Source organism: Centroberyx gerrardi, chromosome 19 (assembly GCF_048128805.1).
Source record: "Centroberyx gerrardi isolate f3 chromosome 19, fCenGer3.hap1.cur.20231027, whole genome shotgun sequence".
In the NCBI taxonomy this organism is placed as follows: Eukaryota; Metazoa; Chordata; class Actinopteri; order Beryciformes; family Berycidae; genus Centroberyx; species Centroberyx gerrardi.
In genome coordinates, this window is record NC_136015.1 from 20389506 (window position 1) to 20511401 (window position 121896).

At 42.1% G+C, this 121896-nt stretch overlaps 3 protein-coding genes across 5 annotated transcripts; all 3 read left to right on the forward strand.

Annotated features, from left to right (window-relative positions):
• Window positions 1-20455: 20455 nt before the first annotated feature.
• On the forward strand, window positions 20456-29787 carry sall3b (spalt-like transcription factor 3b). Its single transcript, XM_071895014.2, has 4 exons — window positions 20456-20537; window positions 25065-28055; window positions 28277-28623; window positions 29395-29787. The coding sequence occupies exons 1-4, from the start codon at window positions 20456-20458 to the stop codon at window positions 29785-29787; spliced, it is 3813 nt and encodes a 1270-aa protein (XP_071751115.2).
• A 2194-nt stretch (window positions 29788-31981) lies between these two features.
• atp9b (ATPase phospholipid transporting 9B) lies at window positions 31982-78895 on the forward strand. Of its 2 annotated transcripts, none has more exons than XM_071894926.2 (29): window positions 31982-32061; window positions 37059-37232; window positions 39844-39994; window positions 41183-41296; window positions 41760-41868; window positions 42599-42657; window positions 43703-43754; window positions 45275-45369; window positions 47383-47463; window positions 50924-50999; window positions 52875-52951; window positions 56043-56203; window positions 56516-56658; window positions 58461-58573; window positions 61625-61876; window positions 66420-66581; window positions 66957-67049; window positions 69700-69783; window positions 70150-70320; window positions 70908-71006; window positions 71129-71218; window positions 71691-71835; window positions 72267-72331; window positions 72479-72634; window positions 72777-72841; window positions 73219-73327; window positions 73473-73530; window positions 75119-75322; window positions 76853-78895. In XM_071894926.2, exons 1-29 carry the CDS (start codon window positions 31982-31984, stop codon window positions 76987-76989), a joined length of 3375 nt encoding a protein of 1124 aa, XP_071751027.1. In that variant the 3' UTR covers window positions 76990-78895. The 2 variants fall into 2 exon arrangements, with proteins under 2 accessions (XP_071751027.1, XP_071751028.1); XM_071894927.2 differs by having other exon boundaries at window positions 66960-67049.
• Window positions 78896-86867: 7972 nt separating this feature from the next.
• nfatc1 (nuclear factor of activated T cells 1) lies at window positions 86868-121490 on the forward strand. Of its 2 annotated transcripts, XM_071894985.2 has the most exons (11): window positions 86868-86886; window positions 88454-89489; window positions 90089-90248; window positions 94455-94657; window positions 96815-96987; window positions 98034-98174; window positions 106232-106287; window positions 109095-109227; window positions 111539-112020; window positions 112051-112150; window positions 119949-121490. In XM_071894985.2, exons 1-11 carry the CDS (start codon window positions 86868-86870, stop codon window positions 120002-120004), a joined length of 2559 nt encoding a protein of 852 aa, XP_071751086.1. In that variant the 3' UTR covers window positions 120005-121490. The 2 variants fall into 2 exon arrangements, with proteins under 2 accessions (XP_071751086.1, XP_071751085.1); XM_071894984.2 differs by having other exon boundaries at window positions 111539-112150.
• Window positions 121491-121896: the final 406 nt, after the last annotated feature.

Consider the following 121896-nt stretch of genomic DNA (forward strand, 5'->3'; position numbering starts at 1 on the left):
AGGCCACTGCCCGTTCAAAATTCACTTTTTTTTCTGGTTAATATCAATTATTTGCCATTCTCTCCTTAGTACAGTGCTTATATATAAAAAAAAAAAAAGTAAAAATCTGTGGCATTTTCATATAAATACATTTCCATTTTACTACTCTCTATCAGTGATTCCATCTATATCCAGTTCATGAAACCTTTTACATTTCCTGTTCTAAATACTCGATGTCTGGTAGGTCTTTCCTGGGAAAAATCCAGCAGCAACAGCGGTTTCTTTGGAATAAATAGAAGAAGACCTGGGTAGTTAGCATGAGCAGTGATACCCTAACAGACAAAGAAAAGAGCGCCACCTACAGAAACTCAAACTTCATCCACAGAAAATCTAAATGAAAAGATGTTACACTGTTTGATTGACAGGTGATCTCTGGGAAGTGCAGTGCAGAAACACCACGGCAATGAGCGCTTAGCAACAAAAGATATCACCAAAACAAAACAAACAAGAATCTCGCGGATTACCACTTTAATAAATAAACAAGTTATACTATCTTACTAACACAGCAACCATGCATTTTCAAGTGCCCACCAGACATTATAATTAAAGCACACTGTACATTAGTCATGAGAGACAATCCTCCAGTATTTCTAAATGGAGAGCGTTCACAACCCAATTGCACCAGTATAAACCTCAACATTACGACTGCTGCATCACCACCAGAGGCAGCAGCAACTTCACTCACTCTGTTCAGAAGCAGGAAACTTCCAACAAGTCTGCTGTCTACGTTGTTGCTGAATATAATCTGTTCACGCCAAGTTAATCAACATGAGAAAATAAAGGCCACACAGATATTTTCACCCATTTTAACTCTACAGACTCTGGGAAACATTTGTATATATGAATTGAAAGGATGTATGTCCCTTAAGAAGAAACATAAAGAAACACTCCATGGGACAGACAGATTTTCTACAGATTTGCAGCCAAAACTACCACCGAAAATCAAAACAAGTCTCTCTGTAGGTTCTGTCTGGGCTTTTCTAAGGAGCAGATCAGCAGGCTGAGCATCTCTGGGTCTGGGCTGACGCATCCCAGCAGCATCTCCCACCGACGGCTCAGAGTTTCCCTGGAGGGAAATCCTCTTTGTCTCGGCAGTCAGAGCCGGCCACGTCTTTCAACAGGATATCCCAACAGAAGGTGAGGTCAACTATAAGCAAACTCTGGACAATAGGATCTGGAGCTGGATTTGATGTTTCACAAAGCAGTGGTCATATTCTTTGAAGATTTCGCCCCCTCCTCCCCTCCAAGTCTGTGAGAGTTAATTAAACATAGGACAGCTTGGGGTCAAGCCTCAGCTCGGACTGAAAAAAGACTTTTTTCATCACACTTAAGAGGATGTTGCATGAATTATTGGTTATTTATTGTTATGACGTATTTGCAAAAAAAGAGACTTCACCCCAAAAATACATCAGGTTGCAGCCGAGACAAGTGGAAGCAAACAGTCTGCACACGTTTCACATGTTCTTCACTATAAAGTGCTGGAACTGCTGTGCCAGAAACACTTTTTGGTTTGATTTAAGTTGTGCATCTAAATCCTAAATTAATATTGGTAAATGTTTGAGTGCTAGAAACCCAGTTATTTTTCATTTCCCTCTTGAGTGAGTTTGGCAGGGCGTCTGTAGGAGCTGAGCTGTTGGCTGCCCTTCCATGTCTTCTGTTGTTGTTTTCTGGAGGCCTCAATGGGATGGGTAGTTTGTGAAATGACAGGACATGCCAACAAATTGCATCACTTCTGGCTCAGCGGCCAAGGACAATGCCATGCCATATGCCAATCGGGGGGGTTATGGGTGGAGGGATGAATGGGTCTCATTTCCATGTGCTCCCTTCGAAGCCTGACCCCCCGCCCCCCCACCCCACCCCACACACCCCTTCTCCTCCTTCCTCCACAACCCCCACTCCTAACTCTCTGCCGCCACCCCCCCACCCCCCCACCCCAAAAAAAAAGCCCTGTCGGGAGGCTGCCTTGGCCAGTGGTGTGACACAGACATACGAGCTGACACATAGCCATTAGCCAAAACAAAACATCCAGAGATTCATTTCAATACTCGGGCGGGCCTGAGGAGCGTCATTGTCCCTGCTGATCTTTCCCTGCCCGAAGTCGACAGAGTCATCAGTACGCTGCATACTGTACACACACACACACACACACACACACACACAAACACACACACACACACTCTGCCGCTTCACACGCATGCTGCTTTAAAAGCTTTTCCTGAGCAAGTCTCTTCAGGGTTTTTCCAACTGAGACAAATTGTTACTGTGCTTTTTCTCAGAAAAGTTAATGACTGATTTCTATAAAGTATTTTAAAACATTTTCCTAAAAAAAAAAAAGTGCCTATTCACCACTTTTGTGATGAAAAACTTTCCAAGCACGGTAGGATATGAATGTCTACTTTTGTCTGGTGGCTAACAGATAATGAATAGAAGTTTTCTACTTAGACCAAAGTAAGACAATCACTCATATAGGCTGATAAATCTCATATATACAGATTTTTTTCTTACTAATGCCAAATGATGAATTTTGTTAGGAAATAAGATTTGAAAAAATGTTACAGCTACTCATATAAAATGCTTGCTAGTATAAATTTAATACAAATAATAATAACAATAATAATAAGTGGCTACTTTTAAGAATTATAAAGTAACTTAAGTCCTTGTTTGACAAAATTATAACACTTTTACTGAAGAGCACTTGGGAAGGATTTGTTTTGTTTTTTTTCTAAAATGGATCTAAAGCATTTTGGATTAAAACTCAATTGAAGCATCCCTACTTTTTCCTCTGTGTTATTGTTCTTCCATATTAACTCACACTCACATTAATCACAGTTCTGAACAGTTTGCTGTTAACTTTGTCTTAATGTGCAGCATGTATGTCTTTGGGATCATGCGTGTAAACAGTGTGTGGCGAGTGTGAGTTGACTCGGGAGTGAGGAGCGGTGATTTAGGAGCCGCTTCTTGCTTGACATGATACAAATGAGGATGGTATGAGAAGGTCAAGCAGCCTGTGCCATCGCCATAATCGTGCTAATTAGGACAATATGTGCATGATAAATCACCGGGGCCTGGCATATCCTTGGACCTTTGTAAATGCTTTTATTAAAATGTATCTCTACATTTGTCACTTTAGGATCAAAGTGGGCGTTTTCACTTTTTTTTTTTTGTGTCACTGAAGAAGTTGAAGTTTTGTTGCTGACCATATGTTTAAAGAGCATATGTTGTGTGCTGCTGGTGAGGGAGGGAGGGAGGGAGGGAGGGAGGGAGCCGGGACGGGGTTTTAACCTTCTATGTGGGGGAAGTTGTGCGGTTAATACTCCAGCCACCTCTTCACTGGGCCGGTGCCAAGTGTTCCTCCAGCCCCGGCTCGGCGAGGGAGGGGGGGGGGCGAGACCTCACAGATGCTTTCTCTCCGTCCCCTCCACCTAGCAGCCAGATGCCGAGAGGATAAACCCTGCTAGTTTCAGGACTACCATATCAAGGTTGTGTCCAAAACCCAATCCTGTGATATTAGTCATGGAGAAGGTGTGATGTATGATGCCCGTTTGTGTTCTGGCTCAACAACATTTATGCTTAGCTGGTGGAATTCTATGTAGCATCACAGTATAACATTACATAATACAACATAATATAATATGATATAATATAATATAATATAATATAATATAATATAATATAATATAATGAGGTAATTAGTGGAGGACACCAAAATGTCAGACTCTGTTACTACTTAAATTTTACTTGAGCAGAAGCAACAACACTGGTGTAAAAATCTACTTCAGTAAAACAGTAGCTCATATAAAATGTAGCCTACTCAGAGTAAAAGTTACTGAGTTACTTAAAAAAACAGACACAGTTGTGACCTTTCCCACGCAATGCATAAGAACAAGAGGAAAAAGAGTCCAATACATGTTTTAGATTATGTTGAGCTTTCTGCAAATAGGAATCTGAAATTAATGTCATCACTTGACCTGTAATGGGAAAAAAAAAAAAAAAAAAAAAATGTCCCATCTCCGTTATTCAGTAATGTTACTACAGCAATGTTTCTTTTGCTAGTAGCTATCCAACTAGCTAGGAAGGCTAGCAAACTAATGCTAGCTATAGCAACAACCAGCCTAAAAAAACAAACAAACAAACAAAACAATACTGTAGCTGGATGGATGTTAACATACTATCATGACTACACTTAAGCATTTAAACTTACAGTTAGTTAACTTAATGTTCCCTCCATATGCTTGCATAGGTTTATTGATTAAAAACAATTCATGATTTGCCAGTTTCTGATAATGCTCATGGAGAGCCTACAACATTTGTATTCTGTAATGGATACAATTTAAAATGTAGCAACGTATACAACTTAAGTCAGTATATAAGTACAATTATTGATTTCAAAGAATACTCAAAAAAGTAGCACAATAAAGCTACTTAGTTTCAATATTGAGTTCATGAGTAATCAGTAACTTCCCCCCTTGGTAATTAGCGGTGTATCAGTTGATATGGAGCCTTGCTGCTACGCTCTGCTGGGCAGGACAAGATGGAGAGATCGAGGGAAACTCACACAGCAGAACTCAACGCAGAAGTGTACGTGTAAAAAGCAGAAATATATTGTGTATGAAGGAAGTCCAGAAGTTATTGAAATACTGTCTTATATTTTTAAAGCTTGGCTGGTCGATGAACTTTTTATTTCCTTGGTAAGTTTATGTGAACTTGTGTTTCCTTTGGCACCGAGTCCGGCCCACTGTGGAGTGTGTAAAACTGAAATAAAAGAATTAACAGACGTCGTCAGAAAAGACTGTCTTATAAATGGAGAAGCAGTGCACAAATGTGGGAACGCATCATAATTATACATGCAGATTTATTCTATCAATCTTACATCATCTTTTTCTTTCTTTTTTTTTTTGTTTTTTTTACAGATAACTATAGGGAGGGAGGGAGCGAGAGAGAGAGAGAGAGAGGGAGAGGGAGACCTGTGGATGATTAGCTTCTTTTTGTCCTCTGTTTTTTCTCCGCTTTATTTTCCCTGAGAAGATTAAATATTTCTGCTTGAGAAAATCTTTTTAAACTGCCACTGACTGCTGTCCTGGCCCCCTCTGTCACTGCTTGTGCACACAGAGTTCCCCCTCCAAAAACCCATAGTTCTCCCCCATTTTGTCATTCCAAAATGTGGTGAAAAAATGTAATCTTCTAACAAAGAATAGAAAAGGAGGCTATAGAGGAATTTTTCTGCAAGTGGCCTCTTTATTGGGTGGGGGATGGGCGGCGGAGAGGGGTCCTTCACAGTATCCACACACAACAGGGCTCCAATCTGTCAAATAATTAGCCAGTGTGGGAGGACAAAGGTTTTTATTTGCCCGAATTTCATACATCACTGCTTGAATACATCATCACTGTATTGTGACGGGTCATGGGAACTTCAACTTAAAGAGAGACAGAGGGAAGGAGAGAGAGAAAGAGAGATAAAATTGATCCTGAAAAGACCATATTGAATTGAGGAATTTACAAGACACTACACACACTATAAAGATATTGTAGTCATGACATCGACTGTTTTTTTTTTTTATGAAAATCCTACATGGTCGTAATTTCGCAATGTGTGCACAGCTCTCTGGTTTCTTCTTCTTCCTTCTGACAGAAAAAAAAAAAAGAGTAAGGAAGGACTAGAGGAGGGGAGAGAAAAGCGCCTTACCTGAGCTGAATTGAGAACAGTCAATAGTAAAAAAGATGGATTGCCTGAATTCTTAACCAATCACGTCGGCTCATACTGGGCCCCTTCGCGCTGATTGATGAAGTGTTTCAAGTCAGCGCTCTCCTATCACAGCGGCTGTCCTTGCAAGCGGCCAGGAGGTCCGCGGCTACCCGACATGACTGACTGATGCTGCCGTTAATCTCATTAACCGGACAGAATATACCTTTTTACCAAGAGACGTGAGAGTGTTGTGACTCTGCACGCCACGTTTCATATCATCTAAGAAACACCGGATCCCCGCTTTATCCTTCAACCTGTGTGTCTGTCAAAACAAGCTTGGGGTCATGGGATATTTAGACAAGGAAAGACTGAACTGTAATTGGCCTTCTCCTATGTTCCGGTTTGAACTGAAATCAGAAAAGGAGTTATCAGGAACTCTATATTGTCCGTTTCTATAGTTGCTGCTCTTTTCACCTCTGAGTTACCGGGCGAAGGGAATAGGCCTCCATCTGCCTATTGTTTGGCATGATTGCACCAGTCCATCACACATTTCTCTATAGGATTAGATTGATCCGCCGGGTTAAAATGAACTCAGCATCGGGGTTTCTGTACTTTACCGAGCGAGGCGGAGAACTGGGGCGGCAGGGGGGCGGATTTTGTGAACCTGAAGTTGTCTTTGTCCTCTTCTTCTGCTGGGAACAAAAATGAATTACGGGTTTTTAAAAACAAGTGTCAAGGCAGTTGAAAATCAGTCATGTGATCTGTGATGTCGAGTGGCTTCCCTCAGCTGTACACTGCAAGAAATCTTAACAAGTCATTTAGTCTATTATCGAGTCCTAAAATCATACATTTCTTAAAATAAGTGAAAAAATCTGCCAGTGCTGTTAGATAATTTCACTTGTTTCCAATGCAAATCAACTTGTTTCAAGGATTTTGTAGAATCAAGTACAATTTTCATGATAGTAGTGCAGTGATTTTGCCTTATTCTGACTTGTTTCAAGATACTGACTCTCATTTCTAGACGATTCCTGAAACAAGTGAAACTGCATTGGAAACAAGTGGAGTTATCTCACCTCACTGGCAGAATTTTTCTCTTAGTTTAAAGAAAAATCAGATTTGAAGGCTGAATATGAGACTAAATGACTTGTTAAGATGGATGTATTTGGAGAAATGTTAACCCTGACAGTCTGTCCCTAACCTCTATAGGAGTGATGGTACAGTACAAGGCTAAATAAACTGTCAGAGGCGTCTGTACTGATCAGATGAAGAGCTTTTAGCATTGAGATTAGATAAATAACTTGGTATTCTAAGCACCAGCAGATGAAATTAAATACTGAACAAGAGGAGACTTTGCCTGTCTGTAATTGATGCTGATATCGTTTAAAAATGTCACGCTAAATACCAACTATTTCACATTATTCACGTTATTCTCTATTTAAAACAAGGTGTAAGAAAAGGGGGAAAAATGGCACAATAAAACCGCAAACTTAAACACACTCTTAATTGTCATGCGAAAACAAAGTGACATTCTCAAATCTCGTCTTGGACAGAATGTTTTACTTTCTCCCCATTTTTTTCTCCCTCTCTCTCTCTCTCTCTCTCTCTCTCTCTCAGACTGTGATTTATACACACAACATGTTGCACAATGGGAGCCTTGTTTGCTAAATGGGATAGCCTTAATGGAGACTTATATTTCCAGGATTATATCTGTATTCAGTTGCAAATGATTTGGAGGGGGGGTCGTTTCAATACTCTTCCTCTGTCTATGAATAATAGTATCATTTGAATTAAGTGGACACCTGGTGCAGTGGGTAAGGCTCTGAGGCGCGCTGTTGACCCGCTACCACTGCCAACTTCCCTTTTTCCCAGCCTGTCCTTATCCGTCCCTCCAAGCCTCCAATTTCATTCTCCCTCCGCAAAATGCCACACACTTGTAACTTTAGTCTCCCTCGGCAAAAACTTGCTCTCTCCTGAAAGGCAAAGGGGCGGAAAAAAAAAAAAAACTTTAAGAGAGGAGGGAGAGGAGGGGGGAGGGAGGGAAAGAAATTCTTATCAATCTCCTCTTAGATTTGGGCAAAGTCATTTGAAAGCGCGGTGTAATGTTTCAGGGAAAACTTCCAATTAAATACTGTAAAAAGATAAAATAACAGTATCCTGGACCTGCCCATTGCTGGTATTAAAGCCCCCTTTTGTTGATTTATTGTACATTAGCCACTGAGCCATGCAAGGAAGGGGACATTTCAGAAGGGATTCTATTTGTATGCATCCTGCGTCTACTCCACACACAATCAGGCCTGTATTGCGTTTTGCAAATTTATACCAGGATGTAGGTTTAGAGTGTTCCCCGCTGAAAGAAAAAGAAAGTTTTTCAAGTAAGTGTCTGCTTTCATGAGCACAAGTGATTGAGGCTCACAAACAAAGCTTTGTTTCAAAACTCACAGATGTACAGCCCCGGCGTAGCTTTGTCCTCTGCCCCTGAGAAGCTTTCATAGATTTCTATTAGAGCACAACATTGAATTGTTTGGAAATACTTTTAGAGTGGACATCCAATAATAACCCCAAGCTTTTCCCAGGGCTGTATTTTTTTCACCCAGGAGGAGGAACGAAGGAAGTCTTTTCTGCCTAGATATCAGATAAAAAGGAAGTACTTTTTTCGCTCTTTTTTTTTTTTTTTTTGGTCATTCTTGTCTCTCGGTTTGCTTTTTTTTTTTAAAAGTCTTGAGAAACTAATGAGACTTTGAGGTTTTAAATCAAGTTAGAGTAACAGTATTTGCCACTTTAAATGCTTCAACAGGATTCTATGAAATAACACAAAACCAAAAAATAGCTGATTTCAAATTATCCCTGTTGTACACATTTTGAAAAGGCAACATTTTTAATATACTTTTCCTAAAATGCAGAGTATTTTACATTTGACTCTATTTTAGCATGATCACTCTATGAAAATAAAATCAAAATGACAGCAAATTGCCTTAAATCAGCCTGTAAAATAATAATAATTAACTTGATTCTACTTAAGTTGAGTGAAATCTCTAGATACATGTAATGTAAAAAAAAAAGGAGCAGATTCAGACTACGACTCATTCAGACAGACAGAGCTTTCTGACAACAGATAACCCCTTACTCCAATAAAAGAGCAGCCAACCACAGCAGAGGGAACACACACACACATGCACACACACGCACACACACACACGGAGGGAAAAGGAGAGAGAGGGAAGAGGGAATGACACAGTTATGTTAGAGTTAGATGACAGGGGGACAATTATCCTTCTAATTCTCTAGTCGATGCAGTTATGTCTTATGTGGTCAAGGGACATGTAGTTGTTATCGCCGATCAATACTGGGACACTTCATAACACATCTGAGCGTGATAGGAGCTGATATCCTGTGAAACACCTCCTGATCCCCATTTAGCTATGATTGCAGGCGTTGGCGTAAATCTGTTTGGCTGGTTATGGATTAGCTACTTTGGCCCTGAAGTGGCGGCGGTTGATGATGTGATTAAATCAATGATCATCTCTCCGAAGGCTCTTTGATTCGTTCTCGTTTGGCTGCGCAGCACAACAGAGACTCAACTGTTGCAGCCGTGGAAGAAATTGCACTGTTTTCACTTCAAAGGCATGACACGTTCATATTGTCCAAAGATGAGGCCATGAAAATGTAGCAGTTCTGAAATAGAGCATGTGCAATGTAAAATATAAGAGATTTAAAAGGGAAAGGGAAAGAGCAGAAGCATAAAATACACTGGATATGCAAAATATAAGGGATTTCTTCCTGATATTGAGCTGCAGCCTCTTTTCCACAATCTACACCTCAGTTGTCTCAAAGCTTAAAAATCCTTCTCTAACTCTTCGGCTTCTCTTTGTCTACATCTCCTCCTTTGTGATTGGTACAGATTTAATAAGGGAAATCAATGAGGGATAATGGCTTTTACCTGGATTCACCTCATCAGTGGACTTCAGGGAAAGAGTAAGTGTCTCTAATATTTTGCACATCCAGTGTACATCAATACTTGTTAGGATAAACACTAAATTATCATCACGTCAGCTGTGTTGCTGACTTTGTCTCTGCTGTTACAGGCGAGCGGTGAGCGCCGCTGCAGCCATGCCTCAGTTGTGTCTAGACTACAGGAAATGCAAAATTGCATTTGTTTACAGCCACGAGGAACTCAAAGCGGGTGGCGGTTTAAAGCGCAGCGCCCGGCGAGGACGGCAGAGAGGTGGAGAGAGAGAGAGAGAGAGAGAGATAGAGAGAGAGAGAGAGAGAGAGAGAGAGAGAGAGAGAGAGAGAGAGAGAGAGAGAGGCTTGCACTGCAGCGAGGAGGCCGGATATGAGGCGGGTTTGTCTGCAGGCAGCCGGCGAGGCTCAGCCCAGGATGTGCTGTAAAACTGTTGTAAAGTAGATTGGACTCTTTTTTTTTTTTTTTACTGTTTGCATCGCATGACATTTGTTTTTCTCTCCCCTCCCCTCCCCTCCTTTCCCCTCCCCTCCTCTCTCTCTCTCTCTCTCTCTCTCTCTCTCTCTCTCTTCTGTCTTTGAATGGGCTGTTTGACGCACATGCTGCCATTTTGTGGCACGGTCAGCTGTGTTAGACTGGGAGAGAACAAGGGTGCGAGGCAGGTAGGAGCATAAACATTTAGTGGTTTTAACTGAGGCTATAGTTAATGAGAAATCCCTCTCTTTCTCTCTCTCTCTCTCTCTCTCTCTCTCTCTCTCTGTCGTTTTTTCTCCAAACAGTCCAGTCCAAAAAGTGTCAGCAAGGCAATCCAGTACTCTGATATTCCTCCGCCTCAGGACCAGACATAATACAAACATAACGCCGATGACAGATTTCGTCTAAGCGAGGGCTTGGCTGTCTGACTGTCTGTCCCTCCACCTATTGATTATCCTTCAGCGCGAGGTCATAAATTACCCATGATCATCTGGCTGAAAAACATATTCCCAACATCTGACCTGTCACTAGAGGTTAATCAAATAAACCCACGCTGGCCCCATGGACCATGACTTTGCAATTATGCTCCTGTACTGCCTTTTATTGGATCATTAATACATGGGAAAAGTAGGTAGATGACTAAGGGTGATGGCAACTTTAAAAAAGATTTCTTGGTGTTTATACTTCCATTAACTTACACTACCAGGCAAAAGTTTGGCACATGCATTTTTCTTTATTTTTTTTACTATTTTCCACATTTTAGAATAATAGTAAAGACATCAAAACTATGAAATAACACAAATGGAATTATGCAGTGACCAAAAAAGTGTTAAACAAATCAAAACTATCTTATATTTTAGATTATTTAAAGTAGCCGCCCTTTGCCTTGATGGAAAGGCAAAGGCTTTGGAAAGAAATTCACACATAGGCATCAACTTCACTTTTTATATTTGTCTAAGAAACAAATTTAAAGCATTTAAGCATAAGCCTTTAGATCAAAACGGCTTTAAGTGAATGAAAAACATAGTACATTCAATCAGGTGTGTCCAAACCTTTGACTGGTAGTGTATGCATACGATTTTTGCCAGGCAGGGGAAAAAAATTAAGATGAGTATATTGATCTTTATCGTTTACTCCCTGGGTTTCCACCCTAAACACATTCAGCCTCCATGGCTAATAAAAAAGAAAACTGATGAGTCAAACGTACGAATTTCCCGAAACAAACAAGTTCTATATTTTACAGTCAGATGTTAAAAAAAAGGAGAACATGAACACCTCACAGCTGTAACAGAGCAAAACCATAATAAAGCCAAACGGATGAAAAGTTTACCGCCTGCCTTATCTAACAGACTCCATCTTGACCATGCCTTTGATGCCGAGGCTTTTATTTACAGCCTCAATAAGGAGACGGAGGAACGCATCACTTCTGCATCTGCTGTGATGGATGGGGATGCTATAACATTTAGGATGGTGCCATAGAGAGACGGTAATATCAGAGAGAGCGGGCTGGGAGGGGAAGAGGGCCCTGGGTGGCTGTCACGCTGTTTATGTCTGCTGCCTTCAGTGCCACCTCCGGAGTTTGTTTAGACTGTTTTAGGTGACGCTAACAACATGTTAATGTTAATGTTGCACTCTAAAAAACAAAGCCAGCGGTTTATGAGGATTTGCAGAGGAGCAGGAGAAAGATGGACTATGAAAGACTTATGGAAACTCAGGGAGGGGCTGTAAATTTCCACAGTTAAAAAATTTGGATGCTGGGAAAACACTGTGCTCAAATTGCTTTTGAGCGCGGCTGCTGATTCTTTTGGCACCGTAAGCTGTAAACTATAGAAATCTATGTCCTCCCACCATATATAACACATACAAGACATAAATCGCACAAATCCATATCCACATATATTCATATTCAAATACTGACGCATAAGACAAATACAGATTTTCATTGCCCTTGTTCAGTTAACATGCAGCCCCAGTTGACACACGGCTCATGCTGACATTTTGGAGTTTTGGAGAATTCCAAAATTGTCATTCAATCTACAACCAGAGGTGACTTTTATGGACAGGCAAGGCAGGCAACTGCTTGGGGCCTCCAGCATGAGGGGGCCTTCAAGGGCTGACTCACTTGAGTCCACAAATGTGGGAACCCCACTAAACTACCGCTGCAACGACATCAATAGGAAACCTCCCTAAAGGGGCCCCATCTCATTCGTGTCTCTGTGACCAGTGCAAGTTGGTTAGCAAATATACATGATGTCATGTAACGTTAGCCTGGCCTAACGTTTGTTGTAGGAGTTGGCCAGGCACTTGACTAACGCTGTCTAGCAGAATTCAGTTTGCTAGCTAGCTAGAAAGAAATCTTTTTTTTGCAAGCAGTAAACCTAATTGGCTTGTGGCTTGAAACACACAGTAGTCTGAGTAAAGTTATTTGTTTGGTTTAGCCTGACAAAGTGCCCGCTGGCTGTCAGCTGTCTTTGCCCCAAATCTAAACATATGAACCTATCAGATTAATTAAAATCTAATGTAAAGAAATAGTTTAAGCTAGGCTTGTGAAGCTAGCCTGTGAAACTGATCAAATCTTAATCAAAGGGGATATTAATTTGAAAAAAAGCTGTTAGGATAATATAAATAGCCTAAATATGGCAATTTTTCTGTAACTAATAAAATATAGCGTTTTTCTAAATACTCAAAGACGGTTTACAGTAAATGAGATACACAAAAAACACATGAATGACAATATTAATGAAAATATCAATCAATGGAACTGTGGCTCCTAAACCTTGTGGAATGAAAAAATCTCCAAAAGCTTTATAGCGATCAGAAGAAAATACACTGTAGGTCCAGTTGAGGCCGAAACGTTGCTGATTAAACCACCAAGAGGATGTCGAGTCTTGACTATCTTTTTTCTATTTCACTGTCTCCCATTTTGAAACAATCACCAAGTCAGGATTTTGGATATGCAGACATTACCTCCTTGCTAATTATCTAAACTCCCATCTATGTAATATCCGTAACGTCTGTGTAATGTGTGTCATGTCCGCAGTAAGGCTGCGGCATCAGTGAATACAGATCCTTGAAATAAACAAATAGAAAAACAAGTCTTACCTACAACTTCCAAAACCAACTCCTGATATTTTTAGGGTGAAAACAATAAAAAAAAAAAAGAGACTCTGACAGCAGGCAGAGTGGACACAGTGTGGAAGTGGGAGACCTTTGCCTGCAGTAGGCAAACTGTAACCCTGGGAATGTGTGCCATCTTGCATGATAAATATCAGTGATTTGCTCCAGGCTTCAGACTGTGACTCACAGGAAGTCACTGTTTGAGACGGTTTACACAGATGGAGACCATTCTTAGTCAACATTCACATAAAAATCAGTCTGGGACGGGGCTTTTTTTTTCACGCCTCCTTTTCATTGTACGTAGACAGTGGCAGAACTTTAGTGTTTTACTGGGCGGCAGACGGCACCTTTATTTGTTTGCAGGACCTTTGTGAGCTTGAACTTCAAATTTCACAAGGATCTGCAACTTCACACCACGTTTGCACTCGAGACATTTATCAACTTGTTCTCATCATTCACATCTTTTCACTCTAGTCAAGAGATTTTGATCCCAGTCCATCTGGGAATTACGATATTCTGTGTTGCAATGCAGTTAATTTAAGTCACAACCATGCACTACTATCAGGAGACAACTGGTTTCACTTTGTTCACTTTGGTGCGCCCATCTCTGCTGATGTGGCGTGAAGAAATTTGAGTTGCGGTTACCGGCGGTTACTGGCTGTTGAGTTATGAGTGCTTTAACATAGTTATGTGTCTCTCCCGGTGCGCTTTAGGATGAGTTTCCTAATCATTATTTTGTCCCCTGTCTCCTACTGGGAGCCGAGCCGGACCGGGAGGCTCAGAAATCTTCACATATGTTGCTTTAATGTGTCAAAGATGCCTGTGGGGCTCGTCTTACTGCTTCAATATGTGTTTTTGAGCTGGAACGAGTCGCTTTTAGGTACAAAAACACAACCGAAGAATAGAAGTGGAGTATCTATTTGCATGTTGTCACCTCATATGAGTTACAGTAACCAATCACAGTCTCTAGAACAAATGGAAAGTTTGTTGATTTCCTAAAAAATACCTTTGTCATAGAAATTATAATGAAAAACACTATTTAAACCTGCAGTATAAAACCATTCCAGGGGCCGGTCTGATTAGTTCTCAGATTAAAGGATTGACAACTAGATTTTTCTTCTCAGAGCTGATATGAAATACTCTCTTCTGTTAATGCTAGAGGTGAAACAAAGGGCTATCAGTGGGTTGGCTGCTTTGTTAGTTAGCTCTGAAAGGACTTCTTAGTTTCACTTTGATCTGGACCCATCTATTCTTATTCAAAACAATTGTGCTGTCTAATTGTTAGTGGGATATTCCTCAATAGTAAGAAAGGGCATCCCTGCTGGCACATTCGAGAATATCTCCCTCTTTGTTTCAAGACATCCACTGCCTCAAAAGTTTTGCTGATTCTCTTATTTATGCTATCTGTGCCAGTAAGCAGTATAATAAGCAATCCTGTGTGTCGGGTAAAGTTTGGGTAAGATAGTCTCAGTATATGATACCAGCAAATACTCCGCTCCAATGTGAAACACTGAAGAGTTTGACACTTTGCCACAGGCTACATCTCAAATTCCCTGTAATGGTAGGGTCTGGTCTATTTCAGGTACAGGAGGTGACTACATTATATTGCACTTTGAGTCTTCCTCTACCAACCTTAGATGTTATTTACTCAAAGCTTGTAATTAACTACTGTTTTATTGCAGCCATTGTTGTAATTGGCATGTATTCCCTCGAGGTTGTGAGAAGGAATAATTTCCTCCCCCCTCCCACCCCCCACCCCCACCCCCCTTCAATTTGCAGCTTTTCTGCCAGTAGGTGGTTGTCATGTAAGCCTGAATGTCAACAAAGTTCCAAACACATCATTATGAACCTTTTATGTGTAAGAAAATAGCAGCTGAAGAGGTGTTTTAATCTGCATTCCTGTTACTCACATGCTGCTCTAAATGGAGAGATTATCGTAACACCTTCCCTTGTTTCCTCAAACAAAATGGCAAGACACACAGCAAAGTTGTCTGGTGGAAATTCGTTCTTTTTTCTTGCCTACGCTCCGAATATTTACACCGATCTCATATGATCCTACGCCTTTAAAGAGAGATTTATTTAATTTTTATCCGTTTCTTCCCCTATCTTATATAGTTTCTATCTCGGCCCACATCTCCTCTTTTTGATCCCAGTCCGCCGGTATCATCACCTTCCCCATTTACAGCTTGAAGGCGATCCTGACACCCGGCACGTCATGTGAAACCATGAACGACAGGAGGCAATAAGCTGGAGAATAGCAGCAATCTTCAGGAAAGTTCTCCATTCACTCTCGCTCCCGTAGTTCTCTGTCCTCTTATCCAGCCTGGAAGATAAAGAAAAAAAAAATCAATACAGAAACACAGTGTTAGATAAAAGCAAGAGGGGGAGAGAGCCGGCCCAGTTGGGTGTAGTGAATTAAAGCGATCAGAAATTTCCAGGCCACTCAGCCCTCGGTCTACATAACCTAACAGCCCTGTCTCGGCGCTGTCTATCACCCTCCACTCTCTCTTCAATCCCTCTTTGTTCACTTTTGATTTAGTTTTTTGGTCTATTCTCTGTTTTCTTTGTGTTTTGGGATGAAGGACCTGCTCCCATTCAGCTGCAATAACTGCTGAATGAAGGTTTTGGATATTGCGGGGAACCAGTCTGAGCTGCGGTATCAACTTCGACAACTGCCGGCCTCTCTGGAGGGATGTGTGGACGGACTGTGTGTTTATACTCTTGTTTTTCCTGCTGCTGGTACAAATCTGTGGCGGTCCTCTCTCTCTCTCTCTCTCTCTCTCTCTCATCCTCTCTCTCTCTCTCTCTGTTCCTCCAGCTCCTCAGGTACCAGATCACATTCACAACGACATCCGATGGGCTGCAGCAGATATCGGGGACATGTGTGGCGCTCTGCAGGGGACAGGGCTTATTTCAAAAGGAGACAGAGATCATATTTCACTGTTTCAGGGCTGAGGCACTGTCATGTATTAATTAAAATCCAAATACCCCGTATTGATTGTGTTATCAGGCCGGTGCAGCCAGGGCCCGCTGTATTGATCCGGCCTGTGATTTATGATCATTTTCAAGAAAAATCCTTTTGTGTGATTATACGAGGAAACAGACCCTGAGTGTGTGTAATTCTTTTAGATCTATTCTGTGGAGGGCTAAACAGACTGCCGCCCTGAAAGCCCCTCAGCGGAGAGATATTTTCAACTAAAAAATAGTTATGATTCGGTCAGTCTCCATTGAAAGATACATCAACTGAACCAGCAGGTTCCCCAGTCTCATAAGTCACAAACTAAGGCTTCAGTCTGGGTGCTGTGGCTTTCCACCTTGCACTTCTCACTGTTGGTTGCTTGTAATTTTGGCAATTTAGGAAATTCAGCTTACTCTGCTGATGCTCTCATGATAAGTCGCTTTGGCTGAGATCGTCAGCTAAATGCTAAATGTAAAATCTGAGCCCAATCTTCATTTTTACACTGCAGCTAGCTGTAGTTCGCTGGCAAAGCAAGACCACCAATGAGGAGGAAGTTTTTCCTCTCATAAATACCACAGCATGAATGCATGAGAGTCCCAAAATAATTCTCCTCTCCGCAGCCTTCACCGGGGGCGCTGTCATGTCATTTGGTCTGACATATTATTGCGGAGCTTTGCATTTTTCCTGCTGCTGATCGCCGGCTTTCTGAGCGCCGGGTCAGGGGCCATTAGCTTGTCATATCTCCATCGAAGGCCTCACAGTGCAGCAGCACTCACATTCCTCAGCTGGCACCACCTGACAGCAGGCTGCTATATCTGCTCCTGCATTTGGCTGCTAGTAAATCACAGCCTACTGTAATCATCATATGGGCAAAAAGCTGGAGGCTGGAGAAGTTGTCGGGAGAAATATTCCAATGCACACGCTCGACTCTGTAGACTCAATTTTCACTTCAATACAGTACATAATTCTTGGTGACTCTCTCTCAAACATGACACACACACACACACACACACACGCACACACACGCACACACACATGCACAAGTGAAGCATAAAACTCAATAAAGTTTGTAAACCCTATATTACTTTGTGTCCATGTGTCCAATGATTTTTTCACATATTACTACATAGGCTGGCCTTGAATAGCCTTTGCCTAAAAGTGAAATCAATATATAGAAACTGATTTTTTTTTTTAAATATCCACACAACATCTAGCTTGCAATCAGTAAGGATTGGCTCAAAACTCACCTTTATTTTTGAGCCCTGTTGATTTGTCTGGTTGTGTGTGTATGTCTTGTGTGTTTTTTTCTGGCTGTACTATGTTGATGTTCTATGTTTAGTGTGCTTCTCTATCTATTTATTGACTATGTGCAGCACCTTGATTAACTCCAGTTGCTTTTAGAAAGTCCTTTATTAATAAATTGGACTTAAAGGATGCCCTCTATAAAAGAGCCCATTCTCCTTTGGCACAGCTATACGTTTTCCTTGCTTATCATACTGTATATACAATACAAATTGGCATATTCTGTCCCCTAGCAGATATACACAGTAATGAAATTGAAGTTGTGTCTTCAGATGGGAGCGGACTCTGCGTTGGTGTAGGTCTAGTTAGAATTTGGTGGAGATCATGGTCAAGTAGTTGCTAGTTTGATTTTGTGTGCCGGGGCTGGTTACAAAGAATCAATATCAAATCAAGGAGGGTTGAGTTTCCAGATAAGCGCTCTTGGCCACTCTGGCTATTCATCATAAGTCTGTAGAAACCTGATAGGTCAGAAGAAATTATATTCCACCAGGAGTGGGGCCTTCTTATCTCCCCATAGCAGGGGAATAGGAGACATGCCGATCAATACCAGGCTGTTGTGTAGTACTTGCAATTATCAACAGCTGATTCTGTCCTCCCCCGGCTGCATCTTTTAATACCACATAATTACAACTTTTGGGACAATGCCTGGGGAAAAGGGATTACAGCTTTGGTGAAGTATGCTTCATTCTTCTGAGCTTTGAAATAGTTATGTGGAAGTGGAAGACAGCCAACAGCGAATAGCAGCAAAACAGATTTTATTACCCTATACACTCCTCACTTTACCACACTGTAGTGCAATTTAGTGAAATCAACTCATCTTTATCCATTAACACAATGTATACAGATGTGTTTGTCAATTTCAACTTAAAAGTGCTAGTTATGAGAGTCATGACTTAAAATCATGAGTTCACATCTTGTGACTTAAAATTATGAGTTGAAAGAAAACCTTATAAAGCATTCACTAAACTCGACACTGTTAGTTTATTAGCAGACTTCCCAGTATGCATTGCATTCGGTTTAACTCTGCAGAAACTCTTCCTTCTTTTGGTTTGAATGAAGTTACAGGATAGAGACTTGTTATGTATGTATGTTTGGTGAATAATAGGTCAATTTCTGATTAAAAAAAACAAAAAACAAAAACATGATAAAACCTACTATCTATCTTATCTATGTATCTGGGAATTCACAAGCAAGTAAGTTTCTCTCTGATGCACATGGCAAGTACAATCCACTATAAGTAAGTGTATTGCAGCTGCATACTATGCTGAACTGTGTATTAATCATGTGATACAAGAGAAACTTAAACCTAGCAAACCTTGTGAAAAAATAAATAACACTGGATTTCAGTTCATCAATTAATGCATTCAACTTGGACACACGAATCAGCATGACTAGACATTTGTTGATTGAACTTATTGTCTTAAGTTCACTCAGTTAGCTTTTCTACATTAGAACAACTAACTAATGATCTTTGACCTAACTATTCAGTACTACTTCAGTCAACTCACAATTTTAAGGCAGCAAGGAAACTTATGTTTTTACGTTGAACTGCCTTAATATATTTGCAGTGCATAACATTTTCATTTTCAGGTTTTATATCATAGTGGTAAATACATAGGTGGGTAAACAATATAAGCTCTAGTCAGATATCATCATAGGGCAAACAACCACCAATATGGTCAAAAATCAATGACATTTTCTGATGTGTTATTATTTTTCTGGATACTGCTCACTATGATTTGGGTCATAACACCCAGCCTAAAAAGGTAATAAACTCTAATCCTTAGATTTAAAGGAGGCTAAACTCAGTTCAGGTGGGTTTACCCTCCACTGCATCCCTGATCATGACTCAAAGGAAGAGGCTAAGATTTCTTTTTTGCCAACATGCAGACATTTTTTCAGTCTATTATGGCGCCAAATTGTGGGAGGTCGTAACAAATGAAGTAAGGGCTCCAACACCTCCTGTGGGATCCTGGCAGTAGCCTATCGCAGTCGGCTCAAGGGCATCTAATGATGGACCGGAGGCGGAGGCAACTTTGCGGAATCAAGGAGAGCGCCGGTGCCTCGGACAAACCGAGGAGTCGCACTTCCAGCGACCACCAGTTTCAGATCGGTCACATCTGCGACCCGAGTGAGCTTTTTACGCACAAACTTTGAATTTACGCATGAATTGAATCCAACGAGAATGGTCTCATCTACACGAGCGACCTCTACGAGCTTTTTACCTTTGGTTTTACGCACGAATTGCACCCACCGCGTCGCCTATGGACCTTAATTTACGCACTTTAGAAGACGCACCCTATATCCCTCTGTGGAAGGATAACTGTACAGTAAAGCCCGCTATCTCAGTGTTTGTGAGGCAAGAGATTCAACCGGGACGTCCATCCACAGCCAGAGAAGTCAACTCAACCCGGAGCGTCTCTCTTCACATAAACTCGTCGAGAGAAAGAGCTCAGGTGCAGTAAAAGGAAAACAAGTCAGTGTGAAGCCTACGGACTGCAGCCGACAGCCTCCTCCGCTCCCGAGCCGCACTGTTTGGCCACAGACACAAAGTCAAGCCGAGGACTGTCCCGAAACGCATGTGAAACTCACAGGAGTGCGGTCGGGCTGGTTGGAGTTGCGCGTTAAAGCAGCCGCACACCGGACAGGAAGTGAACTAATTATTATTAAACCCCATCCCTCATTTCCATATCTAGTGTGAGTCGGCTGGACCGCAGCCAATCACCCACCGAAGGGCAGCAAGAGTCGTAAAAGCATTATCCTTCCTCCATCATAATTACACTGACATGCGCAATCTGCACACAGGCAACACCAGCCGCTATTCCCTTATTTCACCGACCCCGCTCGCGCTGAAGGGTCCCATTTGTTGGTTGTAGATGAATCGGCAAAAGGCAGGAGCAACTCGTAGAGAAATATCAACATGTCCCGCCGCAAGCAAGCCAAGCCACAGCACCTGAAGTCAGATGAAGAAGCACCGCAAACTGGCCTCCGCTCAACAAATGGTATGTGACCGGGGATCTACTGACTTTTACTGTATTTACTAAAGATGCTGTTAGAGGCTGTCGATCATCAGGAGACAACAGACCTCCGATATAAACAAAAAACAACTATAATTTTCAGAAAAGCTTTAGCTAAGGCGTTTTAATCAAAAGAAGCAGCCATCATATAACTTACATTAGACTGATACTGTACTCTGATGGGCCTGCTGTGGATTTATGTCCGAATAAAAAGGTGGATAAACTCTATTAAATAAAAAGGAGGGTCAATTGGCTCCTGGCCCAAACATTTTATTTTACATTGCAGGTTAACGTTCTTCATTTAATTGTTAATGACCTGTTTCATTAAGCTCTGAATTATGCCAAATGAAATGTTGTTAGTTTTAAAAAGTTTAGGATTAGGCCGAGAAAAGGGGATTTATTGATACATGTTTTGAATTTATTTTTGATTTATTTACAAATTTAAAACAATTCAAATCCATTTTGTTTTTGTTTTGGTTTATGGACTAAAAAGAGTAAACCTCGTGCGCGGTGTTTGAAAAGAGGGCCTGCCTGTACCGGCAAAAACACCGAAATACAGAATAAACTCACGCCACACTTTTCCGCATGGAAATAGCCATTAGTAATACATTTTATTTCAAAGTGTTGTCTTGACAGATTATGTTGGAAGTCCCTGTGTTTTCGCTCAAGGCCTTCCTGTCAAAAAAATTTTAACATTTACAACTTAATGGGAGACACTAAAGATTTATATTATACTATGAATACACCCAGGAGAAAAGAATCAGATATGGAAATGACTTGTTTTAACGAAAGTAGCCCTCTGTTTATTTGACATGTTTTGGTTCATAATACTGTATCCAGCTTGCAGGGGATCTCCTTTATTTTAATTCAAGCTTATATTGATATGTGACCTATGAATTAATTTCATAAATATGAAAATCCAAGATACTGGATTGGAGATTTAATGGCTCCCAGCATTCAGTATTTCTTAATCTTAGTGTTTTACCAGGAGTGTATGAAATAATCATTAATAATTATCAATCAATTAATTGTTTTCCATGGTAAATATATTTGTAGGCTGATCTCCATTCTTGAATCATATTGATAGGCTATATGATAGACCTAATGGGTTAGATCATTTCTAATATTTTAATATTTCAATTAATTAATTGTATTATCTCTTCCTGCACCAGTCAATCTATAGGTGTTATTTTGAATCTTTCATTCAGCACTAGCAGTTGAGAATAACCTGATCAGCAGCAAGATTTTAACCGTAAATTAACCTGTAAGACAGATTTTGCATCAGATTTAAGTGTTTGATGACTTTATCCAAATTTGTCTGACTCCTAATTGAATTCGGCCTTCCCCCTCTAAATTTGGTGCAGAACGCCTGAGCAAGTTGTATAATAGCCTGCTAGGTTCTCACTGACTGTCTGTTCATCTAAATTAATCTAAACTAGTCTAATCTAATTTATTATGATGCATTTCACATTTCTGTGTAAAAGTACATTATAGTAGCCTTTGTTAATCTTTTACGGCATCATCGTCCGTGTTTCCTACAAGGCAAAAGGCCTGTAAAACATTGTTTAATGCATTAATTCAACATTTCATCATCATGGTTCTTGCCATGTTTTTCTACACAATGTTATGTCACTTCAGTGTTATTTGTGGCTGTGAAGAGGTGTTGAGTGTGGAAGAGGCCCTTCCCAGGCCTCCCACAGCCTTCAGTCAGCCTGAGATGGCCTTTGATTGAGCCTGCTGACTTAACCTTTGTCCGCCTCACCCTGCTAGGGGCAAGTGCTCCGTGTCTGGATCATAATACAATTAGTACATCTGAACCGCTGACCTCTGAAGCCTACAGGTCACACAAAGAGGCGAAGAGGCTTTAACTCTGTGCTCAGTGTCTGTTTGGCTTTTCAGCTGCGTTGATGATGTTTTCTTTAATCGCCATAAAGCCACACAACAAGAAATAGGTATAAATCAGTTTTGTGTTCCTAAGCGTATGGATAGAGTGAGTTCTGAGGTTTGAATCAATTTCCATCAGTGTTGTGATATTTGAAAATATAGTTATAGTTTCAGATACAAACTCTTTTCTGTTCTCTCTGGGTTTTGTGGAAGTAAATCTTACACACCAGACAAAACCCTGAGCTAAAACTGAGAAAGCGTTTGCACTCCTTGTGTTTGCTGAATCGCCTTGGTGATCTTGAGACCACCCACTTGGTGAGGCAGCGACTCTGATTATTTACTTTTGACTCGGTCTACGTTTCAATAGATTTTACTCAGTCAACTCTCTTTCCCCTCTTCTTCTCTGAGCAGAAAAACAGTAAAGATCAGTTAGTAGAAGTATAGATGTTAAGATGTTTGGAGGCTTCAGCCCTTTATAGTATTAACTGACCTGCTTGTCCTCTCTGTGGAGGAATGCAGAAACTGTACTGTATGTTTGCAGTGGGAATGTGTGTGAGTGTATTGGTGTATTTATAAATGTACCTGATGTCTTCTTCTGTGTTTACCTTGAACACACTGAGACTGATTCCCAGCAACTTTGGTTCATGTGGCAAAAAAGTGGTGAAACCCGGAGATTATTGGAGTGTATTGACCACCACTCAAAACACAAACACACACGTAGACATACACACTCACACGCGCGCGCACACGCATGTGCACACACACGTACACATGTGTATTCCTGCACAAACACACACATTTGAATTGCTTTAAATCTGCACAAATTTATGTAACACAAGAACATAAAAAGGAAGATGCAGATACAGTATGTTCAGTAGGACTTGACAGTTTAATATGTCAGACACACACACACACACACACACACACACACACACTTCAACAACATAACTTCCTTCGTGATTTAAGATCATGTGATATTAAGAATTATTGTAGTAAATTATTTTATTTAAAAAAAAATGTATAGTAAATTATTTATCGTGACCAAAAATGGCCCTCAATATTTAACGAAAAAGGTTTGAATTAATCTGATGTCATATTTACACCTGCCTCACCTCACCCACCTCTCTCGCTTCCCTCCTTTTTAAAAAGTTAAGTAAAACAGAAAGAGGGAAGCCTGAGTGTATGTAACCATAATTTACTATTAATTTCCCAGAATCTCTCCATCTGGTATTGCTGTCTGTTTCCTAATGGGGCAAAGCCTGAACAGATGCAGCAGTGATTCTCAATCTAAAATCTTTTCAGGAGGGACATTACATATCAGCTCTACTGAAGTAGGACAAAAAGGAAAATATGATGTCAAAAGATCATCATCAAAACTGAAAGAAATTTTTTTTATGCACATTCGTGTTTCTGAAAATGTGTGTTTGAATGTAGCAAATTGTACAGATCTAACCAAATTTGGTCAAAAAGTAACAATGGATTGAGATGACGAATTACAACTCTCAATGTTAATGATGAGAACTGAAAATCTGTCGTATCTCATAATGTTACTCATATAAGGATCTTAGGGGCTATTTATTGGTTTCTTTCTCTTTTCTTTCTTTATTCCACTTTCCTCTAAATTTGGAACATGTTTATTAAATTATCTTACATGCCATTTAGATATTCTGCGGTAGTTTATAATAGAAATAACATCATGCTGCCTTTTGAAGATTTCAGCTTCTAAATTGAAGTCTACTATTAAGAATATTATATAAGTGATTGCCTGCTGTTGTTTGTCATACTGCTGTTTGATGCAGAATCACAATTTTGTTCTTCTGGAAATTCGAAAAATTGATTAATTCTGTCTGGGCCAGAGCTCGGTCAAATCGCATAGTAATTATAATAATTAATAATTTGGAACATTTGTTTCAACCTGTTTGGAGTATCAAATAGCTGGAGTTTGCCATATAGAACAAAACAATTATTGTCAGAAATTTACACCAATCACAGGAAAGTCAATTTAGTGTACGTTTCTGTGATTGTCAACATACCTCACACTATCTGAATTGCCCTGATGCATTAAACTCCACCCATTTGGTACTCTTAGGAGGGTAAAACAAACACAAAGAATTATGTGCAGATACTATTTGACCAACATGTGGTAAGGACTCAATTTGTGGCCGCAGATGTGACACTATACTGAATTATACAAAAGCACTGGAAATCAATATACTCTATGGAATTTCATTAGCTGTCTGGATACACAATGAGACGTCAGATAACTTTATTGAATTTTATTGATTTTTTTAAAGAATATTAACATCTGAAAACAAGGAGAGTGAATAGCGCTCAACTTCAATGAGTTAAATCATGGGGCCTGTTGCGTTTTTCATTTTTCAGGTTCTGAAGTTGTATTACATATTAAATATAACTAACTCTTAACTGCTGTGCTAGCACTGTATACAACTATGAACAATTAAAAAGTTGGGGAACTTTATCTTCTCTTTAACTAATTTGCATATATGATTTCAAGAAAATATAGTAGCCACTATTAGCAATTAATTACATAGTGATAAAAGGACTGTTTGTCCTTTTGGTAAAGTATCACTATAATAAATTCTTTATCTTGTTTTTCTCCGTTTTCAGGCATCTTGGAAGGCATGGAGAGAGAGGAGATGAATGCAGGTGAAAGCCGCCATGGCAGCGAGGAAACACACATCTGTGAGAAGTGCTGCGCTGAGTTCTTCACTTGGACCGAACTGAGCGAGCATCAGACGGTCTGCACTGAGGACCCGCTGGTGCTGATAGTGAAGGACGACGAGGGGATGCCTGTTCCCGAGGAGTCTCCTATCGGACCCTCCCCGGTTCCCAGCATGGCACCCAGCGACTCAACCGCAGCAGAATCCACAGACGGGGGCTTTGAGCTGGGAGAGACGCTGTTGAATGACAACGACAGCCTGGACAATCTAGAGGAAGGGAGGGAGCGGGATGAAGCCATGGAGCTCGAGCATCGTCCACAGGACAAATACACAGCGACCTCCAGCCCCCAGCCTCCAGATTCTGCTGAGTCCGCCTCCCCTCAGATGTCGGCTGCTGCCAGCTACAGCATGCCGAGTACAAATGTGACGCTGGAGATCCTTCACAGCACAAGGGTGGCTGTCGCTCAGTTCTCCCAGGGAATAAGCAGCAGTGGCACTGGAGGGAAGGCAGCTTCGGCAGCCATCCCAGTCATCCTGGAGCACCTGCTGGCTCTGCAGCAACAACAGGTCCACCAGCTGCAGCTTATTGAGCAGATCTGCAGCCAGGTAGCCGTCATGAACAGACAACCCACACAAGCAGCGTTGAACCCAGTCTCTAGAGCGCTGTCTCTGGCACCTAACCCTTTCCCATCTCAAGGCATCATCCCTCCACCCATCCTCCCACTATCAGGAACAATGCCCTCAGCCATCAACGGACAGGCCTCTGTTTCTTTGTCATCTGTGCTTGAAAAGTCACAAAGTCTCTCCTCACAAACTGTATGTGGCCAGTCCACCTTTAGAGATGTTGCGTGTACCTCGGCCTCCTCAGAAAACTCGCCCCCGCCCCCCTCCAGTTGTAGCAGCAGCATTTCCGCATTACTGCCTCCTTATACCGGCTCACACACAAGCAGCATTAGCTGTACTCAGACACTGAGCTCCTCCAGCCCGCTGTCCCTGGGGCAGAGTAGTCTCCTCAGCTCATCCTCCAGCCTGCCATTTCTACCTCAGAGCCCCCCCAGCAGCGTTATATTCCCCAACCCCTTGGCTAGCATTGCTGCCACAGCTAATGCACTTGACCCTCTTGCAGCCCTGATGAAGCACAGGAAAGGAAAACTGCCCAACGTATCCTTGTTCGAAACCAAGCCCAGCCCGGAGGAGCCCTTCTTCAAGCATAAATGCAGGTTCTGTGCCAAAGTGTTTGGCAGCGATAGCGCTCTGCAGATCCACCTGCGCTCCCATACAGGGGAGCGGCCCTTCAAATGCAACATCTGTGGCAATCGCTTTTCCACGAAAGGGAATTTAAAGGTCCACTTCCAGAGGCATAAAGAAAAGTATCCTCATGTTCAGATGAACCCCTATCCTGTGCCAGAGTATCTAGACAATGTGCCAACAAGTTCAGGTATTCCCTATGGAATGACATTCCCCCCAGAAAAACCAGGTTCCTCATGGCTGGATAGCAAACCTGTTGTAGCAACTCTGCCCACCCCTATGGGTCTTCCGCTTTCCTCCACTCTTACCAGTATAGGAAGCTCAAATGACCCTGTAAGTGTAACACCATCCGTTAAATCTCCCTACCGGCCAGCCTCAGGTGAATGTGCGTCTTTGTCACCTAATCGTATAGGCAGCGAGCCTCATTTCCCTCCTGTTTCAGAGTCTCCACAGTGTAACCGCGAGACAGAAGCCTCCAATATACTGAAAACAGAGGGGGTACACCTGCCCCAAAACTGCACCCTGAGACTGAGGGCCAACCCAGTTACTGTGGCAACAAGCACCACAACCCCAACTGTAGCCACCACGCCCGAACCCACCACCCCAGCATCCCCCGTCTCCAACTCTTCACCCCTCTCGCTCAACTCGGAGGAGATGAAGTTCTCATCCGGCGGCTTCCTGGACTCTATGCAAACATCTGAGACCTCAAAGCTTCAGCAGCTGGTGGAGAACATTGACAAAAAGATCATAGACCCCAACCAGTGTGTCCTCTGTCACCGTGTCCTCAGCTGCCAGAGTGCGCTGAAGATGCACTACCGCATCCACACTGGGGAGAAGCCCTTTAAATGCAAGGTATGCGGCAGGGCTTTCACCACCAAAGGCAACCTGAAGACTCACATTGGTGTTCACAGAGAAAACCCTCCAGTTCGGATACAACACTCGTGTCCCATCTGCCAGAAGAAGTTCACCAACGCTGTTGTTCTCCAGCAGCACATCCGTATGCACATGGGTGGGCAGATCCCAGACTCCTCCCTCATGGAGGGGCTGCAGGAGATGGACGGCGACATCTCCTTCAATGAGAAGAACTTTGACAGTCTCAGCAGCAATGACAATGACCTCATCGATGACATTTCAATGGAGGATGATAATGAGGAAGAGGAAGAGGAGATAGAAAATATGGAAGAAGGTGTAAGTCCGAAGCCCTTGAGCTCTGTCTGTAATTCCCCTCCCAAGTCCTCGGCCATAGTTTCAAGTATAGCAGCGCTGGAGAACCAAATGAGGATGATTGACTCCACAGTAAGCCTAAACCACTCCTTCGGCATAAAGTCACTGACTAATGGTTTTATGGACAGTGGCCAACTCGCTATCAACTTCTCTTTGACGGAGAAAAAGGTGGAGAATTGTAATGCAGTCAGCCCAAATGTGTCTGAATCCTCCAGGTCACCTCGTGTATCAGCATCTCCTGTACAAAGCAAATCTGAAGGCATGATGATTAAATCTCCGGCCGTGAACAACAGGACAGAGTCTCAAGAACTTTTGGCAGCCTCGGTGAAGAGAGAGCAATCTGACTCTCCTACCTCTGCAGCAGCTGTTGCGGCGGCCCAGGAGCTGAGGGGGATGCAGCCCAGCAAACTGTGTGTGAAGGAGGAGAGTCCTTACAGTATGCCATTCCAGCTGAGCAGAGAGCGAGGTAAAGTTACAAAGTCATATATCCATGCAATGATAGAAATGACAATGTATGGCGTCGTTGTGGCCTACAAAACGTGTTGTACAGGGTTTTTTTCTCTTCAGGATATCTCACTAATCTGTTCAAAGTGTGCAGAATGTTGGCTTTACTCTGTATAAATCATAATATGTTTCAAAAAACAACTGAGGGTGAAAAAAACCTTCACTCCTATTCATTCATTTCAGCTGCCGGTCAAAGCATTCCAGGCCTGGTTACCAGCACTTCATCGGGCATGATAAAAACCGAGATGAATGGGCACAGTCAACCAAGCAACCCAAATGAGGGGCAGCAGCACCCGTCGTTCAGCCTCCACATCCCTCCGGCTTATCCGTCTGTCGGCAGTCCCGGGATGACCTCGCTGCTCGGCCCCGCTCCTCCTCGCCGGACGCCGAAGCAGCACAACTGCAACGTTTGTGGGAAGAACTTCTCGTCGGCCAGCGCCCTGCAGATCCACGAGCGCACACACACCGGGGAGAAACCCTTCGTCTGCTCCATCTGCGGCAGAGCTTTCACCACGAAAGGCAATCTGAAGGTAGAGAAGGGATATTTTTCTGTCGTATTGTTTAGGGTTCGACTGATATATCGGTTTGTTGAGATATTGGGCAGATATTGGCCTTTTATTAAATATCGGATACTTGCCCACTGCCAATATGAGGGAGATTCCTTCCTAACCACAGCTACAAAAAACAGTCTAAACCCTGCAATAAAATTTTATTTTCTTTGCACATTCTATTTCTACATTTAATTGTTCAATTATGTTTTTTTTTTTTGTAAATTAATTCTTCATTTAAAGGCCTAGTTGTGTGGGAGAGTTTAAGTGTCCCATGATGGTCTAAATGCTGTTTCAGCCAAGAATAAAATTCTGAGGGAAACACTGAATATGTCATTTTTTGGCATGAAGAAGGTCAAATTTAAAGATACTGAATATCGGTAAAACATCATCTATCAGTGACTTGAGTCTAAAAAAACGGTGTCGGTATTGGCCTTCAAAAACCTATATCGGTCGAACCCCAGTATTGTCAGGTCCTGCAATCTCTTCTAAACAAAGTTTAAACTGCAAAAGTTGTCCATGAAATGCTTTTTTGAGTCAGAAATATATTTTACTGTTTAGTTTCATATTGAGTGTGTTTGGTAAAATTTTACATTTCTCAATACCTAAAACACTGTTAGTTTTAGGGGTTTGATACACATTGAGACCACCCATGCTAGAAATGTATGCACTCATGACAACGTGAGGCACTTGGAATAAAAGCATCCACCAAATGCCATAATGTTATTCCTCTCCTGCTTCCCTCATTTCCAGGTTCATATGGGCACTCACATGTGGAACAACGCCCCGGCCAGGAGAGGCCGGCGGCTGTCGGTGGAGAACCCCATGGCCCTGCTGGGTGGAGAAGCCATGAAGTTCGGAGAGATGTTTCAGAAGGACCTGGCGGCTCGAGCCATGAATGTAGACCCTGGATTTTGGAACCGCTATGCGGCAGCTATCACCAACGGCCTGGCCATGAAGAACAACGAGATCTCAGTGATTCAGAATAGAGGCATCCCTCAGCTTCACCCTATGACTGCAGGCATGGACAGAGTGAGCGCCGGAGGAAGCCCCATAACCAGTCTAGGGAAGACGGGCATGGACCTGGGAACTAATAGACATTTTTCTATGTTGATTGATGACAGTAAAGAAATTGGGATCAATTGAATAAAGGTGAATGCTGAAGAAATACATTATGCAAACTATTATGGAAGTTGAAATATTTGTAAAACACCTTGTTGTTCTTATATGTATTGTATTATATATAGACTTAAAAAAAGAACTTTTTATCAATTGACAGAGCATAGTAGGCTATTCACATTTTGTTATTTTATTTTGCAGTCATTTGTGAAAGTTGTTTTTTTTCTATACAGTACATAAATTGTTTCATTTGTATCTGAGAATTCCTTGGTGCTGACCTGGGAGACGTGGTGTTACTCTAAAGGGGGGAACTGATGAAATCAATGATGCAAAGAATCTGCTCTCTCCTCTTGACAGCTGCCCAATGCTGCTAGCTGGTGCAAAGCACAAAATATTCTTAGAAATACCCATAATTCTAAGTTGCAATGATCTATCCTCAACATTATGATGAACAAGTCTCATTCTTACACAACTGTTGGTCAGAATAAAAACTAGAACAAACAACAGTCTGTTCAATTCACTACCTCACCCTGTTTTACAGTCTGTAGGATTAAGATGACATGAAATGTCCTCGTGTTTAAACACTGAATAGAGTTTACTTATAATGATGTCATTTAACAAATTACGTAATAGAATTTACAGCTGAGTAAAATGTTTTGGATTGAGGTCTTTTATTTCATTAAGATTGAGATGCATGTCACCAGGAACTGCTTCTGCTAGATTTACTTCTCTTTGACCTTATGCATTGTGTCAGCAAGGATTTTTGCCACCCCTTATAAATTATTTTGTCTGCAAACAAACCATTCATGTATGATGTAAAATAGGAGAGGATCAAGTACTGTAGTGTACAGATGCACACTCATAAACAGAATGTATTTGTTAACACCTTGTTTCTGTATTTTGTTTTTATTTTTCTGCTCGTTGTAGGTCTGCAGTAAGTCAATTCACATTATTCTGCTCCCTTCTCAATAGCTATATTCCACAACACTGTATTTTGGAAAAATAATTCACTAAATTAATTTTATTTTAATCTGGTGCAGCCAATCATTTTCAGAGTAGGTATTACTTTTTTTTTCAAATGGTGGACGAAACTCTATTTGATGTAAATAAGAGGCATCAACTTGCTAGTACAGGTGGGCTACATCTCCACTGTGAGAGGATACAGACTATTTTTCTAGAGCGCGTCCTCTCAAAGCAATGGAAGTTTCTCACAGGAGGTAAATGGTAATTTCAAATTCTGTGTGGCCGACACATACCGAATAAAAATACTTTACTTGTCTTGTTCACAATATCGTATCGAGTTAAATAAAAAGATAAAGTGGTCAGCTTTTTTCCCCAAATAGGAACTTAAGAAATATGGAATGGGGAGGATAGAGGGATGAAGAAGGGACTGAAGTATGAGTTAAGTATTTTAGTCTTGAGTTTGTTTTTAAATTGAGTTGAATATAGGCTTGAAAATATTGGCCCACTCTCGCCTTCCTCCCTTCTCCTGTTTACATTCTAAAACAGTAGTAGATATTTTAGTCACATCGACACACCATATGTTTCGTTTCGCAGTCTAATTTGATCAGAAACTAAGTTTTATTTGACACAATTGACCATAATGAGGCTCGGCAACAGACGTTTGATATGCTGCCTTCAAGTGCCCCTCCCCCTGCGCCTTCAGTGTGGAAATCGTAAATAGGACTTGTGGCACACTCAAGTGTGTTTGGCTCAGAAATAATAACGAAACATAATAAAAGGTAATAACAAAATATAACAAAAATATACATGCGTGGTTTATGTTTTATTTTAGAAATCAAGTGGCAAATAGCTACTTTCTGCTACTAAAAGAAAATGCACATCAGGCGTGTAATTTATGCTTAAAGAAATGTATTAAAAACAAAAATGCGTGACAACTGAAAGTCAAATAGTGAAAATAGAAATATACAATATTTTTTTTACGTATACCAAATGATAACATATAAAGATAAAATACATCATGTTTACCATCAGTTGTTGACAAGGCCATGCTCTCTGCCCCTGTCACATCACGGCAACTCAGGTTGCCAATTCCCACTTTCCCCAGACCTATTTGTCACTTTGTTTGGTCGTTCGTGTGCGCTAACTGCGTAATTACGGTATTTCTGCACAGCACTTGAAGGCGGCACACAGCCCGGACGTTTTTTTTCTTCTTCTCCTTTTTTGAGTGTGACGTCATGATGTGTACTGCCCAGCCAAGATGGCTGACAGCATCCCGTTAAACCCGGTGCGGCAGAACTCGAAAAAAATCCCGTATTATAACTCAGCGAGACTTTCAAGGTATGGAGGAGCTAGACTGTTTCTTCGGTCGCGAACTGAAGAAGCGGTTATTTGTCAGATATTTTCATTTTGCTGGCTCGGTGACATTTGCTCGCTGGGTCTTGTTGGGTCGTGGCTGTTGGCGTTAGCTTGTGCTAGCTTTGCTGTTGTCAACGACACTGACAGGTCCCTACTGCCTCGTCTCGTTTGACAGTTGGTCTGTTTTGCTCTCTCCGTTATCGATAAAGCTAACAACGAAACTAACGTCACATCTACCACTGAATACTTGTACAATATAACACATATTGTGACTAGTTTGTGAGCTAAATTAGTTAGCATACGTTAGTGAGAAAGATTCTGCTGAGCACTGCACTGCTCAGTCCCCGCTGCCTTTTAAAGTCACATGACCGCTTCTGTTTTCTTTTCAAGATTTCAACAAAGTTATTCACCCTTCGTTAAAGTTTCGTTACATATAGTCACCATCCACCAGCTTATTGTACATGTTTCTGATTGGACCGTAGGACTGGACGAAGATGAGCTTGTAAAGCCCTAAAGGAATGGACAGGAAGTGAACTAGGCGCATGACCAGGTACTTACAGGCCAAGGAGTAGCTCACAAAAATATGGTTAAGATAGGATGTTGTAACAGTCAGTGTTACTGCGCAGTTTCCCTAGTATAAATAGATATATTTGTGGTAACTCACCACAAATGTATCTCCCGAACTGACATTGCATTTTAACAACTGTTTTTGTGTTGTGAAGATGTTTATCTTCACACCACACCTGTTATCTGTCCTAGCACAATGTGTGGAAATATGTACTGTGAAACACTCTAGGTTGTCTGATGATGGCTTATTGCTGAAACGCGTCCGTCATTTGTGCTCTATAGCTGCCCATTTAATTAAAAGACAAAAGGACTTTATGAGTGCTGGCTTTTCTTTCTTCATATATTAAGATGTTTATCTATCCCAGCACTCTCTGACACCACCACAGTCTTACGGGAAACACCTCCACCATGCTGTGTGGCCTTTCTCGTGCTCTTAATAATAAGAAATAATGCAATACTTTAGTGAGCTTTGTAGGGAAATTCTCTTTTTGCTTGCTCCCTCCATAGGGAGATGAAACTGCAGGGTCAGAGCAGTGATACTAGAGCTGGTAGGGATTTGGTGTCTTGCTAAGGGACTCTTAAGGAGGGCGGATGTTTTCTGCCATATAGGGCTTGAACCCAGGCCCTCAGTCTTTTTAACCAATAGGCCCCCCTGCCGTCACACCCCTCTTTACTGTAGGACCAGCAAAAGTTTTGTCCACAAGGCCCACCTCACCTCCTTATACTCAACATCACAGGGGGTTTTCTTTGTGTCCAGTAACAGTCAACTGAAGTTGTTAGTTTGAGGTTGTGAGTTTGGTGTTTACCACTTTATGCCCACACTACGTCACACATACAGCTCACTCAGTCCATTATCACATGACACAAAATCTCGTGACACTTTGGGATCAGAATCAGAATCACTAAGTACAGTAAATGGAGAGGAAATAGTCTTGGTGATATTGATGCAGAGCCATGCTGACAACCTACAGTTTTTCACAGTACATATTTCCACACATTGTGCTAGGATAGATAGCAGGTTGTTTACGTGACTGAGGGTTTTCTTAATCCCCAGGGCATTATTATTATCTCTTTGGTGGTCAAACTAAATGTGCAGGAACTCTCAACAGATATGCCAGGTTGCACCGGCTTTTGCATGTTGTGCTTTGGCATGATGAGCTGCTCTGTAGGGCTGCATCAGTGAGAACCACTGTGAATGGTTGGTCTTAAGCTCATAATCCCCCTGACGCTAGTTTTATGCTTGTTCACATGTCCATGTTTTTTGCGGATGCAAGTCGCTCATTCATGTACAGCTGAGAGACCATTCAGGCTGCAATCGCCTACCAACCGCTCATTTCTGTGCATCATCTGCAAGTATACTTAAATTTGGGTGAAGTAAGCTTGAGTCTCATGTCTCTTACAGACATGTGTTTATGTTTACAATTGGGATAGGTTTTTTCAGTCCTTGGCATTTTTCATTTCATGTTTAGACCCTATGTGTAGATTACACTAAACCATTCATCACTGAATAATCTGTATGTTTTGACATTTGTCTTGTAACCTACAGTAACTACCTTCTTTGACTCTCATATTATGATGATGTATTTTTTTTCGTATGATTAGACGAAAAAAAGCATGATCTGTTGGCAAAACTTTGTTGGAATAGGCTTTCATTTAGGATTTAGATTTGATTGATGATAGTGGAAGAGGTCAGTCCCCTTCACCTGGACTCCAGACTACACACTGTTAGTAGGTGACACCAGCAGATAATTTGGTGGCACCAGTATTTTGGTCTGGAAACTTCTTTGCAAATAGTAATTCATATCTTATCTATTGAAATATATCAAATATGAATGGTAATGTTGCCTAAAATGTGTCATTGTGTTGGATCAATTGGGTCAACATAGTGCTACAATACGCGATGAAGTAGGCAGCTTCACTCACATCCTTTTTATACCAGATTTTATTTTGCAAAGTCAGTGCTGAAGAGTTTATTTGATTGTAACATGAAATCCTGTGCGTCGGTAAATATCTTGAATCAAGAAGTGGTTTCTCATTTGTTTTTAAGCAGAAGGTCTATCCCAGACAACCGAAGCAGAGTTAGTCTGCCTCATGACAGACCTGAAAAACCTATTTTGCACACGCCAAACTATCTGACTCTAGCTAATGGCCGGATAAACCTCTGCAAAAGGGTGATTGATAGGGAAGCAAAGTAGGCAATGGGCCAACTGCAAATTGAAGTAATTGGCTGGTTTACATTAGTGGTCAACGTATTGTCCTGTCTAACTTGTGAAATAGGGGCTTTGTTATTGCATAGTGCATTTGTTTGTATTTTAGAAATCAACAGGTCAGTACACACATGCACTGAATCAGAAATATAAAACAACAATGATGAACATAGATACCAGCTGTCTTACTTATGCTGCCTTCAGGTGCTCCTTGTACAGCACTAATTATTTACATACAGTTCGAGGCAATAGCATAATATAATACGTCACCTTTACCCTCAGTTGTTGCCTCGGCTTCCATGCTCTCCGCCCCCTAAACGTCACATCTCGGCAACTTGGGTATCATTAGAAAATACCCACTTTCCCAGTTGTAATTGCTCTTTTTGTTGGGTCATTCATTCTCACTTTATTCATATCGTATACATATTTGTGACTGCACTTGAATGAAGAATTGTTTTCAGTGTTTCTCCACAAATCCAAGAGCAAGTTCTCCATATCACCTCTGGCTGATTATGATGCATTTGAAACCTTTATCCAAGGTTAAGCCATGGCGAGATAGATTATTATTAGATTGCTATCATTATTTACCTGCAACAATTTCCTTTTGTGTATTTAGTACATTCGGCCCAAGCGCATATAAGCTGTGTCTGAACTGCAACAAAGTGAAACGCATTTGCTTCAATGATATTCTGCTTGGGGTTATGTAGGGTAACAAATTCACTGCAAGTTTAACTCTAGCTGGCAAATACTAGCTTAAATGCATGACTGACCATTCATCAGACAGTTTCCAAATAGTGTTATAACCTACAGAGAGAGAGCAATGGGTTTTAGGCGAGGGCAGAGTGACACTGAACTCCAGCAGCTCTGCTATTCTAAAATGGGCTTTATTAGAAATTACATTCTTATATATCTTTAGAAAATACAGTACATTGCTTTAGTATATTTTTTAGGGAAAATTCTAAATGCATATTTCAGTTTCAGTAGTTGGGAACCAATCTAGGTGTGTGTATGACATCCTAAAAAGCAGGTAGAGAATAGCATAAGGTAGGCTGCCGCCTCATGCGAACAGAGTGGAGAATGGCGTTGATTTTACAGTAACCAGGAGAGCGGCTCTTCTTATAGTGAACCTGATATCCCCTTTGGTACTCATTGTGGTCTGAGTTTACAGTCGGCTATCTATCACATTTAGCTTTGTTGCAATGGAGGACTGTAGGCTTTCACTTGATTCAAACATCACAGCAGTATTAGAAAATGATTTTCATTTAGATTACGTTATCCAATTCAGGTGTCTTTGCTTGTCAGCTTGAGTTTTGTTTGTTTTGAGGTGAGAAGTTTTTATAAACCCCGTTTTTTTTATCTCTCCTACATTATTTGGCTATTTGCATTGTTCTTATCATAATACAGTATTTATCACTTTGCTTCTGTGTGTTATCACTGTGCAAATAAACTAAACTACACTAAGTGTAGCCTAGTTACACATCTGTTTCTTTATGGTGACTTTGCCAATATTGTGAGGCCGTGTGTGCTTTCCCTGTTAGGCTGCAGACTTTCTTGATTCCTTAGAAGGGCCTCATGAATAAGACATGTGCTTCTCAAGAGTGTTTCCAGTGTTTCTTTAAAAATGTCTCAGTGATGTGAATAGGAGGTATACTCTACAGTACTTACTGACAGGGGAACTGAGCCAACCGCTCTAACTAGCTTTAATCTAGGCTTTTCTTCAGTCTTTCACTCCCACCTAATAGATTTGCCACATCTTGTGCTATGAAGAACATTCTTTCATTCTTGACAGTGAACCACCTTAGAAATGTCCAAATTTGCCAGGCTTTGGCCGCACAGCCTGTATGCAGAACATGTACAATTCAGAATTCATGTAGATTAAACACATGAGAAACTTGTAAAAATTAAAGTTTTCCTACAGTTTTAGTTGGGAAATCATTAGCGTGTACATGTAACTTTTTTTGGATGTGCTGTTATCTTCATTCACCTCAAAGGAATACCATGACATCTAAAATGTTGGCCTGTGCTTTCTCTTCACACCAAGCAGTTTATGGGGTGGAAGAGTTGCTGTGTTTGTACCTTAATCCAAAAAATGTCATGTTCTCATTCCTCATTCAAAACAATGGGCCACAAGCTATCACAATTCCAGGTTATTCCATTATTGATGAGCTCAGTTTCCTCATATTGTACTGTACTCTTTCCTCACAGATACTCTCTAGAAGATGAGTCCTCTAACCTGGATGAGATGCCCCTGATGATGTCAGAGGAAGGCTTTGAGAACGATGAGAGCGACTACCAGACCCTGCCCCGGGCCAGGGTCAACCAGAGGCACAGAGGCCTTGGGTGGTTCCTCCTGGGGGGCTGGAAAGTCCTCTGTGGCAGGTATTAGTCTAACATTTCATTATTGTTCACATGTTTTATTTATTGACTTTTCTAAGAGATCACATACAGGTCAACAACATAGTTTCATGTAGCTGAACCCTTTTCCTCACTTTGTTTTAACTCTATCTTGGCTCAGGAGAAAAGTTTTAAAAAAAAAATTTGGAACCACTGTCAAGAGAAACACAGTTTTCAAGAGAGTTGCTATTTCTTGAACCAATCACAATTCTCATGCCAACTTTGCCTTTGCATCAGATGTGGGACAGAAAAGGCAACTGTTGTGAAGACCAAGTTTTGGGTTTAGGAATGGGGAAAACCCAACTACACACAAGTAGGAATCACTATTCCCCAATGAAACACTCTTGGAGACTGCATACAACATGTATACAATTTTCGATTAAATTAATATGAATTGCAGCTTCTCCACAACACAGACCTCTAACAAATCATGGGGAGATGGTAAAAAGGCAAATGGCATCACTTCAAGTTTTAGTGGAAAATTTATGTTCAGCGCAGCATCCAAGAATCGCTGCCAGGTCAGGTATTTTAAGAGAAAAATACAGTTGTGTAATGCTTTTAGTCTTATAAATTACTCTACTGCACTGCAAAGTAACCTCATTTTATGCCTATAGATTAGAGTTATTACACTTCAATTCAAACCTTTAATGCGCTATGAAAGTTGCGTATTGTCATTCTGTAAATGTGTGTGCATGTGTAGTGTATATTGTCAGTAAGTATGCCAATGATGATCAGTTTGGATTTCAAACGCACCGGTAGTTGTGCATGAAGTGCAAAGAGAGGATAATGGCATGTTTTTTGGTCGAGTTCCTCGATGCGCACCATCAGTCCAAAAAGATTTTCAGGTCAAACAGAATAGGTTTATCCAGCTAATGATTAATTTGACAGGTTTTGTCCTCTAAAAATGCCTGTTTTTGCTAAATATAAGAGAGGAATATTTGTTTATGCCAGCACATTGGTGTAATAACATTTGTAAACAAATGTTTATACAGCATTTCAGTGCCCAAAAAGTAACTTTTATTGCTGGATGAATTTCATGGAATATTCAGTTTTCAGTGTCGTTTTGTTATTAGTGATGCATCTCCAGTTAAAGCTGCATATTGATTCCCCCCCCCCCACCCCCACTAATGAACAAATCGGATTTTTCACAGCTGACCAGTTTGATGCTTTCCAGTAATTTTATGTGTGCTTAGCGTGGGATTATAAAACACAAATAATTCACGCTGAATAAGCCCTGACTATTCAAATGGCATATTATTTGAATAGCATTCATTTGCGCAAATAATCGCTCTTATGAATCTGGACTCGGGGTGCACAGAGACCACGAACATCAAGGCCAATATAAACAAGACTTTTTACCAAAGTTGATTTATTTTGTTTTATGTTTTGCCAACTTGCTTAAAAAGTGGAAAAGCCAAGGCGATCAGCATGACGGTATACACTGACATTCTCCCCTCTTTCCCCCCAGGTGCCAGTTTAGGTCAGGCTCACATCAAGCTGCTCTGATTGTAATTTGCCCCCACACTAGACTGTTTGCATTTCATGGAGATATACTAGATAAACCCCAACTTAACCATTAGCAGGTTGATAGAATGTCAAATACTTTTTTTTGAAAGTGTTCACTAAAGTAAATGTGAGTCTATCCTCTAATGCTCTCATCTCTTTTTCTCATAAATTCTCATAATGATAAAAGCATAACAATAACATAAATACATAGGAAAGGAAACAGATGATCTTTGCAGTGCTGCTTAATAAATTTGAGGTAAAACTAACTAAGACAGACAAATGTGCAGCACATCATGCCATCAAAACATCTTCATACAGTGTGTCTGGGTTTTGAGGTTAACTGGCTTGTGCAGCTCTGAAAGTGTCTGACTCCCACAGCATTGCCATGGGAATTCCCTCCTGGAGAGCCGCTAACCTTTTCAGATCATTTAAAGCACTAGAAGGAACCTGCTTCCTTATAAAATTGTGTCAAAAGAAGCCTTCAAGATCTAATTAACACTGACAAGACCAGGGGTATAAATAACTAAGTACTGTAGGATGGAGCAGGGCACAGCTGTGCAGCTCATTGGCCACCATTCTCTAGAACTTGAGAAGACCGAGGATTTTCTTATCATTTTTAATTGAAGACATCTTTTCTTACTTGAGTTCCTTCATTCATCATCATTCAGTGTACTCACTTTCCTCCCGTACTTCAACCTTGCAGCTCTTATCACGTCAAGTTTAACTTTATTATCCATTTAGGAAATTCATCGCAAACATACATACACAGTAACAATAAAACATCAACAACAACATCAACAAGAATTTGGAGCAGAATCAGGGAAGGAAATTAACTTTTTTCTGCAGCAGGCTACAGTGCTTGGTAAATTCCAAAATTCATGAGCCACATTCACTATTTCAGTATTTGAATAGGTCTTTAGAGTAGAATACAAGCTCCAAATGTCACTGTTTTGCCAGTCAACTAGGTTTTTAGAATAGAATAGTTTGGTTACCTGTCAAAGTGGCTGATAGTGGCTTAGATTTAACAACATTTGGCTGGTGGCTGGTGTTAATTTTTTACCCTGGACCGTATCATTGTCTCCCCTCTCAGCTGCTGTGATTGCCTGGCCCATACGTGTCGGAGGAAGAAAGAGCTGAAGGCCAGGACGGTGTGGCTCGGCTGCCCCGAGAAATGCGAAGAGAAATACCCCAGGAACGCCATCAAGAACCAGAAGTACAACATCTTCACCTTTGTGCCTGGGGTGAGCTGGCTTTCAGAGAACGGCTTAGACCTATAGCCTGTGCTAAGCTTCCCATCCTTCCTAATTTTAATTGAATGTTTCAATCTCTTACCTTTGTTCCATATACAGTAGTTATGACCTTGTTGATTCTATATACCTAGGGCTCTATATGTTTCTACTGTTTTTACTTCCACTTAAAATAAGTTGATGTTTTCACAGATTAATAGTTTGTAAAGTACAGTAGTATGCACTGGATCTATCCTAATTGTTAACTGTTCCTTTAGTTCATTAAGGTGAGGGTTTACTCTGTAGGGGACATTAGAGATCCATCAGAGTTACTTATTAAAAAGCAAATGGCTCCATGATTAAGAGGACCACCTTTTGCCCAAGCCATAAAATGTCAACTGTCTCTTAGAGACGTAGATATTCTCATCGATAGAGAGCCAAACGCCTCTGTTTTTCTCCCTCCACTTTGAATTATTAAATACACACAAATTGAGTTTAGCAGTGTGCATTTTTCCCTAAAGGTCAGGGGGTTCATTAACTACAGAGCATCGTCCACTGATCCCATTGTCTCTGATAATCTGTGACTAGATGCTAGACTCTCATTATTGCAAACATTATTCAAAATTTGACCTTAGATGAATAGCCTGTTGCTTTCTACTAAAGGTCTCTCTGAGGTAGCGGCAGCACTAGAGAAGCCAAAAAGTCCCTCTGTTAGCGAAGTGCCCTCAATACATCACAGGTGGCACTTTGGTATGTGCGATCTAAGAAGTCCTCCTGAAACAATATCTGATCGAATCCAGCTCAACCAAGTTCTATCAGGGAGAATGGGCTTGTTCTCCTGCTTCATTCATTATGGTGGTGATCAGTCTTGAGTGTCTTTTAGCCTCACTCAGCGCCGCTCAGGAAGTAACCGCCTCCTGACATTATACCAAGCTACCCTGCCAAGTGAAATCCCTACCCCTGAACGTCATTTGAAAGAGAAGTTCAAAAAGTGCCCGAGTTTCCATTAGGTTAATGTAAAGTTAACAGCATTAAGTTGTATCTTTTTTCCGCCTTGGAACATGTAACCCATCCCGCCTGCTTTGTTGTTATGACTGCTGGCTGCGTCCCGGTTGTCTTCCCTGGCAGCTGTCGTCGTCTTTGACTCACCTTGCTGACATATTCACTCACCTCGCTGCATCCCTGTCTCCTTTCCCCTCTCAGGTTCTCTACCAGCAGTTCAAGTTCTTCCTCAACCTCTACTTTCTGGTGGTGGCCTGCTCCCAGTTTGTGCCATCGCTGAAAATCGGCTACTTGTACACGTACTGGGCACCTCTGGTAAATGCACTTTATGCACTTTTTGGATAATATAGACTGATAAATATCAACATGCGAGGAAAACATCACCCACATATTTTCTTAACCAATGTTTGAGTCACCCTGTCATCCCATGGAGACACACAGTACCTGGCTTTCTGTTACACTAACTGTCAAGTTGTTGAAAACGTATTTCCCATGTTTGTCAGAGGAAGAGGTATCGGAAAACAAAATTTTTATTACTATAACCTCATTGGAGAGTAAACGTAATTATTTTTCAACAACTGACTGTTGAGTATCCAACGGAAAGTTGAGTATGTCTCTAATTTTTGTTTACATTTCACAAAGCGAGACATGCATTTTTGTAGTGTGTAATCTGTATGTTACGTTAATGGATTCTGCTGTTACTGGAGCTTTGTAAGGCACCTTTCATATGGTGTGATGAATATGATTAATCTGTGTTGTGATATTCTTTGTCACCCAGGGTTTTGTGTTAGCCGTTACAATGGTGCGAGAGGCTGTGGACGAAGCGCGACGCTACCAGCGGGACAAGGAGATGAACTCCCAACTCTACAGCAAGCTCACAGTGCGAGGTGAGGTGGGGGAGGGGGTAAAAAAAATCTATCCCTGTTCCTCCTCATGCCGGTAACCGATTGCTGACATTATGGTAAAGGATATTTCGGTGTATAGTCAAGCTTTCCCCATGCAATTAAGAGACGACACTCCACTGGATCTACACTTGTAACAAAGGTCATTCTTCTCGCTGTAATTGCATTGATTTTTTTCTCTCCAATTTCTCAAGACTGTATGATCTAAGATCTATCCCTTTGTTGAATGTGTGGTAAATCCCCTTGTGTGATATCTGTGACTGTGGCGGAGGATGTAACTTTCACACCCTGTGTGCATGTGTGCATATACACAGCTGTGTGTGCTTGTGTGCACAATAGAAGAAGCAGAGATATAGCGGATTTTTAGTGGATATAATTGAGAGTGACCCTATGTGCCATTGTTTTTGTCTATGACTCAGACCAGAGATCAAAACAGAAGGGTATTACATTTGCATGGCCAAGGTAATCAATCTCTCAGAAATTGAGGGAGAAAGAGAAGAGCAATAGGAAAAACAAGGTTGTGGTTTTAAGAGTCAGCGTCATTTTTAAGGGCCAGAAATCAATACCTGCATTTTATTTCACCACTGCTCAAAAATTCTGAGCACATCTTAAGAATTAGTCAGTCTAATTTGAATGTGCCTGTTAAGCGAAGTTAGGATTACTGTCTGTCAGGAGTCTTTCACATTTTTCTTCATCAAATCTGTTTTCTCCACAGGGAAAATTCAAGTGAAAAGTTCTGACATACAAGTTGGAGACCTGATCATTGTTGAGAAGGTGAGACTTTAGTATTTTCTATAGATGACTTTGCATGCAAGAATTTAAAAGGGATCACTTTTGGGCGCAGGCCAGAGTTTCCTACTACAAATGTTACTATCCTAGATGTTTATCAGCCTGTAGTCTGCCATTTATTTGATCTATATATCCTGAATATCTACTTCTTGGCCTCCAGGTTAAATTTCATAATAACATCACTTTATTTTATAGACAATTTTGAATATATTACCTACACTTTGCTGCAGCCTAAGCATTATCAAAAGCCGTTACGAGGCAAAAATAGTCCCATTTTAGCCTAGTCTAATGAATTACAATAACCTGTTATTTTAAAACATCAGCAACCCCATGCATTACTGGTATTGAAGCATGCCCTGACTAGACTCCCCCATCTTTAAAGTGAGTTAATTAGCATTGATAAGTGAGTGGATGCAATGCAAAATCCTTGTCAATGAAGAATTACCACTACTTTACCCCACTAGCCCCCCCATTCTCGGGTTTGAGTTAACATGAAGAGCGTTGCCTCTTTCCCCGATTGTTCTGGCAGTTTTGGGAAATACGTTTTCAGTAAACCTTTGCACTTGCCTTTCTTCAAATTAGTGATTGTATGCATCTGCTACAGCTCTGCCCACCTGCTCAGCAACAAAAAATAGGATTTCTGAATAATTAACCAATAAGTTTGAGGTAGACAAAATAACTAAACAATAAAACTGGATTTGAATGCACAGTACACAGTGTTATCCCAGTTGCGCTAGTGCTGTGAATACTGAGAATACACTTTTGGCACTATGAAAATCCCACTCACCTGTTGGACTTGTGGTCTTGAGTTTCAGCCCAGCCAAGGTGAAATCTAGCTGCTGTTGGCAAGTGGACAAGTTAAATTTCCATTACTGTGTGTTAGATAGACTTTAGAGAACTGGTTCTCCTTCACCCCCTGGTCAAGGTAGTGACCTTGTTCAATTATTCAGGAAGATTCAAACGGCCTCTGCCACTACGCTCAGTGACATTCCACCATTTGGACTCTTTTGTTTTTCTATTCCTTTTGTAGAACCAAAGGATTCCTGCAGACATGATCTTCCTGAGAACATCGGAGAAAAACGGTGAGCAGAGAAAGTGTTTGTGTAACTGTATGGATGTGAAGCAGGGCAGTGCTGAAAACCCTTGAATGGATAAATAAAGGTTAAAAAAGAGACAAAAACATCTGGAAAAGCATATGCAGATCACTCCATAATGCGTGTAGAGAGAATGCATGGTCACAGAAACCACAGCAGTGCAATCTTCCATTTGATTTACATGATTTTAGAAATAGACTGAATGCTACATAGTGACGAACATTGCGTCCCCTGAGGAACTGTAACGGACTGTCAAGCTAAGTTGAGTGAGAAATATGACTTTTTTTCCACACACTTCCCGTCCTTTGACATCATCTGATCAAGGCGGCCTGTGATTCATATGATTTATCTCACATTCTTTCAGTGACTGATGATGTAAATTCCAATTAATCAATGAGCCGCATCAGATCCTGGCTCTTTTTCTAAGGGGCATTGGGATGAAATGTTCTGAGGACATCATTTCCATCAATCTCTGATGTGCCAATATGCTTGGCAGGGAGCTGTTGATGTCTTTATGCCTCACACACACACACATACGCCTCTCTCTTTCACACACCCACACACACACACTCTCATACTCTTTGTCTTTCACACACACTCATACACACACACACACATTTCATGGTGTTATGTGAGGAGTAGACCTGCCATTGCAGCGGAAGGAAAGCATGAATCATCCTCCTCATGGTAATGTTTTCCATCATACTTAACCCTCCAGGGACCGTTTATAGCTGCCCTTTACCCTCTCTGTCAAATAGTTGCTCTCATCCATCAGTTTCATATGTAATATTACCTCAGATCAATACAGGTCACGACTGCTGAGCGTTTATTGGGCCTCGCGGCGCCCACAAGAGCCACAGAGGCTCTATATTGTCCACTGTGCTGCATTGGTGGCATACTTTGGCTTATGTCAATTTGTCAAGCAGTCAAGCATTTTTTACGCATAGTACATGTCTTCTAATTATGCAGTTTATGATTATGTATCATACAGAAATGTGCACTTTGAAGCATGCGATATGCTGTACTTAATCTCTGAGACATCTGAGGGATTTACTTCAGAATAGGGCTGAAAGATATTGACAAATTATCGAATTGTGATTATTTGACAGAATATTGCAATTGCGATTTAAACTGCGATTCATATCAGTTTTTCAAGTTTTTCTTGTCATACATTTTTCAGAACTTTAAAATTGTTTAATTTTGTTAACAAAATAGATGTCAGTGTGCAGGATTTACTGAGTTTGAGTATGATGAATGGTTTTCACCAATATTATACTTGATTCATGGACCAAAGATTACCCGCAGTACTACAACTTGTTCAGAAATCCATTTTGGACGCAACTCTCTCTTAAACAATGAATTGCAGCCTTTACGATTTGGAAATTGCTTAAGTTCATATTGCAATTTCGATTCTAGCGACAGCAAGACCTCAGTGCAAAACACCTTCAGTGCAAAACATATAATAGACAAAAGACTTGATAGCTTTTCTGTCTCTGCTTTTTTTCCAGGTTCGTGTTTCATCAGAACAGATCAGCTGGACGGAGAAACGGACTGGAAACTGAAAGTTGCTGTTGGCTGCACACAGCGACTACCAGCACTGGGGGTACGGATAAGTTACGACAAAGTGTATCTCTTAGGTTATCGAACTTGCTTCTGTTTCTGGCAACAAGTGAGCCGACTGCTGTGAAGGATGAGTAAACAAGTGAATGAGTGTTCTGTTATCACTAAAAGCATTGCTCATCAAGCGAAGTCGTCTGTGCTGTAATGGAAACCTAATCACCAGTGACAGACAGCAGGAACAATCTAGACCTGACAGCAGCTTCCTTTAACTGGAGGTGATACTCAACACTTAAGATTTAAGTTGAATTGATGGGTTTTTTTGTTGCCACTTAATGTGATCACAGAATTAAAGTTTCAGCAAGTCATTTGATGATTGAGCTGTAGCATCCATATTGGGTTTCTAGAGGCTTGAGGATGGTAAGGGTTGTCTTCCTTTTTAGTCATTATTCAAACCCGTTGCCATGTTATCATCCTTTCAACTCGGGGATGCACCATACTAGATTTATGGCTGATACCTTGCTAAAATAGGGTATCTCTATCTGAGAATTTCTCCCAAACTAGTATAGGAAACAAAGCAAATCAGTTTGTTCTTGTGTGATTGTTTTCACACATAGATGGATGTTAGATCTAGTGGAGAAAAGTGTAAGACATACTCTGACGTGTGAGCTCAAACCAATAGCCTGAGTCTATAGTTTGTTAAAATTAATGGACCGGGTCAGAAGTATGTTTTGGCAAACAGTTGATGTTTAATACTCAGTATCAGCAGTTCTTTCAGTTCCTCAATAGCACTTAGCAATGGCTTGGATTTATACAAAGCTATGAGGTCATTCTAACATCCAGTAAATAGCGATGTGCTGGATCGATACAGTTGTTAACCACGACCCATGTGTTTTTATAAGATTTTCATACAAAAATCAGTTTTTTGTGTTATTAGTATGATTTATTAGTATCACATAGTTGAAGAGGAAGTCATAGTCATGTTGATGATGATTGGGATGATACAGCGAATCCGTGTGGCGTTTCATTTGATGTTTTAGACAATCTTCCTTATAAAGTTTCAAAACCGTACTGTTCCCATCGAACATTGACTGCATTCAGACCCTAATATCATCATTCTTCAATATCTGATCGCCACTACTAAAGAAATCTAGTCTGTTTGAGTGTCTAAGCTCATCAGCCAGGCCCATGTCTCCCAACGTGATTCCACCGTGTCTCCATGTCTTCATCTGTAAAAGGCTGGAGCAACCTTACTCTCCATTGGGGGCTCAGTAAAATAATCTCCCCTGCTCCTCCTTAACCGCTCTGCCCATGTTCTCACCAGGAGAACACTATCTGAGCATGACTGAGGGCTGCCTGCTCGCTGCAGAGGCTGCCTGCCTGCCTGCCTGCCTGCCTGAATAATTTAATGTTTACAATCAATTTTGTTCCACATGGGGAAAAAGGCTGGTGTTAGATGCTTGACAGGTCATAGCTGCAGTCTTACTTGTTTGAGTGACTGAGAGAAAAAGATGATTGGAGGCTGATGTTGTATTGTTTTGTTTATTGTTATGTTTTCTTTGAAAGTTTGTGTCTGTTTTTGCTGTTTTTTTTTAAACACCTTCCTCATATTTATGTAATTTCCATTCCATTACTACCCATAACATCATTTATTTTACATTAAGAGAGTTCATGTACAGTACATTAGGTTTTACATAACCTTCATGGAGAAAAGACATCTTTATAAGTTGTTTATATTATACTTTATAACTTTATATACTTTAAGTACAGCTGACACTCTTACCCAAAGCAGCTTAAAATGAATGCAGCAGTAGAATTAGCTTAAATTTATAGATTGCAAACATTAAAACCATCCTATAGTTAAGGGTCGTAGCCACACCACCCAAACAAAAATGAGTGTTATTCTGAAAAAAATAGGTGTGAGAATTCGACCCACGTATGCTAAGAGAATCACTCGCTGGGGCAATTTAGTTAAGTGAGATTGTGTTTGAATTTTGCACTCATTGGTCAATACTGAAGGCTTTTATCTCTCCTTATCTGTCATGTCTCCTCTCCTCAGGACCTCTTCTCCATCAGCGCCTACGTCTACGCCCAGAAGCCTCAGCTGGACATCCACAGCTTCGAGGGAAACTTCACGAGGGTAGAGTAGCTCGTTGACATATTTATGACTCACGAAAAAAAATCTTAAACGCATGCAGGTTTTCCGTAGGAGTTAATATTGACATGGCAGATGCATATCACTGTAATGTGTTGACAAATGGCAACAATGGGGAACTTGTGTGTCCATCCGGGCCTCTTGTTATCTCCAGCAGGCAATGCCTCTTACATCACAGGCAGGTCCTCCCAGCTCCAGCTCCATCCATCCCCTCTTGTTGCTCAGTGATTTTTTTTTTTTTTTTTTTTTATTAATAGCAGATTAGCGCAGCCCCCACGGAGAGGAGAGCTCCAGTACAAAGGGAGGCTTTGTGGCCCGTCTTCACTCTTGGCCACACACCAGGCTTAGTGAGCGAGCACTTCCTCCGCTCATTCATCCTCCGCGGCCTTCCTTTGCATAGCGTGTGCTTTTAGTCTGAGCAGGATGGGAAAAAAAAATGGGTTCCCACAGACCCGCAGCAAATGAACTTACCTATTTATGAGGGTTTCTTTTTCCCTTTTTTTTTTTTTTTTTCTCCTTGAGACGGATATGCCGGTTTTGTTTCTATGCTCTTTGCTAGAGCGTCTGCAGTTATGAACACCGTAGTATGATGCCAATGTCAGAGCGGTCAAGCATTCTGCAACCTGCCATTTATTTTTCATGCACCTCTTCCCATGTTTGAGTGGATTGACAGGATGTGGGTGCTTAGGTATCATAATTATCATATCAGGCAGGCAATTTGAGCTGAAACTGGAGCCTTGACTCTGCACTCCTGACTCAAGCCATTTTCAGCATTCGTCTTTATTTAAGAGTGAGGGATAAGGAAGGGGGAGGGTGAAACAAGAGGCTCTCCAGGGGCTTATTTATCACTGAAATCTCATCTACGCTCACTCTCTATACTGTTTTAAAAAGGAGCCTCTATTGCCATGCCAAATCTAGTTGAAAGTATTGATAAAGGAGGCACTGTATTGCTGCAGTAGGCCCTACTGTGTCAGGTGCTTGTGAAAATTAATGGCACAGAGCAGAGCCTGGCCATGGTCAAGCTGCATGCATTCTCAATCGAGTTTCGTTCAGTTCAATTCAATTCAGTTGAAATCTTGTCCTGTTGGGGAAATTTGATTCGCAGACAGGGTTTAAAAGCACATTACAAAATACCACAGTATATATACAGAGCTGAAAATATCACTCAACACATGAAACTAACCAGCTTTATTGAAAATGTCTTTAATGGGTGCTATGTGTAGCATTTTAACATCAATAAGTCATTCCCACATTCATTTCGAGACATTAGATTTTGAGAAACACTGGCACTAACAATACCACTGGTGTGAGATATAAGCTACCAATCGTCTCGATCATGGTCTCATTTGTTTATAGTCAATATACCAAGTTATCGCAATTAATATATTATATATTGATTAGCACCTTTAAATTTACTATAGTGTCAATTAAGGAATCTTAAGGCGTCCCCGGGCGCTGTACTGCGGCTGCCCACTGCTCCTAGTATACTGTGTATAGGATGGGTCAAATGCAGAGGACAAAAAAGTATACAAACAAACAAACAAACTACATCATCATGTCATGTCATGTCATTGTGTTTATTCTGGACAGAGCTGCTATGATGCATGACAAATTTCTGAGAAATCTGACAATAAAGTTCTATCGTATCATATCGTATCATAACCTACTACCCTACCCTAATCTTGTAGATTGGCTAACTTCAGCATAACACAAAAACAACAATAATTTCATTAGTTGACTCCTTTACAACCAGTTGATATGATGGACATCCGTCCATGCAAAAGGACATCCAATGGTCAGCGAAAAAACTGCCTTTAAACAACCAAAAAATAAATAAATAACCACTCTCCACAACCTTGCCAATGTTGCTCATTAAATGCAACATTATGAAATAAGCAACAAAGCTTAATGGACAACCACCGAAGTTGTAATCAATGCATATAACAAATGCATATAATAAATGACTCTTCACCAATACATCTTTATCATAAAAGCCTTAAAAGGATAAAACCTGTGTAATTTGGGGTTTTTCCTATCGCCATTAATGGCCATGAAAAGTCTTGTATGTATTTGCCACAGTCAGAAGCGACTACTGTCTGTTCTACTGCAGGTTTGCCCAGCCTCCTTCATAGGCTCCTGTTGTTTTCAAAAATACATTAAAACCAGCTTGCAGAAAGACACTGCTGCCTGAACATAATCATAATTTTAAACAACACGTGTATTGTATTTTTTCCTAACATGACTTTATAATGCTACAATCATTGCAGTTGCAATCGTATCAAAACTAGTTCCATTCTTCCTATTTTGTGTTCCTGATCACATCTTTATTTAATGAAGTTGAGAGTTTGCTGTAATCAATGCTTGCGTCCCTCACAGTTGATGTAAATCAAAACGTGAAAGCCTAAATCAGGTTCAACCTCAATATTCATTTGATTTTTGGGGGAATTTATCATTGAGCTGCATTGATTGCCTTTTACTATCTCAAAGCAAAATTCATTGCTTCCTAGTGTTCATTTTTTTTCATGTCTGCTCCAGGGCTTTACATGCTGGTAGTAATTAGAAGTTGGCTGATTGTAGAAATAAATTCACAACATTGAGGTATTTCCTCCAAGCAGCTAGTTCTCACTTCTAGGACGCTGCTTTGTGCCGCTCAGCAGCTTGTTTGAATGTTTTTGTGTGCTTTTGCTGCACAAGAAATTGCCCAATTAAGGGACATTAAAGTCTATTAATCTAAACAATCAATGTCAGTTTGAAATCAACACATTTACAAATTTACAAGCATTGCAAATACTCGACCATTAAAAAACACGTCCTTTGATTTTCCATATATTGATTATATTTGGCAGCCTGCTCAGGTAAATTAGGAGCCGTCCTAGTAAATTTTTGTTTTGAATATTTTTCCTGTTTGATGCACTAAGCTAACGTTCAAACCTTCCGTATCTCATCATTGAAGTTTGCACAACTGAAAGCATGTTTTTGAACTACACTGCCCATAATACATTGCACCTACGATGCAGCACATGGTGTTAGTCAAACCATTAGTGCTCACTTGAGTCACACTGGCAGTGCCAACAGGTTCTGAATATAAAGGCAAAGTTTGATACGTAGCCTACAAAATATTATGAAGAAGTACCTCATTTGTAATCAGCTGTATGTTATATTTGCTTCACAAAGGAAGAGATAATCAGATGGCAGTATAATAGCCAGCTAATGTTATAATAGCTAGTAGAGTAAGAGACGTTAGTGCCTGAACAAAGACAAGATACTGAGCTCACTAAATGAAATGTCAATGACAATGCAGTCAAACTGTAGCCTACTTGGATATACATGCACAACAGGAAAAAACAAAACAAAAAAGACACACAGATACTGACACTTTCATACTATCAGTTTAACTTACCATTTGTTACGTTTTTGTATTTTTTCTTTTTCATTTCCCCTATAGGAAGACGCAGACCCCCAGATCCACGAGAGCCTGAGTATTGAAAACACTCTTTGGGCCAGCACAGTTGTTGCATCTGGTAAGTGAATGACAGCTGTGTTCATTTCAAGTCTGCTTGCATCTTGACTGAGATAAAAGATAGGAGGTAGGTTTTTTTCCAGTTGGTGCCATGCCTTGTAGCCGCAGTGTATTGATGCCACACACAGCTATAGAATATTGAATGTATATATGTAGAGTAACATGTATAGTCTACTGCCCATTGTCTATTTTTCGGCTTTCTCTGTCCAATGTATGTGAGGCTCTGTTAGGGTTGGGATCCGTTACCCGGTTCCGTTTTGGAACCTGTTCCAAGTTAGCAAAATACCCGGATTCGTTAATCCCCAAGTCGAATAAATCCTCTTATCGAATCCCCCGTCCCCCCTGATGATGTCATATACACCTACATCCTCAGTCCCCACTTCCCAGTGCGTTTGTCAACATGGCGGATCGACACAAGCGTTGAAAAGCGCGGGCAAACTTCTCAAAATGAAACGTGAATTGCGATGAATAAGCACTTATCAACGCAGCATCGCGTAAAAGTTAACGATTGTGTTTTTGAAATTTTCTTTGTATTTTTTCCCCCCAAAAAATGACATAAAAAGTTGCGATAAGGGATTTGAAAGGATTTGGATTCGATAATCGATTCAGATTCGATAAAATGCTTTCGAACCCCAACCCTAGGCTCAGTTGTCTTTCTACCATGTGTATCAGTAAATTGGAAGTGTATTTCTGCACCATTGTGATTGTCCTTGTAATATTAAAGTTGTGTTAATGCCTCCACCCATGACATTAAACCTTGGTATTGGGATTGGTCTGAAATGGCTATCCACACTTGAACTGGAAAAACTCTCTGAAATGTACAGTTGAGGTAATCCTCCCTCGCTCCAGCTAAGCGATTCCCCACAGAAACGGTTGTGTCAGTTGAGAGTGTTTGTGACGCTCCCAGCGATGGCCACACCATTGATTTGCGGTGTGCCTCTCCCCCCCGGCCTGACCTTGACCAGAAGAACACACACACACACACACACACAAAGTCTGACTTAGACCCCTTACATCATCTCTGCTTGGGAATGTCATTGTCCCCCGCAGGCCTCTCCTTGACGGACACTTGATAGCCTCTACAGTGGCGTTCTGGGCGTTTTAAATGGCCTGGATCACCGTGGATCCACTGTCTTAGGAGGCCGAGTCCAGCTGTGACAAGAGAATTAGTTGTTGGCATATTTAAATGAAAGCACTCCTGCATGCTGTGCCACACACCATTTGTCACATTGTTCCAATTTTTCTGAAGTTAGAAGTCAAAGAGAACAATTCATTACCTTTCTCATCAGGTTGTGTAACTGGTCTCCTCTCTCTGTCTCTTTGTTTCTCTTTCTCTCTATCTCTCTCTCTCTCTGTCTCTTTGTTTCTCTCTCTCTGTCTCTTTGTTTCTTTCTCTCTCTCTCTCTCTCTCTCTCTCTCTCTCTCTCTCTCTCTTTCCTAGTTCCCCATTCTTAACTTTCTCTCTTGCCACTTTTATAGTTTGGGGATTCCAAGGGCTGTATTTAAGTTTATTAGTACCCTTGCTCTCCCATTAAGCTCATTTAATATTAATGACTCATTAATCCTTTGTAATAAGGCCACCTTAATGAATCGGCAAATAAAGATGGTGGCGTATTGATCAGGTTTTATGAGCTTCCATAGGATGGCTGAAGGCCCTGGGAGCCTAAGCGTATTAAACCCCTGTCTGTTGGGTTGAGTGGCAATGAGACAACTGCCTCAGCTCAGCCTTATTGTGTTTCTTCTCATGCAGTTCATCTTACTTGACCAAGATGAGTGTGTGTGTATGTGTGTGTGTGTGTGTGTGTGTGTGTGTGTGTGGAAGGGGGGTGGGGGAGTTAATGAGCAGCATTACTTTCCTTGTCTCCCTCTTTGGCAGGCACAGTGATAGGGGTGGTGATCTACACCGGCAAAGAGACCAGAAGTGTACTGAACACGTCCTATGCCAAGAACAAGGTGAATACTTTTTTGTTTTGTATTTCTGTAGAAAGAGAGAGTATGTTCTATGATTTGTGAGAGCTATTGTTCGCAGATGCATTGAATGAAAGGATAATCTTTTTGGGGTTTTTTTCTGAATAACCAGGGATGTGATTAGCAAGACAAAGCAGGAAAAAAACAAGAAAGAAAACAGTCATCTCTCATTAGAACAGAATCAGTTTTGTATGTCGGTTTTGTAAAAACTAAAATCTGAAAAATCACATCCCTGGCAACACACAGATTCACCAAAATACTTAAACACCGCCTTTATGTTTATTATTTTCTTGGCACTTGGATTGATTTGCATTGTTTTTTGGGAAAAATGAATGAATTAAAAAAGTGCCATGTAATGAGGTATATCTTCATTTTATACCCTGTTCAAACATCTGAGAGTAATTCATTTATTTCCCAAAGCATGGGTAAACATAAAAATACTAAAGGCCACTTTGGTAGCGCTAGCATAAATGTAAATGATTTTCAAAAGCTGCAGAAGGTAAAAACAGAGAAACATCTGCAAAGTTCCCTACAAAGTTCCCTTCATGCCGTCTCCTTTCCCCTGCCTCTAATCACTAATCAATCACTATGGAGAGGTGGTTTTTTAACCTTGACTTTCTAGATAAAGTTGAACCTGTCAATGCAAAAGGTCGGCGCCGGTTGCTAATTAACCAAGAGGGAAATTAACTAACCGAGGATTTAAATGACATTTTCAGCAGAAAGTTAATCCCACAGAATCCCCATTGAGCGTTTTGTCCCCAGATTGAGGAGATTAATGAAAATTTGCTTCTAAATATAAGATTTTACCTGGAAGATCGTCAGGCTAGATAGACACGGGTCAACTGATAGAGGCGGGCATCAGCGAGATCTCAGTGGCAATGTTTTGGCTACGGTGCAAGACTATCTCTGCCATGCAATGACATTTACACACAAAGTTATCACCTACAATAGTCTGCTGTTGTAAAGCTCTCCGCGGCACAGCGTAGCCCCCTTCCTGCCGCAGCACAGTTTTGACACCGGTCTTTTAATAAGAACGCTGATGTGGCCCGGTCGAACGGCGGGGGCTCAGTGTTTTGTGTAAGCTCCACAGCTGAGAGGAATTCAATATTTCAAGGAGATGATGTCAGAAGTGCCAATATGGAGACTGGAGATTGGGGGAGAAAGTCGATACAGTGCGGCTAAAGTCGCAAGAACGTTTTGGCCTCATATAATCTGTTGTGACACCGGCCAGGACAATGCCTGCACTTGATCTATCTGACAGGACGTCAGGCAAAGATTCACTCTTTGTCTCAATATTGTTAGACGGACCTCTGTCTGAGTAAAGAGACGGAACAATGTCATTTGACAAGCCTGTTCTTCAACAAAGACTGTTTGAAGTTTATCCAATTTCCAATTCTCCGCTCTCTTCAGATGCCTCTCAAACAATGTTACAGCCTGAAAACAAATGAAAAATAGTTTAACCACAATTTTAGGAATCGGTATATGTTAATTTTCCTGACTTCTTTGATTTGTCTGTGTCACAAGCGCTATACAAGACACTTCTCGCTGACTGAACTCCTGATATTCTTTGGTTTTAACTCGATGAATATTCATGTCCCGGGACTGCAATTCTTCATCAGATTTCACACACATGCTAAAAAACAAGCCGCACAGGCAGATCGAATCATTCCTTTCACTTTTAATGGCTTGGGGATGAATGGAGTAAAATATGCACTTTTATTCATTGATAGCATCTTTAGGTTGAGGTAATTGAGTCCTTTTTCCCCCCTTGACTGAATGAATAATGACTTCATCTGATCCTCGGCAAGCCTTGGAAAATTTAGACCGGCCATTGTTCAAGCAGAAGGGGATCCTTTGCTTTTCAGGCATGCACTGTGCTCTCTGTCTTAATTTTTCTTCATTTTAATCCACCCAAACCCCCTATTTTTCTCAATAGCTCAACCATGAACCATGTAGTGAGGCACCGGGGTGGGGAGATACCCACCCGCTCCCCTTACCCTTCCCTTCTCCGCACTCTGCTACTGGGAGTTTAACAGCAACTGATAAATCAGTCACACTGGTCTCCCAGCTCTCCCAGTCCTCTGGGGAATGGGGCTGGTGGGGGCTTAGGCAGCGGAGGAATTCTCCTGCTTTTTATATGTGTGTGCCCCCTCCCCTCCTTTTCAGAGCAGCTCCTTTATATGAGGGAGCGGAGATGTTATGTTCTGCTGTTTTTGTAAGCGTGGTGCGTTAGATGAAAGCCCTCTGTGTACAGGGCTTTGCTGTGAGCCCTGCCAGAAAGGGGAAGGGCGCTTCTTTATTTGACATCTTTTTCCCACATGCTCCATTGGCTGGGAGATACACTTGAAAAATAAAAGAAAACTCTGACCCTTTTTTTTTTTTTTTTTTTCCTCAAGAGAGAGCCATCTCAATATGGGAACTTTCTCTATTTTTGAAGCCTTTTGACCTTCTGTTGAATTCAAGGAGCTGCACGACAATAATTCAGTTTGTGGTTTACCACAAGAAAAGTGGCACCAATAAACTCATTTATGCTGTACACACGGTTTGCATGATAAAAGCCTGCAGCGAAGAATGCCTTTCATTTGTTGTTTTTTTCTCCCTGTGGGGCATATTGTAAGGTTTTGGGAGCAGATGGGCAAGTAACAAAGAGTCTTCTCTTCAGAAATATAAGTTGATATACTTGTCAGAAATTGAATAAGATTTTTTTTTTTCTGCAATCTGTACCTAATATTGAAAGTTTTAGGAATTGTGTGAACTATTGTAGAGCTATAGAGTGTAGAATGGATCAAACATGTATACTCATCAGACTTTGGTCTAATTTTGTTTACAAATAATTCTTTATTTGTTTTAACCCTTAGTTAAAAGTTAGCGTCAGGTCACATTGATAATTGATCATTTCCAGATTGTCTTAACTTTCTGGCACTCACTGTATGGGCTAAAATAAATCATGAAAAGTATTTGCAAAATTACTAATTGATCCAGGTCTCATCATAGTGTTTTGTTAAAGTATGATATCTGCCCTTTTACCTTTTTCCAAGACCTGTGCGTCCTGACCTCTGACCTCTCGTCCCTACAGGTCGGCCTGTTGGACCTGGAGCTGAACCGCCTCACCAAGGCCCTGTTCCTGGCCCAGGTGGTCCTGTCTGTTGTCATGATAGCGCTGCAGGGGTTTGTGGGTCCTTGGTTCCGCAACCTGTTCCGGTTTGTCGTGCTGTTCTCTTACATCATCCCCATCAGGTATTTTGTTTGCTCTGTGACTCTCTCATGCTTTGAAACAGAGTTGTTGATGTTTGTTGTCTGTTATTCTGTGACCACAACCAAATAATCACATGTGGTCTAAAAATGGAAAAAAATAAAAGCACAGGATAGAAATTTGAAAATAATTGAAATCTTCCATGCCTGCTTTGAAACAGAAGTTGGTCATTTGCTTTTTTTCCAGCTCTCTACGTAGCACAAATACATTTATAGGACCTGAACTTCATTTCAGTTTTTGTTGTAGATGTGCTGCTTTTTTATTTTAGGCTTACTCCTTTTTTTTCCTATGTGTAGCCTGCGCGTTAACCTGGACATGGGGAAGTCGGCCTACGGCTGGATGATCATGAAAGATGAAAACATCCCTGGCACCGTCGTTCGAACCAGCACCATCCCTGAAGAACTGGGTCGGCTGGTCTATCTACTGACAGACAAGACAGGTAGGAGTGCACACAGTGAAGAAACACAAAAACACATAACAAATCACCACAACGTACCTGCATACTGTAGGGACAAACAGCACTTGGTAAGACCAGACAGCGAGTCAATACCTCATTAGTGCAAAATACAAAGTTAATTAAAATGCTACATCATTTCACATGCATATTAAGCAACCTAATTGTCGTAGTATAATAAGCTTAAATTCCTCGATAAGCTTAATTTCAACATTATAAGCAACCAGATGTGAGGAATACGAGGTTCAGAGCCACATCACACTGAGGATAGATGAAACAAATATTCCTGTGTGTCTAGAATGATCAGAGAAGTGTCTGATAAAGAATTGTTAGCTAAAGAAATAAGAGCCGAAGACAAAAGGTGACATTTCCGAAAACCTACAGAATTCCCAGGAGCTGTTCAGGCCTCCTTCGACTTTGCTTATTTCACTATCATGGCCTGATTCTCGTATAACAAATGAGTGTTGTTTGCTAATGCCAGACGTTGTATCAGAGTGATAAACTCCTGCGGTGGTCCTAACATGCTTCTTTGTCTCACCCCGCCGATCTAGGTAGGAATAGATTAGCTTTAGAGCCTATTTATCCAAGTTGATAGTTAAAGCACATGGAAAGAGGAACAAACAATCAATCCATTAGATTTGGTTAACCCTGTGGCTCTAATGTTATTGGAAGGTAGATGCCCTCTAATCAGCTTTACGCTCTATCAGTACACATTCTGGCAACCGGCATCCATTAAACGAGGCCATTGCCCCCATTTTCAAAGTTTTTTTTTTTGTCTCTGAACACTCACTCAGTCTTTTTGTATGCAATGTTGTGTCTTGTCTGTTAGTTAGAGAGGACAGGCAGTCCATATGGGTAATTAGATTAGGTCAATGAGAAGGGAGTCACATCACCCTGCAGGTCCCATGACGCATTTTAGGCAGTCCTCTGAGGACAAACATTGTGCATTTTGTGTGTGTGTGTGTGTGTGTGTGTGTGTGTGTGTGTGTGTGTGTGTGTGTGTGTGTGTGTGTTGTGGTGGGGATGTTGTTACAGTTTGCCCTAAGATGACCACACCGTTGCCACTAAGCTGATGGCGGCTTGATAATTAAGATATCTCTGAAGTATTTTTTCCCCTGCAAAGATTTTAGCTGATACTGAGCTATAAAGAGTACATTTGATTAACTGAAGTGCCACATAATCAATAATAAAACAAATTAAACAGTTGGGTGTCGACTACACGTGAGGTGCTCTTTTGGAAATTACAGTACCATGACCAGAGTTTGGAAATGATAAAAAAATAAACAGTGTCTTGGAGCATAGTGTTGTGGCTTCACAATAAGCATAACCGGTGTGTGAAATTAACTCTTTGGCTCAGCTGCCAATGGCTGAAAAAAAAGTATTTACCAAGAATAATTTTTAGCTGCCAAAACAATTACTATACATTTTTCATAGCTGTTACTCTACCTGTTTTCAAAGCTATTTTGTGTATAGAACAGGCAGCCAATCAGGAGCCTGTTTGATACAGAGCCATTGTTTTACTTTGATTTGATTTGCTTACGGTCGGTAAGCAAGACCAAAGACTGTATATAACCCAGACATTCAAACGTTATCGTCTCAGAAAGTTGCGGATGACCCTTATTTATGAATCCACCATAGACAAATCTGACCAACTTTTGGCTTTTGGCGGGTGGATCCTGACCCTCACACAACCAAGAGCAATCATCATCTAAATAAGTTCCAGCTATGGATGATGTCATTTCCTCATGAATTGTTGGTAATCTCTCAACTGGTCTTGTGAACTGCAGGCACTCTGACTCAGAACGAAATGATCTTCAAGCGGCTGCACCTGGGAACGGTGTCCTATGGGACCGACACCATGGATGAGATACAGAGCCACATAATCCAGTCGTACGCACAGGTGAGCTGTCTTATTGTCTAATCCTGTATTTGTTAAAGGGGAAGGCTAGACCGGCAGGACTGCTTGGTGGTTAGAGACTGGATTGTAACTGTAAGGTCACTGGTTAGTTACCCATAATTACCAGTGTGTCAATCTCTGTCAGAGTGTCCTTGAGCAAGACATTGAACCCCTACCTGCTCTACCTGGGCTGCTCCTGTGATCTGACCCTTCTGGTGAAACGTATGGACATGCATGTTGGTCTGAGAGGGGCGTTCACAGAAATTACTTCCCAATTACACTTGACGTAAAATGATGATCGAAGTGCTCTAAAAGAATACAAATGATTCAGCCCTCTCTACCATTTAACCTCTTCAATTTTCAACAGTTGTGTCCCAAGCTGACTGATCAAATCTTATTTTCTCATAATTTTGTTTTTACCCATCCAGGTAATTGTGGGGTACAACTTGTATTAATGACCATGCTTGCCTTGTGAGCGATGCTACCAGTCTGTTTTATGCAACACAAAGTTATTAATTCTTACTAATTTACAGTTTGTTGAAAGGGGAGATCACCAGATATGAAACAGTGGACAGATTCCAACAATGAAAAAAATACAAATCTCACTGTACCTGACAGTCTAAAAATATATAGCTGGCATGGGAATAGGTGCTTTGAATGGAGGATGAATACGTGCTCCACTCACATGTTTCTTCCTGTTTAGCCCCACCTCTCCCTATATATCTGTTTAATCAATTTTTATATTTGGCTAAGGATAGCGTTTCCAGGAAAGAAGCCCATATTGTTCATTCATCATGCTGCGTCCCTGAGCAACTCCCTGTACTGTAAGCCAGTGTGCTCCTCACTGGGTGGCTCAGATCTGGCTGGAGGCTTGACAGAATGATATTGTTCGCTCTCAGCCAGCTCCAAACAGCTGGTCGACACTCTCAAACCATCTGCCCGCACCCTTATTTGTAATCTCAGCTAATGAAAAATGACTAGTCTTTTTAGCACTGCACAGCCAAAGCAGGGCAGAGCGGCAATGCTTCTGTCCAGCTGATTTGTATTATGCTGCTAATTTTCCCTTTCACACTGAGATGTCAGGTAATATTTGAAGTTTGCTGGATGCACAGTTTTGCTTAAGTACATGAAGAATTTATCGTAATTTCCCAATTTCCCTGCAGGTCAGGGTTAGTGAAGGAGGGCATATTGAATCATGTATTTGATATTACCTTCATGTGACATATTAGAATAGATTAGAATCAGAATTACTTTTATTTGGCAAGTACAATAAATGTACAGCAATTTGGTGAGCTCACATTCAGTGCATGAAAGTACATACTTATATTTATATAGTTAGCACATATTTCTAATTTAGTAATCCATATTTAAGTAAACCATCATGTCTACAGGTAACATCTGTATATAACGACTGTAAGTAACTGCAGTAACAACTGTAACTCAATCCATATGTTAGTAATACATGCTCCTCCCCCATATTTCCCACAATACAGTCAACATGTGTTTAAATTGTCACCAGCATACGTTTATTTAACCACACAATTGTTTACATTCTATTTTATAGATAAAGAAGTATTTATAAATATTGCTTATTTTATATTCTATTTGTGTGCTTATATCCTGTTTGTCTTTTTCCTTGTTGAATCCTGTTGCTTTTGCTGCTGCAACGACCTAATTTCTCCATGGGGATCAATGAAGTTTTATCTTATCTTATCTTACTTTCAGTCATGTACTGTATATCATGTAGTCGTCACACGGTACTGTATCACTGTACATCTGCCCTCAGCAGTATCGGTTCTGTGTCTGTTGAATGATAAGGAATTGATGCTGTAGCTGATATTAGATGGAATTTCTGGAACGAGAGTGAGTTTTGTATTTGTGTTCATGCCAGACAGGGAATTTGAGGAATGTCGCAAATTCATTTTAGGGTATTTAAAAATGAGTAACCTTACAAGAATACACTGGAATGTATTTTGCAGCTTTTTTTTTCCTCTTTTGTGATACTATGTGATACCCAAATGTGAATTTCTGTTTTTATTTGCACCCTGAACAGTGAGGTCAGAGGTCGGGATTAGCTACAGACCAGCAATACTGTGATAGAACACAGTAGGCAGTTGCTTACATTATATTTTTGTGGCTGTGTCTATCCTTGTAAAAACCACATATACATTTATACCCTCCACATGTGCCTTGGCCACTAACCATAACTTGTCTGACAACCTGACCTACTAATCTCTCCATAGATCCCTCAGTTGTTCTTCATGAAGGTTGTCATCTTGCATCCTTGCAGGAGTTCCCTTCTCCCCTCCCCTCCCCTCCCCCCCCCTCTGCCTGGCAGGATTGAAGGTTAATAATAAGCCAAAATCATGCGCTTCACTGGAGCACATCAGCCCCTGTCAAACGCAGCTGGCACAGTGGGCCGTCTGCCTGCCCGCTCGCTAGCCACCACACAGTTAAATTGATGGCTGTTGTCAGAAGAGCGGAAGACATAAAAGGCCCTCAAACCAGATATGACACGATAAAGATGGTGATACAGCACTTCCCCTTGCTGTGTCATTTAGGGTGTCAAAGTGAATTTGACGCGAGTGTAGGATTTCATCTAGTACTCTACCACTGGCACGGTCCCTGTGGTCATTGAATAACTGGAAAAGTCATAAGATTTGAAAAAATGTCCAGGTCTGGAAAGGTTATGGAAAAGTGTACATATCCAATTTTGAGAAATATGAAAATTTGTTTGTAATGTATTTTTTTTTTCAGCCAGTCAAGTGTTTGACATTAAGTTTGTCTAAATACCTTTTGTAGGAATAATAACCCCACAAAAAAAAACATCTTTTTATGTCAAAAGTTCCATGTGTTAGTTGTAATTAGCAAAATCAAGACCAAGGATATTCGAGGAATGATTCAACAATAAAATGTCATTTTTGAGCAGAGGTGCCAGTAAATCTGTTACCTGCTGAAACTGAATTCAACTACACTAAGGCCATACATTTAGTCATAAATAGGACTCAAACAACATACAGTATTTCTTTTAATGCTCACATTGGTTGTTGACAGGTGGTCTCCCAGCCTTCCAATGGCAGTAGCAGCAGCTCCACACCGTCCCGGAAGTCCCAGGCGGCGGCCCCGAAGGTCCGCAAGAGTGTCAGCAGTCGCATCCACGAGGCTGTGAAGGCCATCGCCTTGTGCCACAACGTCACGCCCGTCTACGAGTCGCGTGCCGGCGTCAACGGAGAGACGGAGTCCGCCGAAGCCGACCAGGACTTCAGTGACGACAACCGCACCTACCAGGCCTCCAGCCCGGATGAGGTAAACATGAGCTGCAGTGAACTCTTTCTCAGCTTTGTCACTTTAAATGGAAACTTGAAAAAATGTGGACATCAAGATATGGACTGATATCAAAGTTGGCAGGTTGCAAGGCTGGCCAATAACTGAAAGGTTGTTGCCAAGGTTCCACCCAAAGAGAAGACAACTAGACCGTGGCTGATATTACATCTACGGTGCCCACTGTCACTGCCCGAGTGCTCTTGAGCAAAGCATTAAACCCCAAACTGCTCCAGGGATGCTGCACTTCAACAACAGTGGGCTCTGACTTCTCTCAAGAAATATATATTTGTAGGGGAATGTGTTGTGTGTATCTTTAAATGCAAAAAGACAAATTTCACTTACTTGTGAAATCTGCCGTAAAGTAACTTCCTCAGATTATAACTATCTTAGATTTTGGTGGTGATCCGGATCTTCAATTTCCACCGTTAGACGATTATAATTTTTTTAGCCATAACATGCTGCGTTCATGTGCTGGTGGGAAGGTCCAAAATCTGGAACTTCGAAGTCAGCTACTAAACAGCGTTGCATTCACGTGCTATTTTCTCAGGAAATCAAACCAGGAAGACAAACGATAAACAAACATAAACCGTTACGGAGTTGGACAAGTTGGATCAGTGCCTTCTTGTGTCCCTCCCCCCAAAAATTCTGCCAAGAAGAGGATTAGGAGATTGTTAAATGGAAACCCTCTCTGACCCTCTCTGCAGTTTCCTCTCACTCTTAACGTTTTATAGTTGACGCTAAATAACCATAGTTTGTCATAATAGTCATTTCATGAACAGAAAGTCAGAGGTCGCGAACTCCTCCTAGAGGTTAAGCTATTTAATCATCGGCGTTTGCTTCCTGGGAATTTACTGCTCCAACTGAAGGAAGAATCCAGCGCAATAACGACCCCAAAGGCATCCCCACAGCTTCCCATCCTCTGGCTGTCTGTCCCTGTAACCCAAGAGTTGGGGCATTTATGACTAGGAGGGCGCTACTAAGCTTTTTATTTACAGCCCTTTCTAATGGCAATACAGACTGTGTTATTAGAGAAATCCAAGGAGAGTCCTGATGATAACTGAACGCCCAGAACACAGGGAAAGATTGTTGATCAGGAAAGTCACTGTCACACTGTCATTATTCGTTTCAAGAGCTATTCGATATATATTGAAGAGGAGCTAATCTCCCCATACACACAAAGTTCACCCATGACACGCGAGAGGCTTTGTAAAGCCTTTGTGAGACTTGTGTACTTTTGCGCCCCGCACCTCCCCAGCCAAGTCTGGCAATCAAAATGAAGATAAAAAGGTAACGAAAGATAAATCTCAGTTTCCCATTTTGCCTGTCTGTCCTCCCCCTGAGTTGATGTATATATTTATTTATATCCCTGTGCGCTCTGCTCTATCTCTCCTCTCTCCATTGTCTCACACTGCTTGGATTGATCAATATTTAATTTTCTCTGAGAGACGATGAGAGGGGGGGGGGAGGTCTGTGGTTGTTCGTGAAGTCAGCCCCCCCTTCCCCTTCCACCATATTCTTTGTTCTCTCTCCTCTGTCTTTTAATTTCCTTCTTTTTCTGTCTCTCTTTCTCACTTTCTCTGTTCTCTCCCTCTCTCTCTCTCTCTCCCCTCATCCCTCTCTCCCCAGTCTCATTGAGCGTAGCATCAGATCCTGGCCACCATACCTCTGTTAGTGGTCGTTTGTCTGGCTCTGGCTCTCAGCTCAGCCTCTCTAATGTAATGAGCCGTCATTAAGGAGATGAAGTGGGCCGGCCGTGGAGGTCAGAACGGAGGTCATCTGACCTGCTGGTCGGCCATGCTGTGAACAGAGCCCTCCTCTGACCTTTGACCCCCACGATATCAGCCAAGAGCGTTTGACCGTGGTCTTTAATGACTGCCGAATCTCAGAAAGTGGGTGTTTATCATTTCCAATTGGAGACAATTAGATTGGTTGTCTCAGTGAGTGTACAAGGCATAGGTACGGTTGGGAGGGAATGTTTTGAATATGCAAGAAAATGAAAATCACTTTCAGGCAAAGCAAAATTTAGGGACTTAAATACAAATCCAGCACATATGGATTCTACTATGGTCCAACATTTAGAGATAGCCTTACTATTTCAAATCCATTGTAAAACCATCCTTAACTATCCTGAAATGAATTCCTTATATTGCCAATGACATTATAGGAGAAGAACTTAACTATTAGGGATCTATTTTCATCATGAGATGCTTTAGGTGCTGTTAATTTTAAAGGCAGTTCTGCCATCTTGATATACATGATCACTAGATCGTTGGGAACACTATTGAAATGATTGATCGGGTTGTTTAAACCAGTCTGCCATTGTCGTAAAGTAGTCACGGGCAGTCTCCTCTGTTACTGCCGTAACGCATGATTCACATACGGTTTGTATCAAAGTTGACACGGCTTTAAATAGTTCCTGTAGAGCTGATAAAGTAGATTGAAGAGCTAGGATTTAGATCCTCTGCACACGCTGTGGATGTGGGTGTGTGTCGCTACATACACACACAGGATAATGACACACAGATGTGTGTTAAGTAAATATAGGCAGCCCTTTTACGGAGCTCAAAGGGGAGCAGGAGAAATGATGGGGTATTAGCAGGAAGTTCCAATTTGTAGGTCAGAGTATAATAACAACCTTTGAGTGAGCAAATTGAAAATGAACCCATTGAGAATTGAGTCGTGTGCAGCTGAACGCTCACTCGGGGGCCGCAGTTCCTGCTGAGGAGAAAAAGAGGAAAGAGAAACAGAAAAACACTTATCTGGAGCTGAATGAGAAGAGCTCAGCAGCTCTGGAGATATGGCAACTCTCTCATGCCTTGTCTTGCAGTTGCAACACAGCAATGAAATCAGGTTGTTGTCTCATGGTCTATACAGTCAGTTTGTTTTTGAAATGTTTCTAGAGTCAGATTTTTCCCTTGTTTTGTTAATATACCTGTTTATTTCTCATTTGATGTGGACTGTTGGATCTCAAAATTGCTTAAAAGAAGCATTAAAATGAGAATTTATCTTTTAAGTATTTTCCTAGATTTTACCTGCAAATATTTTTGTAAAATGTCCCCACATTTCTTCTGTTTAATTAATTTGAAAGGAAAATCTATGAATAGTAATTTTCCCGTCCCTCTGACACAGGAAGATGACTGCCCACAAAAATGTATTTCAACCATCTCAGACATTGCAGTTTGAGGATGTCAGAGAATTGCATTCTTTTGACTTCAAGAACTTGTGCATAAACCTCTCAAAGCAACAGAAAAGAGTTTGGGAAAATTTAAGAAAATGTTCACAATTCCAACATAACTTAAAAGTCAGTTATGGTGGAACTTCCCATTTATTATAATAACTTTGTTAGAGAAGGTCTGTTATGTGGTCATCTTTTTCAGTGCCTTTTTGTTGTTATTTCTTTTCCAATTATTGACCTTACACACCATTTGACTTAGAATTATGTAGGCCAATTGATTGCGTAGATTAGTGGCCTAGCAAATTACCCAAATGTGCTTTTAAATTACAAAGGGGCACAAACATTAGACCTCTGACTCCTCATGATCTTCCTTGAACAATTTATTTCCTTTTTGCAAGGTGTAATGATGAAACTGAAACCAACTAAAAATTTACCGTTGAAACGCAGTATTCAACTCATCTCAAAACTATAGCAGCGGTAGCATAGACGTTAGAGAAGCTAGTAAGGTACTTCACCCTCAACTGCTCCATTGACCAACAGCAGGACACTGTGTGGTTGTACTGTGTAGCACCTAGGTGTTGATGTATGTAACTGTGTTAATGAGAAACAGGGGTTTGCTTAATATGCATGCATGCTCAATGATGCATTCATACTCAGCAATCTTTCCCTGAATAAATAAAGGTTAAAGGTTTAACAGAAGAAAAAATCGAGGCCACACAATCAAGCCTTTCAGTGTGACTCTGGATGAGAGATTCAATTCCCCTTCAGGTGTGAGCAATACAATGATCAAGTAATTTTTATGTAACTTTATGTCTTCCTCCATTGGGGAGAGAGAGGCTTTGAAACAGGATGCTGAGAAAGATGACCTACAGCCCACAATGAATAGATACTTATGTTTTTTCTAAAGTCCTCTATACTAGCCTTTAGCTAGCTTCTACTGGGAGGTCCAGAGTTTGTGTTTCCTAGTTTTCTGACTTATTTGTGTATAGTTATTATTATATTTTAGGCATTGAACTGACACTCTTATCTTTCCTAGATTCCTAGATCGCCAGCATAACAAGCAACCGATAACAATGGGCCTTTAATTATAGGGCGCCCATTAGGCCAATCAGTGTAATTTTTTTAAATGTGAGGTGCCAAAGTACATCATCTCACCAAGTTTTGTCAAAGTTGGACCAGAGGTGTTGGAGATATCACGTTTTGAGTTAAAATGTTTGAGGTTTTAATTATATCGCCTCCCAATTTCATCATGTAGGGGAAAAAAGGTGGAAAGGTTTACGTTTATCAGTATTTGTGTTTTGAGTGTGTCTAATGTGTGTGTTTCCATCTGTATCTGTGTGTATTCCTCAGGTGGCGTTGGTGCGGTGGACAGAGAGCGTCGGCCTCACTCTGGTGAACAGAGACCTGAACTCGCTGCAGTTGAAGACTCCCTCCGGACAGATCCTCACCTTCTCCATCCTGCAGATCTTCCCCTTCACCTCCGAGAGCAAGAGGATGGGCATCATCGTCATGGTAGGAAACCTGCTGTGTAACGTGTGTGTCAGTCTTTGTACCATGTGTGTCAGTCCTGTACATTTATTGTATGTGGAGACTGAAGTTATTCTAATTTCAAATTTGTTTATCTAAAATGCCTGAGTGCAGACTTTAATACTGTAGTATAGGCGGCCCTTGCGAGAATCAAACCTGTTATCCTGATGTTTAGTGTCTTGCTAAATCCATTTAGTTGCATAGGACCTGACTGCTTAAGTATACATGCATGCTGATTGGTGAACAGAAATAATTGTGTCTATGCTGCTGTATGATTTTTATGCAGTGCTATGATTTATGGTATGGGGAAGGTCTGCCTGTGCTCATGTACTTGTTTTGGAAATTTGTGATTTGATTCAGGAGGAGTCAACAGGAGACATCACCTTTTACATGAAGGGTGCTGATGTTGCCATGGCGAGCATCGTCCAGTATAACGACTGGTTGGAGGAAGAGGTAAGGACTCCTCATAATCAAATCTGTGGCATCGCTAACTTTATATCACAGGTTTGAACCCCCATCAAGCAGTTTGTCCATCAGCAGCCACGTTTCCTCTCAATGTGTGTTTTAGCAAGACCATGAACCTTTGTCTGCTCACTTATTATGAGCTGCTCTGTTTAAGAGTACCAGCAAAATGCAGGGCTTAAAGACCCTCGGCCAGGTGCCGGATTTCCGGCATATGGACGTTTTAGATTCACAAACTATTTTCGACAAAAAAAAAAAAAACAACCTCACACCACGCGGGGTTTTGTTTTTGATGCGTTTTATCCAATCATATTCAGCGAAGCAAAGCAATATTTTACATTTACCAATGGAATGCGAGCAAGTTTTTTTTTTATCCAATGAACAGCAAGCTACTTTCTATCACAATGTAGCACCGATTCCGTAGTGTAGCACAGCTGAAATATGGAAACGAAGTTTATGAAAGCTGGTGAAGATACACGCGTCACTGAGAGAGGAGTAAAAAACAAACGGCGATAGGTATGGATTGAATAAACGGGTGGAGACAGGAAACCGTTTGACACTTGGTGCGACAAATTAAGGGAACCGGGTGTTTGTTCTGCACTGTGAGCTCAAACAGCAGAAAGAAAGTGCTCTTTCCACATGAGGTAAATCCCAGACACAACGCCGCTATGCGCGCACTCCGATATCTGACCACACCAGGAGCGACAGTTACAGCTGCCACTCCAGCAGCAATGACGTGATCTGTCTTTCACAATTTACAATCGTCATTCAGCATAAAAATGTGGCATTGCTTTGGCTGTTCTCTACAGAGCTCCCCAGGGGTCACCTGGTAAGAAAAAAATAATTGATGTGGAAATCCATACGAGCACCGATTGGTAAACCGCGCACGGCTCCATGCGCACGGATTAGTAAACCGTGCCCTCGAATTAGTAATCAGTGCGCACGGAGTCCTAAACCATACCCGCGGATTAGTAGACCGTGCACACGGATTTGTAATATGTATATTGATAACTTCAAACAGGGACACCACAGCGGCCCACAGAGTTGCATATAAAATTTAATTAACATGCTTTTTCTACAAGCATGATTTATAGGGAGTAAATGGGTTTCATATTGTCACCAAAACACACATCGGATCATAAATTAGACCTACTGATGTGATTAATCAATGGTTATGGTTCACATATGGTCTAGGTGCCTAATGGCTGTTACAGCTCACTATATGTATGCCAAGCTGTGTGTAGTGGCTCTGGCTCACTGTATATAGGCCTAAAAGTCCCTCTTTGATGTTATCAACGTAGATATTACAAATCTGATGCATGGTTTACTAATCCGTGGGCACGGTTTAGGAGTAAATTGTAAGAGAACCGTACCCACTGATTTCCGCATCATTTTTTTTTTGTACCAGGTGACCCCTGGGGGGCTCCACAGTTATCCTTATTGCACTAGGTTTAGTGCAATAAGGATAACTTATTGCACTAATCAGTCAGGAACATTTCAGGCTCAGAATGTTTTTTTGCTTTAAGCCCTGAAAATGCCTAAAATGAGAAATGTTAAGAAACACTGCTATTGAACAACTGATAAATATAACAGCACAGTCACTCATAGCGGTCATTATTTTAGGCCAATAACCTCTCTTAATCAGGACATTCATCAGCAGATCAACAGTCTGCATCAACACCGGCTTGGTGGTTGAAGGTCTAGTGTGCATATGTTCATAATTATATTGGCATTATTGAGTAATTTAGCACCGGGGGCAGCTTTTGATTTAATTAGTGACCTAGATAAAGTTGAAGTAATTACAGTATGTCATATTCTTGAACAATGGTGCTAATGATGTCCTATCGGCTGTAATATCCCACTGTCAAATCAGCTGGCGCTGCGGTTACTCTGCCTGTCAATAACCAATCAGCAGGACAGATCTAGCCCATTGGTGTTTCATATCAAAAATAAACCGCCATCCATCGCTTTGTTTTATTGTGTCCTCTGGATTTTGCCAGAGGCCTTGTTATTCACTATTGATTTCTTTTGGTGTTGGTTGACAATATGCTGCTATTGACAGTACTGTACATGTTGTACTTAAACAGCTGCTGCTCCAATGGAATAGATGAGCTGTCCTATATTTGATTTGATTAAAATTTCTCTTGTAAAAATATCAATTTGTTTATTTGACATAGTGTTTGAATAGCTTGATATAAATTGTGTGTTTTCAGCAATAATAATGCAATTGATAATACATATTAACAATAAACACTTTTCTTGGGTATATCATACTAGAGGGCTCCTGAAAGTATGGAAATTTTGGAAAATGTAGGAATTGTGCAAAAAGTTTTGAATAGTGTAGGGAACAAATTGCTGTTCAGTCCTGATCACTATGAAACACTATAACAAGCTGTTGAGACTTTGTCATGTAACAGATTGTGATACAATATGTTGCTGTGAAGAATAATTGTATTGTAAAGAGAGCAGTTGCCTGCTTGACAGTCATGTCACCAAGCCATCAGTATACATTATATCAACAACCAAAATCTTCAAATCCAGCCAGGAAATTAAGCTCTGGAAAAAGTTAGGAATCTTGAAATGGAAAATATCCCTGGAAATACTCTGTGTCTATCTAACATCTTCCTCTCCTTTCTGTCAGTGTGGGAACATGGCCAGGGAGGGCCTGAGGACCCTGGTGGTGGCCAAGAAGTCTCTGTCTGAGGAGCAGTATCAGGACTTTGAGGTTTGGATGAACCACACTGTATATGCACAGCTTTCATCCCACGCTTTTCTTCATCATGTTCCATTAAAATCTCTTCTGTTCTGGCTTTGATGTTTGAATTGGAACTTCCACTTGTAAATCTTTGTTTATTTTGCTTTCACACTTTCTGTCCCACGTTTCCTCCTCTCAGGTTGTTAATACACTGGGAAACCTTTTTGGCACAATTATAGGGCAACACTGTCCAACATTGTCCTGTGTTTTATTACAATTCTCATTGGCAAGTGCGTTGCTCCACCAGGCCAAAAGGTGCCTGGTGTGTCGCAGCCCTTATTACCCCACCATTTCTTCCTCATTTTGTCTCTCCTTTTCTCCCACTTCTCTATGTAGAACCGCTACAACCAGGCCAAGCTGAGTATCCACGACCGGACCCTGAAGGTTGCAGCGGTGGTGGAGAGTCTGGAGAGGGAGATGGAGCTCCTGTGTCTGACTGGAGTTGAGGACCAGCTGCAAGCCGACGTCCGGCCGACACTGGAGCTGCTCAGGAACGCTGGCATCAAGGTTAGCAAAACTACACATGGCAGGAACCTAACGCTGGACACCAGACAAATGCTGATACATTTTGGCTGTGGCTGGAAAGTTAATCTACTCTACCAGCCTGTTCTATTCTACAAATCTTGTTGGCTGGGAAAATCGATAAAGTTTTATATGAATTTTGGGGTCCATTATGTTCTGTGTTTGGGAATATAAAAGTAAGGTTCCTGCCACAAAGACCACCATAAGATCACCAGGCTCAACCTTTTATTGTTTGCGGCATCACACTGTAGGTGCACATTTATCTTGGAGGGAGATGCTACTATAAACCCCACAGAGCTCAACAATACATGTTTAGGGATGTGATCAGAAACACAAAATGCAGGAAAATGGTAATCTCCCTTTAGAAATGAATAGTCCTGTGTCTGTAAAACCAGAAACCATTAAAAAGAAAAATCAAATTCCAGATTGTTTTAGCTAGAATTGGTGAAGAGTAGTCACTTTACTGCAAGTCCAGTGGATTCCACTCTTTACCTTGCCTTTGTTTGGATTACAGTATGCTTTTAATGCCACATCACCCGTCCCCCTACATGCTGATGTTGTTTTCTGCTCAGATCTGGATGTTGACGGGGGACAAGCTTGAAACGGCTACATGCATCGCCAAAAGCTCCCATTTGGTCTCCAGAAACCAAGACATCCACGTCTTCAGACCGGTACGCTGTTTCTCTTTGCTGTGCTGATGTTTTGATTTATAATTTTACTTGATGGGAGATTCAAAAAAATGACAGCCTATGTATTTCTTCATGGCTAATTGTGTTGTGTGGCTCTTGAGCAGGTCTCAAACAGAGGAGAGGCCCATCTGGAGCTCAACGCCTTCAGAAGGAAACACGACTGTGCTCTGGTCATCTCTGGAGACTCCTTAGAGGTACTACAACACAGTGCAGCACACAATGACACTGCCTTGCACAGCAGATGATGCCGAGGATGCAGCCAAACAGGCAAAGAGAGAATAAAAACTACTCCATGGCCAGAACTAACACTTAAGAGTTCAACCAAGGCCTTATGGGATTGAAGCAGAAAACAAAGAAACAAAACATATCGGTAATTTTTTTGGCAAGCCAGAAACCATTTTATCTCTTCAGTTAGAGACGCATTGTGCGTGTTTCATGCCACAAAACGGAGCTTTTGCTACAAGGACTGACAGCTAAATATGAGTTTTAATTTATTTGGAGGCTATAAAATGTTTGTTCATGTTTGCAGTGTTGTTGAACACCTGAGTGAAACAGATTGACCTATGATGGGCTGAGAAAGTTCCAAAGAGCTTATTTTCTTCTACAAGTCAAACTGTGTGATATATTAATTCTGGTTTGTGTCTCTTTACGTCTGTGTTGTTGCAGGTGTGTTTGCGGTACTATGAGCATGAGTTTGTGGAGTTGGCCTGTCAGTGTCCGGCGGTGGTCTGCTGCCGCTGCTCCCCCACTCAGAAGGCCCAGATTGTCAGACTCCTCCAGCAGCACACAGCCAACAGAACCTGTGCCATAGGTGAGTGTTTAAGCCAATCCACAGACAGGATGGGGGAAAGTTAGTGAATGAGTAACTACAGTTGAGGTGCCCTTGAGCAAGGTACTTAACTGTCCAACAGGAGAAGGCTGTGATTGTACTGAGCTCCCAGGTGTGAATCTTAACTGCATGAATGTGAAGCAGGTTGCTGAACAACACTTGCATGCTCAGGATAAATGAATATTAAACACACTGTCACACACATAGACGTACACACACACACGCACACACTATTGAACTATTGAGACAGAAACCAGAGCAATGTGTTACTTCTTGTGTCCACAAGATGGCAATCAAAGCTAGCTAAGAGTAGCACCTTTTACAGTCTGCTACTCTTATAACCTCTAACATACAGTACATTGTACAAGAATGTGTAGCTTTTGCCTGAATGTGTCTTTTCCATTCTGTGACAGGTGATGGAGGAAATGATGTCAGTATGATCCAGGCTGCAGACTGTGGGATTGGGATTGAGGGAAAGGTAAAGGGCTGCCAGAGCCTGACCAGAGACTACAGCGCTTTCCAACATTTCCATCATCAATGAACACTCAATTCATTAACTATTGGAAATAGTACTACCTGATAGTAGCTTCGCTTTTTTATACTTTTTCTGTGCTTTTCCAAACAGGAAGGGAAGCAGGCGTCCCTGGCTGCAGACTTCTCCATCACTCAGTTTAAGCACATCGGTCGCCTGCTCATGGTTCATGGCAGGAACAGCTACAAGCGCTCTGCAGCGCTGGGCCAGTTTGTCATGCACAGAGGCATGATCATCTCCACCATGCAGGTACAATACTCTGATTAAATGTCTGCAACTTTTTTGACAAAGCTTGTTTTTCTATATAAAGGTGAAAAAAAAAGCTAATCTTCCGATGATTAGAGGAAGCTTTTTTGGAGATTCTGACACCGTTCTTTCTGTCCATCCTCAGGCCGTCTTCTCCTCCATTTTCTTCTTTGCCTCAGTGCCATTGTACCAGGGTTTCCTCATGGTTGGGTATGTACCTTCTTCAAAAGTCCTGTGAAACTTTTGGTATAAATTGACATCAGTGTAAGAATGAGGAACTATTGTTTTCATTATTGTACTACAGCATAGACACACACAGCCCATCCATGTACAGCTAACCTCCTAGATATGCTGCAAGTCTCTCTTTACTGTCTGCAACCATCAAAAAGTTATTCATTCTTACTATATTACAGCCTTTTGACAGCAGAGATAGCCAAATATTTAAAAGCTGACATGGCTAATATCATCACAGCCTCACAAAAATACAAAATAGATGTTAAGATACGTTCAATAATCTAAACATGTGGTTTGGAAACCTCTCCATCTATAACGCTCACTTCTCTGTATGCCACTGTTTGTCTGTGCAGGTATGCCACCATCTACACCATGTTTCCAGTGTTCTCCTTGGTTCTGGACCAGGATGTGAAGCCGGAGATGGCTCTGCTCTACCCGGAGCTTTATAAAGACCTCACCAAGGTACTGGGCCTTTTTGAAAAGACAGTTTATCATGTCAGTAAACAGCTCCACTAAAGCATTTATGATGGGTTTTGTGATTAGCTAAGAAAATCGCAGGTCTGAAAAGCTTATTTTCCATTTACGTCAAACTTTTTCTCTCTTTCAGGGCCGGTCGTTATCTTTCAAGACTTTCCTCATTTGGGTATTGATCAGTGTGTATCAAGGTAAGGCCTACACATACTCACACTCACTAGCTGATTCAGATTTTGCGTCAAAAGTACACAGGTTATGTATGTATACTTGAATGGGTTACAGAAGTGAGGCTGTAACAGGTGTCTGCCAGGTGACCTTTAACCTACATTTAAACCTACATTATTGTATCCTAACCCCTATTTTGTGGTATAAACACAGTGGGAAATTAACACTACCCACTTTCCAAAAGCTGGTAAAGTTTGACTGTGTATAGTAAGTCTGTCATCTCTACCAACCTAAGCAGGTGTCCAGCTATTGTTCAGAGGTTGTATTCTAAAAATGATATTTGGCTGCTAAAATAGTGTACAGGATCATTGGAATTTAATATCCATAAGCCGCTGTGGTTGACTGATGAAAACAGTTTCCTGTCCTTGCTTTGAAACATAATGAAACTTAATGAAATCAGCCTGAATGATTATTACAGAACCAATCTGCCATGTACCAGTAGCTGTTGTGAAGTACCGGAGTCTGTCACTGCAGACTGTCAAAGCAGCTCTACGACTACCATTTCATCATTTCTGCTGTGCCTCATACCGGGGTCCCCAGGCCCCTTCAAACTCTCAGACAGTCTGTTTCTCAGTAGCTTAGGTTTCCAAGCGCCATCCGCTTTTACATGCAGGCTTTTGTCTGTCCAGTAAATCGATATTTCTGTAATCGCTAAGCCATGCAGCGTGCGAGAAAGATCTATGTTCCTGCTCGAGCGTGACTTCCTGACAGCTCTAGGTTTTTAATTAAAGGCCAATACCAGGACCAATGAGGGGAAGAAAAAAAAAGAAACGGGGAGGAGATATGAGAGGAGGACCAGGGAGGAGGAAAATATTAGGCACCAATCTACTTTAATTTATTACAGAGTTTGACTCGCAGGAATGCGCTGTATGAAGACTGTATGAAAAAGCAATTATGCGATCAGTTATAGGCTATTAAGCTCAATTTGCGTAGCGTTATGATTAAATGAAAGGCTATCAAAATACAGTAGGCGCCCACAGATGAGTGAGTGTCTGGCCACTCAGAGAGGTTTACCAGAGTGGGACACACTGGGGCACATTGTGCGTCTTTTATCCTCATAAATAATGTTATCGAATCAATCCTTATCTCCAGACAGACATTAATCCTTAACCCAAGGTCCCAGTCAAGAACAGACCTGGGCTAAATAGTGTTTTGCAAATACTGTTTTTTTCTGGTTTTATGCTATTTAGCTGCAAGATGAGTATAGCATACAGCAGGACGACTGACAGAAAGTTTTAAGTCACAGGAAAGTATTTTAATATCAGTTTAGGATACTTGTCTGTAATTGACTGATTTCTTGACACCATCTGAGCTGTTGTGATGCAGTAAACTCCACCCATATGAACCTCCAAGCAAGTTAAAACAAACACAAAAAGAATAATTTACCGTCTGGCACAGAGGCAGCCTTGACTGGAATCCTGTGTGGAATATAAACAGAAACCCTGCAGGAAATGACTCAAACACAGACATAACCGCACTGTGATTCATCATCATGGTTACCTCCTCAAGCAAATAAAACAAAAGTGGTCGATGTATTTCCTCTGGCACCACCAGGTGGTATCCTTATGTATGGCGCGCTGGTGCTGTTTGAGTCGGAGTTTGTGCACGTGGTCGCCATCTCGTTCACGGCGCTCATCCTGACCGAGCTGCTGATGGTGGCGCTGACGATCCGGACCTGGCACTGGCTCATGGTGCTGGCCGAGTTCTTCAGCCTGGGCTGCTACGTGGCCTCGCTCGCCTTCCTCAACGAGTACTTTGGTAAGAGAACCTTTTAATGCTTGTTGTTTCACTGTTATGGGAGGTTTCTTGTGCAGTATATGTCCGTAAATATAACATTGTATCTTCAAAAAATAGAGACCATTAGAAAAATGGCCTTATTTTTAGATTGACAGCCATGCATTTTTGGAAAATTTGTCATGGGTTTTGGATGTATTTCATGGGATCGAGGCTCATGAAAACTACTCAACCTACAAAGGACCTGTAAATCTTACACTTTAGAAAAAAATACACTACCAGTCAAAAGGTTGGACACACCTGATTGAATGTACTGTGTTTTTCATCCTCTTAAAGCCATTTTGATCTAAAGGCTTATGCTTAAATGCTTGAAATTTGTTTCTTAGACAAATATAAATAGTGAAGTTGATGCCTATGTGTGAATTTCTTTCCAAAGCCTTTGCCTTTCCATCAGTTTGATTTGTTTAACACTTTTTTTGGTCACTGCTTCAAACTTTTGACTGGTAATGTAAATATCAGCTAAATTGGAGCAGTAAGGTTTTTCTGCGACAACAGTTTGCTCTTATATGGGATTACTCTCATTTGAGATCTTACTACCAATACCAGTAAACTGCTAGCACAGTAGTTGTGGAGGGGATAATTTAACTTTCGGCTTGTTAAATGGAGTGAGCGCTTCAAGGGACCAGAGTTTTGCGTTCTTCACTGCACCTGTTTTGTGTTTACTTTGATGTACTTGGCACTTAATGTTTTGCGTTAGTTCAACCTTCAGAGGTCTGTGCTTTTCTTGCTTCTCCCCCTTTCCTTCCTCCCTTCTTCTCTCTCTCTCTCTCCCCCTCTCTCTCTCTCCACTCCTTCCCCTTGTACCGCACTCACTCTCTCTTTTTGCTGCACTTCTTCTTTTGCTTCTGTGTGTTGCCCTGGCGACAGGCATAGGCAGGGTGTCCTTGGGAGCTTTCCTTGGTAGGTGTGCAGTCTGTGAATTCACCAACTCTCTCTATTCCCTCAACTCTTTCTCTCTCTCTCTCTCTCTCTCTGTCTGTCTGTTTATCTATCTATCTATCTATCTATCTATCTATCTTTCTGTCTGTCTGTCTGTCTGTGTCTGTCTTTCTCCTCATTGTTATGCCGTCTGCATAATGTTCCAGTGATGTTTTAATCAGTGATGTGTCATCAGTGTGTTTCTTTCTTTTCTTTTCTTTGTTTTTTGGATCATATACTCTATAGATGTTTATTGTCTTATGTCATTTGTTTCATGCCATTCATTCCGCCGTACCGTTCACATTTTTAGTGCTGTGTCAAAGTTTTTTGTCAAATACTCTTAACATTATCGCTCACATTGTGATTGCACTAATAAGTGGAAGCACTGAATTGATTTTAATTCAGCACATGACAAGCATCTGATTTTTCTCTCTTTGCTTTCTTGCCGTGTGATCATATGATTTTAAAAAGCTGTGATGTTGATTCTTGTGTTACTCATTTGATCCTGTATGATCACACTGCTGTACTGGGACCTGTCTTATAACCTGTCGTCTTCTCCTTGCTGTGGTTTCCCAGACTTGTCCTTCATCACGACCCGGGCCTTCCTTTGGAAAGTGTCCGCCATCACGCTGGTCAGCTGTCTTCCTCTCTACATAATCAAGTACCTGAAGCGCAAGTTTTCTCCACCCAGCTACTCCAAGCTTTCTTCATGAGCCAAACCGGACAGCTTGGATTACTTCTGTTTGTTTTGTTGGCTTTGTGCTTCTCTGACCTTTTCCTTTTGGCACTTTTTTAATTCACTGATCCTCAGTGATGGACAGGTGACCTGCAGAGGTCGAGGGACCACTGGAACTATTGGAAATTAAGAAAAATTACAAAAAAAAAAAAGTTTGGATTGATGTCACTGGGACTTGGGATTACTTGAAAAGACAGAGCACATGATAAAGACTTAATGAGGATGGAGTTTGAGCAACATGGTCCAAGTGACTTTCTGCACTGGGAAGGCCTGAAACAGTTGACCTCATGGTGTTGGAAAGGTCAAGGGTCAATCTGCCTTCTTCTGTTTTAAAGCATTTCAAACGAATCAGCTTCAAGTGTCATTTTATACAATTCTGACGCATTACTTTCGGTGTTTAAATTTTTGTATGTGGAGTTAAGAATTTTTTAAGTGTTATTTTTTTATTATTATTGTTATGAGTATTAATTACAATTGCTGGCCCGCGTCTTTGTACAGTGTTGAGTTGCTACAAGGGATGACATTGTGATTTACTGCTATATGTTGTTCCATCGTACTGTAAATAAAGCCTTTACATGAAGCTTTTACAACTACTACTGCTGATGTAAACCTCACTGCGTTTAACTCTACTTACCTTGTACAAATGTGCATTAACCAAATATAAGAATATTTACAATGACATCCAAAAAATGCAAATTATTTGTCCTGGGAACAAACTCCCAGGACCGGCTTCAGACTTTCTTTCTGTGCATTTGCTACTGTGTGTCCTTTACATTTTTTAAGACGGTGAATGACATATCATCCTCAATAATTCTTGATAGTATAAAACCAGCACTCCATAGTTAATGTTCATAAACAGTGGTATTGTTCACATATTTGGCCTTGATTATATTGCGTAATTTTACATTTAAGATGTCTGTTATTGGCCGCCGGTCCTCATCGCAGGATGCGGCAGCTCGCATTGTGCCTCATTATTATGATGTATGTTAATGTACTGAAGCCGCCTCTCACAGCACTGGGTGTGAAACAATCAGTCAGAGGTTTTGGTTCGTGTTTTTATTACCTGCACAGACAGATCTGAGCTTCCAGGAGCTTGACCACGTATGAATCCTGCTGTATTTGCTCTTTTCAGAAATGTTTTCTGGTGGCAATACTATTCTAAAAGTCACAGCAAAGGACCCTGAAACACTGAAAGCTGAATGTTTTTTAGGCCTTTATTGACAATTACCACAATTACCCTGGGCTTCTGTGTGACTTTGGCCTGTAGTGGACGCTGATATCCAGCTTTTTTTATGGAGGAATGAGTTTTATCATTCACTCCAAGGAAGATTGAGTGTTAAGCTCGATGGGGAAAATTGTTCTGCTGAACGTGATGGAAGAAATGTGTTAAGATGATCTTTTATATGTGCAGTGCAGTAAATGGGGTGTAGTATAGCTATGTTTATTTGTTAGGTTGTCATGTTTTTGGTTTTTTTCCAAATCGTAATTGAGTTAAACTCAGGTTGATCATTCCTAAATATAATTGTGTTATTTGGTTTAAATTGTGGCAACCCTACTGTAAAATGTAGCTACACTACAAATAAGACAAGTAGTGGATGTAGTTATTTGGGAAAGAGTTTGAAAAGTGTGGCTGCGTCACTTTAATGCAAATTGCATTTCGGGGGTTGAATTTGTGATTTACTTGCTTATGAGGAGCAATTCCAAATGTTGATTCCTGTGTTTTCTGTTGAGACTTGTGTCCTGTGTGCGTGGCGTTGTAGAAACTTTCCTTTGTCGTGAACTTGCTTTCCATGTCCTACACTGCAGTTTCTAACAGTATGTCCTTTATTTATAATATTGTTATTGATTAAAGAGCAATAAAAAAGAAAGAACAAATGCCAAAATGTTCCCATTTCTGTATGTCTAACACAACACTGTGTGAAGGTTGTGCTCATTAATGTAAAACATCATCTGGCCACAAGATGGAGCGAGAGGCTAAACACTCGACAGAGCGAAGATGTGACTCCATGTAAAGCAGCGTTACAGTCAAACATGCACAATATTATTGCACTTCATCATTCAGAGTGATTTCTCCTGATAATCCATGTTTAGTTCAAGGAAACAAAAGCTGTTCTGCATTTCTCAGATTACATTCAGTGCATAGATTACTATTGTGGCGTTTATAATATGTGCACTTTTGAAAATCTCCCATTACCATTGTTTTTAAGACACTTATGAAACCATGATGATGGAAGTATTGTCTCTCATTTATTTGAAAATCAAAATTTTGGCTATATGTTCTCGAAGAGTTTGACTTGCAGACGGAGCATAAAGTTTTTGGAACATTTTTAACTCCCCATAAGTCTGTTTTACTTCAGTCTTAACAAATATTACCGTTTATACCCTCACAATACTTAAAGAAACCATCATTAACTGTCACATACTGTCAGTGTTTGTCATCACACAATAAATTCTGGACTAAAAAATGGTCTTTAATCCAACAAAGCATTATATAGAGAGAGCCATAGTCGGGGAACAGTTTTCCAACAAGCATCACTATACAGTAATTACAGATTGTGCCTTTAAATGCCAGCAGTATAGATTCTTTGCGGTGTGTTTACCAAGACAGAGAAAGATTTAATGAATACTGTAAAATATATATATATATGTTTTTTGCCATGTAATCTGAGGCGCTCATTGAGCAAACAGACAATGTGTTATCAATTTCCCCACACGGAGTAGGAAGTACTTTGTGGATGGTGGGTGACCCAGTGATGAATGTGATGGTCCGATGGCTCTAACATGTTAAGAAATGTTCCCTTTCATCTCCTTGTTTTCACTTTGTAGCTCAGCATTCACGAGAGGAAAAGAGGCACCGTACTGCAAGTTGTACTTAACTGTTCCTACGTGCGTCTATGGAAGATCATTTTAGTGTGTTTTCCGAATCTGTTACACCAGAGAGTTAATGGACAGCAGTGATGGACTGGATATATTCACAGGAGTAATGATTTATACAGTAATGAAAACAGTTTGTGGGTCTTCTTTTGAATCTAGACTTTGAGTATTCATTCATGTTTTATTTCCCTGAAACAACCCTGTTTTCATGTAACATAGATCAATCTGACACTTCTTACTATAATGTATATTTCTATCATTGAGACTGATGTCATTTTAAAACATGGGCAACCTCTGTTTCACAAATAAAAAGGTGAGTAAGTTTAGGTTTGTTCAGCCCATGATGAGGCCTGTTATTTAATGAGATTTAGATTTAATCTTACATTATTACCCAGAACACAGACTCTCTCCTGTGCTCCATCTCAGTCAAGGCCTGTTTTCTTTTTCTCAGTCCCGACAGCATTTTGACAGTCAAATCTGTTTACGCACATTCAGAGCGTATGCTATGTAAAACCTTCACAAGCAAGCCAATACTGCAAAGCCAACAACTCCTGAGCCTTTTGTTGCGGAAGAAGCTGCTGAAAGGACTTCGGGCTCAGAAGTGATTGTGTGAGAGCAGAAACATGACAGTGGAGCTGTTATACTGTCAAAACGGAAGTTAATAATGTAATGTCTCATCTGTTTCACGACAAATTGTCTCCTGTCAAAAAAGATGACTCCATAACTAAATTTGAAACCCTCCAGGACGAGGCCTTTTTGCGAAACACTTCTCGACTAAACTAGATTTTATCCAACCCATAAGTGGAATACAAAAACACTTACGTAGCAGAAATTTCAGATGCGTGGAACATTTGTCGAATTAGTATTTTTTTTCTATGGCATTTTTTTGGTGCTTTTTTTATATGCTGGAGGGAGACCTGCCATTATGCCATTATGCTATCTTGTTACTAAATGGCTAAGTGGCTTCTCTAGCTATATTCCATTTGACTGGGCTTGTTATAAAATTCCACAGCACGCTGTTTGAATTAAGAGGCAACAACCAGTAGAGATAAAGTTACCGGTAATGATATTCCCTGACTGGCTTGGTGCGGGAGAAGAGTTTAGGAGTCTTAAATAAGGCAAGACCATTCCTCACTTCAGGGGTTTGATAAGGAAAACGTTTCAAGTGTTAAATCTTCTGCACAATGAATTGAAAACTATCACATTTACAATATTGACTGCTGTAATTTCCAAATCAGTTTTTCTTTGCCAGGAAGGTGTTTCAGACAACTTTCCATCTTTTGGTATTTTGTCATGTTGAATCTCTGGCCTACAAATCAAGTTGCACATCTGAGATTTTTTTATTTACTTATTTATTTATTTTTATTCAAAGTGAGGAAATCCTAAACATTAGCATCCCCAGCCCTGCTCCACCCCACTCCCAGTTATTTTGGAAAATTTTCAAAACCCAAATGAAGAAATTATGTTCAAGAAGCTCTATCCACATGTATCTTAACCCTTACAAAAAAAGTCACATGTGAAAACCCACATGTGAATTCAAAGCATGTGTGCTTTTTGGACACGTTGGTTTTCATATGTGAGCATTTTTTTCCACATTATATCCCGGCATCACATGTGACAGTTTTTACTTCAGATGTGAACATTTCAATAGGTATAAAGTGCTTTTTTTATCCACATGTGAACCTTTTTTTCATGGTTTCACCTGCCATTACATAAGACAATATTTTTAGTTTCACATGTGAAAACTTAAGTTCACATACAAAGAGACAATTCACAGGTGCAAATGACATTTTCACATATAGGAAAAGGGAAATTTCGCATGTATGAAAACCAACATGTGTCCAAAAAGCACATGTGCTTTGAATTCACATGTGGGTTTTCACATGTGACTTTTTTGTACAGTCACAACAATCACCAAAAAAGCACATAATGTTTTTTTTTGCCTGTATAATGCAGGTCCCAGCTTTTTCATATGTGTATATTCTACTGCTGCGGGCTTCTTCACAGGCCTGCCTCAGTGTGTAGCACAGAAACAAACTGGTCTCTTCCCTGCAGCTACACTAACCCCATTGATTTATGTGAGAGACCTTGGGCATGTGCAGCTTGTGTAACCATAACCAACCGTTGAGAGACAGTGAAGTGCTGTGTGCTTCAGGGACTGTTGCTCAGTGTTGTGTCTGGGCTTCATGCTGGCTCTGGGACCGTTACAGGGAGAATATGAGCCTCCCGTTGCTCTGCTAGCGCTCCCTCAGCATTCAGGGATCCGCTGCCTCACACAAGGCTCCTCCCCTCCACCGTAACCCGGCAACGGCCCTTCACAACAGGAAACAGAGCAGGGGATTCCGTCACAGCGGCCGAGAAAAAAGGAGAACATTGATGGGAGACAGGAAGTCTGACTGTAAAGGCGGAGGAGGAGGGGGGAGGGGGGGGGATACTGCCAGGCTGAGTATCCCCAACACACCCCAAACTACCCCAAGGTAACATAACAGGCATTTTTAAAGGTGTAAAAAGTCAGATTCTGCCCCAAAGCCCAAAATATATCTGCAGGGGTTGATAGGGTTGCTGATCAATACCAATGACGATTACTTGGCCAGGTGCTGAGAAATCTGGCTTCTAAAACTCACACACACACACACACACACACACACTCACACTCAACGGTGGACAGTGTTACAAGCAACATTTCATTCTCAAGCCAAAAAGCAAATGACAAAGCAGTATTATTATTGTTTTGTATTATTGTTTATGTTTTCCATGGTGATATATTTCAGTAGACGTTTCAGTTGGATCTCTGCTCTAATTAGTTAGCTAACTCATGTGACTTTATTATTAATGTCAATTCCAGGCCACCGTAAGCTGTGCCAGAGAGCTGTCGATGTTGTTGTGGTTCCTACTGGTCGCCTATAGAGGTCGATAAAACTCATAGATTACTTTATGCCCCTTTAAGCCAGTTTTCTGGTCATTGTACTGTGACAGTCTGAACTTTAGTTGTGATGGCTATTTATAATGTTTTATGACGCAACATCAAGAAACACATTATAAAACAGCAGTGAGTGCGCATATGGAGAGAGGCTTCTCTGTATGATGTGTGAGCAGGCTCAAAAACACAAAGAAGTACAGTAATATTTCTTTCAGTTTCCTTCCAATTCATTTTTCCAAAACAAACAGGTGATTCAGCGGTGGGAAAGCCAACATTTGGATTGGTTATTTCTCTGTTTTTGAATAACTTGCAACACAGTCCAATGTTCCCTCGTGTTTTTGTTCAGACACAAATAAAGCCAGGCACTGGATTTGAGGGTGAGAACTGTGGAAAGAAAAGCGAGCCGAGGTCTTTTCCACCGCGCTGTGGCCAAACCACGTCATACCAGGCAGGGTACTCACACAGTTTGGCAGTGGCCAGATATTGAATGACGGACAAGATGAGTGGGTTTATGACAGAGACACCCCCCCCCCCCCCCCCCCTCCCGGACTCGAAGGGTGATGATGCACCAGGCAAAATTTTGAGCAACATAGATGGGCAACACTCCCAGCAACAAGCAACAAAGTGAGGCACAGGGTCAAAAATTTATTCAAATGTTTCCGAGAAACAAGATGACCCGACAGTTTGATTAATTCTGCAAAGTGATGATAACTTCTTCCCATTCATAAGTGCAGAAAAATGTTGCCCCAAAAGTTCTGTTATGTTCTTCACTTAACTGCACTCTTACCCCACAGTGAAGGTCACACATTGGTAAAGTATGAAGGCCAGACTCCTTTCACACCTTTAAGGAATGCTCTTACCCTGACCATGAAAGTGTTCGTTACATATTTGATTGAGGTGCATTTACTCTAAACCCAGTTTGAACCTACAGTAGCTTGAAACCTGACATGATGTATTTCTAATGTGACATACATCATATTTTCAACTGGATAAACCATCTTAAATCTTTTTGTTTAAAGGTAGTGATACACTGAGGCGATGGAGATGGGCAACACTCGCACCAACAAGCAATCAAGTGGGTCTATTCAGATGTTCGTGAGGCACTGTTGCCCATCAGAGTTGCCCAAAAATTGCCCTGTGTATCACTGCCTTAAGCCTGTAGAGGTCAGTCTTCATATTGAATCACTTGAGTATGTATTGTGTCAGTGAAAAGCAGCTTCTTTGATGTCAAAGAGAGTCTGCTGTCTACATTATCAACACAGGACTTTGGCGTTGTTTCTCATTATCATGTGCTCCTCTTGCAGTTGTGCCTCCGGAACCATCCGGTCTGTAGCGGCCTGTTACCAAGGTGTCCACTAACCAGCAACAGGCCCGGGTGGAAAAACTACGAGCCCCAGCACCGCCCTGACGTAGACGGGTCCGCGCGTCAATCAGCAACAGCAGAGCTATTTATTAACTGCAGACGGGGGGGGGGGAGTGTTTACTGCAGCACATGTTTCGGTTACACATAGCTTGGGAGCAGTGATGGCCCCCACCTACCCCCACCCCTGTTGCCCAAATTAGGCCCCTAGCCTCTGGGTGAGAGATTTCCATGAGGTCAAAGAAACGAGTGGGGTTCTTTAAATGACTGGGGAGCCACCGAGCCACGTCCCCATGATGAAACACACAGCTAGGATTTCACAAGTGCCGTCACTCCCTGGGATACTCTGTTGGAGAGCTGTATTGAAATGGGATCCCAATGGGTGAGGAGGAAATATTGCTTTGGATGTGGGGTATGCATGCCACGTTGTTGCTCAATGGAGACAAATGTGGGTTAAGAGTGAATTTCTAAAGCAGTTTCTCTGGAGCCCGTCGCTGAAAAGCCACAGAAACACAAAGAGAAGAAAAAGAGGTATAGAGAGAAGATAATAATGCAGTTGGACAGCTAGGTTATAGCATGGCAAGGAGTTGGCACCTTGAAAAAGATATAGTTAAGTGGTAGGAATCCTTCACCCCATCAAAAAGATTAGCTGCTCTGCACTTTGCATCTTTGCACTTTGTCATAAAATGGATCCATATCTCCTATTAAAAACCTCTCAACCTTTTGTGATAGTGTGCAGGTTTGCCTCTTACCACTGTCTATTATCAACTGAGACATACACACCTAAAAAGATTAAGCAAGGACATCAGTTAAGATGAATTACATCCCCTTGATCTTGGAATATACACAGAGCAGAACCCCAAAGCTAATTTCCTGAAGCACATCACTAAAATGACCCAAAGAGAGGAAAAAGAAGCCAACTTTGCTGACAAAAACAACTGTGGACACCCAAGTTATAAGACGACAAGATGTTAATACCTTAAAAAAAAAAAAAAAAGACACACCTCAATGCTCCCATAATTGAGGGTGACAATGACATGGCACTCCAGCAGCACTAAGGATTACACTGCCCAGGGCCAGCTGATAAGATGCCATAGTGCTGTAGTGTAGCTTCCCACCTCCAGGGATGGACAGACTCTCAGAGAGCCACCATGTGACTATTGTCATCACAGAAACCACAGGCCGGCTGCCAGCTGCTGAAATGTCCAGACCTGCCAAAGATAGCAACAAGCCTGCCTGGGACTGAATGCGCTGAGAAGTGAAGTTGAATAAGTACACACCAACCGCAGAGTGGCCTATGGAAAACTCTATGAAGATTCTCAGTTCACCGTGTCAAATGACTGGGTATAGGACTTAACTTTTATATAGTCCTTCTATGCAAGTATGGATAATTATGTGTTGTGCGCCCCGCAGACGTGCAGTCTGTCAAAAGGAAGTGGAAAAGCGATTATTTGCCTTTGCAATAAGTTCAAAACCCATGGGACGTCCCATACAAGATGTGAAGGAAGTTATCCTTTTATATGTTTTAGGAAACAGCACCCATATTTAGCCGTATTGAGCTATATGTTCTGACACGTTTGGCTCAGCTCACCTGTCCTTGTGTTCCAGCTGCAACTTGAGAGCCCAGCAGCCATTTAACTGAACAGCCATCTGTGGTAACCAGTTGATGAATGGCTCTATCAGGGTGGAAATGGCAGCAGTTTAATGTAAAATGCTCCTGAGGATTAGTCCGCTCGTATATCTTGATTTAGGAGATTCCATGTGCAGCATCTTACAACACACTCCGTCATGCAAAGGCTCCTCAGTCTTTGTACATGATGCCAAAGGGAGCAGATAGATAAAGTGGGTGGAAACAGCAGATTAATGCAGTCGGTCGTGGCTCAAAGGGGCGCAGGGGTTTGAGTTACAGGGCTTGTTCTAACACGTATCATCTATCAAACAAAGGTGTATGTGGTGTCAGTTTAATTTCAACAAGTAGTTCTGCTGTTTATAGTCAGGAGGATCTCAATCCAGCTTCAAACTCTGTCGCATGCAGCGTATAGGATGTTTTTCCAAACACTGAAGCCTGCATTTGATTCTCCAGTGGCGAGGCTTGTTTTACTCATCTCGGAGCCTTCAGGCTTCACTGCCAGCCTCGCTAATTGGCCTCTTTTGCCGCTGGAAACCCCAGTGTGAGAGAGGATCTCCATTAGACCCATCTGGTGGTCGGACGTGGAGATGCGTCAGTGTTCGGGGGGCGGTGCGCCGCCGCCGAGGTGATCCCCGGGTTTAAAAGCGCAGAAGTCCTGTGTGCGCCGGAGCAGTGCGTCACAGCGACCCGGAGCAGCCAGGATCCCCTTCCACCAAATAAGATATTTCAGCGCACAGACAGAAATAGCCATCTGAAAAGCATACGTGTGCATCTCAGTCATGATCTTAGTCCACACTTTTTGATGTTTTCATCGCGCCTAGGTTTTCCCAGTTTGATGCCAGTTTTTCTCAATATTTGAAATAGAAACGGCTGTTTTTAATAAGCGTTTTTTTTTTTTTTTTTTACATTATTATTTTTTATTCTCGTCGTTTGCCTTCGGTTCTACAGTGAGAGAGGATCTTAAGCAACAGCTGGGGAATATAAACTCCGATATATGGATAAAGGACTTTGCCCATCTGCTGCTGTACTCGAAGTTTGATTTCAGACGTTGCTCTCTGCTATAAGAAGAAGATGAAATCTGCTGAAGAGGGTGAGTTTGACTTACTTCATTACTTTCTAGTAACCCATAGTAGGCTATTCTCTCTCATAACAGTCCATTACAGCTATTTGCGTGGCGCACTTAGGAGCCAGTTAACGGGATTAGAAAACTTCTCATTAGTGTTTGACACTTCACACACGGATGTGATACATTGAGCTGTGATGTTACATTGAATTAGGCTCTGAGCTACACTTTCCTCGCTTTTGAAAGCCTGTGTTCAGCCTCAGTGCATCGCAATTAGGAATGTCAGATGTGAAAGTGCAGCAGTCCGTCGTTATTAAAGCAGTGGTGTAGCAATTTGGTGTGTGCCCCTCCCTGCTGATTTGGGCAAGGTGGGCGTGGTTCTGCTGTTAGTGTCTCATGACTAAAACTGTTCTTAAAATAGCCAGGTTTGAATCTATGCTAATGATTGACTTGGCATTGTGGGTAATTGGGTATTTTGAATGATTCAGAGACCAATATTGAGCCCAGTCATTTAATGGAGCGGCCCCTTACCTGTTAGAGTGGCAGCCTGCAGCTAATTCACAGCAGCCTGTTCAATCTAATTATAGAAAACAGACATTTCAGTGCTACTGTGTCACACACCGCAAAGTTAAATGTAAGCTTAATTTTCTTTTATTACAAGGAGTCATATGGTGCTGCACTGATGTCATAGTCTTTATGGTCGGGCCCCTAATTCTCTTTAATTTACAGCAGACAGGAGCTGTGGTGACTCTGTGCCGTCTGACTGCATCTGTCTGCCTGTAGCAGCAGTCCTCATCAATATCACTGTGCTTCACTGTGGTCAGATTAACTCCGTGTCGTGCACCCTAACCACAACTCCCGTTCCCATGTTCCCCCTCTGCTGCTCCTGGCTGTGACCTCAGCCTTCGCCACAGATTTTGTGGCTAGACAGAGTTTCATATGGCCTCAGACCCAGCGGGGGTGTTGGCACCGGCCCATGAACTTCCCCAGTTGGGCACAGCGTGCACCTTTACAACATGCAAATAAACTAATCATGTCCCGCCTGTGTTTATTTTTGAAGGCTGTTGGAAAATGAAACTGGCCAACAAAAGCATCAATGTGTGTTTTCATAATGTTACGGTTTATGGGCTGCAGCATGTACATTATGTGGCATAAATCTGGCAAGGGGAAATGGAAAAAACACCTGGTCTTGCTTGCCTTTTGGTTATTTTTAGAATGTGGTTTTAAAATGAAGTTATTTTTGGCTCTTTTATTTGTATCTGTCACCTAACATCCTTTGTACAAGTTGTGCCATTCAGAGATGGTTTATGTCACTGGCCTCTGTGTGTTGTGTACAGGGAAACCCATAGATGAGGCTCTGAGGCCTCTGATTTTACTCTCATTTTAAAAGAGAAACTTGCATGACTTCTGCATCAGTGAGTAGCCAAGGCCAAATCCAGTAGGCATGCTGTTCTCTTGCCATTATAGGCAACACGTCTGCAGCAGCTCTCATAATACTCAACTTGGCAACTGTTACAGTATGCCTCTCAATAAGGGAGCCAATGAATGTGTGTTTGATTATCATGGTAACAAACTCAATCTGTTTGCTTTCCAGATGCGTACGGCTACACCCCAAATGTCAGTCTGTCCCTCCCACTGGGCAACCCTTGTCTTCCCTCCCAGTACCACAGCCTCCAGTCCAGCCCCACTATATCTGTCTCTGTCAGCCAGCCACACAGCTACGACACCCAAGAAGACATGAGAACTGCCGGTTACTACTCGTCCCCCAGCGTCCGTCCCAACGGAGCCCCGACCCTGGAGAGCCCCCGTATCGAGATCACAGCTTACGGTCAGTTTCCTGAGGATGAGGTGGAGGAGAGCAGCCTTCCTGTTGCCAAGCGCGTCAACTCCATCGTGACGCTGACCCTCCCCAACGCAGATGGTTACCGTGACCCCAGCTGCCTGAGTCCAGCCAGCAGCATCTCATCCCGCAGCTGCCACTCCGACGCTTCTTCTTACGAGTCGGGCTTCTCCTACAACTACGACAACTCGCCCCAGAACTCTCCCTGGCAGTCGCCCTGCGTGTCCCCCAAGGGCTCCACCCTCGCCCTGCCGGGTGAGGCCTGCGCCCAGGGTGGCTCCCCGCGCCACTCCCCCTCCACTTCCCCGCGCACGAGCGTGACCGACGACACCTGGATAGGTCAGCGGGGCTCCAGGCCCAACTCCCCTTGCGGTGCAAAGAGGAAGTACAGCTTCAACGGCAGCGGGGCGTCCCACAAGCACTTCCCGTACTCGCCCAACCACTCCCCCGGGCTGTCCCCGCAGACCTCGCCCCGCCTGAGCGTCACAGAGGAGAGCTGGCTGCCAAACACCAACCAGTACACCAACTCAGCCATCCTGGCAGCCATCAACGCCTTGACCACAGATGGAGTGGCCGACCTGGGGGAGGGAATCCCCTTGAAGGCCCGTAAAACCAGCCTGGAGCACAGCCTGAAGGTGGAGCCTGGAGGCGATGAGCTGGGTCCAGGGGAGCTCGATCAGGATGGGCACCCCTCCACCCGGCTGCCCTTAAAGAAGGAGGGCTACTGTGGTGGGTTTCTTGATGTGCCACAGCACCCGTACTCCTGGTCCAAGCCAAAGCAATATGTCAGGTAAGCAAGGAGTAATAGTTTGAATTAGAGCTTCATTCAGGCCTGAAAATTTGACCATAACAAGACACAAACCTGAAAAGTTTCTGTTCAGACCTGAACCAAACCGGAGGAGAATAGCTTTTGTGCTCTTAAGCTTGACTAAAGCACAAAATTGCTGATAATTGATTGATAATACCAGTATTATTCAACATTTTGCTACCTAATGCTGATCCAACCTGAGTAAATATGTGGGAAGTTCTGCCTGAACCAAGCTCATCTGGTTGGGCATAAATATCTAGCTCTTATTTTAATTCTTCATCTATATATATCTATAGACATCTATATATATATACACACTTAATGTACATATATACACTTACTGTATACACACACATACTGTATATACATTTACTGAAGGGAATTAAATTGAAGCATATTCATAATTTCCTGGTTGATTTCAAGTTCATAATTTTAAGTAAACATTTTCAAGCATATCACAAGGTCCGGCATATCTCAGTGTTTTCACATTCTGCACATTCTACCTTGATAAGTGCATCTAAAATAAGCCCTCCTCCCTCCTCGTTAAGTTGACATGTTGGATCTGTTCCCTCCCCCGGCAGCCCGTCCCTGCCAGCTCTTGACTGGCAGCTGCCATCCAGCTCGGGGCCGTACAGCCTGCAGATCGAGGTGCAGCCCAAGTCCCACCACCGCGCCCACTACGAGACGGAGGGCAGCAGGGGAGCAGTCAAGGCGCTGGCAGGAGGACACCCAGTAGTTCAGGTCTGCTAGTCTGCTTGGTTTCCTGTGATGATTAGACCAACACACGGTGCAGCCATTAGGGCGATTTACTCGCCTTCTGGTAATGCCGTTACCGCTGTCACTTCTCGCCTTACCGCTTTCTCCCTCCTGGTTTTTACCTCATGTGTTAAAATAGATTGGGTGGTGTGCGCTTCATGACCTGGCTATTATGCTATTCAAAGATGTCACATTTCTGAATGGAATACCATAGGTATGCTATTAGACAGACCGGTCCACTCAGTCAGTTCCTGTCCAGACAAGGGTGACTCAAACTTTTCCATTGCGTATTCTAGCGCAGCACAGACAGTTACAAAGTGATGTAGTGTGGCCAGTAAAAGCTTAGTCATGAGCTTTAACCACAGTAGCTCTGGTGGTCGCGTCTACAGAAAAAAAGTTGGAGAACTGCAGATATGTTTTGGTTATAAGCCCGACTGGTCCCCCAACCATTACCCCACACCACTGACCTCAGTCTCTGAATAAATAAAGTCTCTACAGTGAGGAGTCAGAGAAAGTAAGCTGTAAGCCGGGCTGTCAGTTTAATCAATACCTTTCTACATTTTACTAATACATTACAATACAAATACAAATTCACCAGACACTAATCACATTGAGGGCAACGTTTTCTACATTTATCTTTCATGTTTCATTAAAATGGCTTGTTAGAATTATTAGCTTTCCTCATTGGAACCAAGGGGCACTATTAGCAGTTAGCTTAGCAATTAGCAGCTACTCATTCCCTTTGGTTTGAATAGAGAATGCTAATATTGCTAACTTCCCATTTTAGGGAAACTGTAGTTCCAGTGTAGTAACTTTTTTTCCCCTCAATGGCTGGTGTGTCTGGTGAAGAAAAATAAAATTCCAAGGTATCCCTTTAAGTTGGAAGTGTTGAACTGTATCTGGACTGAAGTGCTTCTTATCTAAGGAGACAGCCGTGAAATAGGAAATTAGGAACCCAAAACACGGCGAACAATCCAGTGCGTCCCAACTTCGGCTCCACATCTGCGCAGGGAGCGTGTTTTTGTCTGTGATAAGGTGCTAATGATTTAATGACAGGGGTCTGGGTTCGCCTCAGCTGAAATAGAGGGAGTGTGTGTTCTCTCTAAACCCAAACCCAGCTTGCCCACACCCCCTCCCCCCCTCTTTTCCGCCAGCTTCCACCCCAAACGCACAGACTTCCCTTTGTTTAGGAAAGTTCCCGTGTGTACGGCTGACATCATCGCGCGCTGCGTCCTGCGGAGGCGGCAGCGGCTAAACCACACACGTTTCTGGCAGGCTCTGATGGAGATGTTGGAGGGAGCCTCAGACAAGCCAGCCCGATCTCTGTGACTTCCTGATTACATGGTACGCCGTGCTGCAGCCTCTGCTGTGGACACTGGCTGACGAAGGCTCTCTTCCCCTCGCCGCTCTGAGTCAAACCCTGCCCAGACTTTACAGAGTTTATTCTGGAAGCTCCTGTTCTGTGTGGTTCCCTTTTTCTCCACGTCCAGCATCCAGCACAGCTAAGCCGGCTGTTTTCTGTTCTTTTTCAATGCCATCGCCGCTGCCTGCCTCAACCACACCCGCCCTTACGCCAGCAGCAGACTGAAGTATGCCCCTCTGAAGTGCTGTGTGCAGTCCTCACCGCAGTTATGCTCGGGGTTTCATGCTGTACTTTGGTGGGGAGGAAATACCCCCTCATTCAAGTCTGTGAGGTCTTCTTTTTTTGTCTGGACTGAGCTTTCATGTAGTGTCCATTGCTGACGAATACAACTCCAAAAACTTGGTTTAAACTGCATATTTCTATAACATCAGACATGTTTCTGTTTTGGAATTAGTGTCTTCTCCGCTGACCTTGTGGATCCTTGCCCTGGATCCTTGTGATCTTCAAACTAGTTTTACAAATTTAGATTTCTAAGCAAAGTGTCATGAACCAATATCATGTGAACCAAAAAGCATGACAGGATGCAACTTGGTCACAGTGGGTTGTCCCTCTCTCGCCAAAGCACAAACATTGAGATATCTACCCTCACTGGACGGTGTGTGTGTGTGTGTGTGTGTGTGTGTGTGTATGTGATCATCCCGTACAGCTGGGAGGGCCTGTGATAGGAATGGAGAGGTTGCCCAGTTTGCCCTCACCCTTCTTCTCCTCCTCTTTGGTGCCTTGAGCAGCCGGAGTCTCGGCATTCCTCTTGTGGGTGATAATATGAACTAGGGAGGGGTGGCTGCATTGCCAGTGTCAAACCGCCAGGGTGGGGGAGCAGTGGATTACATGAAATGAGATTACAGTAACCAAATTGTGAGAAAAAAACAAAACATAACTGTTGTCTGTTGCAGCTACCGTCTAAAACACAGTGATCAGATTACAGATGATAGGGGAAAAGGTTTTTTGAGATTACAGTCAATAAGATAATTTTATGCCTTGAAATAACGGTTAGTATTGGTTATTGATGATAACAATAACAATTCTAGTCATATGTTATATAAGGTGATAAATGATTTGTTCAACGGCATACTGTGAGTTTTGGAGGCAAAGCAACCGCGTTTGAGTATTCAAGTGGATTATGTTACCGATAACAATTTAAAGCAGATAATTAGTAATCTGTAACTAATTACATTTTGAAAGTAATCGCCCAGCCTTGCGGACAGGCTACCTCACTCCATCACACACTCCCTACTGCCTAAATAAACAGCATTGCTAGGCAGCAACCCATTTCCTTACACAAATATACAGGGCTTTTGCAGGCTCTTAACCCTCAGAGGGATCCTCCTCCAAATCACATGTTGTGCCGCCCCAGTCTAAGCCTCGCTCTCGTTGTGGGCACTGCTCGCCTCCGCTGCTCCTCTGATGTGACTGAACACCGTGGACCTCATTTACACATTTGTTTTGACACTCTTTTTTTCTGACACTCTTATCCAGCGTGACTTACAATTAGTAGGGATTCAGTGGCTTCCTCAGGAACACTTTGACAGGACACATTGTTGGTTTTGGGACGGTCTCTCCAGCTTCCCTGCTAATGGCACTTTTTACTTTAAAGTCCCCATATTTGTCAGTTTTCATGATTTCGGTTTCAAATATACTGTGGCTCAGGATAAGAGTAATGTTCTTCATGATGTTTCACAAATAAATGTAGTTTAGTACCAACTCCTCTAATTCAAATCGGCTAACTGTATGTGTGAAATGTTGCAAAATTGCCTGATTGGAAAGATTTTAGTGAGTGTTTAGTGAGGGGAGCCAATCAAGACAAAGTCCAGATGTGATGTGTTGGCTGTAAAGAAGGGTGAATTTTTGAAACTTTTTTTTGAACTTCAAATTTAACCACTCAAACAAAATCAAATATCAACAATGTCTTCATTAAACACCTTTGATTATATACAAATAGAAGATAATCGGGCCCCTTTCATTTCTTGTTTCACCCCCTGTGCTTCACTCAGTTGTTTTGACGTCAAAATGCCAAGTATTCTCCCCTAATTTCTCACCTGTCACAGTGTATGGATAACATACATAGCTTTCAGGCAGTGTGTCGGCAGTAGCCACTGTTCTCAAGTTTCAGACTGTGGGTTTGGGCTCCATGCCTGCGCTCTGCAGTCTGGGTGGTTGAGGTCATCCTGGCAGGAGGCCTCCTGTCAAGCAACACCTATGGAGGTCTGGGAGTGCTTAGGAGCGCCGGGTCGGGCCGCCAGCTACAGTGAGCAGCACTTCTGAACCGGCTCCAACCAAATCGTGCTGAGATCAGTTTACTGATAACAATCAGAGCAGGGTCACTACTGAGATCTTTTCTTGACCCTGATTAGCCGGGGCTTTGTGCAGCTGACATGACCTTTACTTCCCTGAAACACTGGCTCAGTCTTGTCACAAGGCAGCGCTGCCCTCACAAATCATAACGCTGTGTGCTGTAGGTGGTTTTGCTGCGCTCTGGCAGCGATTTCCCTTGAGATTCAGCTACTGTAGGATCAACAGCCTTTCAGACCTGACATGAACTGACATTAATGGAGGAAGTGTGTGTGGCTCCTTTGGTGGTTAATTAGAAAGAAAGAAGAAAGGAGTGATAACAAGATCCTAAATGGGTACTTTGTTTGAAATCCGTCGCCCCGAGAGCACGACCTCTGAAAGACCTGCGTTTGTCTTTCACAGTGTGTGAGTGGGCGCTGTTCGGTGAAGGCAAGACGGCTCAATCATGACGGCGTCTCCTCTCTCTCCCCCTCTCTTAGCTCCACGGCTACATGGAGAGCGAGCCGCTGACCCTGCAGCTGTTCATCGGCACGGCGGACGACAGGCTGCTGAGGCCCCACGCGTTCTACCAGGTCCACCGCATCACCGGCAAGACGGTGTCCACTCCCAGCCACGAGGCGCTGCAGAACAACACCAAGGTGCTGGAGATCCCCCTGCTGCCGGAGAACAACATGCGGGCCATGTGAGTAGTGTCAGAGGGTGACTCCTCCCCCCTTCCTCTGTCATGATGGAGCGAACATCTGAAGCACTATGTCCATGACACCCAATAAACACCAGCTGCTCTCAAGATGCATATCACTGTTGTTGTGTGAAAGCTTTGCAACTCCAATTTCGCTCATCACTTAAATTGATGGATTACATGCTCCTTAGTGGGTTCAGAAAATGATCAGATCTTTTGGGCTAATAAAAATAAACTCTTTCAAAATACATTGGATGACATCAAAAATGCATTTTCAACAAGCTAAAACCAAGGCTGTTTTTCTTAGTTCCTGAAAAGTTGACAGTTTGGCGATATGAGGTTTTCCCCCGACAGCGACAATATGTGCATGCATGTGTGTTTGTGTGTGTGTGTGTATGTGAGTGTCTGTATGTGTGTGTGTGCGCGTGCATGTCTCCATGTGTGTGTTTGGAACGGGTTGCCCTCTGTACACAGAAGGGTGGCTTTCCCATTTTATAAGCCTCGCAGATCAGATTACTAGGGAACCTCAAAGCTGCTAACAGCGACCTGGGGTCTGTCTGGGCTCCAGGCAGTAGCAGCCTGCTAGGCTCAGCACTTTCTCCGCATTTTAATGGATGTAACACATAAGCTCCCCCTTATACAACTACTTCACTTCAGGATTCGGTTTCTCTTTCTCAGGGAGGACACGCCTCAAAGTAGTTATAGCATAGGCAAGGGATTTGTGTGAGATTTATTCGTTTTGACATGAGCTCCAGTGTGACGTATAGATGTTATATTATATGGTATAGAATAGAGGCATTGTTAGATTTCTGAAATACTTATTCACGATGATTTAGATTGTCAGCGTTGTGGGACGTCTTAAATTATGCCATGAATCGACTTTATTTTAGGTTTTTCTGTAGTTAGTATGTAGCCGCAAAAGCTGTTGGCCTACTTGGCCTGAGTACAAATCCAATAAACTCTTAATAAATAAAATGATAGCATGGGACCCAGTATTATAAAAACGTGACTTCTCTTCTTGGTATTTTCCTTTCTCGACCTTTTTGTCAGGCACTGAGCGGACACCTCAGTGTGTGGTTTTGTACTCAGTACTCAGAGTGCAGGCTGTCTGCGTAGGCGGAGAACTGAACAGCTGGGGTCCTTAGCATCAACACCTGATTGCTTCGCCAGGGAAGCAGACCCTGGTGTCTGGCAAAGAATGTTAGGGAGTGTTCAAATGCGTGTAAAAGTTGACATTAACTAGGCTTTGAGGAATGCGGCATCAAGTAGCGCTGCGATGGAAAAGCCTGAAACTGTTTGGAAAGGCTAGGGCTATTTAAGTGCGAGAAGTTAGATGTAGACAGAAGGGTGGGGGGACTTTTATTAAGTGTCTGATGAAGACTTTGAGACTGTAAAAAAATAATTAACAGCCAATAGGGTTTCTTGGCTGAGAGGCTTGTGGAGGGACCGATATTTCGGGACCTTCTCTTGTGGATAGTTAAAAAGCTATTCATGAAACAATTAATGTTCACAGACGTTTGTTTCTGTGGAGTTTGGCTTTGGCCCGACAGCGGTTGTACTGGGGTGTGAAACCTCTGCTGGGGGTACTGGTGTTAATCTTCTGTTGAAATTACTGCAGGCTCATTGAGGACTGTGTTGAGGAAGTCCCGGGTGAAATCCCTTTTAATTTGGCAGTACTATAAATCACGACTTGATTAGCTGAGAGATTATGCCCCAGTCAAAAGTTTGGACCCACCTGATTGAACGTACTGTGTTTTTCATTCTCTTAAAGCCATTGATCTAAATGCTTAAATGCTTTAAATTTGTTTCTTAGACAAATATAAATAGTGAAGTTGATGCCTATGTATGAATTTCTTTCCAAAGCCTTTGTCTTTACATGAAGGCAAAGGGCGGCTACTTTAAAGAATCTAAAATATAAGATAGTTTTGATTTGTTTAACACTTTTTTAGTCACTGCATACTTCTGTTTGTGTTATTTCATAGTTTTGATGTCTTAACTATTATTCTAAAATGTGGAAAATAGTAAAAATAAAGAAAAATGCGGTGTGTCCAAAGTTTTGACTTGTAGTATATGTCACAAAGACATATGATGATTCTTTTTTTGGACAGACTTTTTGCAGACACCAAGTTTACCTCTTCAATTTCTATCCCCACAACGCAGAATTGACTGCGCAGGGATCTTGAAGCTGCGTAACTCAGACATAGAGCTGCGAAAGGGGGAAACGGACATCGGACGTAAGAACACCCGTGTGCGGATGGTTTTCCGAGTTCACATCAACCAGCCCACCGGGAGAACTGTGTCCCTGCAGGTCGCATCCAACCCCATTGAGTGCTGTGAGTACATCTTTTCAACCTTGTCTTTCCTTGAAAATATTGAGCCGCAATGCCTTTGTCCCCCTTAACTCGGCCTGTTAGAGAACTGAAGCATGTGAGCTACTGGTTCATTTGGCAATATCTGTCGATGTAAAGGCCATTTGAGCCTTGCTCGATAAGCTCCATTGACTTTATGCTGCACTGGATTTGACCTTTCAGTGGCCTGGGATAAACCCAGGCAGATCAACCACTTCATGCGGTTCTGGCAGTGATAGTTGCCATAGAGATTAAGTCTTATGAGGTAAATGAAAGACAGTAGTTAAACCATGATCTCAGCCTCTTGAAATAGACCATTGTTAGTTGCTGAAACACTGCCATAAAGCAATTGTTTTGACCAAAATTCATTTTGTGTTTGTGTGTGTGAGAGAGGCAGAGAGACAGAGACACAGAGAGAGAGAGAGAGAGAGAGAGAGAGAGAGAGGGAAAGATTGATTGTTGCCAAAAACGGAGATCTTTTTATCAAAATCACAGTGCAGCAGCATGACGTTACCAAAAGACGATGGCCAAATTAGAAAACTATTCATTTTCTACCTTTATTTATCCACATTAATCACACTGAGATTAAGGATCTCTTTTTCTCTTTTACAAGAGAGACCTGGCCAAGAGAGAAGCACAGAAGTAATAGATAATTTGGGAAAAACTGAAAGTAAAAGAGAGGAATGAGGAGTGAAGGGAGAGCAAGAAGGCAAGAGAGTGGTGCAAGACAGACAGGGAGGAGAATGATACAGAATAACTTTTTAAAACTGCGATTTCAGACAAACAATCCACCATAATTTGAGGCAAATACCAGAATCACAAACAAACACAACATGGATCCTCTCCCTCCTTAAGGCCAAAGAAGCAACTTATTTCTAACGCGGAGAAGTAGAGCTTTACAGGCAGTGACAGCTCTCTGAAAGCTGTCTAGGTAGTGACTCAGAGTCAGCCTGGATGCTCAGGTCTGCATGGGGAGTGGGTGTGTGTGTATTAGCTCGGCAATGAGGACGGTTTCTCTTCCCCTCCCACAGCCCAGAGATCGGCCCAGGAGCTGCCGCTGGTGGATAAGCAGAGCCTGGAGACGTGTCCCGCCCCCGGGGGGGAGAGGATGCTCCTCAGCGGACACAACTTCCAGCACGACTCCAAGGTGGTGTTCGTGGAAAAGGCTCAAGGTAAAGGAGGAGTTAATGCTGCATCGTCTCAAGGCAGCTGTGTGTGCGTGTGTGTGTGTGTGTGTGTGTGTCTTCCTCTCTCCGTCGTTGGAGAAACCCCAGGACTACTCCCCTCCCTCCTTCCCTCCTCCCTCCCTCCTCTTCCCCCGCCGTCAAAATATCCTCCATCCTGCCAGAGTGCCACATGTGGTGCACATTAATGCGCTGTATTTTTAACCCAGCAGATTTACATTTGCAGAAGTTTCCATTGCCTGTTCAGCAGAGGAATGGATCACAAATGCAGCATGTGCTCTGTGTGTGTGTGTGTGTGTGTGTGTGTGTGGGTAGGGGTGTGTGGGTGTGCATGTGCGGAATACACATTGGTGTGTTAGTGTGTGTGTGTGTGTGTGTGTGTGTGTGTGCCATGCCGCAGTATTTGTTTCTCTTTTTCTTACTCTAAGCCTTTTTGGTTTGGAGGAAGAAGGGACTGCTCCCAGATGTTGATGCGAGGAGGTTTACAAACAGCAATTTCCTTGATTAGCTTTAGAAAAGCAACGTGAGGTATGGTTTGGGCCAAGGCTGAGCAATGTAAACACGTGTGATGCTATCTGCCCAGAGAGTCATTCAAAGGAGAGGGAAGCCTTCGCATTGTTCCACCTGTGAAAAGAAGAATTTGAGGCGGGTCAAGCGCTCAATCCCCCCCAAGCACTGCACAATAGAGTAGTGAGATTGTTTTTCAAAACAAGAAGTGATTGTAGGGGAAAAGGCTTTGTTCCCTTCCCTCCGATCCCTCTGATTAACCCTGATCTCTTCCTAAGACGAGGGCAGATTGGAGTTTTACTTGTACAAACATTTCTCGGAGGCAGAGCTGCTCTGGAGGCAGAAATAATCTCATTGGTTGAGGTAAACCTCAGTAGGCGGAGCCAAAGAACCACAGTTTTTCAGAGCGCAAGTTAGCGAACTGGCAAACTTGAATGGCAAAGAAGGGACTGTGGTCATAATGTAAATAAAAAATATAAATGGAAATGGAATTTAGTTTTTCATTCAGCAGACTAGCTAATTAGCTTACTTAAATAGCTGTAGGCTCCTCTGACTAGTTTAAACTTGGAAGGTCGCTAGGCTAACTGGCTAACCTATTAGTTAGTATGGCAAGGTTACATTTTTTCACTTAGTAGCAAGAGCGCTAGGCTTCATAACATTAGCTTCCTCCTCTCTTACCGCTTGCCTTTTTCACTGGGCTTCAATCTAACGTTACTTAGCCAGAGAAACTGTGGTACTTTAGCTCCAACCATTGAGGTTTCACTCAACCAATGAGATTCTTTCTGCCTGCAGAGCAGCTCTGCCTCCGACAAATGTTTGTATAACTAAAACACCAATCTGCAAGATAAGGAATTGGTATATTTGTTTTGTGCCGACAAAGAAAAAAGGATTACCATGTAACTGAAAACAACTCATGTTGGGGTCAGTAGTGTTTTGTGTCCATCTGCAGCGGCTCAGATCCTCTGGTTCTGCTGAGCTCCAAAGCTGACTGTCTTTAGGGCCGGGCGCAGTCTCTGGCCTGGTGTTGATGGGTGTGCTCCCTTGTTTTTGATGAGGGTTTCCCCGCGTCTGGCACTCGCATCAGATTCCTGGGCAATCCTACCATGGAAACACCCTTAAGCCAGGCTTCCACAACACCCCCCTTCACTTTCCTCCATCCTTCCACCTCTCTATCCAAGCTGCCTCTGTGCCTCCAGCTCCCAGTTCATTAACTCTGTGAGCTGTCGGCTCCCTACGGATCTTACTGGGTCTTCTCTACAGCTGCTCTCTGGATATAGAGAAAGAGAGATAGAGAGAGAGATAGATAGATAGATAGATAGATAGATAGATGGATAGATAGATAGACAGACACTTCATTAATCCCTGGGGGAAATTGGGGTGCCATCAGCAGCATAATAAGATACAGCATAGCAAAGCTAAAATAAAGATAACAAACAATGCAAAGAAGCAAAACAACTCTTTTGCATAATAATATATTAATAAAGTAATATTTCAAAATATGCAACTAGTCTCTGTTTGCATATACTCCTGTAAAACTGAATGAATTTGAATTTTAATATGCATTACTTTTAATCATGCTGCTTTTATTGTTATTTTGCTCATGCCAAAGCAGAGTTCTGAGAAACGGTTTTAACGATCAACCTCATAAATCCAGAGTGGTGGATTTTGTTGCCATAGAGAACTTAACCATTTTATTTTACCAATGGACAATTTTCCTGCAAATTTTCCAATAAAGCGCTCCCACAAATCTAACCCTCACAAAGCTGGTACCATAACATGTGGGACTCTTGACTTGTGTGTATCCTGTACATACAAGCGTGTGTGTGTGTGTGTGTGTGTCAGAATTTCCCCTGCCATTGAATAGGCAGGCTGGGTCACCCTGCCTTAAGGAACTGCCAACCCACCTAAAACAATTTCATTTGTATTGGTTTCAATGGCCCATGATGGTCTAAATGCTGCTTCAGAGGCTTTTCCACCCTGCTTGGAATAAAATTTTGGCATAAAAATTGGTGTGAGTATGTGTGTGAGAGGGAGAGAGAGAGAGAGAGCGTGTGTTTGTGTGTGCATGTCTGCGTGTGTTGTTGTTGCTATCTGTGACTCATGCAGAAGGAAATCCCTATTTCCCTCCGGAGAGGGACACACTGTCACCTGTTCCTCAGACCGACTGCAGCACAACATCTAAAAACAGCAGTAGATGTTCGTCAGCCTCGCTCCATCACACCCGTCTGCCCCTCCTGTCTCCCGTCTCAATGCAGCCACAGTAGAAATAACCGAGATAGCATCGGTTCAGTTGTCACTCCTGGTTACAGCCAATCAGTCATAAGAGATTACTATGCGGCCTCGGCGCTGCAGACATCAGCCTGTAATCTAAACCTGACTCGATCTGACCTCGCTTTCATTTGCCCCGGCCTGCCCAGGAGATGCTGTCTCTGATAAGTCCCAGTCACTCCATTTGGGAAATTAGGGTTTGGCCTGCTGTCCTTTATTCACCTCTGTTTTCGTGGTTTAGTGTTCGGGGGATTGGTGTTATGGAAGAGTCAGTGGCTTTAATGTGTTGCAGAGGCTAAAGGTGCTGAACTTTGAATATGAAAGAAAGAAAGAAAGAAAGAAAAAGAAAGAGATGTAAAGGCTCAACACATGGGGCGGAGATTGTAGTCAGCAATGTCAAAAAATGAACTGAACAGTTTGTTTCTTCAAATACATCATTATGTAAATTTATGGATCATAAACTGAAAAACTCCATGTAGTTACAGTATGTTCATGAAGAGGAGACCAATTGAGTGTGTGTGTGGGTGGGTGAATAATGTATTATAGTGTAGTGCAGTGTGGTGTAGTGTAGTATAATATACTGTATTATAGTATAGCATAGTGTAGTATTTTATAGTATTCTATCGTATAGTATAGTATTATATAGCGTGGTACAGTATTTTATAGCAGCCTATAGTATTGTTTAGTATAGTGAAGTATAGTATAGTGTAGTGTAGTATAGTATTTTAGCATTTATTTTAGTATAGTATAGTATTTTCTAGTATTTATAGTAGCCTATAGTATCGTTTAGCATAGTATAGTAAAGTATTTTATTGCATTTTATAGTAGCCTATAGTATCGTTTAGCATAGTATAGTATAGTATTTTATAGTAGGCTGTAGTATCATTTAGTATAGTATAGTATGGTACAGTATTTTATAGTAACCTATAGTATTGTTTATAGAATAGTATAGTATGGTATAGTATTTTATAGTAACTTATAGTATTGTTTATAGTATAGTATGCTCAGTATTTCCCCACCATGATGGATGATAGCTTAATGTTAGAGAGAGAGCCTGAAGGGAATCCTTGCTGAGGAGCCAGACGTTGAGAAACTCCCTCATGAAAAGAGCACTTTCACATCTGGCCAGGCGCTGGACGGCTGCCTGCTCCGCTGCAGCCAGTATCATGGAGAATAAGTCACTCGCTGCGTCTCTCCCATCCAAAAGGCCCTGAGTCACTTTGGCCCCACGGAAACTACCTCTTCTGCGACCCGTGACCCCCAGCTGGCCTCCCTGTGAGCCAGCGGGGGGGGGGGGGGGGTTCAGACAGGTAGAGAGCTGGCCCGACTGGTACCCCGACAATTCTGTCTAGTTGTTCTTGGCCAGAGCAACCGCACAAGTAAGAGGACCTGAAAATTGAATTGTGAGAGGATTATCACACTGAAAGGCTGCCAGATGGCGTCTGGAATTACCTGAAGAAAATTATAGATAACTGTCCTCCTTTAACAGGAAAAGCCTGCCGTAAGATGACAGTAATGTAACAGTGGAGTGAATGAGGCTCTTTTTACACTCAGAAAGCAAGATGTATATTTTGCTAGCTGGCGGTTTGCGGGTCTCTTTGAGCAATAGTTTTGTTCGGAGGGAGGGGTGCTTTTGCTTGGTGGTGCACATGGTCAGTAGGCTTTGGAAAAGATTCATTGCATTCATAGAACAATGACTTCCACTTGAGGGCCGTTCGGTGGTTTGGCTGGCCCTGACACTTCTGAGAACAATGGCTGTTTTCATAAACAAATCAATTACAGCCACACAAACAGGGAGTTTATGTTTTTATAAATTACAGTGTATGATTCATAAAATCAAACACTGCTCTTGAGAAAGACCAGAGTTTGATTTTTGATGAATAGAGGCTGATATATTGCACTGCACGCAGATGACGTTGTGCAGTGACAGGCGCCACTGTTGCGAGTAGTCCTGTATTGTGTTGAGGAAGAAATTTCGGTATCTCCTCCTCAGCTGCCATTTATCAAAGTCGTCTCGGAGAGTTGGCTTGCCTCGGTCGCCAGCCCCTTCCACACGACAGCAGCTTGCATGCAACATCCACAATCCACGTGTTTTCAGGGCAGGAGGAAGGAAGAAGTTTCAGTCATCAGACGGAGGACAAGGAAACTCTTTCAGCATGCCACATGGGCCTGGGTAGAGCATGTGTTTATATTTACTGTACGTTATGAGGGCTTTGGGCACACGCCACCCCGCTGTTTCGCTCTGGGCACCAGAGTTACTCCACCCCGCCCCAATTAAGGAGCACAAGGAGCTGTTTGATTCCCTTTATAAACCCAGCATGACAAATAACCGTATTGTATATTGTTTGATCCCCCTCGGCTGCCATGACTGTGTACAGCGCACCGCTGCTGTGTCATTGACTGCTCTGTGTTATGTCTGTCCTGCGAAGGTAATGATTTGTATAGACCATTGCTAACGAAATGTGAATTGTCAGACTTCTGCGAGCCTGGGACGCGGCCAAGGCGAATGGAGTTTGGGCGTTGTGAGTCTGAGAGGGGTACTGGGTTTATATGGTTGGGGTGGTTTGGGGGAGAGGTTTTAGAGTTGTGTAACTTGGATAATATTGGATATTATCCAGGACAGTGGGCTGGGGAGTTAAGAGTGGTATTGTGTTCGTGGAGATTGGGTAGGAGGGGAGCTGGAGTGTAACTGCTGCTGAAGTTTTGCAGTGGACTGGTGGAAGCGCTGTGCAGATGTTGCCCTAACTGTGGAACATTCTGCGGTTATCAATTATCCGGTACGCTCTTTTCAAACAAAGGTATCCCATGCATTCAACTTTCGACAGCTCTTTTTCGTCTCTGAAAAGTAGTTTTCCTGGCAGTAGGTAGTTGGGCAAAGAAAACAAATTGCTCAATTTCATTTTTCTACCTCTGTATTGATGTGTGCCCAGAAAAATGATGTGTGTGTGTGTCAGAAATAGACAGACGGAGATCTGAAAAACATGTTTACCTCCTGTGGATTGACATCGTCCTCGAAGGCTCCCCTTCTGGAGGAGTTCCCAGAGAGAGAGAGAGGGAGGGAGAGAGAGAGAGAGAGAGTGGGAGAGAGAGTGGGAGAGAGAGAAATAATGATAGAAAGAGTTGGAGAGAGAAAGAAAGAGATAGACAGACAGGCAGATTGGTGTTTTAGTTATACAAACATTTCTTAGAGGCAGAGCTGCTTTGGAAGCATAAATAATCTCATTGGTCGAATTAAACCTCAATGGGCAGAGCCAAAGAACCACAGTTTTTTCTAGCTAACTGGTCACGGTTTGCTCGGCGCCCGCTGCTTGGTACAGCGTGAAAAAAGTAGGCGGAGTTTTCAAGAAGCAGGGAGAAGAGCCATTTAAAGCTTGTTATCTTGCTAGATGTGGAATATGCCCACGCAGCTGAAAATGCATTGGTCAAAGTTTTTTAAACACACCTGGTATACTTGGCCCACTTGGTTAGAAACTTGCTTCCAGAAGGGTTTTTCTACCAAGGTCCCTGTACAACTTCAGACTTGTCTTGTATTATTTGGGAAATTCAGATTCAGCTTAAATCAGTTTCTCCATTTTCTTCCTCTTCCTCTCTGACCTTGTCTTTTCTGTTGGATGCATGAAGGTTTCACTACAAGGCGCAGGACAAATTTGGTCCATTTTGGATGAGTTGCACTCTACTCACTAATCTGAAAAGCCAATCAAAGTATCTGCTGACCTTCCACAATTATGAATGGCTTGGTCATGAAAGAATGAAAAAAATATATATTTAATTTTAATTTGTTTTTTATTCATATTTTGAGCAGAGTGCATTCAAGTTTGCCAGTTCGCTAACTTGCGCTCCGAAAAACTGTGGTTCTTTGGCTCCGCCCATTGGGGTTTAACTCAACCAATGAGATGATTTCTGCCTCCATGGAGCAGCTCTGACTCTGAGAAATTGTTTGTACAACTAAAACTCCAATCTGCCTTCGCCTTAGGAAGAGATCAGGATTAATCAAAGAGATTGGAGGGAAGGGAACAAAGCCTTTTCTCATACTATCACTTCTTGTTTAGATCTTGTTTTGACTGGGAGAGAAAGTGAGAAAGGGGGAGAGTGAGAGAGGAGAGAGAGAGGTGAAAAGGTTTTCAGTGCCTCTCCAGACATAATGGGAGCTGTCAGTGCCAACCTCCACCTCCTCCATCGCTGCCACCTCCCAACTGCTGCCTACTCAGACAAGGGAACCCCATCCATCTGCACCAAGCTGTCCGCTCAATTCTAACTGTCCACTTATCAAACTGCAGGCAGCCTGTTGAGTAATAAAGTACATATCTCACTTAATTTCCTTCAAGAACGTCGGCCTGGAGAACGGCCACAGCTGATCTTTTTTTTCCTTAAACTGCACTTTCATTTCCACCTAAAGTCATTTTCACAGTCGTTTAATTTCTTTTTAGGACCTTGTTAATGAGTCAGGGGTGTCGAGAAATTGCAATGGTTTCCTTCTGCGTCTCATAAACTGTGTGAAAAATTGTGAAAATATGTTTTTTTACCCACATCTCCTACAGCAGAATGACACATCAAACTGTGTTTTTATTTACGGGACCAATGTTTTCCATCAAGTTGATATGATGCCCTGTTTTATTGCCTGATGGGAAAGCGTCTTTATTGTGACAATTTGAATTTGAAAGTACATTACCAGAAAAAAAAAAAAAAAAGCAAATACCCTCAAACATGTGAGCTGAGAAAAGCATTGAGAGCTTGGGAAGTCGTCAGTTTCCAGTCTATCTGTGCCCACTCAGCTCCATTTACAAGCCCGCTAGCTGGTTCTGCATGTTGGGATTCCACAAAGCAATGAAGTCAAGGTTTCTCTCATCCACCAAAGATGTCACTCATCCCTTTGGTATGGCTCGGTTTTTTAGGATTGCATCAGATTTCTCTCTCTCTCTGCCTCTGTCTCTGTCTGCCTTTTTGTCTGTTTCTCTGTCTCTGCCTCTGATATTCTCTCTCTCTCTCTCTCTCTCTCTCTCTCTCTCTCTCTCTCTCTCTCTCTCTCTTCGTCTCAGGCTAGTTACCGAGTTAGACTGAGGATATGAGCTCATGAGCTGTGGGTCAGACAGATGACGTGTGCGATACCCTCGCTCTCTGTAGCTGTTTTATATATCAGTGATGTAACAGATAATAATAACAGCCCTCGTCCCATTTCTTATGATTTCACCACAGTAGGGCGGACTATTTTCTGAATTGTCTCTATTAATGCAAAATTTTAAATGCAAAGTTTTTCTCTTTTGTTTTTTTAGATGGTCACCACCTTTGGGAGACTGAGGCCAAGGTTGAGAGAGACTCTTCAAAGCCTGTAAGTAATAAGCGCGGCATTATTACTGTGACAAATCTTGTTTTGTTTCAAAATAAAACAGCACTTACGGATGATAGAGCAGCTGTTCTCAATAATAGTCTTCGTAGACTGAATTTAAGAACATTGTTAGTGGCAAAGCATTTTCAATTTAAAAAAATCACGAAGAAAACCCGATTTCTAAATTGACTGAACTGATGGTGAATGGACCGCTGCCCTGCCTGGTACACACTGACATAACACACACAACTTGTGGTCTATTTCTGTTAGAATAATACATCTGGATGTACTTCATGTCTTTGTTTGTGTTCTTGGCACCTTATATCTCCATTCTTCCTCTCCAGTAGCCTAAAATACTCATCTAATCTAATCAAAATCTGACATTAAATCCAGTTCCGATCTAAAACCTCATCAAATACTGAAAAGAATAATAGATCTGAATCACCTCGGTCCCCTCTGATACAAATTAGAGATTGTTTTAGTTTTGTCTTTTAGTCCAATAAGGCTATTGTTTCAAAAATCCACAGCTATATCAAAATCAATTTAATCTGTTTCCATCAAAAAGTAAAATATACACTAAGTATACAAAAGTTGGTCCACACAAACACATTAATGAGACACACACACACACACACACACACACACACACACACACACACACAGTACTGTAACTGGAATATGGCTATAGATGCACTGTTTCTTTCTTGGACAGAGGGAAAGGCCCTGCGGGGGAAACGGCACTGTTGTGTTTAAAATGTGTGGAAAAGGGTTTCAAGGGTTCAACCTTCAACCTGTGGGAGTTTGAGCTTGGCAGTGTGTCCTGTCTTGGCCTGGGACAGCTGAGAGGGGTGGGGGGGTGCAGATAGAGAGAGAGAGAGAGAGATAAAGAGAGAGAGAGAGAGAGAGAGAGAGAGAAAGATGCGTTCTGGGAGTCTGGGAGATAGACGAGGGGATTAGAGAGTGTCTACATGTGAGGCGCTGCACCTGCTCCCTGTGTCTCCCCACCGCACCAATACACACACACACACACACACTGACACAGAGTTACTGCAGGGACACATCTGTCTGCTCAAACAGACAAAGGGGCTCCCTCCTAACTCGGCCCAGTCTGCTGGATTCGTCCCATTTTAAACACTGACAGTGCCTTGGCCAGGTTGAGTCTCTGCTGTTGCACCACAAAGCGAACCAAACCACAAATTCAACCCCTACGAATTCTGCATACCTCTCCACCTCAGTCATTTGCAAAGGACTAACTTTCCCCAAAGGGAGGAGATTGAGGAAAAGAGAAGGATTGAAGGATAATTTTGTTTTAATTGTAAGAATTATTAGCAGCAGGTTTTATCGTCTGATGCATCAGATCGCTCATGTAGATTTACGATAGGTGGACTTTAAGCTCTCTCTTTAATCACCGAAAAGTGTCCCTCCATGATCAATTTGTCACAATTTTCCTTCCTCCTTCTATATGAAAGAAATCACTGTTGTCAGGTGAAAACCTCTCAGCGCCAACTCTGGTGATTTTCATGTTTTTTAGGCAAACTGAAGGGCTACCTGGTCCTCTGTGGGCTGAGACGCTTTTATAACCTTCGTGCTTATGAAAATCCTTTCAAAAGCCAGCGTATTATTTCACCAGTGCATGGCTGTCATCTCGAAAGCAGGGCTGTTTTTCATAATTCCTGTAAAATCGAAATTTTGACAGCAGCGACAGCAGTGAAATACTGATCATTCAACCTGGACACAATTCAGAATCTAAAGTGCTGTGCGAAGGGCGGTTTCCTGAGTTTTTTTGTTTTGTTTTTATCAGCTAATACTCTGAAGAAGGAAGGTAGTAGAGCCTCATCTGGCTTCACTTGACTTTACGACTGCAGTGATTTAATATAACGTGTGTCAGCTCTCACCTGTACATGTGGGGGCCGCCTCCCTCCGAAGCCTCATTCTGAGACAGATGACTTCCTCCCTGGCTACTGAACGGCACCTCCCAACACATATCTGTTCACATGCACATGCACGCTAACACACACACACACACACATACACATACATACGTACACGCATGTACGTTTAACACACTCATATCTTATGGGGTTGATATGGCCAGAGGCTGAACCCAGACACAGGGTCGCTCCCGGCCTTCATTCACTCTTCAGGCAGCAGGAAGCTCTGCTGGGGAAATAAACTATCTGGACACTCCCCAGTTGAATTTAGAGTTATTCACTGTGAAAACAGCCACGGTTTTCTATAATTTTACTTCATGGTCTCTTTGTGTCTATAGCCAGATGTTCAGATTTTTAACACCTCCCCCTCCTTTTTTAAGTTTAGGGCTTTAAAGGAATAGAGAAGTGTAGATCGATTTAATATTAAAATTTCTAGTCATTTTGTTGCTTGTTAAATCAGATAATTCACTATATCACTATCATGACTCAAAGTGAATTTCATGAAGATTGGGTTTCAGAAGTCAAAACACATCAGCAGGAGGAGTCTTTGTTCCCATAATGCACCACGCACCCACTCAGTTTATTATTAATCTGTAATCAGGGATGGATAATGGCAATTTAACACAGTCCTTCAGTTCTCAAGTAGCTCAGTTTCTCCTCATTCCTCACTCAGAAAGCTGTAAAGCACATGAAGTGGCATTCTTTATTTCTAAGTGCTTTTTCATTATACAGCGACCAGCAAAAAAATTGAATTAGTTATCACCTCTGCCTCATCCCCTTATTTCGGTTAATCGTCGCCATTGCCCTTTTGTTAATGACGTTTCATTGGAACCATACAAAGCTTATTTACTTCTTCAATCCTTTGTCTCCGCATCGCAGAATTCGCTTGTCGTTGAAATCCCTCCCTATCGGAACCAAAGACTCTCCACTCCGGTCCACGTCAACTTCTACGTGTGCAACGGCAAGAGGAAAAGAAGCCAGTACCAGCGCTTCACCTACGTTCCTGCCAATGGTACACCTCTCGATCTCTTACTCATTTACATTTTCGGATTTTAGCGGATGCTCTCGTCCGGAACGACTAACAGTGAGAGAGCAGGTGGGGGTCACTCTCTAACCTCTAGGCCACTCTGTCCTTATTCTCTCTCTTTCTTTTCTTTTACTTTCCTGTCACCCACCCCAACCCCTCACTATTCTCCGTCTGCTCTTTTCCTTATGTATATCCCAGACTAATTAGAAACATTTTAGCCACCATTTTTACATCTGAAGACGAGAACAAACAGTTTGTATTCCCCCTTGTCTGGTGGTTTGCTAGGGAGGAACAAAGCAACGCTATTATTCCTCCATTGTAAAAATCCATCTCCATAAAATCTGTTCTTTTCCGTACCTGTAGCTATAAGAACGCTGCAGTGACTGGACACACAAGGGCGGGTGGGGGAAGGGGCATGGGAAAAGCATGTTATTTGAATAGCAAACCTATTGCCAAACTAAATATAAACGCTGACCCACCAACTGAAATGTAAAAACCGCTGCTAATTACGCTCCGGGCTTGGAGCGAGCATCCAGTGGGTGGTTCAAAGCTCTGATTCAACTGAGCTGGCCCAGCCCAGTATGTGGGCGCCCAAGTGCCCTGCTGTGAAAGTGGAGCATTGTCCTCGGGACGCAGGGAGAGTAAGGGAGGGGACAGACTGAGGGACAGCTAGTCTGGTCAGTGTCTCCCACAGGGTGAGCGCCCTATTAAGGAAACAAGCCAGCTGGGTGAACAATACGATCTGCCAGTCTACACGAAAGGGAGAAAGTCAGCAGCAAAGTTTAAAACAAGTGCTAGACTGAGTGAAAGCGTAGGTGGAAAAAGTTACAGTACCTATACCTTGATTTGTCATTAATGAGATGAAAATGAATTTCAGTTTTTCCAGGTTTTTGAATGGCGTCATGTTAACCTTTTTGCAGCAGCAGGTCTTACAAGATCAACAGATTTATTTTGGGACGTACCCATCACTGACTTTCACACTGCGGAAACGCGAGGGCAAGGCTCTCAGGGTTTTGTGGCAAGACAAACATTTGCACTTCTTCCACTCGTTTGTGTGCCTGTGCATCTGTCTATCCTCCAGTGACAGACACACTTCCTTTAACTGGGCCTAAAATAGGGGTGCATGTGCTATTTTAGGCCTGTGGTTGGTGTAACCCGTCTCATCAGAGTTCCTCTTCTACAGTTGTTGACAGTGGAGGCTGGGTGTTGCATGATGCTTCCTGGTTGCACTTTTTAGTCTTATTTTACCTTTATTTACCAGGTAGTCCCATGAAGATTAAAAATCTCTCCCTGCCCAAGAACACAGCATCATGACAAACAAAAAAGACATAGATAAAGAACAACCAGCAATGTGCATAAGCAAAAAAAATACAATAAAAAACACATAAAATGTAGTAGGTGGCCAAACAAATTGAGAAAGAATAAAGCAAGAATTATTTACAACTTCAGCTTTGAATCCAAGCACATGCTCCATATTATAATCTGAAACAGCTTAGCCACAACCATGAAGAGAAGAAGTAGATCCAGTTTATTGTGATTAAAGAAAGCTCATGTGGCGATGAATTTCAGGTTCAGGACCGCGCTGTCGTTGGGTTGTAACTGGAAGGCATCGCTTGTTATATAAGATTAATGTTGTGTCATAAACAGCAGCGGTCCCACATTTGAAAACTCAGTGCTCAACATCATCTGCACTGGAATCTGGACGGGTGGCCAAGTCCCAGAGACTGAGATCAAGGCTGTGAAGAAGAGCCTGGCTCATCTGGACTCAACCAAAGTCCCCAACCCGAACCCTCTGAAGCCACCATTTTGTCTTCCCAGCCACGTCTTGACACAAGGGCTTCAGTTAAAAAAAGTCAGCTTTCACATTGAGTTTAACGTTTTTTCACTTTGTCTCAATGAGAGTGCAGTAATTTATTTAAATTGCAGAACCCTGTTGAGTATGAAGCTCCTGCAGCAGCAACATATTTCATATCGCACATTTAGGATATTAGCGCCAGAGCAGGATCCAAAGAAAATAACCCTTTTTATTATACAACCAGCTGGATGTCTCTTGCGGTGATGATTCATCCCTTTTTTCTCCTTTTTTCTTGTTTTGTGAATATTTTCAGCAGGGTGGGAGAGCTTAGGCCCAGACACAGAGTCTCATTGATGAGAGTGTTTGTTTGGCAGTGGGTATCCTAGCCACAAACCCACTCACTCACTCACACTTGCTCACCCGCTCACACTTGAGGGAAGCTGGAACATGTGTTTACTCATTTTGCATTTCCCTCCTCTTTTTTCTCTCCTCCTCCATCAGTTCCAACAATAAAGACGGAGCCGCATGACGACTACGACGCCCCTCTGGTGTGCGCCCAGCGCGGCCCCGGCCTGGCGTTGCACCCAAAGCCATACTTCACCCCGCAGGTCATGACCCCCATGATGACCGCTGACCTCAGGCCGTGCGTGGTGGGCGGGGCCTACTCCGTCAGCCAGCAGAGACTGGGAGCCAAGCCTTCCTCATTATCCTCCTCTTCCTCCCCCAGCACCAGCCCCAAACTGCACGACCTCTCCCCCCCGCCCTTCTCCAAGTGCCTGTCCGCCGGCCCGGGACCTCAGTCTCCGATCCCGCACGTCTCCATCATCCAGGAGGCGCCGGGACGCTACCAGCCGCCCGGCCTCTACCCGCCCAGCAGCGCCTCCTCCTCCCCTGCCTCGCAGCCCTCCACCCCCGGCACGGGCCCAGACGCCCCCTTCTCCCCGGCCCACTGCATGACGCCGGGCAGCGGCAGCACCAGCCCCGTGGCCCAGCAGCACCCCAAGGTGCCGGAGAGGGGCCGCTCCTCCCTGCAGGAGGAGGGCAGCCCCCCCACGCTGGCTGTCAACATCAAACAGGAACCGCAGGAGCTGGACCAGATGTACCTTGATGACGGTGAGTGGAAAAGGATTGCACTGACACAAGCAGATAAGACACAGACATCAACAGACGTCACTTTTTAGTTTTTACACATAAAAATGCTTATTTTTATAATCCAGTACAGGGCAGATAAAATGTGAATGGCAAATTAGCCATCTTATCGTCCCATTAAAGGAGCAATAAGTACGATTTTTACTGCCCCATCGCACAAAATTACCATAATATATCTGCAGGGGGTTGATAGGGTTATTGATCAATACCAATGACTCAACCATTACTTTGCCAGTACTTAGCCAGATTTCTGTCTTTGTACTCTGTTTTGGAACAAAAATTTCAAGACACTTCCAATCACCCCCCACCCCACCCCACCTCCTACATACTTATATTTTCAACTGCACAACAGTACAGGACAGTGCAACGACTGGCGTCACAAGACATTTCAGCTACGAAGGCTAAAAAGCCTCGCTCTCAAGCCGCAAAAGCAAATGACAAAGTATTATCATTATATTATTACAGTATTTTGCGTCATGATATTTCACTAAACACTTCTGCTGGCTCTCTGCTTGAATTAGCTAGCTTACTCGTCTCTATTGTCAAAATGTGACTTTATTGTTTGTGTCAATGACAGGCCACCGTAACTCAAAGGGGCTGGAGGGGTGGAGGGAGGGGGCTGTGCCAAAAAGTTTTATCAGTGTTGTTGCAATTCCTACTGGTTGTCGATAGAGGTTGTTAAAGTTCATAAATCATTTACTACTCCTTACTCCTTACTACTAAACTCTCACTATTTAAGTAGTCCTGTTTGTTTTCCTCACCACTGTCAGCTTGTAACTTATGCAGTAGTTAGATCAAAGAAACCTGGTAGTCCTGCGGTTAAGGTATCGTGCTTTAAATCCTGAATGAGGCCCCCCTGCTCAAAGCCCACTGATAAAATAAATGCAGTTTTTTGCAACCCCCTTTATTTATCTCACAGAGACTGCAAGAGAGGGATTTTTAGGAGCAGAAAGTTTATGATCTCACTGGTCTGGGCCTCTGCGCTCACCACCGAGGCTCTGGGGCCGTGTGCTCTGCTCTGCTCTGTGCTGCGCTGCGGTGATTTGAAATAAATGGGATAAATGATCTTCCTTGGGGCAAGAAAAAACAGTGCCTGGCCCCATATAAATCACAGGGAGGAAAGCGTCTCTCAGTGCAGTAGATGAAGAAACACTAACCAGCAGCTATCAGTGGAGGGAGCGGAGCGGCTTTGATCTGTTACCAGAGCCCCTGCTGAACCGTCTGGCCGAGCTTCCTGACGGTGGCCAATGGGACGCTGTGCTGGGCCACAGACGCACGGCTCAGATTGTTCCCATGCCACTTCCTGTAAACGGTCTGGGTAAATACATTAACACTTGTTAGCTCTGTCTGGGGGGATATTTAGCTGGCTGCAGCAGTGTCAATGGAGATTTGATTTGTAATTATGTTCTGACTCTGGTGCCGCCGCTGCTCACATCCTTGGAGGGTTGTTGGGTTCAAACCAGGAGAAGTTAACGTAAAAAAAAAATCAAAGTTAAAGTATTAAAGTATGCCACTATAGACATGATGGATATTTCTGAGGAGTTGGCCCCCCATTTACACTGTTTTCATTGGCGAATTGAAGGAAATTTTACTAAGCATTCCAAACTTAATGTGGCTTCTCACTTCGTTAAAACTTTTGGCAGAGTTTGACATGGGCTTTTGCTTTATGGCCTCATTCAGGTGTGGTGTTGCTGTAATTCCTTGTCGACCACACTCGTTAAAACTCACATAACGATATATGAGATTTTTGGGGAGCTGAAACACTTACTGTCATTGAAACTATTCATTGAAAGTATGGTGTTTTGTGAGTGTGTGTGTGTGTGTGTGTGTGTGTGTGTGTTGAGGGTGGGAGAAGGGGTGTGAATGTATTTGTGTGCTGTAATTTAGTAGATAAAGATTTGTACATTATTTTTGGAAGTCAACCATTCATCGTTGTCTTCAGAAATTATTGCCTATTAAATAGCTTGAATATCATTTTTAATAATGTTGTGCAATTACATTTCATTTAACATTGATTTGGCACAATAATTTAAGTGATCTAACTTGAATGCTTTGATGTTTAGCGACACAATCAGGTGTTTTTGCCCTCCTACCGTTGTCCTTTTGTCTTTCATCACAACTGATATCTCTCCCGCTGTTTGCACAGCCCTCTAATAAGCCTCAGGTTCCCCCCCGTCTAGCATTCTTCCCCGCTGTCCTCTGGGAGGTTACAAACATGTCTGGTCATGGAAAGTCTGAACAGCGTTGTCTGGCCCAGAGCCTGAGCTATAGGCTGCAGGCTGCAGGCTGCAGGCTGGCCTGTGCCGCTGCAGAGGCTGAGGGCCACACCGCCATAAAACTTGCTGACTGGAGGGGTTTGCATGCTTCCTTTTGGCTCGGAGAAAGTCTGGAAGAAGTGGATCAAGCCATACATTACACAGCACAGTGGTGTACTGAAGGTTTTTCTCAGTGGTGAGGTAACATGAGCGAAACATGTGCGTGTTTAAGTCAGATCTGAGCCAAATAGTATTTCCAAACACTTTTTATGATTTGTTGTGGCCTGGTTAGGTGTCAGAACAGTATGATTGATTGCCAGAAAGTTAAGACGATATTTGAAATTAAATTTAGCATACTTGACTGATAACTTAGCTGAATGTGTCTGAACTGATGTGGTAAAAACCACTTAATACTAAGAATTATTTGCAGCTGCAGCTTGAACGATGCAAATCTTGTAGTAGCATGGGTGAGGCATTGGCTAACCCGGAGCATGGATGAAGCCTAATCACTGTGTTTAGTAATGCGTCGGATAATAAAAAGAGACGTGGAACATGCAGCATCTGACTTCACACAGCTTGTGACATTGATAGTTGAAATTAACTATTAGCTTAGCCTGTTATTAATGTGTGGGCAGCAAAGTACCTTTGACGGAAATATCTCAATTGGTTTATCACATACTGTAACGGCCACAAAACTGCTATTTACTGCTTCCAGGAAAGTTGCCAATTACTGGTGCATTCCCAAATAAGAGGGAATGTTTTCACTGTGGTTATATACTGTACAAGGACTCCTTTCTCTTTCTTTCATTCATTTTTCTTAAGACCGACAACGTTTCCAGTACATTATTGTTCAGGAAATTTGCTTCTAAGTAATACCTGGGTTTAAAAAAAAAGACTTATTTCATTGGCAAAAGCCTGAGTGAACTACAGAACCGCACTGTGGGATTGACTAGCAGTAACCCAGTAGAAGCCTCAGTATGCGGGCCAAGAACATCTTGTGGCTTGCGGCCTGGACCTGACGTGGCAGTAACCGGGGGGATTTGTGGTGCTTTGCCCCCCATCCTCTGCTCTCTCATTGTCTCAGCTCTGGTCCCTCAGCTGCTTTATTTATAGTTTTCGGAGACTCTTAATGTATCGCCGGCGGATCGGTTCTGCTGTAGGATTGTGTTAAGAAGCTGTTGTTACAGGCCGGATTATGTTGACGCGTTTGAACCCTTAATGAGGCAAACAGTGTTGTCCTGCTAATTGTTTGGGAGTTCCTCGTTTGTGTGGGGTTTCCTGGTGGAAAAGCCAGGCTCTATCAGTCCGCTCCAGCTGCTGCCGACTTCGATGGGACAGGAAACCGGTTCCTGGATTACTTCATATCAATCGCTACCCTCCCTGCACTTGAGTAACTGTAAAGTTAGACATGTAGAATAACACATTAACTCACTAACAGTGCAATCCCTCATGTTAGATTAACAACAATGGTGTCTGGTGTTTGGAAATAAAATGATAAGGTGTTGAAAATAACTATTTTTCCACACACAACCTCTTTCTTACAGTTTTTTTTCTTTCACTTTTTTCTGTAGCAATATACTGTCATACAATTTAAGGCATACTACTGTGGTGCTACAATATATACTGTATAAATATAAACATAGAAGTATAGTCTGACATGAATGACCTCAACTGCATATCAAAATGTATCCTATATATCCAAATCACAATTTTGTATCAAATAAGTAAGATATCCTCCATTCAATCTGTCTTCTTTCATAAGAAACTGAATCTTTCCTTCCATCATGGACAACTTTCTTTGTTGTCAACAGTATTTGCAATATTGTTACAATTCTAGTGCATTGTGGACCTACTGTTGTATAGTGATTCATACAGTGAACAAAACATTACATTCATACCCTTCAATGTTTATAACATAAAACAAAATAATTGGGGAAATTATTTCTTCTCAAAATCAAATCATGATCACTTTCAGCCTTGTATCTTGTTCTGAAGAGTCTTACTTTAGCAGGAATAGAAGATTAGAGCCAAGCGATTATTATTCACAGTGTTTGTTTATGCTGCGGTTGTTCATAGCATCTTTATCACTCCGTTCTCTCTTGAGCAAATCAATGTAACCAGAGCCACATGACACCGATGTCGTGCTGGTGTTGGGCCTATTTTTAGTACTTTGTTGTAAACACACTTAGAGATCAATGGATTGATTTTTTTCAATTAGATCCTCTACATAAAATGTGGCAGCACAATGAAAAGTAGGCCATGGCAACGGACACATAAACAGTGAATGTTGTGGCCTCGGTGAGGGCAAATGATAACATTTTACTGCAAGTAGCACATCTTCCTGCTTTTCATGAATAAACTACTGAATCCAAACCAGCTTTTTCTGTATAATCCATAATCCCTTTTATATTTTGTCATTCCACCACCTCAAAAGGCTATTTATTATTAGGTTAAATCTATTCCACCGCATATGGTGCGTGAAAAATATCTGAACGCCGTAACTCATCCGCGATTTTGATCGTTACCGGACAGGTGATGACATGATGTGGAGGTTTCTGATGTCTTGATGTCCTAAATTTATAGCTGGCGTCCTGACTTGACGTACGCGGTGAGAAGTCGGTGTGATAACGGCCCCTTGAGGTCTGAACTGGAAGAGGATATCCTTAAACCTCCAGATGCACAGGAGGGTCAAAGCCAGATCAAATAGAGGAGCGGAGGTCAGCCGGTTCAGAACGCACATGGCAGCAGAACGACAGACTGCAAGAGCGTGGAGACGAGGGGTTCAAGGATTTATTTCTTGAGGTTCAAGTACTTCTTCTCATGATTTGGTCTCGTTTTCTCACATTCGCCCGGCTGTTGGCAGTGCGCTGCTGTCCTGATGGTGAGGTACTTTACAGAGTATCTTGTATTACTGTATACACAGGAAAATGAACTCTTCTAATCCTGCCGCTATCATAACAGAGTCGTTACTGATCTCGGTGAAACTGAAGCTGAAGTCTGGTGAATTCTCTTCTCCCCACAGAGGTTTAGTCAAAGTCTCGTTCAGGAGGGAGATTTCATGCTCAAGTCAAGTCCGCACCGCTGGAAGCCTTTTACGCACGCAGCACATGCTATACCATCATCTAAAAGATGGGTTTGGACGGCGTTTACCCGTGATGTATTGCACAGATAAAACTTTTAAGTACTGAGACGAACCTGCGGAGCCTGAATAGATATATCCTTTTGTTTTTTTCTTGGCGCTCCGTTATGACAGATCAAGAGGAAGAGATTTACAGCACCTGAATATAAATGTCATAACTCCGCTGACAACTATCTTCCCCTCCGATGCCAAGTTCTCCACAAAGACATATTGCTGTGAAACGCACCCCCCCTGTCCTCATAGTCACATAATAGGTTCAGTGTGTCCATGTGTTTCTGCGACACGTTCATGTGAGATTGTAGTTATCCAGCGCTCAGGAGTTCTTCCTGTTCCTTTATTAATAGCAGTCAATCAGGCGGCCAAACACATTAACTTTATGTCTAGACAACCTGAGGGCTCAGAGGGAGTGTGGAGAATTGCACTGTACTCTGTAATTGTAAACAGCTTCAGTCAGAATTCAGCTGATTTTAAAGCTTTATCTTTACCTTCTCAAGCCATGTGTGTACCCAAAGTTTTGTACTAAATGTTTGGTAAATGTGGTAACGTGTGCTTAGACTATTTTAAGTCCTTCCTCGGTTATTTTCCTAGTACCTGTGGTGGTAATGATATAGTACGTCTTTGTTTACAACAGCGGCTTCTCTTAGACTTGTAAACAACCCGAGGGTTTTTCTGTAGGATGGGGCTAAAGTGTTGCAAGGCGATAGGAAGCGAGTCTGATTTCTGGTAGGAAGTGTGGGCCGTGCGAGTGCTGGGTCACCGAGGGAAGGGCTGCAAAAAAAAAAATTTAAAAAAAAAAAAACGCCATTCCATTGTGTTGAGGGGAATCTCAGGTTTCCAGGCTGCTCTTCCAGCCCTGTCTCTCTCTCTCTCTCTCTCTCTCTCTCTCTCTCTCTCTCTCTCTCTCTCTCTCCTCTCTCTCCCTCTCTCTCTGAGGGGCTGCTGAGTCCAGTCAGAGGGAATTCCTCTCCAGGCCACTGGCTGGGTTTCTGCAGGCGGACTCCAGCGGTGTTCCCCTTCCCCTCTCTTTCCATTTCCTATGACTGCTCCCTCTGAGAGCTGCGAGCAGAGGCCTGGACCTCAGCCTCAGCTTAGGCTGATTAAAAATGTTAGAAGCTGATTAAAGTGATATTGAACTTTGGCAGTACCTTGGGCTGTGTAGCTTCCTGGACATGATAAAACCCCAAAATTGGTGATTCTCTGTTATCTGTTGCTCCGGGAAAAGACGATTGGAGAATTGTGTTTGTTTTTTTCTCTCCATTCACTGCCATTTTATGGAGAAACGGGTCTGAAAATCACACTTACAGCACATAAACAAACACCCACAAAGCAGATTCTGACAATTTATTAAAAAAATTAGTCATTCTGCTTACATTTTTTGAAGTGAATCGCTTTCTTAATGTTAATAAACCTTTCAGTTTTAAGTGTAACACTGAAATTATTCCAACTGGATTTCGGTGTTACACTTGTTAATTTAATAACATAAAGAAAGCTTAAAAAAATTCTGCAGAATGACTATATACTGTCAGAATCTGCTTTGTGGGTGTTTGTTTATGTGCTAGAAGTGTGATTTTCAGACTGTTCCTCCGTACAATGGAAGTGAATGGAGAGAAAAACAAACACAATTCTCCAATCGCCTCTACCGGAGCAACAGATAACAGAGAATCACCGATTTTGGGGTTTTATCATGGCCAGGAAGCTACACAACCCAAGGCACTACCAAAGTTCAACATCACTTTAAAGAGGGAGTAAACTCTGGAGACTATCTCATCACTGTCATAAATCAGTACACAGATAAGATGAGTACAGGTTGATGAAAAATGAACTGCCTCAAACTCCCTCGGTGAGGAATAAGTGTGGATAAAAACGACTGCTGTGTCCCTTTTCCCGCTTATCAGTAAGTCCACAAGTATATATTTTTTTTGGTTTGGCTTTAGTCGGTCTGCTCAATATTGGATCATTCCCCCCCCATCAGCCAAAGAACACAGCTGATAAAAAGAGATAAACAAGTGCACCTGGATCCTTTGGAGGTTGCATCCTGTCTCTTGATAAAAAAAAAAAGGGTCTGGCATATCTGATATAAACTGATACTTACTGGATATGGTTCCATTAGTTCGACTCGGAGGAAATAGCAGTTGCGGCCCTGTGCGGCTCAGCGGGCAGATCATGACACGAACACTGCAGGGTTAGTGGTTTCACTCCCACTGGGGCCACCCATGCTGAAAATGCACTCATGGTACTGCGAGGCGCTCTGGATAAAAGCCTCCACCGAATTGGCTTTATGTCATGTTCATGCACACACACGCAGCATGGAGGCTTAAATCCACGCGTCCGAGATACTGACCATCCTCTTCTCTCTCCTCCTTTACAGTCAATGAGATCATCAGGAACGACCTGTCCAGCATCTCCGTCCACAGCCACGCGTAGCTTCCCCTCGCAAACCAAAATCCAGATGAAGAAAATAAAGGGAATTACCAAATAAGATTGATGCTTTGCATGCTTGGACTACAGCGTGCTGGAAGCAACAAAAGGAAATCCAAGGAGAACAAATGTAGATATATTGTCCAGAGGACCAGGGTCCAGCGTGTGCCTTGTTTTTCATATATAATGCCTTTACACAGAAATTATCCAAGGAATCAATCACGACTGACTTTTTTTAGACATGTAAATCGAGTATGTAGCACCCCAACCTGCCATCCCCGACCTACACAAAGTATGCTTTTAGTGGACCAAGCATTGTTTTATATATATGTATGTGTCTTTTTCTCTGCAGTTTGTAAATGATTGAGTGCCTATGAGTTATGTAATTTGTATATATCTGTAGTGCTTCAGTTTGCATATCTGGCTTTATAGAGAGACGATTTAAAAGAAAAGTGCCTTTGACTGGAAACAGAAAGGAGCCAGAGTTCAGCTTGACAAGTTGTCCAGAACAAAAGCAGTGTTTTTTCACACGGACTTGGTTAGCATGTCAATATGGACATTTGTTTTCTTCATTTACAATCAACAATAAGCACTTAAGCACCGGAACAGCGGTGTTGTTTGTAGTTACGGCATCAAGACAACAAGCTAGTGCCTTGTGAAGTCACGCAGCGATGGCAGATGTCCTTTTAAGCAATGTACTGCTAACTTTTCAGTTGACATGTTGCATAAACCTCATACTCCATAGTACCTTTGCCTTTATATACTGTTGTGGTAGATATACAAAGCAGATGTAGTCACAGGATATTGAAAACGGCGCCATTTTGTGTCATTTTCTAAGTAGAACTAATATAGAATGCATTCAGTGTACCGGACCTTAAGACAAGGGGAATATTTTAGATCGTTCAGCTTGAAAATAACATGAACTTTGGAGTAAACAGTTTGCTACAGCAATAATGGTTTGATTGATATCAAAGAAAGAAATCATCTCAGTTTTGACAAAGCTTGACTATTATTACTGCCTGGAAGCTATGCAATATGAAGGTAGCATTAGTCTCTCAAAGAATGTATACATTCACGATTGTAACAGAGAAGTTCTTTAATCCAAAGAATAGTTAACGATGGTGAACAGCAATATGTATGAATTCATGTTTTTGTTTTTGTATTTTCATATTTATTCTCTTAGCATGTGCTCTGTTTATTCATGTTTATCATACAGCTTCTTTTACATGGTTACCTACATACTGTGGTTTATGTACTAATTTGTTTAGGGTGCTCCGCACACTTATAGCAAAACCAAATAGGCTTACACACAGTTCCCACATTAGTATTACATATTTATGTGTATTTATGAGTCTTAATCCATATAATTAAAGGGCATGAACGAAGCCATACGGAAATGTTTACCGAAAAAGGTTATTGATAGTCTACAACTCATAATTCTGCTTTGTAAACTATTTTGTGTATTGTCAATAAATAGCCATCATCTCTTTCAGTTGAATGGTTTCTATCTCACTGATTAAGACGGGAAATTAAATCAGTAAACTTGCTCTCAGTCCATCACAACATTAGGAAGGCAGGGGGATTTGGGAGGAGGCGATGAACTGCTGCCGTTCTGCTGGATTTCTGTAGATTACTTTCCCTTCGAGACAGTTCTCCAACACAGAACTATTACAATAGTGATAAAAGCCTAAATCCTCATCTACTAGCTGCTGCCTGTTTCTCCATCCCATCTGACTGGACTTCTGGACTAATTTTATATTATATTATCGCCTCCCAACTTTACCTGACTTTACCTGGACTGGAGTGGACATTTATAAGTGATCTCCAGATATAGTTAAAGCTGCACTGGGCACGATTTTTATGTAAAAATGCACCTGTCTTATCAGCCTAAATCACAA

Excerpts from the sequence above, each read along its gene's own strand:
- sall3b (XM_071895014.2), top strand. The coding sequence starts at position 20,456 with ATGTCCCGCCGCAAGCAAGCCAAGCCACAGCACCTGAAGTCAGATGAA. Across the intron at positions 20,538-25,064 it reads TGGCCTCCGCTCAACAAATG|GCATCTTGGAAGGCATGGAG; the intron begins GTATGTGACCGG and ends CTCCGTTTTCAG. Across the intron at positions 28,056-28,276 it reads CCAGCTGAGCAGAGAGCGAG|CTGCCGGTCAAAGCATTCCA; the intron begins GTAAAGTTACAA and ends CATTCATTTCAG.
- atp9b (XM_071894926.2), top strand. The coding sequence starts at position 31,982 with ATGGCTGACAGCATCCCGTTAAACCCGGTGCGGCAGAACTCGAAAAAA. Across the intron at positions 37,233-39,843 it reads TGGAAAGTCCTCTGTGGCAG|CTGCTGTGATTGCCTGGCCC; the intron begins GTATTAGTCTAA and ends CTCCCCTCTCAG. Across the intron at positions 72,332-72,478 it reads GGATTGGGATTGAGGGAAAG|GAAGGGAAGCAGGCGTCCCT; the intron begins GTAAAGGGCTGC and ends TTTTCCAAACAG.
- nfatc1 (XM_071894984.2), top strand. Across the intron at positions 89,490-90,088 it reads AAGCCAAAGCAATATGTCAG|CCCGTCCCTGCCAGCTCTTG; the intron begins GTAAGCAAGGAG and ends CTCCCCCGGCAG. Across the intron at positions 94,658-96,814 it reads GAGAACAACATGCGGGCCAT|AATTGACTGCGCAGGGATCT; the intron begins GTGAGTAGTGTC and ends CCCACAACGCAG.